We start from the raw sequence: 125,523 nt of genomic DNA on the forward strand, positions 1-125,523 counted from the left end.
CCTAACCTTGACCCAACTATACCAAAAAAAAAATTAATTTAAAATTGGCTTAAATTGAAGAAAGTAGGGAAAACCACTAGACCATTCAGGTATAACCTAAATCAAATCTCTTATGATTATACAGTGGAAGGGACAGATTCAAAGGATAAGATCTGATAGACACGGAGGTTCGTGATATTATACAGGAGGCAGTGATCAAGATCATCCCCAAGAAAAAGAAATGCAAAAAGGCAAAGTGGTTTTCTGACAAGGCCTTACAAATAGCTGAGAAAAGAAGAGAAGCTAAAGCCAAAGGAGAAAAGGAAAGATACACCTATTTGAATGCAGAGTTCCAAAGAATAGCAGGAAGAGATAAGAAAGCCTCCCTCAGCAATCAATGCAAAGAAATAGAGGGAAACAATAGAATGGGAAAGACCAGAGATCTCTTCAAGAAAATTAGAGATACCAAGGGAACAATTCATGCAAAGATGGGCTCGATAAAGGACAGAAATAATAGGGACCTAACAGAAGCAGAAGATATTAAGAAGAGGTGGCAAGAATACACAGAAGAGCTGTACAAAAAAGATCTTCATGACCCAGATAACCATGATGGTGTGATCACTCACCTAGAGCCAGCATCCTGGAATGTGAAGTCAAGTGGGCCTTGGGAAGCATCACTACGAACAAAGCTAGTGGAGGTGATGGCATTCCAGTTGAGCTATTTCAAATCCTGAAAGATGATGCTGTGAAAGTGCTGCACTCAGTATGCCAGCAAATTTGGAAAACTCAGCAGTGGCCACAGGACTGGAAAACGTCAGTTTTCATTCCAATCCCAAAGAAAGGCAATGCCAAAGAATGCTCAAACTACCACATAATTGCACTCATCTCACATGCTAGTAAAGTGATGCTCAAAATTTTCCAAGCCAGGCTTCAGCAATACGTGAACCGTGAACTTCCTGATGTTCAGGCTGGTTTTAGAAAAGGCATAGGAACCAGAGATCAAATTGCCAACATCCGCTGGATCATCGAAAAAGCAAGAGAGTTCCAGAAAAACATCTATTTCTGCTTTATTGACTATGCCAAAGCCTTTGACTGTGTGGATCACAATAAACTGTGGAAAATTCTGAAAGAGATGAGAATACCAGACCACCTGACCTTCCTCTTGAGAAACCTGTATGCAGGTCAGGAAGCATCAGTTAGAACTGGACATGGAACAACAGACTGGTTCCAAATAGGAAAAGGAATATGTCAAGGCTGTATATTGTCACCCTGCTTATTTAACTTCTATGCAGAGTACATCATGAGAAACGCTGGGCTGCAAGAAGCACAAGCTGCAATCAAGACTGCCGGGAGAAATATCCATAACCTCAGATATGCAGATGACACCACCCTTATGGCAGACAGTGAGGAAGAACTAAAAAGCCTCTTGATGAAAGTGAAAGAGGAGAGTGAAAAAGTTGGCTTAAAGCTCAACATTCAGAAAACTAAGATCATGGCATCTGGTCCCATCACTTCATGGGAAATAGATGGGGAAACAGTGGAAACAGTGTCAGACTTTATCTTGGGGGGCTCCAAAATCACTGCAGATGGTGATTGCAGCCATGAAATCAAAAGATGCTTACTCCTTGGAAGGAAAGTTATGACCAACCTAGATATCATATTAAAAAGCAGAGATATTACTTTGCAAACACAGGTCTGTCTAGTCAAGGCTATGGTTTTCCCAGTGGTCATGCATGGATGTGAGAGTTGGACTGTGAAGAAAGCTTAGCGCCGAAGAATTGGTGCTTTTCAACTGTGGTGCTGGAGAAGACTCTTGCAAGTCCATTGGACCTCAAGGAGATCCAGCCAGTCCATCCTAAAAAAGACCAGTCCTGGGTGTTCATTGGAAGGACTGATGCTGAGGCTGAAACTCCAATACTTTGGCCACCTCATGCGAAGAGCTGACTCACTGGAAAAGACCCTGATGCTGGGAGCGATTGGGGGCAGGAGGACAAGGGGACGACAGAGGATGAGATGGCTGGATGGCATCACTGAATCGATGCACATGAGTTTGAGTGAACTCCAGGAATTGGTGATGGACAGAGAGGCCTGATATGCTGCGATTCATAGGGTCGCAGAGTCGGACATGACTGAGAGACTAAACTGAACTGAACTGAACTGAAGTGCTACTAGAGCCATCTTACAGAAAAAAAAAACAAATGAAACTTTTGGCCAATCCAGTATATAATTCAATTTCATATGAAATTCTGGAATAGACAAAATTAATCTATGGTAAAAAGTTCAGAGCCTCTAGCGCTAGGAGAAATGACTGGAAAGGGGCATGAAGAAATTATCTTGAGTGATGAAATTTTGCTAAATCTTGATTAGAGGGTGTTATAGTTTTCCAGTGGTCATGTACGGATGTGAGAGTTGGACTGTGAAGAAAGCTGAGCGCTGAAGAATTGATGCTTTTGAACTGTGTTGTTGGAGAAGATTCTTGAGAGTCCCTTGGACTGCAAGAAAATCCAACCAATCCATCCTAAAGGAGATCAGCCCTGGGATTTCTTTGGAAGGATTGATGCTAAAGCTGAAACTCTAGTACTCTGGCCACATCATGAGAAGAGTTGACTCACTGGAAAAAAAACCCTGATGCTGGGAGAGATTGGGGGCAGGAGGAGAAGGGGACAACAGAGGATGAGATGGTTGGATGGCATCACTGACTCTGAGTGAACTCCGGGAGCAGGTGATGGACAGGGAGGCCTGGCGTGCTGCGATTCATGGGGTTGCAAAGAGTTGGACACGACTGACCGACTGAACTAAACTGATAGTTATGATGCACTTATCAAGATTCACTGAATTATATACTTAACAGTTGTGAATTTCATGATTTATACATTTTACTGCAACAACAAAAAATAAAACTTTAAACAAATATGAACTCTAATTAGCAGGCTTTCTTTGCCAGCTATAAAACTACTTCTTGTATTTTTCTCATGTATGAACAAACATATAAATATACTGAATATAATTGGGGATAATTTCTCACCTTTGGCAAAATATATAGATTTCCTGTCTGCTGAGAAAGGCAAAACCAATGATCACAAGTAACAATAAACATACACTGTAATCAGATCTCAGTTTCTCAATACCCTTCTCCACTAAAGGAACCAGGCCCCCTTTGAGATATGACTGATACTAGGGTAAGAAAAGTTCAAGACCCACATGGAACATCTATATACCCAAAAGTTAAAAAAAAAAAAAAAACAACTGCTCAAAAAATTACAGGGATCACTCGAAAGGACAAAGAAGCCATCATAAAGAGGCTCCCACTAACAGTTCACCTAGTGACCCAGGCCCTCTGGCAATTTTTCTGTCATATCATTAGTCACCTGCAAGTTCCTGTGGCAGGAACCACACTCTTTCTTCAAAGGTCTGAATCTCTCCCATGTGGTTGGCAAGGTAGCACTTCCTTTAGGTTTCTAAGTCGCCTTCTTGTTAACTCAATTTCAGCCCTCAAGGCTGTAGCTATATTTTGTAGTTCCGACTTCTGCACAACTTATTAGAGTGCTCTCTTACCCCTTTTAGTAATTATTTTTTACTAAGAAACAATTCTTTATACTAAATTCTTCCTTAAAAATCCCTTATGTGGTATCTGTCTTCTGATTGGATCCTGAGTGGGACACAATATTTCTCTCTGAGTCCTATCAAGTAATGCATACCTAAATCATGAGGCAATATCAGACCAAACCAAAATGAGAGACATTCTACAAAATAAGTGACCTGTACTTTTCCAAAGTCAAGGTCAAATACGATAAAGAAAAATGACAACTAATTGCAATGTGTGACTCTGACCTGGTTTCCATGGTTGGGAAAGGGAAAAAAGTGCTATAGATCCTAATTTTGATAATTATACTATAGTAATATAAGAATGTCTTTATTCTTAGGAAATACACACTGATGTACTTAGCAGTAATACTTAGTGGTAATGGGGAACTTACCCTCATATTGTTCAAAATAAACGTGTATGCCTGTGTGTGAGGGAGGATGGAAGAGCACGAGAGAGACTAACAAAGCAAATGGGGCAACATGTAAACACTTGGTGAATCTGGTAGTCTATGCAAGAGTTCTTTGTACTATTTTTGCATCTTTTCTAAAAATTTTAAGTTATAGTAAAGTTGAAAATTACCAAAGACAAAAATATATTTAGTTCTTGAAATATGTTAAATATGATCACTTTTAAAAGGATAGCATCAATAAAAGTTCAAGATTGAAATCTGGTTCAAGATGGCAAATTAAATACATGATGTATAATGGGACTGAGAAACTACCAAACAAATTTTGAAAGATTGCTGAGCAGATCAGAAAATATAACAGAGTATATTTGACAGTGAAACCACAGCAAAATCCATTACACAGAATTCATACAGAACAAAGCTGTTGAGAGCTTAAAAAAAGGGATTCCCAGTGAAGCTCCCATCTCAATTTACTTTGTTTAGAAAGCAGTTCTATTGACATATACACACGACCTCAAGGCAATGAATTGAAGGAAGGATTCAGAATACCTAGCTCTTTCAAGCATCCTTCCCTTTTCTGCATTTAGGAAAGAAGAGGCATCCTTAGCATTTGATTTTAAGACCCTACTGGAATCATTTTCTTAATATTTTTTACCAGAGTATTGTTGATTTACAATGTGTTAGTTTCTGCTATATAGCAAAGTGTCAGTTATACATACACATATATCCACTTTTTTTAGATTCTTTTCCCATATAGGTCCTTCAGTTCAGTTCACTTCAGTTCAGTCACTCAGTCGTATCCGACTCTTTGAGGCCCCATGAACCGCAGCACGCCAGGCCTCCCTGTCCATCACCAACTCCCGGAGTTTACCCAAACTCATGTCCATTGAGTCGGTGATGCCATCCAACCATGTCATTTTCTGTTGTCCCTTCTCCTCCTGCCCTCAATCTTTCCCAGCATCAGAGTCTTTTCCAATGAGTCAGCTCTTCGCATCAGGTGGCCAAAGTATTGGAGTTTCAGCTTCAACATCAGTCCTTCCAATGAACACCCAGGACTCATCTCCTTTAGGATGGACTGGTTGGATCTCCTTGCAGTCCAAGGGACTCTCAAGAGTCTTCTCCAACACCACAGTTGAAAAGCATCAATTCTTTGGTGCTCAGCTTTCCTTATAGTCCAACTCTCACATTCATACATGACTACTGGAAAAACCATAGCCTTGACTAGACAGACCTTTGTTGGCAAAGTAATGTCTCTGCTTTTTCCTATGCTGTCTAGGTTGGTCATAACTTTCCTTCCAAAGAACAAGTGTCTTTTAATTTCATGGCTGCAATCACCACCTGCAGTGATTTTGGAGCCCAAAAAATAAAGTCAGCCACTGTTTCCCCATCTATTTGCCATGAAGTGATGGGACTCGATGCCATGATCTTAGTTTTCTGAATTTTGAGCTTTAAGACAACTTTTTCACTCTCTTCTTTCAACTTTCATCAAGAGGCTCTTGAGTTCTTCTCCCCTTTCTGCCATAAGGGTGTTGTCATCTGCATATATAGGGAATTACAGAGTGCTGAGTAGAGCTTCCTGTGCTATTCAGTAGGTTATTATTAGTAAGCTATTCTATATATAGTCATGTGTACATGTGAATAGAACCACTTTGGTTTAGACCCCATTACTTTGCATGTGGGAGGAGGGGATGGATGGTGCAGTGTGGGGAGCATCCTTGCTAATGAAGAGGCTAGAGGCCCAGAACAGGAAGGCAAAAAATAACCTCTAACTTCAACTTTTACCTCTGACAAGAACCTTGAGATCAGTTCTGACAGATGGCTCCCAGAAAGGGCCCTGAGCCTGAGAAGCAAGGAGTGACCCAGATCATTTGCAACTAGATGGAAAAGGAAGTTCTCCCTTGCCCCCACTCCTGAAGAAGAAATTATTCCACTTTTGTTGTTGTTTAGTTCCTAAGTTCTGTCCAGCTCTTTTGCAATCCCATAGACTGTAGTCTGCCAGGCTCCTCTGTCCATGGGATTTTCCAGGCAAGAATATCAGAGTGGGTTGCCATTTCCTTCTTAGGGGATCTTGCCGACCAGGGATTGAACCCATGTCCTCCGCATTGGCAGGCGGATTCTTTACTCTACTGGGAAGCCCTACTCAATTGCATTTCAGTACCTTTCTCCACCTCCCACATGTACACTTCTCTCCCTCCACCCCAACACTACTCTGGGAAATGACCAAGAAGAAGACTTCTGAAATGATCAACAAATGAACATCAATTTTAGAATGAAAGTTCATTGTAAAAGGGATTTTTGCCTTTTTTTCCCTGCTGTATCCCCCAAACTTGTAACAGTATCATTGCTCAATAAATATCTTGTTGAATAAATTGATAAGGTCAAATCAATAGAAATGACTTAAATGACTGGCAATCCATGCAGCTAATTATACAACCATTTTAAAATGTATTTGTAAATTTCATGATATGGAGAAATAGTTGACTTCAGGGTTTGTGTTTTAAGAGGAAAGGAATAACCCTCATGAAAGAAATATACAACCTCGTGGTAACTTTATGGATTTTTTATTAATAGTTCTCTGTGTTTTCTGATTACAAGTCACTTTTATTGCCAGAAAATAACTCATCTTTCAACTGTTTTTTTTTAAAGACACATCCAAACCCAACCCAATTATGCCACCTAGCCTGAACTGAATGCCCAGTTAATTGAAAAAAAAAAAAAAAAAACTCAGGATGGATTCTATACACCTATACAACTAATTAACCCCTAAACGATGAAAACTGAATGCTAACTCCACAAGTTAAGAGGAGCTGGGGAGCCCAGGGTAAGTCAGTTAACCTCCATCGCCTTTAATTTACTCATCTGTAAGCTTGGGATAAGGTACTTCCTCATTAAGGTGAGCTTGGAGGTGAATTCATTCTCGTCTAAAGCACTTCCAACAGTGCCAGGCACCGCGGGGCTACGCAAGTGTTGGCTTCTTTTATTTCATTCCAAATGCTGCTCAAGCTCCGATGAGTATAACAACTCAAAATCCAGTCCCCATCCGCCAAGACGGAGGGAGGCAAATGCAACGGAGGAATCCGAGCAGAAGGAAGCCAGCCTGAAGCTGATCGGAGCAACCAGCGGGCACTCGAAAGTGAAGTCGCTCAGTCGTGTCCGACTCTTTGCGATCCCATGGACTGCAGTCTACTAGACTTCTCCGTCCATGGGATTTTCCAGGCAAGAATACTGGAGTGGGTTACCATTTCCTTCTCCAGGGGATCTTCCTGACCCAGGGACGACGGGATTCATTCTCAAGAAGGTGAGTCCCAGAGTCACTGGGGATCCGAACCGAGTTCTCACAACGGGTAGGACTTCAACACGCGGCTAAGACGTCAGACGTGAGGGACACCTCAAAGGCTCTCGGCCAAGGCGCAAAAACCGAAACGGAATTGCTCGGGTCAGCACTGGTTACAGTGTTCATCACACAAAATGCCACAGGGGTGACAAGGTTAAGTCGAATAATAACAACCGTCACACTTAAGAGTACTAAACCGTAGACACGACGTAAAGTGACGTTAAGAAAGTCAGGATGACGACCCAGTCATTGCTCTCCACTATCGTCTAGGTGCCGACGTGGGACACCAAGCGACTAGCGGCTGGCACACGACGAACCAGCGTCCCCTTCAGGCGGCAGACGTTCTGAGCCAGCACCAGAGAGAAGCGGTCGCGCGCGAAAACTACAGCTCCCGCCGCGGCCTGGGGGGCAGGCCCCGCCCCGCACTTCCGCTTCCGCCACCGCCCTCTAGTGCCCCCACCGCTCTCACGTGCCCCCTCCGTCCAACCTACCAGGGAGCGTGACCGCGCGTGACCCCGCGTGACTGGGGGCCCGAGCCGAAGAAGCCTGGAGGTGGGACTCTGGGACCCCCGTTAGTAGAAAGGCAACCCGAAAAGGTGGAACTAAACTTGCAACTCTCGATAGGGATTGGAGTTGTTACGGTGGAGGGGGAGCCTAACGCCCACGACCGTGGCCAATCAGCGTCCGGGATGATCTGCAAGGCCGGAAAGGGGAAAGGGGCCAAATGGTTCTGCAGTCACATGCCGCGGGGGTCTAGTGGGAGGAGCAGTTGCCCAGCGGCCGCCCAGAGCTTCCTGTTTCCGGTTCCCAGAGTGGCGCTCAGCTAGTCGCTAGGAGGGACGCTGGCTCCGCCACGAGCTCTGGGACCGGGGTCTGTGGCCGGCCCCTCGCTGGCCCTGTCTCCCAGCGACGGGCAGCTACTGGGCCGGGGATTCTGAGCTTTGCCTACTCTCTTTGCACGTGACATGTGAGTATGAGGGGCGTGGAGGAGGAGGGGCTGGAGAGTGCTCACCCCTCGTGGCTGTGACGGGGTCCGGGATCTCTTAAGTCTCGCTTGACCGGGTTTTAGCCCAAAACTCCATATAAGGAGCCCGAGGGCAGAAAAACGGAGGCGTGAGGCTGGGGAGTCACAGAGTGCCCAAGGGTGTGAGGGAGAAAGGATCTCCAAGACTGGTGAGGGGATTTAAGTGTTTGGGAGGCAGGGAAAGGAAGATCGCTGGAGTCTGGAGTCCGCTCTAGGTGTTACCGCATACCCGTAGACTGGGTTTTGGCCCGCATCGTGGAGGGAGGTCAAGGGGCATCATTTGTAAAGGGTATGGCCCTCCGCAGTTGGAAAGTCGGGAGACTAGACGCAACGCGATTGTCTGGAGCCCTCGAAGAAGTTTGAGGGAGATGAATTGTGTTCCTCTTTGTAGGGAGCTTCCGCCCTTGGTCCATAAAGCTGATTTTCTAAGGCTTTTCAACGTTGAGCGGTTCAGCTAGTTAGGGCTACTCTTCCAGAAGTGTGAGCTGCTAGAGACTGGAGATAAGGCCGCCGTATCAGAAATGAGCCAAAGAGAAGAAAGTAGAAATTCCATTTACAAACGGAAAATGTTCATGGCTAATCTTAAGGACTGGGGAAAGTGAGTGGTACAGGGGCCCAGGGATGTAAAGTTCTTTCCAGTTCCTGGCTCCATCATTGGTCATCCCATTGAAGGAGAATTTTTTAGCATTAACCCAAATGAATCTATCATTATAGAACAAGAAAATTGAAAGGGATGCTTCAAAATCTTTAAGCCTTGCTGCTTAAACTCGCACCTTGAGAATCTTAATTGTAGCACATTAAAAAGAGACTCGGAGAAAGCGATAGCACCCCACTCCAGTACTCTTGCCTTGAAAATCCCATGGACGGAGGAGCCTGGTAGGCTGCAGTCCATGGGGTCTGGAAGAGTTGGACACGACTGAGCGACTTCACTTTCACTTTTCACTTGCATGCATTGGAGAAGGAAATGACAACCCACTCCAGTGTTCTTGCCTGCAGAATCCCAGGGACCGGGGAGCCGGATGGGCTGCAGTCTCTGGGGTCGCACAGAGTCGGACACGACTGAAGCGACTTAGCAGTAGCAGCAAAAAGAGACTACCCAGCCCTTGGATTTCATTTCCTTGTGTGTGCTTGCTAAAATGCTCAGTCGTGTGCAACCCTTCTGGGCTGTAGCCTGCGGGGCTCCTCTGTCCATGGGGTTTTCCTAGCAGGAATACTGGAGTGGCTTGCGATTTCCTTCTCTAATTCATCCCCTTACTGATACATTGTTGCACTCCTTTTTTTATCAGGAAGTTTTCAGAAAATATCTTTATGCCATGATTCATTCCAGTTGCCTTACTAATAACTTTACACACCTTTTAATACTTGTATAACCTAAAGCAAGTAACTTCAGCTCTATAAGAATCAGTTTCCTCATCTGTAAAGTGGGGGAAATTATACCTGATTTTCTGGGTTGTGAAGATTAATAAACATAATCTAGATAAAGCTCTTAGTGCATACACCACGGAACCAAAGAGAAGCAGCTCAAATGTAGCCAAACCTTAAGCAAGAAAGAGAAGACTGTAAGTTTGTTCTTATCCTATCTTTTTGAACCAATGAGCAAATAAAAGATCAACTCACCTAATGCTGACTGCAGGGTGTTTAGCTGTTCATCTTTTCCTAGTTGTGTGAGAGTCTTTGTTCTAATTTGGGAAAAGAAATCCTCAACTGTTAACAGATTAGGAACTAACTTTGAAGCCAAAGAACACAGCCTTCTGTGTGAGCATCCCTCCAGAAAACTGGTCCTAGAAAAAAAGAATATCAGTCTAATAAAGGAGCCTCATTTCATTTTAGTCAGTTGGTCACATTGTGTTGTGAGTTGAGCAGTGAGTTAATTTAAGGAAGGTAGGAATTGGAGGTCTGGGTTCTTCATTCTGCCTTCTATTCTGTGAATTGTGAGAGGTCACTTCCCCTTCTTGCTTTGTCAAAAAGAAAGCAAGACTGGCTGCCTGCTCTGATCATCCCAAAAAATTAATGTGAAAGAAGATGTACATATAGTGGTTAAGTGTAGACAATGAGCTCAGAGCCTGACTACCTGGTTCACACTGCTCGCTTACTATGTCTAGTTTTCTCATCTGTAAAATAAGAATAATTGTATTTGCTGCGTAGGGTTTTGGTAAGGCTTAACTGGTTTAATGTATGTTAAATTCCTAGCAAAAAGCAAGCACTCTGTTAAGTATTTTCTATTGATGCTTTATATGTGTTTATGAGAGTCTTAAATTTGAGGGGCTTCTCAGGTGGTACTAGTGGTAGAGAACCTGCCTACCAATGCAGGAGACTTAATAAGAGACTTGGGTTCGATTGCTGGGTTGAGAAGATCCCCTGGAGAATGGCATGGCAACGACTACAGTACTCTTGCCCAGAGACTTCCATGGACAGAGGAGCCTGGCGGGCCACCATCCATAGGGTCACAGAGTTGGACAAGACTGAAACGACTTAGGACACATGCATGCTCAGACTTTGGGGTTAGCTATACTTACTCTCTGCAGACACTTTAATATTACTACAATGAATTGATGTTTGGATAACACCAAGTCAGGGAGATGACTTCCCAAGTATTGGTTGCCCTAGTGAATGTGGGAAACAGAACATCAAGTGTAATTTTGTATAACTCTTTCTTGTGGCGCCTTGGAGGTATGGTGACCCACTTCAGGATGAAGCTGAACATCTCTTTCCCAGCCACTGGTTGTCAGAAACTCATTGAAATGGACAATGAACAAAAACTTCGTATCTTTTCTGAGAAGCGTATGGACACAGAAGTTGCTATTGACGCTCTGGGTGAAGACTGGAAGAGTTGTGTGGTCCAAATCAGTGGTGGGACCAGCAAACAAGGTTTCCCCATGAAGGAGATGTCTGGACCCATGGCAGAGCCTGTACCTGCTACTGAGTAAGGGGCATTTCTGTTACAAACCAAGGAGGACTGGAGAAAGTACAAATCTATATATGGATGCCAGTCTGAGTGTTCTCAATTTGGTCATCGTAAAAGAGAGAGAAAAGGATATGCCTGGCCTCACTGATACAACTGTGGCTCATCACTTGGGGTTAGCAGAAGAGCTAGCAGAATCCACTGTGGTCTCTCTGTGTGGCCGCCAGTGTGCTGTGAGATAGCCCCTAAACAAAGAAGGTGAGAAACCTAGGACCAAAGCTCCAAGATTCAGCATCTTGTTATTCCAGTATTGTGCAACACAAATGTCAATGTATTGTCAGAAGAAACAGCATACTAAGAAAAATGAAGGACAGGCTCCAGAAGATGCTCAACTTTTGGCCAAGAGAATGAAGTGGGCCAAAGAAAGACTCCAGGAACAGATTGCTAAGAGATAAAAGCTGTTCTCTCTCAGAGCTTCTATCTCTGAGTCTTGAGTCCAGTCAAAAATCAGATGTTCTTAAAAAAAAAAAAAGAAATGGTCTCAGAGTAACAAATAAGTAAGATCAGCCATCAAAAAGAAAAGTATGTTTAGGATAGTGGGCAAAATTTATTCAGGTACCTATTAGTACCTATTAAATTCTGCTTATTTTAAGTTTTAAATAGAATCAGTGGAATCAGTGGACCAGCATGAAGAAGAATTAGAGGACTTGCCAAAGAATTGATGCTTTTGAACTGTGGTGTTGGAGAAGACTCTTGAGAGTCCCTTGGACTGCAAGGAGATCCAACCAATCCATTCTAAAGGAGATCAGTCCTGGGTGTTCTTTGGAAGGAATGATGCTAAAGCTGAAACTCCAATACTTTGGCTACCTCATGTGAAGAGTTAACTCATTGGAAAAGACTGATGCTGGGAGGGATTGGAGGCAGGAGGAGAAGGGGACGACAGAGGATGAGATGGCTGGATGGCATCACCGACTCAATGGACATGAGTTTGAGTGAACTCCGGGAGTTGGTGATGGACAGGGAGGCCTGGCATGCTGCAGTTCATGGAGTCGCAAAGAGTCAGACGTGACTGAGCAACTGAACTGAAAGAGTATTTAAGCCAAAGTCTAGACTTGTAGTATGAAAATATTTTATGGTAAGCGAGAAAAAGTTGGAAGAATTGAATCTTTGTATCAGGAAAATTGTTGATACTTTGTAAAATTAACATGTAGCAATGGCCTGAGGGATGATTAATGAATACCAAAGTGAATTCTTACCAAAGTAAATCAGTGTATCTTAGGTGTATAAAGGGGCTTCCCAGGTGGCGCTTGTGGTAAAGAGCCTGCCTGCTTGTGCAGGAGACATGAGAGACGTGGGTTCGATCCCTGGATCAGGAAGATTCCCCAAGAGGAGGTCGTGGCAACCCATTCCAGTATTCTCCAATCCTGTGGACAGAGTAGCCTGACTGGCTTCCCTGGTAGCTCAGCTGGTAAAGAATCCACCTGCAATGAAGAAGACCCCCGTTTAATTCCTGGGTTGAGAATATCCCCTGGAGAAGGGAAAGACTACCCACTCCAGTATTCTGGCCTGGAGAATTCCATAGAAAGAGGAGTGGCAGGCTATAGTCCGTGGGGTCACAAAGAGTCGGACATGACTGAGCGACTTTCACTACAGTCCATGCATAGGTGTGCAAATGAGATTAGAGAAAAGAAAATGAGTTTGGAAAACAGAGCCACATGTTTCCATGCCTAAAACAGTTCAAGCATCGTATGAATTGGGTGCGTTAATTGTAAAGTGACTTGGTGATTCTCAAGAGTTATCAGCAACTGGAATGTAGGAAGACAGTTATACTTAGTAGAAATCAAGAAACTCTTGAATTTCATGGCTTGAAGTGGGTCTTAGAATACTCACTCAGACCACTGATCTGGACCTCATGAAGTTTGTTCATCCTATCATTTAAATGGTTGAATGATTTTTTCAGAGATGAGACAGAACAGATAGATGTCAAATCTTAGGTGCTGTGGTTATGTTAATCTCTGTTCATCATTTTTGTGGTAAGTATGAACAAAGACTGTTAGATGCTTCTGAATATTAAAACAAGGACGTAGGGCCCAAAGTATTCAGGTCTCTTTCTCTGTTTTACATCTTTCTTAATAACTTTCAACTAGAAGCGTCTGACTCCAATGCAGGAGACCCGGGTTCGATCCCTGGGTCGGGAAGATCCCCTGGAGAAGGAAATGGCAAACCACTCCAGTATTCTTGCCTGGAGAATCTCATGGACAGAGGAGCGTGGTAGGCTACAGTCCATGGGGTCGCAAAGAGTCAGACACAACTGAGCGACTTCACTTTGACTTTCAGCCCTTATCAAGTGTTCATTGTAATTCAAGTATTATCTTAGGGGGAGGATTTAAGTAGTATTAATGAACTAGCATTAAACTGTAAATAATGAGACATCTCAACCTAACTTCTAACCAAATGGTGGAGGCAAGGATATCTCCATCAGGCTGTCGTAAGTAATTCTTTTATGTTCTCTGCTTTCCCTTTTCTCAGCCCTATAGTTATGTTCTGAAGGACTTACCTATGAATTAGACTGAAAGTGATTGATTTATATAGTTTCCTGACACAGGTGATAGATAACTATTAGTATATGTTTGTGTGTATATATACAGATGTATGGGTTTTCTGATACAGATATTAATATGTGTGTGTGTGTTTATGTATAGATGTATGGGTTTCCTGACACAGTTGATAGGTAGATACTAATATCTGTGTGAGTGTGTGCGTGAGTGTGTGCGTGTGTGTGTGTGTAGTTGTATGGGTTTCCTGACACAGGTGATAGGTAGATATTAGTGTGTGTGTGTGTTTTTGGGTTTCCTGATACAAGTAATAGATATTAATGTGTATATGTATGTATGTTTGTGTGTGTGTATATATATGTATAGGCGTATGGGTTTCCTGACACAGGTGATAGGTAATTATATATATGTATGTGTGTGTATGTGTATAGATGTATGGGTTTCCTGACACAGGTGCTTTGGCACAGAGATACTGAAAGGTGCTATATTTATCGTAGGTGCCAAAGAATCTTACTGTTCAGCAAGATCAAAATATTCTTCATTGGTGACACTAAACCATTGATTGATTCTTCTGACAATTTCTAGGACCAAAAATATATTCTTGTTTTATGCACACATTGCAGAAATCTCAACAACTGCCTGTATACACTAACTCTGCCCCACTAACTCTGCTGTCCACTTTGTTGATTGCACAGGAAAGGAGCAAAGTAAGGACAGGAAATTAGAGTGGTGTCAGGTGAGGGAGTTGAATAGGGAGTAACCCCCGCTTGCTGCAACTAGAGAGAAGTCCATGCAGCAATGAAAACCCAGCACAGCCAAAAATAAATAAATGAAATTGTTTTTAAAACTAAAAGTTTTGAAAAGAAAAAGAAACCTGGAGACTTAAACATCCAATTCTGTATATTAGATAATGGGGAAAAAAGAACTTGAAACAGAGACAAGAAAATAAAGCCCAGCATCATCATAATGAAGAAAACTGGCCAGTGTAAAGTAATAGGTGGTGAGTGGAAGACTTAACGGGTTAAAAAAAAATGCTATTCATTTATTACACATTGATGTGCTCTGTTTCTTTCCCTGATCCTCTCCCTCTTCCCCGAAACACACACTCCCTGTCCCAAAAGGATGTCCCCCCTCCACAGCTCCTGGAGGACTGGCCTGCTCCTGCTGCTGCTCTTCTCCATGGCAGTCAGAGAATCTTGGCAGACTGAAGAGAAAACATGTGACCTGGTGGGAGAAAAGGGTAAAGAATCAGAGAAAGAGTTGGCTCTCCTGAAGAGGCTGACACCGCTATTTAACAAAAGGTAAATGAGAAGAACCTTAAAGGCCTTGAGAAAACAACTTTATCAAAGAATCTTCTCTTACTAACTGTATTAATTTTTTTATATATTACTACTGAATATAGAGGGGATACATGTATCGTAACCTCCTCTGAGAGGTGGTTCTAATCTGTACTTTAACAATATTGGCCTTATTTGGCCATGCTGTCTCTCTTTCCTCTATGATGGAGAGCGCGTGCTTAGCCCAGTGTTCAGCAGTGATGTGCAGGTACTTTATGCAGAAGAGTAGCTGTTTGTAAGATTGGACCCAAGAGACCAGCTTTATATTCAGAAATATCAGATGAACATATTTAGGCCTACTACAACATCATCATAAGGGCTTCCCAAGACGGTTCAGTGGTAAAGAATCTGCCTGCCAAGCAGAAGATGCAGGTTCAGCCCCTGGGTTGGAAAGAACCCCTGGAGAAGGAAATGGCAACCTACTCCAGTATTCTTGCCTGGAGAATCTCAGGACAGAGGAGCCTGAAGAATACAGTCCATGGGGTCACAAAGAGCTGGACACTGAAAATGAAAGTGAAGGGAGCTTTCTTGGTGGCTCAGACGGTCAAGAATCTGCCTGCAATGCAGGAAACCTGAGTTTGATCCCTGGGTTAAACATGACTAAACAACAACAACACGTCATCATAAGTGTCAAGAATCTTCAGATATATAAATCTGAAGATAATCTTTAAGGAACTAGGATATATATCATGAACGTTACACCCTTATTCACAGGGAGGTACTAGCTAATACTTTAGCGTAGTCTAGAACAATTATTCTAGAAATATCTAGAATACTATCTGTCTTGGAGGCTGTATTTTCATCAGTCATCATCAACAGTTAGTCTGTCTGGGTCATAGTTAACCTCATGATGCAAAAGATACTATTCACTAGGACATTTAGCCATGAAGTTTGATAAATAAGTTGAACACACCGTTGTTTGAACAGAGGCTGCTGTTTCTAAGGCTGACCGCGCTAACTGTCCTTTTCCTCCTCTCTGCATTTCTGCTTTCAGCTTTGAGAGCACCGTGGGCCAGAGCCCAGATATGTACAGCTATGTGTTCCGGGTGTGCCGAGAGGCTGGCAACCACTCCTCTGGGGCAGGCCTGGTGCAGATCAACAAAAGTAACGGGAAGGAGACAGTAGTTGGGAGATTCAACGAGACTCAGATCTTCAATGGAAGTAAGAGTCTCCCTGTTGATCAGCTCACTGAATCCCTCTGATAACCCTGTATGTCTCAGCCCTAACCAGGCTGTGTCATATGGGTGTGTGTGGTTCAGCTCATCTAAGATACCTGCACCCAGCTCCACCACTCCTCCACAGCCAGGGCGCAGGACATTTGTATGTTTGTGTTAAAGTGAGATTAAGCTTTCTTGAAAGCCAATCAGTCTATAATCCACACCAACTTGAGTTATGTTGATAATATTTCTCAAAAATCATAAAATCATTGCTGGAAAGTTGCTGTGAGCAACTATGGTTTATTTTATACCCTTAAGCAGATAAATAAGTGCAGATTGTTGTTCCTGTAAATAACATAATAAAAAACAATGTCAAGAGTTTGGGGCTGGGGTCAGAAGATGAGATTTTTGATCCAGATCATATTTACTTATCCTGTGACTTTGAACAATCATTTGACACTTTGTTTTCTCATACACAAAATTGGAAGCATAATGCTTACCTTGGTCACCTCACATGATTATTAATCAAATGATATTTTGCAAAGAAATTTGAACAAGTAAATACTGAAGAAGGAAGTGTCCCCAGTCTTCAGAGTCATCCACTTTGAATTTATCTGTGGTTAATTTAAGATCTTAGGCTTTCCCTTGCCACCCAGTAATAGAATGGAGCCTCTTCATATTAGCAGGTGTTCAGAGAACGTGACTCATGACTAAGTGTGGATCATAATTGTATTTGCACTATCGGTTGCCTACCTTTAGTGTGGGAAATCAAGATTATTCTTGTATGCATATCTGGTTCTTAGTTGTCTTAACACGAGAACTCAAGCTGTTGTAAAGCGGCGGGTTTTAGTTGGTATTTCTGGTACACCAGAGCTCATCCTGAGGGGTTAACTAAAACCAACTTCACTGAACTTGGTTCCATGCTTCCACAGTGCCCAGGTCTGTCTCTGCTTTTCCCCCACCCCAAAGCTCCTTTTTCCTTGTCCGTCCTCAGGTAATTGGATCATGCTGATCTATAAAGGGGGTGATGAATATGACAACCACTGTGGCAGGGAGCAGCGGCGGGCAGTGGTGATGATCTCCTGCAATCGACACACTCTAGCGGTGAGGCACCCCAGGGCCTGGGAGCCTAGAGAGGAGATGAAAAGACTGGCCTGAGGTGGGACAGAATGTCCAGAGGGAACAAGATAATTGGGGTGGATGGGAGAAAACTAGACATTCAGGGACGTCCCTGGCAGTCCGGTGGTTGACTCCCCACTTCCAGTGCAGGGGACGTGAGTTCGACCCCTGGTTGGGGAACTAGGATCCCACATGCCATTTGGTAGCAGCCAAAAAATTTAAAAAACCAGAAGTTCAGTTTTTTCCTGAGTCATAGGCATCCGTCTTCCATCATACATGGAAAATAAGTTCTTAAACCAGGAGGAAGCAAATGTTTAGGGGGAGGTTTGTGGGTTTGTGCTGCTTTTCAGACGGGCGTCAGAAGCAAACACCTTATCACATAAATGTTGTGTCTGTCCTCTTGCCATCAGGACAATTTTAACCCTGTGTCTGAGGAGCGAGGCAAAGTCCAAGATTGTTTCTACCTCTTTGAGATGGACAGCAGCCTGGCGTGTTCCCCAGAGATCTCCCATCTTAGCGTGGGTTCTATCTTACTTGTCACGTGAGTCCTCCTTCCTTTATCAGTCCAAACCTTTTTTTTTTTTTCAAACCTTTTCTTTAACTCAGCAATCAGTAGGAAGTATATGGGTCCAGATAGTGTGTGTGCATTTGTATGCTATATTATAATTGGAGGGGAAAGAAGTCTGTGAATATCCTCTTTAAACTCTGCAAGTTTAAAAAAATGAGACTTAATGTTATATTCCCAATAAATATATGCATTTGGAGATGGAGTTTTTTCCCCACTGGAGTACTAGACAGTTTTTATTCAGTTCAGTTCAGTTCAGTCGCTCAGTCGTGTCCGACTCTTTGCAACCCCATGAATCGCAGCACACCAGGCCTCCCTGTCCATCACCAACTCCCGGAGTTCACTCAGACTCATGTCCATCGAGTCCGTGATGCCATCCAGCCATCTCATCCTCTGTCGTCCCCTTCTCCTGCCCCCAATCCCTCCCAGCATCAGAGTCCTTTCCAGTGAGTCAACTCTTCGCATGAGGTGGCCAAAGTACCGGAGTTTCAGCTTCAGCATCATTCCTTCCAAAGAAATCCCAGGGCTGGTCTCCATCAGAATGGACTGGTTGGGTCTCCTTGCAGTCCAAGAGACTCAAGAATCTTCTCCAACACACAGTTCAAAAGCATCAATTCTTCGGCGCTCTGCCTTCTTCACAGTCCAACTCTCACATCCATACATGACCACAGGAAAAACCATAGCCTTGACTAAATGGACCTTAGTCGGCAAAGTAATGTCTCTGCTTTTGAATATGCTATCTAGGTTGGTCATAACTTTTCTTCCAAGGAGTAAGCGTCTTTTAATTTCATGGCTGCAGTCACCATCTGCAGTGATTTTGGAGCCCAAAAAAATAAAGGCTAACACTGTTTCCACTGTTTCCCCATCTATTTCCCATGAAGTGATGGGACTGGATGCCATGATCTTCATTTTCTGAATGTTGAGCTTTAAGCCAACTTACTCTCCCATTATTAGAACTTTTGAAGAAATTGGACTGTTTATCTAATGGTGACTGTTCTCAACCCTAAATGAGTCACACACTGTCTTTTTTCTGATCTAAAGGTTTTCTCAGGCAGACAGCACTCTAATTGGTTTTCTCAGGCTCTACCAGCCCCCTTTTTTTCAACTGACTACCCCTTTTTTGTTTTTCCGTTTTTATGGAACAGAGCTTAGGAAACAGGCAACAATGAATGAGCTTTACTGATTCTGTTTTTGAGTATGGGTGTCTTTCTCCCTCACAGGTTTGCATCACTGGTCGCAGTCTATATCATCGGGGGGTTCCTGTACCAGCGACTGGTGGTCGGAGCCAAAGGAATGGAGCAGTTTCCTCACTTGGCCTTCTGGCAGGATCTTGGAAACCTGGTAGCAGTAAGTAACAGGGCAGCTGAGAGACAAAACAAATGACTGACCATCCGTCCTGGTTTGCCCAGACTAGAGGGTTTCCTGAGATAAAGGACTTTTGGGTGCTAAAACCACCCCAAGTTCCAGCAAACCAAGACAATTGGTTGCCCTAATACAGGGTAATAAGCAACATAGCACCTTAATGTCTGACCTTCCAGACTGACTGGAAGAACGGAACTGTTGCTTAGATTTATGAATCTGATCCAGCTATTTGGGGGCTTACATGAGGAGAAGGTGTTTCCCCAAATTCAGTTTAGGCCAATCACTGGAGCTTTGGGGTTTTCTCTTCATTATCCCTGGAGAAAGTTCTTGCCACCTTCTTAGACCATAAACACGCTGTGCCCACCTGAAAGTTGCTGATTTCACATGATCACTTCTTTTGCTCTTCCCTCTATAGGATGGCTGTGACTTTGTATGCCGCTCTAAACCCCGAAATGTGCCTGCTGCCTATCGTGGTGTGGGGGATGATCAGCTGGGGGAGGAGTCAGAAGAAAGGGATGATCATTTGTTACCAATGTGATTGCACTTTAGATGTCCAGCTTCTTCAGCCCCCAAACCAAAGCGTCCTCCGGCAGATTTCTGAAGCAGTCTCTCATCTCACCCTCAATCTCAGTCTTGCTTTCCGGTTTGCTTTTGGTTTGCATCCACCTGTCAGTAGACGAAATGCCTTTCCCTTTGTTCCCTGTTTGGTTTTCCCTCCTGAGAGGTACAGCTGCAGGACAGAGATAATATAATAGGGCCAATCACAACAGAGGCTGTTGCACTGTGTCTTCATAACCAGAAAGTACAAGTAGAGGAGTTACTGTGAGCAAAAGGGTGCGGCAGGCTCCCTGACTCTTTTTTAAACACGTTTTCATAAGTTTTTGAGACACTGGATTTCTTTAATTAAAAAAAAAGAAACATTATTTATAGGTTTGATTGCTTTCATGCTATTACTCTGCCCTACAGTAGTCTCCATGAGAGTCTGGATGTAACTTGCTGCTGGGAACTGTTTTGCAGTGATTACTTGGTCACAATCCAAGGACTGCCATTTGGTCTGAGCCGGAGAGGTTGTAGACTTAACTTCTCCCACTTCAGGTCAGGATGGAAACTGAAATTTCCCAGGATTACAAGGTACCAAACATCATTGGCCCTGGAGTGACCTTACAGCTGGAACTGGACCCTGGGTCGTCATCTTGGGTTATTGGTCCATCTGCAGCTAAAATACCTAATCCAGAAGTGCAGTCCATTGGAAGGGACACTGAAATGGACCTCCTGTGCCACAGGGTTGCAGAAGCGGGAAGTCTGTTTACCTTGTAGTGGGATATCCTTGACGGCTTGCTTCTCCTGCTTGCAGTCAAAGCTGGCAGAGCTTTTCTAACTCCTAAAATGTTCCCTCTACCAGTATTTCTAAACATGTTGAACTTTCCTTCACAGGCATTTGTGTGTGTGTGCGCGCCCCCTCCTTTCTCCTGAAAAGGGAATGGAAGCAGAAGTGGGACACGCAGGGCTCTGCCATCTTCGGCCCTGGGTGCAGGCTTCTGCCACACCTGTCCTTGCTTCTGGCTCAGGGATGTGTCTTCTTGCCCAGCCTATCTCCGTGGGGAGAGGGCCTTAAACCTCTGATGCTTCCGCCCTTCCATTTAGGCCACGTGCCCAGAAAACTGGCCTGATCTTTGAGAGACAGGGAGCCTGGGGCACTGAAGAGTAATGTGGCTCCCCTGGCCACATGAGGACGGAATCAATAAGCAGGGGGCTTTTTTAGCCTTTAGGCAAGAAAATGAAATTATTTCATCTTTGGACTTTTAGATACTATTGGAATGGTATTTTTTCTTTTCTAAGCAGGGAAAATGATGTTATAAAAGCATTTTTCTGTTACATGTTTGCATTCCTCCGCATACTCTGGTGTTTTAAAAATGCGAAAAATATATATACATTTTTTTGTACAAAAACTTAAAAGATTAAAAAAAAATGGCCTAGTCATTTGTGTGGAAGAAGCCTGTAACATACACTGGAATGATGGATTAAGAGACAACTGAGACCAATTTTCATCCTTTTACTGAGGAGGAAAAAAAATATTTAATATTTTTGTTGTATAAGGAATAGCGCCCAAGGCAGGTCCTTCTACTCCTGACCTCAGCCCCATGCGCTCCTGCTTTATAAAGCTATAGGACAGAGCAGAGTTGGAATGGAAAAAAAAGTAGAGTAGAAGACAACAAATTGGAAGGGAGCAGGGGGTGCAGAAAGAATGACAGCCACATGTGTACCCAATACTTTCAGTTCCTGCAGCAAATCAGGATGGCAACCCAGTCCCTACACTGGCCAGTGAGGATGCAGGAGAAAATGTTCAACACTAAAGGAGTGACAACAGAAGTCTGGGCCACAGCTACAGCCGGGAGGAGCCAGAGGGAAGAGGACCAGGTTTTGCTTGTGTCACACAGCTAGAAAATTCCCCCGCCACCACTGCCGAGGCACACCTACAGTCCACCCATTTTCTTGTCTCACCACACTGTACATCCCTCCTCCTCCTGGAGAATTCAGACACTGCTAGACACTCCACTCCGGGATAAGGCCGAGCAGTCCTAGTTCTCTAGACTGCCTCTTTTCACAAAGATTGGATTAGGGTAGGTGAGAATTGTGAAGATTTTAAAAATAAAACCCAGAGAAACGTCAAAGCTGCCACCATGTAGCACCAGCAACCAGTTCTTGCACGGTTCTTCCCTGTCTCGATCCCCTCCTGCAGAAGACAGCACAGCTCTGTCTTCCTCGTGGAGTCTCTGCTGGCACCAGGTTATAACCTGGACGGTGGGGAGTGTCTGCCTTAGGCTAGTTTGTGCAAGAGGGCCACCTTAGGTCTCCTTGAGGACATTTATCTTAGCACAGATCTTGAGGGCAGGACCCAGCTTGATGTTCATGGCACTCATGAGATGTTCCTCTTTAAGTAATAAGAGGGCCTGTCCATCAATCTCCTGGGAACGAAACTCCTCTGCAATCTCTTGGCAACCTAGGAGGAAACGGTGGGGTATGTATGAGAAGCTACATGGTAGCACCAAAAGTACTTGTCCTAAATCCAGTGATACAGTGGCCCGAGATGGCAAGACATGGAAGCAAAATGAAACCAGAGCAACTTTTTTTTTTTTAAGCCAAGATAAAAGAACTAAGGTGTTCCACCAACTAAACTGTTCAATTCAGATAACTTGAGGAAGAGAAGAGAGAGAGCAAAATATAGTGTTTTGACACTGGCAAGAAAATCAGCTTTCATGCCATCTTTAAGGGCCCAAAATTCAGACAAAATAGCAAGGAGGGTAGGATGGTTTTCCTTTCTGGAGAAAACTACCCCTTGTCAAGTGCATGCATATATATATGTTCAGTCCCATCTGTCCCCATGGACCATAGCCCACCAGGGTCCTCTGTCCATGGGATTCTCCAGGCAAGAATAGTGGAGTGCATTGCCTCTGGTTCTCTGGGGGACCTTCATCATACCATACTTAAGCCTCTACGTTTCCATTTACAAAGCCCTGTGGGATGGCCTCACAAAAACCATAGGAAAGCAATACAGATGACCCAGGTTCTGGTGGACAGGCCCTTGATACCTTGTAGAGAAGCAATGAACTCATAGACCTCCTCTACGCTCCAGCGGCTAGGATTACTGGATAGGAACACAGGGTTGATGCCATGTAATTCTGGGGTGGGTGGAGCTGTGTTGGGATTCCCCAGGTCACGTTCTCCATGCCCTGCTCTCACGGATAAAGGCCCGGGAGATGTTGGAGAGAGTGCTTCATCGTAACTGGAATTATCTGAACCCCGGCTAGAGTCCTCTTGACCCTACAGGAAAAACAGTGAGGTCATAAGTAAGCGTCATGAGGTCTCCCTCTCTCCCCCGACCCTGGGTTTGAGGCACAGAGAAAAAACTAATCCCAGCACAAGTAAAGCACTCTGTACTTAATGTGCAAATGCCCGAAGTCACGAGTCTGCTCTCAAGTGCCCTTCAAGTGTGAACTGTGTCCCTCTCTTGGTTCCCTCTTCTGCCAACAACTCCCCTAGATTTTTCCTCCTCTAACAAGGCATAAGGATTAACAGAAACAACAGGTAAATCAGATGAGAAGAGACAAAAAGATCAGGATTTCGGAATCTGGAGTGATGTGATCCACGTGAAACCAGAGTTCTGGTCTCACACTTTTTTCCCAGGGGAAAGGAGCTGCCCTGCGGGAGAGCAGAAGGAAACGCCCAGTTTGCAGCATCACGCCCCACACTGGTGGCTCACTCGGTGGCGCTTGCCCTGGATCTTGGCACGGGCGATGTCCGAGGAGCCACGGCGGGGTCCGCGCCGGCGAACACGGGCGTAGTTGGCTTCCTGAAATTCTTTCATTTTTTTCCTCTTCAGCCGGAATTGGTGGCTACAGCTCACATTATACCTGTGGGTCAGGGAACGTACAGGAGGTCAGGGGTTCTGCTATGCAAAATCGCCTTTCTCCCCTGCTCTACATGTGAACTAGGATTTTAGGGACCAATTTGGGGAAGAGAATGAAGGCGGAGACGTTATCTCGAGCAGATCCTGGGCAAGGGGTGTCCGAGGAAGAAGGGTGAGACGGGGGTCTACTGTACCTCTTAGCGCAAGTCATGGAGCAGAATCTCTTGGAGCCGCGGAACTGCTCGGCGGGGGCGTACTTCCCACAGTACTCGCACTTCAGGAGGTTTGCCTTCTTATCTAGCTCTGAAAACAAGGCAGGGCTGCATGGCTTCCTGCTGCCACTCAGGCCACCCTCAGGCCCAGTGCTGGACTCTAATTACTCTCAGCGTTCCCCCCAAAGACCTACTCAGCCTAACTGAGAATCCCGAAAACAAAGTTCAAAATCCAAAACCATAAAGACCTGTCCCTCGAGACGTCACAGTCTTCCTAACCTTAAGCCAGATGATCTCCACTTTAAGTGACTAATTTCTTCATAATTCGTAGTCTCAGATTTGACTGCACTTTTCCACAGGAGAGAGGAACTAATTACTAAGGCCTGGAAAGATACGCGATTTCTTCCTCCCCCACCCCCACCCCCCCACACAGACACAGAAGTTTTCAAAAGCAGGGGAGGGGAAATGTAAACAAGACTCCTTAACATATATTACAGGATCTAAAATAAGGAGAACTGGAAATTAAGAAACAGCCTATTTCAGATTATCCTTTGAAAAATATATCCTTATAGTAAATAATCCAACAGATCAGCTTGATAAAATTCCCCTTAACCCTATGGAACAACTTCAGTGTAATTCGACGTATTCTGATGTAGATGGACTTCATATAATTCCAACTTGAAAGAGTTAATTCCTATTTTACGCTAAGTCCTCAAACACATCTCCAGCAGCCTCATCCCTAGATGGGTCTCTAAATGAATACTCACCAGCAGATGGGCTGTCCCCACCCAAGGGACCACCTGACTGATTCTCATTCAGTCCTGTGGTGAGGCCAGTCTGCAGGGGCTTCTCAGACTCTTTCAATAACTGAGAACAACCCACCTGTTCCAGAAAAAGGTGAATTACATTAGTCTCACTCCTTTCTACAGCTTTCCCCACCACTTCTCTCCACCAAGTCTTTGCCTCGATCTCAGAGTTAATGGCCAAGTCCGACGCAGACAGAACCATTTTCAATATGGCAATCTAGAGTCTCTTAACTGGATCTTTTCAGATTAGCCGCTGGAGAAGGGGCTCCTACCCCAGCTCCCTATTTTGTCCTTTTCCTTCCTAAACTGCAGGGACCACACTTGGAAACAAGAGACCTGTGTTCTAAGTCCTGGCTCTGCAACTCATGGTATCCAGAAAAGTCTCTCAACTTCTCCACAATTTTGTTCACTATGAAAACAACCTAATTAGAGACTTCCCTGGTGGTCTAGTAGTTGAGCCTCCAAGCTCCCAATGCAGGAGGCCCAGGTTTAGTCCCTGGTCAGGGAACTAGGATCCCAAGTGCTGTACAATGCCCGAATGCTGTACAAAGGGGCCCAAAAACAAACAAAGACCCACCATGACAGCCTTAAAGGTCACTTTTTTCCTTTGCTTCTCCTCTCCCCACTATTTTCAGTTCCTGGTCTACATAGTCTTTCTTCTTCTTTTCCCTTCCTTCTTCAAAGCTAATCCTACAAACAACAGAACTGAACCGTTCTGTAATAATTAAATAGTTCTGAGCCTTCTGAGTCTCTGGAGTTTGAAAAGACAGCCCACCAGACCAAGTCCCCACGTGAAAACCCCACCTTCTGGCCCTGCCCTCACCGGGAAAGGCTCTGCTCCTTCCTGGATAACGAAGCCTTCAATGATGTGGGTGAGGATCTGGGGCTTCACAATGGCCTGGGGGGGCTTGGAGTCACCCATCTGTCTGGACACCATGGCCAGCGAAGGAGGGGGCACTGATGGGGCGGGAGCCAAAGCTACAATGTCACTGCTCAGGGTGTTAGCATTCGTGCTGGTCACTGGCTCAGCTTTCTCTAGAAAATAAACACGAGATTAAGGAATGGGGAGAGGATGACCTAAGAGATCCAACGATGAGCCAAGCCAGCCTGATCCTCCCCAGTAACACATGTTCCTCTCTGATCAGTCATCCTGGCTTCCCTGTGTCCAGCTCTCCTCCACCAAATTCAGGCCCACATTCTAATGAATCAGACTAAACTCTTAGCTCACTCAGAGCTTTCATCTCATTTCTGTGCACTCAGCAGTCCTGCAGAAGTCCATTCCTCACCTCCAAGACCGCCCTTCTCCTCCATGGCCTTCGGGCTCTCTACCACTGGAGATGTCTTCGCAGGAATCATTGAACTCAGTGTGGAGACGTCATCTCGCTCCTCCTCAGACTCAGCCTTGCGCTTTACAGCCAGTGTCTGGGGTTTGCCCTATAAAGTGAAGAATAGGAAGGAAAACAAGATTTATGAGCAAAGGATAATGAGGAAACGCAATTACTCCCACACTGTCCAAGAAAATTTTCTTAGTTCTAGATTCCCCAGTGTGTGTATGTCCCATGGTACAGTAAAATTTCTGGTTATTACCAACAAGTGTAATTTCTACATCAAGACAAAAGAACATACAACATTATTTAGTCCTGACCTAGACCTGGAGACCTGGGTTCATCACAGCCCAACCAAGAATTGTTTTTTCAAAAATTGATTTTGGTGGTTAAAGCTGTATCTTAATATAACTTAGTATAGATCCAAAAATACAGAATTTCATGTAGGAGTACAAGATTCAGGTATTATATACGTTGATGTCTCTTCTCTTATGAAAGACTGAATGAATACACACCAGGATCTTAACCTTCCATTAAACTCTCTTACAAAAGAAGCACTAATATCCTAACGTTCTCAACCCTTTATTCCCTTCAGAAATTAAGCTCAGGTCCTCTTGAGAATGACATGCGCTCACAATCACGGGGCAACACTCACCGGCAGGTGCACAGACTGCATGTAGAAGGCGGCAGGGACCTGCGCGACCACCGGTGAGGAGGTGGTTGCCCCTCCCTTCACCACATGCGCCGTCCCCTGCACGGGGGCCAGGGTCATCCCTGAGGCCAACGTGGGCGGGCACTCCTGCAGCGCACCCGGGGCCTGGGATGAAGGCGGCGAGGAGGCCAAGTGGGCCTGGCCCGGCGGCACTGTGCCTGGCATCCCCCGGGAAGTGGGGACGGCAGCTGCCAGCTGGGCCAGCCCCAAAGCCTGGGCCTGGGCTGTACCCGGCTGCCGGGTGCCCACCACCTGCACAGGGATGTGGGGTGGGGGCTGCTGGGCGGCAGACATCTTGGCAGCCCCTAGCTGAGGGGGCTTGAGAGGGGCTGCCGGCGGTTTGGACTGGATGGGGATGGGGGGCTTGGGGGCGGGGTCTGGCGGCAGGGACAGGGGTGAAGACTGCAGCATGGGCTGGACAACCAGGGTCTGGGCTGGCTGCTGGGACGGGGACGGCGGAACCGGCTGGGTCGGGGGACCCGGCGGAGGCTGCGGGGCAGTGAGGGTGGTGGCCTGCTGTTGCTGCTGCTGCTGCTGCTGCTGCTGGGCCAGCTGGAGGTGCGTGGCCGTGTGTAGAAGCTGGGACTGGCGGTGCGGGAACTGCTGCTGGTGGTGGATAGCGATCTGCTGCTGGATCACCACCTGCTTCTGCTGGAGGTGGATCTGCTGCTGCTGCTGAATCAGGGAGTGGGGCTGGATCTGCGTGTAGGTAGCTGCAGGAACGAGCCCCCAGAGGCACAAAGGGAAGGGAGAGCAGACGTGAGCATCATCATCAAAGGTGCCAGTCAAAGCAGCCTTCCATGGTGTACATAGTTGTAGACTCAAACTACGAATGGAAAGCGAGCTGGAGGGGCCTGACAGGCTGCCTGGTTTACACTCTTTCCTCTGAGTCGGACGTTAACAACCATCTCAAGCCGTAAAGCTGTCAGAGAAAGACCACCTTTGCTCAAGCATGTAACAGTCCTCAGTAATTTCTTGCATTTATCTAACTCTTTTTTTTTTTTCTCTTTACTTAAATCCTGTTACTTGGCACTTAGCAAGGACAATGGCGGGCCCAATCTCATATTCATGATTAGATTCTGCTCCTCAAGCACAAAGTCCACATTTCATTCGTTTTTGCATCCCAAGAACTCAGCCCAGGGCCTGATACACGAGAAACACTTAACAGGTTGTCACTGAAAGACTAAATATCCATAGAGGTAAAGATACCAACATCTTCCCATGATTGCCTCGGGTCTCCATGATTCATCAGTTTAGGTCACCACCCATGAGAAATTTTAAGAGTCAGCCACTGTGGGCTCAGACATGACCCAGTTCCCTCCACTGTAAACTGGAGATGTGATCTCCCCTGCTTCACACCCTACCAGAGTGCCCAGAGACTATATGTGACATGAAAGCACTTTGGTATTACAAGTGCCATAGTTTGTAAAGTGCCATACTAGGTGTTAGTAAAACAACTGATAGTAGTGAAGTCGCTCAGTCGTGTCCGACTCTTTGCGACCCCATGGACTGTAGCCTACCAGGCTCCTCTGTCCATGGGATTTTCCAGGCAATAGTCCTGGAGTGGATTGCCATTTCCTTCTCCAGGGGATCTTCCCAATCCAGGGCTCAAACCGAGGTCTCCCACATTGTAGACAGACGCTTTACCGTCTGAGCCACAGGGAAGTCCAAACTTTTTTTTTAAGTCATTCAGTCATATATGACTCTTTGCGACCCCATGGACTACATAAAGTCCATGGAATTCTCCAAGTCAGAATACTGGAGTGGGTAGCCTTTCCCTTCTCCAGGGGACCTTCCCAACCCAGGGATTGAGCCCAGGTCTCCCACACTGCAGGCAGATTCTTTACAAATTTGGGGAGTACATTATTCAAACACACAACACTTAAAGTACTAGAAACAAGGAAGCAAAAATAAACACTACCAGATAGGGTACACACATCTAACTCTATCCACAGCCTAAAAGCAAGCACTACCCTGGGTTATTACTATTATTTTTTTTAATCCTTACCATCCTTGAGTGAGTGAGTGAAGTCGCTCAGTCGTCTCCGACTCTTTGCGACCCCAGGGACTGCAGCCTACCAGGCTCCTCTGTCCATGGGATTTTCCAGGCAATAGTACTGGAGTGGATTGCCATTTCCTTCTCCAGGGGATCTTCCCAACCCAGGGACTGAACCCGGGTCTCCGGCATTGTAGACAGACGCTTTACCGTCTGAGCCACCAGGGAAGTCCTTACCATCATAAAGATGATCACAAGTTGGACCATATTTAAGCAGGGCTCTATCTGCTTACCCTAAGCACTCGAAGGCACAGTCTTTGCTCTACACTGCCAACTGACCAACAGTAAATGTGTGAGGAGAGAAGTCATCCCTTATGATACATTGCAAGCTCCATAAGCAGAAGAGTCTGTTTTTCAATGATGTATTCCAGTACGATCCCTAGAATACAGCAAGCTATTCAAAAAGAACTGAGTGGGAACTTCCCCGGTGGTCTAGGTGTTAAGATTCCACCTTCCAATGCAGGGGACAGGGGTCTGATCCTTGATGGGGAACTAATATCCCACATGCCTGGGACAATTAAGACTGCACCACAACTAGAGAAGCCGGTGCACAGCAGTGAAGAACCAAATGCTACAACGAAGACTGTAGCGCTTAGTTGTATGCTACAACTAAGACGCAGAACAACCAAATTTAAAAAAAAGAAAGAAAAGACCCTAGTGAATGAACGCGTAGAGGGAGTAAATTGAAGAAGTCAGGACCTAAGAAGGAGACAAGGCAACTTGTAAACTGACTGCTGCCTGGCAGAGACAGACAGGATCCCTCTCTGCTACCTGTCATCCTGTCTCCTGGACTAATACAAACAAGGTTTATGTGATTCTTCCCTTCCACTGTTTCAGGACCAAAACGAGCAAGGGCAAAGACACGTACCCTGCAGACTTCAAGCCAGCCCTGAGGGAATAAAAACATTATGGGAGACAGAGTACCTGAGCTAATGAGGGTCTGGCTGGGAGCAGGAGTGGCGGTCCGGGTGAGGTTCATGCCCACGCTCTGCTGACCGGTCCCGTCTGCTTCTGCTTTCTTGGCTGCTGCGCTTTCGGCTTCTGTCTGGCTGCCCTGACTCACAGTCACGGCCTGGGCTGCAGGCAAGGGCTGCACCACTCCGGTGCCCTTCCTGGGGCAGCTCCCACCACCACCCATTCCTGAGGAAGGCAACTGCCCCAATCCCCCAGGAGCCTGGCCACCTCCTCCAGGACCCATGGACCCTGGGATGTTAGTCCCACTGCCTCCACCAGCTTGACTAAGGTTGAGGGACTGGCCTGAGGCCCCAGAGGAAGCCTGAGCCACCGCAAGGGCCTGGCTAGAGGCCTGGGAGAGGCTGGAGACAGAGGAGGCCCCAGGAGGGATGGCCTTCTGAGCAGAGCCTTGCATTTGGGGTCCTTGGGCGGAGGCCTGCTGGTTCCTGACGGCCAAGTTCTGCACCTGAAAGATATGAAGCAAAAGGCAGATTGAGAAACCGGGGGAGCAAGGGCCACTAAAGCAAAAGACTACTGAGTCAGAAGCAGTGACGACAGCTACAGATACTCCACGGCCCCCCTCAGCTGTACCCTCACCTGTACAAACACAGAGAAGGCCTTCCCAGAGAGGAGCTCTCAAGTCATATCTGATTCTCAGTCTCCTTCATTGTGTATAAAATCTGTCATCAAGTTTGGTAATTTTATTCCTTCCAAATGTCTCAGACTTTCCCTTTCTTCCCCATTAATTCATTCAACATCTACCAACTACCAACTATGCTGCAGGTACCGCACTGGATATTGGGAATGCAGAGATGAAAGACACAAGCCCCTGCTTTTAATGAGTACTTTCTACTCGAGAAGACAAGAAAACCAAGTTACGCCATGCACAGATATGCACCCAGTGCTAGGGGAGTGCAGAGGAGGAACAGTAGTAACTCAGACAAAGCGCATGAGGGAAGACATTCTAACACAGGCGATGTCTGAGCTGAAAACCAACAGGGTGTGAAGACACAGGTAACAACAGTGCAGGACCACCAAGCCAAGAAAGAGCACCGTGTTTTTGGAAATAATAAGTATTTCATTAAGCTTGGGGCAGGCTGGAGGGAGTGGCAAGAAATGAAGCTGGGCAGGTAGGTGAAGGCTAGAAAGAGGCCAGATCTTGAAGGGCTTGGAATGTTAAAATGATAAATTCCCAGCACAGAGCACAGTGCCTGACAGACTGCAACTAGTCCAGTGTATCAATGGAGAGAAGGGATGACAAGCTCTTAATAAATCACAGGAAGTCACTGAAGAATATTCATCAGAAAGACCACGATCAACTCTATCGTCGAAACCATTCTTTGAGTGCAGCCACTCTGGAAAACAGCTGGCATTTTGTCCTAAAGTTGAAATAGTCACACATGCTCTAACCCAGGAGCCCCACAAGAGAAGTGCATGTGTAAGAACGGTCACAGCAGCACTAGTCATCCTAACAAAAGCCTAAAAACCAACCAAATGGCCACTGCCAGAATAAGAGAATGGATGAACTGTAGTATATTCACACAATGGAATATTACACGGAAATCAAAACCAAGTACAATGGCACATGCAACAATACAGATGGAGTCTGACAATAAGTCGTTTAATGAAGGCATTCCCCAAAGGATTATACACAATGTAAGTACCTTACAGATTTAAATACAGATTTATATTTGTTATATATATATATATATATATATATATATATATATATATATATATCTCCACATGGTATCTGGAACTTGCTTCTAAATAATCCACAGATGAAGGGAAAGGGCCTGGAGAAATTGACCACATGTCAATAAATGCTAAAGTTGGATGGTTAAGCACTTACAGATCCGTATTTCTTTCTGTTTTTGTATCTGTTTGAAATGTTCCATATTAAAAAGAACATTTCAGAAATATAGTAAAGGCAGTAAAGCTATACAAAAAGGGTTACAGGGAAGAATGAATCAGAATGAAAGTCACCATGGATGAGCAGGGGCAGGCAGGGGAGCTCCATCTGGAGCTGGGGGTGGCTTATAACATGATTAAAACTTACAGAGTAAATGTTTTAAAAAGTGGACCATGAATGAACCATTGATGAGAGGATGCCATGAGCCAAGGATTATTATGATTCATCAAATTCTATAGGCCAGAGGTATAATTAAAAATGTTAGGGAAGTTTGTGAGAGAATGAATATATGTATGTGAATGCCTGAGTCCCTCTGCTGCTCACCTGGAATTATCACAACAAATGTTAATAGGCTGTACTCCGATACAAAATATAAAAATTTTTTTAAAGTAACAATGCATATTTTCTTATTAAAAAAACTTATCCTGATAGCAATATGGGAGAGGATTAGAGGCAGAAGCAAATAAGGCTGAAATTAAGAGGCCAGTTAGGAAACTAATAGAGTAATTCAGGTGAAAAATAAAAAGAACCCAAATTCAGATAACAGTAATAAAGTAGAGGAATAATAGCTTTTGGGAGAGATTTACAAAAATCATCAGGACTGGGTACTGGGCCACTTACATATTACCTGGCAATCATGAAGATTCTTCCTAACAGCTTCCTTCCCGTTATAGCTATTTAAAACTTTCCTCCTCTCCGTTACCTCTGAACCACTTCCTTTCCCCTCTCACTGTTCACTCCCAGAAATGATAACACCACCTCTGGTCCCACCGCAAACCTGGCCTTATACCTCCGTCAGCCCCCATCATTCTCCCCTCACCCCAGCCGCCTTCTCTCCTTCCTCCTATCAAAGGCTCACTAGGCTCAGGATCTCATTCCCTCCTCCTCAATTGTTTCCTATCCCTTCATTCACCTCTCCTCTGCTGGCTCCCTCCCACCGCCAAGCCTGAACCCCTTCCCCAGGCCCAGCTTCACCCTCCTCTCCTGTTCCTACATTCAAGGCTGAGGAATGTCGCCTGTCTGATCACAAAGAGAGCCAAACTCAAACACTCACTGTGTCCAGGCACTGTTCAAACACTTACACACATCAACTCACTGAGTCCTCACAACATGCCCTGGGACAAGTATTTTATAACAGCTATTTAATAGACAAAGAAATTGTGGCAAGAAGATGCTGGGCCATTTGCAGAGGTCACAGTAAGTCACAGAATTGGAATTGACCCTAACGAAGATTCACACTTTCAACCACTACTCTGTCCGTCCACAGACCAACACACAAACATCTGATGAATAGATTATAAGTGAAAGAACTGCTATGGAAGCAGGTTCTGCCTCATCCTGACCCCACCACTCCTACTGTAGTCTAAACCAAAGGCCGTATCTGTAACTGACCCCAACAGTTTCTCAGCAGGTTCCTTCATTTCTCTTCCTTCTCCAGGCACAGGCCCCAAAATCAGTCTTTCTCAAGTAGTTTCCTGACCCTCTTAATCTGCTGTTCAAGTCAGCAGTGCCACTGCTACCTACGAAGTCACGTGGCTTTCAGATTTGTCCTTAACAATGCCCTTTCCTGCCACAGGCTTGTCTCCACTTTATTCACTCATCTCCAACTCACAGTCACATAGCTGAGTAGTCAGGCTTTGACACATGCTATTCTCTCTCTCTAGTGTTCATGCTACTCCAAATCAAATGCCACCCATCCTTTCAGAATCTGCTCAAGTTCACTGAAATGCAGAGCTCAATGTTTACTTGCTGACTGATAAAAACTAGAAGAATGAAAGAAGTACCATGAGACTCCAGTTTGTATGCCACGCAAAAGAAGCTAAAACATTGCTCTCTATATATATATATTTTTTCTGTTTGCGATAAGGCACAGAAAACACACTGGTGAGGAAGATTATACTGGGAACACCTTTGAGCGAAACAGGCTGCTGAAGGTTGAAAGCTATAGTAACTCATAGAGAAGAAATCAAGTGTTCTGCCAGCAACTCAGCTTGATGTCTGTCTAACCAGGATTCCCTCTACCATCCCTTATCTTCCAGAGAGTACTGCAAGGACAGGGAACTAGGACTTCCTGAATAAAACTGAGCTACGGAGGGCTAAAAGGAGGGCAGCGACACCAGGTCTGTATTAAGAATAAGGCTTCCCTGGATAAGGGGAGTTTGGAGGGTAAATGGATACACATATATGTATGGCTGAGTCCCTCTGCTGTCCACCTGAAATTACCACACCATTATCAGCTATACTCCAATATAAAATAAAAAGTTTTTTTAAAAAAAAGGAGGTGGCTTCCCATATCCCCAGGGCTGTTTTCAGTTAAGCCTACTTCCCTTCCTAATTCAAACAGCTAAAAGGTATAAGGGATTCGAGTTCCACAGAAATTGAGGGGGGCGGGGGGCGGGGGGAAGGATTCTGAAAAATGGTAATGGGGTGGAAGGGTGATCCCCGGTCCGAGGCCACTCCATTCGCCCTCCCCAGGGCCCGTCCGCAGGTCAAGTGGTCACCACTGACCTGATCAGCATCTGTGTGGACTCCAGGAGACTGAGCAGATGGCGCCTCCTGCTGGACTGCAGCCACTGCCCCGTTAGGCATCAGGATGAGTTGGGAGGCTAGAGGCACATTCCGGCCCAGGGTCCGGTTTACCTGCAATAGGTTTCCCAGCTGTGGCTGGCAAGGAGAGGAGGAAGAGCAGAGGAAACAGAACAAGAGAAAGGGGAGAGAGACAGAAGAAACGGAAGGAAAGGACCACAAGACAAAATAAACAGAAGATACGAAACCACTAGGCCCTGCCCCTTTCCACACCAACCCAGGAGACCCTCATCCTCCACGTGCGATGAACCGTCCGAAGAAAACCTGGAACGTGTATAAACTATACGCTGACAACAAAGAGTCAAACATCAATGAGGCTGAGACAATGAGTTGGGAACAAGGGTTTATATATATTAAGCAGACAGGCCAAGAGGTAACACTTAGGATTTGTGCACGTGAGCCATGGCTTTAAAGATTAGACTATATCTGGTGCAAATTTCTTTAAAACTGAGGTGAAATCTTCTAACTTAGGATCTCAATTGTTTGTAAGCTACCTGTGAACACTGAGCATCACATCTAGAGGTAAGTCAGGCACAGGAAGCAGATCAGCTTGTCCTAAGACATCTGGGTAAGCATGATGACACAGGCTTCCCTTGCGGCTCAGCTAGTAAAGAATCCGCCTGCAGTGCCAGAGACGTGGGTTTGATCCCTGGGCTGGGGAGATGTCCTGGAGAAGGGAAAGGCTACCCACTCCAGTATTCTGGCCTGGAGAATTCCATGGACTGTAGAGCCCATGGGATCACAAAGAGTCGGACACAACTGAGCAACTTTCACTTTCAACCATGATGACATAAAACAGCTTTCACTTTGGGAAATTCCCTGGTGGTCCAGTGGTTAAGACTTGAGCCTGGTTTCAATCCCTAGTTGGGGAACTAACACCCCAAAAGGTGCACGGTGCAGCCAGAAAAAAAAAAAGGCTTTCACTCAATAAGTCACAGAACAATTATGTCCCTGGGACAATGGTGGCTGTGGCTTACCCGTAGATACATCTGGGCCTGGGACTGGTTGAGGGGTGGGGAGGTGGTGTTCCCCAGTAGCACAGACTGGGTCAAAGTGGTAGCACTGGGAGAGCTCACACTCTGGGACCGGCTGATGAGCTGGGCGGCCGATGTGGTGGCCAGATTGATCTGTGTGGTACAGAAGGGAACCAGGACTAAGGATGGGGGAAGAGACACAAGGAAATACACATGACTGACAAACTCAGAGTGACACCAGCAAAAGCAGAGTATCTCACTTTCACAGAGTCAGGAGGAAATGAACACCTTACCATCCACACCTGTCATCCTGGCCTCTGAAGACTATCAGCAAAGTACAGAAACCAGGCCCTAATCACCAGTGTAAGAGCTGAGGAGCAAAGGACGAAACGGAATAGATTCTACTTCTTAGTCAAGGATCCAGCGATTAGCCCTTGGGACCCTTTGATTCCTCCTGCCCAGGATTTTCTTCCTCCTTAAGACACCTCTACAGATCCACACTGGTTATTCTCCCTTTTACTGATATTCTCTACACACAATCAGTAAATATCATCAATGGTGAAATAAACACTCTCAGATCAATGGCACAAAATATTGGGTTGGCTAAAAAGTGCACTCAGGTTTCCTGAAATATCTTACAGAAAAATCTAAATGTTGGCAAAGCCAAGAATTTAACTGAAAGACCCAGACCCAGGGAGGAAAGCCCCTCACTGGGGACAGGCAGTACTCACAGAGGCCTGGGTGGTGGTGGTCTGCTGCTGTGCAGTGCTGGTGTTTGGGGAGCTGGCCTGCCGACTGGCAGCAATTGTGGCCTGTTAGGGGGCAAAGAAGACAAGGGAGAGCAGAGACAACGAAGGCAAAGGCTCTGAATCTTCCAGGGACAAATCACAGGCACAAAATATAACTGAGATTTCAGGTAAGAGCAGTGAGCCTCTACTATGGAGCAAAGACAAGCCTGTTCACCATGTCAATCACCCTCATATTGCTACATATGCTAACCCCACGACTCCCACATAACCCGCCCAGGGCAGCTGGCAGCCCGTGCTCCTTCTCCCACTTTCTTTTAGCTGGAAGAACCTTTGGTCAGGTCACATCAGAAGTCACTGCTAAGTCCAGCCCAGAGCTGCCCTATCGATACAAATGTAAGGTGAGCCACCTATATCATTTTCTAATATGAACATTTTTCAAAGAGTAAAAAGAAACAGGAGAAGTAAACTTTTAAAATTTACTTTATTCAAGCTGATCTGTCTCATTTTAATACATGCCAACAAAAACGAACTACTGAGCTTTTTCAAAGTAAAAAGTCTCTGAAATCCAAAATCTTCTCCCATACCTCCATCTGGACTAGCTGCATTTGTTGTTGTTGTTGTTGTTTTTTAAGGAGATGGATTTTCTAAAATATTTGGCTGGGTCCCATCTTAGGTGCGGTACTCATAGTCCTCATTGTGTCACATGGGATCTTTCGTTGCAGCCCAGACTCTCTAGTGGTGGCATGTGGTATCAGTAAACTACAGCATGGGCTTAGCTGCTGCAAGGGGTATGATATCTTACTTCCCCAACGAGGGACTGAACCCTCGTCTCTTGCACTACAAGGCAGATTCTCAACCACTACACCACCAGGGAAGTCCTAGCTGTACTTTAAGTGCTCAACAGCTGCCTGTGGCTAACAGCTACTACACTGGACAGTGCAGGGCTAGCACACAGCCTTGCTACCTCTAAAAGGCAGTTCTCCCACGGTTCTTACTGTGAGCCCACACGCCAAGGTCCACTCATCCTCTTGCGGGAGGACAGGAGGCATGGGACACTGTTCCCAGCATGGCTCAGTGGAGGGTGTGGTGTGTCCCAACCCACCTGTACTGCCTGGCCCCTCCCTCCTGGGCCAGCTGGCTGCTGACCTCTCACCTGCTGGACGGCAGCCAGGCTATGCAGCTGGGCATTGCTGAGCTGCTGCTGGAGCATGAACTGGTGGAAATACTGAGCCGCGTTGGGCTGACGCTGCAGTGCCTGCAGAGCCTAGGGAGAAACAGAAGGGAATCAATCCACTTGGGATGAACCACTCCTAACTCCTATGCTATGGAAATCACTGGGATCCTGGGAAAGGGACACATGGGGAGGAGAGAAACAAAGGAAAAGATGGGTATCTGGTTAGCCCGTCAACATCTGATATGTCCATTTTTATATTAGAACCAGTGAGTTCATGTAGTCCTTAAAAAGTAGGGACACAATTAATTGAAAAATACATCAGTATAATCTCACATAAACTTGTATCTCCCAAAATGGAATCTGGAAATATCTGATATAATGAAGAAGTAGGACTAAACTGGCTGAAAATAAATGGAATGTTGATCAATGTAAAGAGAAGAAAATAAAAGACCATATTCTAGGGATACAGTAAAGGTGATAGAGCCCTGCCTGTATGCGTGCTCAGTCGTATTCAACTCTTTTCGACCCCATGGACAACAACCTTCCAGGCTCCCCTGTCCATGGAATTCTCCAGGCAAGAATACTGGAGTGGGCTGCTATTTCATTCTCCAGGGGATCAACCCAGGGATCAAACCCATGTCTCTTACATCTCTTACACTGGAAGGCTGATTCTTTATCACTGAGCCACCTAGGAAGCCCGACAGGGCCTTAAAGGGTTGAAAATAATGAAAAATAAAATAAACAGTGACTATGAAAGGCTATATCAGGTAAAATTTTCAAGTAACTGGAATTTTTAAGCATCTACAGTATAATGCTAACAGGTGTTTATAAAGACAGTATCAGTAATTCAGTTTTGGCATTAACTTCAAAGCCAAAACTACATTTCTTTTTTTTCTTTCCAGGAGCCAAAATAGTTGAGGTTCTTAACTTCCACTACCCAGGGTGATTTTCAAGAAAGACCCAAAAATAAAAACCTGACAATCCTTGAAGAGAAATGGTTAGTGAGAATCTAGCAACATGAACTGAATGATATAAAAACCTTAAAGATTGATATCTTGTTCTGCCTGCTTGCTCAAACTGTTGTAAACTCCAAAGGTTCTCAGACCTGCAAGGGACCTTTGTCATCACCTGATCGTACTTGCCCAGTTTGCTGGAAAGAAACCAAGAGTGATTATCTTCCTGCATCTTTGCACACCCCAAGCCAATGCTCACAGCCCCTCAGTGCTGAGCCTCACCTGCACGGCCTGCCGTTCATACAGTGACATTTGAGCGATCTGGGGCCGAGAGCTGCCCCCAGAGCCAGAACTCCCATTAGTGGAGTTGGAGTTCTGTTCACTCTCAGTCTCCATGATAGAGGTCCAGGGTCCCCACAGCTGGCGCTCTGACTCCAGACCTAGATGGAAGTAGCAACGGGTTAAAATGTGCACCTGATCTCCAATGACTATTTCATGTTACTATTTATTCAAGTTACCTAAGAACCTTCCTTTTCTTCCAGAAGCCATGATTGCTCTGTTTTAATAATCACCAAATCTTCAATACACTTATAACCATATCTTCCTCACACCATCTTCTGAAACTAAGCGATGTCTCTAAAAAACAACTTTTACATATTCCCTCCTGGCTGTCATTAAACAGAAAATGGCCCGAATGTAAGATGGTTCCTTATAAGAGTAAGGCTACTTTATATCCCCATCACACTTTTAAACAGTTTAAAATCATCCCATTTAAAACTTACTGTTTCTTCATTTTTATCTGCACATGCAACATCATTATCAGCCTCACTTTAACAATGGCCACCATGTACTGAGAAGTCATTAGGGGCCTCCTCTCACTGGGCTAGGCCCTTCACCTCCATTATTTATCAGTGATTTATGGTAAATATAATTATCTTCACTTTACAATTGCGGAAATGAGGTTTTCAGAGGTTAAGGAAGTAGTCCTAGTTAAGTATCAAATCTTTACACTAGGACACAGGTCTTCAAACCAAAAACAATCTGTGGTTAAGGCCATGTCACTCACTTTGAGTACCCATTGTCTTCACTCTATGAAGGAGGGGCTTATGCTACAGAAAGGACCAAAGCAACATAGAAAGTCACAAAACTGGGAGGTAGAAGAACTAGCCTATAGCCCATCTCACCCAAAGAGCTGCCTGGCTGGAGCTGGGGCTACTAATAACATCTTGGCCATGTTACTTTATCTTCTTATACCTCAGTTCCTCTGGATGCAGAGGATTCCCAAGTAAATGTAACACATCATTGTAACAAATGACTTACAGGTATTAAACATAGTAAAGACAGCAATCAAAGCTTCAAGAAAGTAAGATTCAACGTTTTCATCCACTTAGTAACCAGAATTTATCCTCTGGGGTCTACTCTAAAATTTGCAAAGAACACATGAAAACATTGCTAATAACACAGCAAAGAGACAGATGAGAAGTAAGAAGAAACATGCCATCCAAGCAGCATTAAATGACAATAAGTTTCTTTGGTTACTTTTTTTTTTTTTTTGGTCCCCTTCTTTTGCTATTTTCTCTCTACTTTTGAGGCATGGAGGAGCCATTGTAAATACCAGGTCAGCACAGCACAATTTGGTTTAGGAATGTAAACATCAAATCAGAATATCTGCTAAGGTGTGTCAATAGTTTCACTCAGGTGAATCCATTTTAATGATACCATCCAAAACAAAGAAACTAAATAAAATCAAACTGCTTGGCCTTGGAAATTAGAGTTGGGGAGATTTCTTATGGGTCCATTCCCAGTTATAATCTGATTGCATCCTTATCCTCCAAGAATTCAGTTGTCCAGGAAGAGCAAATGTCATTGCAAACATGGATACAACTCATGAAGTATACAGGAGAAATCACACTGGCTTCAAGTGTAGTCTATCTTCACCCCACACCTTTTGCCAAAATATCAAAGCACTAAACAGATACAGACCCATGAATCCTCATTATCAGCATGCGGAGGAAAAAAAGTGAGTAAGCATTAGAGGCAGCAGGGCATAGCTGTAAAGACAACCGGACCTAGTTCACTGGACTGAGAGAGAGGCGACCCCCCCCCCTTTACTAGTTAGAGGGGACATGAATTCCCTTCGTAGATGAAAAGGCTAATAAACTATATGATCCCCATCTCCCCCTAAAATGGAAGTCTTAATAATTGTTCAGGTTGTGAAATAGAAAAGAGGAGGAAAGAGACCAGTTTAAAGTCTTAAAACCAGGAGAAACTGTCATCAAAACCAGGATTCCTGGATCCCAAGCACATAAATCTGTTCATTTGTGCTCAGAGTGGGGACTGTAAAATCAAATACAGAAAATGAAGACAACAGAAAGTCTGGGAGGCACAGTCAATTTAAATTTTCAGAATTTAACTGGAAGAGAAAGCATGAAAAGCTGAACCATAGAGGTCCCCTGAATCACTAAACTGGGGTCATCCTGAAAGATAGTATTTGGGGGTGTGTGGCTGGATTGGAGCAGATCTTTGGAAAGGAGCTAGAGGAAGATAACGAAGTGGACCAGGTACCGGGCCTCCTGAGCCAAGAGTTGGAGGAAATCAATTTCCCCAAGCATGAAACTCTTGCCTCCCAGGAAAGACGGGGCATAGATAGGAAGGGGGCAGGAGAAGGGGGTGGGTTCGGGGGAGACTGTGCCACAGAAATCGAAGCCATCTGAAGAATAGGAGAGTAGACGCCCCCAGGGGTCCCTGTATCTAGGACCTTGATGAGAACGAGTTCCCAAAAGGAAATCAACCCCACCGGGAGAAGGGGGGCTCACGGAGCGGTGGTGCCAGGAGTGAACTGACCCCAAGTGAGCAGAGAAGTGTGCTTACTGATAGCGGGGAGACAGGCAGGAGGGAGACAGAAATCGAGGAATTGGGAGGCTAAGGAACCCAGGGGACCAGAAAAAAGCAGGGAGAGAACTAGACCGCACGCTTGGATGGGAGAGTCAAAGTCAGAGGAGGGAAAATGAATGAGAGAAGGAGCGGTCAGGAGCAACTAGGGTGACGGACGGACAGCAGTGAGCACAGCGAAAATGAATAGAAGAGTGAGAGGCTCGGGCGGCGGAGCGAAGGACCGCAGGGCGAGCGCCAGAGGTAGGCAGGGAAAGACGCCGGGGGAGGTACCTGGGGCGTTCCACAGCCCGCGGCGGCTGCAGAAACATCCCCGCGCGGCCAAGCCCCCGGAGGTCCTGCCCCTGCCCCGCCGCGGCCGCCCGCTTACCTCCGCGCCTGGCTCCGCACCCGGGCGCTCCCGGGATAGGGGGTGGGGGGCGTCCACCTCACGTGCCGGGGTCCCCGGGCGCCGGGCCGGGTGGGGGGCGCGCTCGGCCTCCGCGGCGGGCTCCCCTCGCCTCCTCCCCTTCCTGGAGGGGCGGGGGCGCCGAGGGCGGGGTGGGAGGCGCCCGGCGCGGCCGCGGCTCCCCGCCCCTCCCGCCGCTCCGGGTGCGGGCTGGCCGCGGCTCCGCCAGGCCTCCGGGGCTCGCTCCGGGGCCTGTCACTTCCTGCCGGGCGGAGAGGGTGGGGGCGGCAGGCCGGGGGCTGCGGGCCCGGCTGGAGGAGGGGGCTGGCGGGGAGGTGCTTCCGGGGCAGCCGGACCCCTCCCCCGTCCCTCCCCCTCCCCTCCGTGGCCTCCCCCCTCCCTCCCGCGCGTCCCTCGTTTCCTGCCGGCGCCCGTTGCCATGACGACGCCGCTGCCGGGCCTCCGCGCTCTAGGCCTCGGGGTTTTTTTTTCCCTCTCTCGCTCTTTCTCCTCTTTTTTCCCCTTCTTTCTCTCTGAGCGCTGCTCGTCGGTGGGAGGGAAGAAACCGAGAAAGTGGTGGCCTCTAGCGGGGAAAACTCACCTCTCTCAGAAAAGGAGAGGGAGATGGGAGAAGGGAGGGAAGTGACGTGAAGAAGGGGGGAAAAGGTATTTTCTGGAGCTTCTGGGAATAAGGGATAGAAAGAAAGGATCAAAGGGACCAACAGGCTGAGCGGGAGAAAGCCAAGCAAGGACCCTAGAGAAACGGTAGACGAGGGAAGGAAATAAAGCAGAGGAAAGGAGAGAAAAGGACAGGGAAAAAAAAAACGATTGAGGCAAAGGAGAGAAAATGTTGATGGTTTAATTCCGCACCCCTCACCTCCACTCGGAGAAGGCGGGAAAAGCTGTACGGCAAACAGTGAACCCGTTAGGAGTTGACATTCCCTCAAAAGCTTCCGCCTAATATAACTTGCTTTGAATTACATGTTTAAGTCTGTTATTTCAGGGTTTGGTGTTCGTCTCTATTCTTAGATTTAAATGTGTGTGTGAAAGAACGACAAAAACAAGGAAGAAGGCAAGGAGTATAAAGAGAGTAGAACAATGGGGCTGTGTTTGCGAAGGCTAAACATTTGATGAAGCTGTGGCTTTTGTCACTTTTTTAAAAATCAGCTTTTAATTCTCAGCCTTTGAACATTCAACACATTTCTAGAGCACCTACTAAGTGCAGTCCGGTTTTGGAGGCTTAAATTACATCAGAGCACAGAACAAAGATAACTCATTAACCTGTACGGATCGGGCCAAGGCTGCCCTGTGGATAAATAACGAAGTTGATGCTTTTTCTGATGTTATCATAGTTGAGTAGCTATTTTTTTAACCTCCTATCTTTTCCTAATCACCGTTCTGTCAGCTAGCTCTTCATTCTCCTTTAAAAGCCAAGACGTGATTTATTTTTGTAAAGAAAATAGAAGTGTTCTCTTTGTTTATAAATTAGATCTATTTAGATTTGCATTGAGAAGTGTTGGGGGGGGTGCTTAATTTGTGGTAGGCAGACTAATGTCAGAGAAAAATCTCAGCCAAGCTTCTAGGAACCAGTCAGACAAGTATGTGAGGGAAGCAAAAGGAGGGCAGCCAAAGGACTGGAAAAGCAAAGACAGGAGGTGTGAGGAGGTGAAAGGCTATGTTGTCAGGATGGGTAACAGCTTTGGCTGAGGATGAATTGAAAAGATTCTGGCAAAGAACTGGTGGTAGAAACTAGGTAAAGCGTTAGTCATTTAATTCAAACCTAGATTTTTGGCATGCCTAAGAAGTTTAAAGGTCTCTTGCGGAGGCTTAGAATGAATAGATTGAGCCTAAGCTGAATTTCCTGGCACCAATGAAAAAGTTCTATCTATAGACAGTTTTTAGATTCTAAGACATTCAGGTCAAGAAACGTTATTCATGTTTCCATGGCAGAATTATCACTGTGCAGTGTTTAAAGAAGGCCTGTAATATATCCCAAGGAGAGGAATGCAGATGCCAGAGTGCATGCACTCATTTTTCCAATAACCTGTGGGATTTCGTACTTAGAGGGTACCTGGCTATTCCAAAGCCATCAGATCCCCTGGAGGAGGGCATGACAATCCACTCCAGTATTCTTGCCAGGAGACTCCCATGGACAGAGGAGCCTGGCAGGCTACAGTCCATGGGGTCGCACAGAGTTGGACATGACTGAAGTGACTTAGCATGCACACACAGAAGTAGAACAGAATCACTACCTTTTTATATAATTTTATTCCATCCCTAAAGATTTTTTTTCTTTTTCCTGGCTCATGGACCCCTCTATATCAGTTATATATTTAAAAGTTATACATTTAGATAATGTTAGGGAATAAGGTAGTGATGTTATATAATTTTGTTGAATTTCTGGTATAAATCTAGGCTACAGATACTCATCACAGGGCATGCCATATTGATTATGGGCCTTTAGTTTAATTTTCATATGTTAAAGGCTTGTATCCTGCACGTCACAGTAATTATTTTCAAGTTCATTTCTCTCTCCAAGACAGACCAGACTTCCAGGGTCATAAGCCTAGCCAATTTTCCAAAGACAAATTCCGCTTAAAAGAAGAGATGTATTAACAGCAAAGTGATGTATTAGAGAAACCTCCACCCATAAAATCCTCATCAAAGGCTCAATCAGCTTGGGAACTGCTACTGAAATGCTTACCTCAACCTCAACAGAGCAAAACACTCTGTGATCCCTCGAAAATCCTCAACTGACTCCTTTCTTTCCTTTTGTCTTTTTGAATTTGTGCTAAACTGTCTCATTTTCATTTAATGATTATGCTGAAATTAGCCTTTTCTTTTTCAAACCAAATAGTCTTCTGAATAGAGGCCAAATAATTTCTTTATTCTGCATAACACTGAAGGCCATTAACCTAAATGGGTGAAAAGGAAATGCATTCTACCTGGTGTGTAGAAATTGAAGCCCTCCCCCTGCAAAACTTGTCTGAATAAAGAAAGATCAGGATTTGAAGGAAATCAACCATTTGGCAGCAACTAAAACAAATAGAAAGGAATATGATTTTGCATAGCTACTGAATTCATCAGGCTTCTCTTCTAAACCCAGCAATGTGCAATAAATTGTGGAGCAAGAGAGGTGTTAGTGTCAAGTATCTACAAACAACCAAGTAAGTAAGCGTGTGTGATCACATTTTTATGCAAATGTGGATGGGAGAGAAGTAGGGGGAAAAAACATAACCTTTACTTTTTGAGTGTTTTGATTTATTTTTTTAATATAAATTTATTTAATTGGATGCTAATTACTTTACAGTATTGTAATGGTTTTGCCATACATTGACATGAATCCACCACAGGTGTACATGTGTTCCCCATCCTGAACCCACCTCCCTCCCATAACCTTTGCTTTAACCAGTTTTATTCCACCATGATTCTATATGCCACTTTAAGGTCTGTTGCTGCTTCAGTCGTGTCTGACTCTGTGCGACCCCAAAGACGGCAGCCCACCAGGCTTCCCCGTCCCTGGGATTCTCCTAGTTGGGAGAAAATGAAGATTAAGAAGATTTATAGACTCCTACATTTGCTTAAAACTCAACATTCAAATAACTAAAATAACATCTGGTCCCATCACTTCATGGCATATAGATGGAGGTAAAAGTGGAAGCAGTGACAGATTTGATTTCTTGGGCTCCAAAATCACTGCAGATGGTGACTGCAGCTATGAAATTAAAAGACACTTGCTCCTTAGAAGGAAAGCTACGACAAACCTAGATAGCATATTAAAAAGCAAGGACATCACTTTACTGAGAAAGTATAGTCAGAAGTATGTTTTTTCCAGTAGACATGTACGGTTGTGACGGTTAGACCATAAGGAAGGCTGAGTGCCGAAGAATTGCTGCTTTCGAATTGTGACGCTGGAGAAGACTCTTTAGAGCCCCCTGGATTGCAAGGAGATCAAACTGTTAGGGGAAACATACTGACTGAAACCGCCCACCTGGCCAGGCTCTCTAGTAACCATTCGAATGAGTTGTTTTACAACAGGAGGTCCTGATAAGGACCATCAACCTGAAGAGTTCGGGAAAGGAAACCTTTTGATTCACTTCCGAGAATCCCTCTCGCTAGCATCCATCTTGGCTGAGCGATGCATGTGCCACCAGGAAGGACTCTGAGTTAGAATGATTGGCCAAAGACAACCAGAAACTAATCCCATCATCATAAAACCCAAGACTTCGAGCCGTGTGGTAGAGCAGTTCTCCTAGGTTCACTTACCCTGCTGCTCTCCGCCCAGGTGCCTTCTTCCAATAAAGTCTCTTGCTTTGTCAGCACGTGTCTCCTTGAACAATTCTTTTCCCAGTGTTAGACAAAAGCCTGCTCTTGGGGCCCAGGAAGGGGGGGCCCCTTTCCTACAACAAAACCAGTCAATCTTAAAGGAAATCAACCCTGAATATTCATTGGAAGGACTGATGCTGAAGCTGAAGCTCCAGTACTTTGGCCACCTGATGTGAAGAGCCGACTCATTGGAAAAGACCCTGATGCTGGGAAAGATTAAAGGCAAAAGGAGAAGAGGGCAGCAGAAAATAAGATGGCTGGATGGCATCACTGACTCAATGGACATGAATCTGAGCAAACTCTGGGAGAGAGTGAAGGACAGGGAAGCCTGGTGTGCTGCAATCCATGGGTCACAAAGAGTCTGACACAACTTAGCAACTGAACAACAAAGTATTTCTAAAGCAAGTGTGCGCACACACACACAGAGAGACTTACTCAAGCCCCTCGATTTTTAAGTGGTAAATTGGGGGCACTCTCTAGTCGTGGTGCACAAGCCTTTCCTTGTGGTGGCTTCTCGTTGCAGAGCACAGGCTGGAGGTACACAGTCTCAGTAGTTGTGGCACACAGACTTAGTTGCCCCAGAACAAATGGGATCATCCCAAGCCAGAGATTGAACCGGTGTCCCTTGCATTGCAAGGCGGATTCTTAACCACTAGACCACCAGGGAAGCCCCCAGATGAACTTTTATTTGTAGCCTCCTACATTATTTTATTGATTGACAGTGTCTAATCACCTGACCTTAACATAGGAAGATTCTCCTACGTTATCTGGAAGAGCCCATTGTAATTATGAGTTCTTTAAAATGATAAGTAGGAGGGAGAAGAGACAGGTTGAGACATATGATGGGAGAAAGATGCATCCTGCCATTGGCGGCTTTGAAGATGGAAGGGGACCATGTGCTGAGCAATGCAGGAAGCCTCTAGAAGCTGAAAAAAAAAAAACCCAAACAAACAAGGGGATGGGTTCTTCCCTATAGCCTACTGAAAAGCCTCCTGATAACACCTTGGTTTTCACCTAGTGAGATGCATGCCCCACTTCTGATCTACAGAACTATAATACAATAAATTTGTATTATTTGCAACCACTAAGCTTGTGACAAATAGTTGTTACAGCAGCAATGGAACGTGAACACATAAGCTAACTGTTATTTCAAAAAGCAGAAGCTAATCTACCTTTCCTGCTGCCTAAAAGTCCAGCCAGTTGCCAGCTTCTTTACTCTTTGTTTGCTGACAACTGAAAATTTTATCATATCACATGCTTGAGCTAATCAATGAGAAAGTGCTCAGGAATTATTTAGAGTGGCAGCTTTTCAGTTCTGTGAAAATGCCATTCAAGTATATTTTCAAAAAAGTAGAATCATAACTCTCATACAAAAACAAAATGAACATGTGTCAAAGATTGTATATAACTTGTTAATTGATGAAAGAATCGATGAAATGCTAAAATCAGTTCAAAATACATTTGAGGGACTTCCCTGGCAGTCTATTGGTTAAGACTGCCTTCCAACACAGCAGATGTGGGTTCATTCCCTGGTCAGGGGGCTAAGATCCCACGTGCCTCACAATCAAAAAAACAAAACATAAAACAGATGAAATATTGTAACAAATTCAATAAAGACTTTAAAAATGGTCCACATCAAAAAATTTTTTCTCTTGAAAAGTAAATTTGAGAAATTGGATGTTTAAAGGTAATTTGATAAAGGAATGTTAGAGAGGATTGCTGAGTTGGATGTAAAATTGGTTAATGTCATATCCGACCATAAACCATACCTTAAAGATCATCTTTTTCACTACTGGACAGGAACTATTTGAGGTTTGAGTTCATCTCTGCCTCTTCAGGGTTGTAAAGTAACTCAATCAACAGGTAATCATTGCAAGGCACAAGTTCAGTATCAAACTGAAAGAACACCTAGGAACCTCTTCCTGCTATTTCTAGTTTTTGGATTTTTTTTTTTTTTTTTTTTTGACAACTGTGAAAGTGAAAGTGATGTTGCTCAGTCTTATCTAACTCTTTGCGACCCCACGGACTGTAGCCTACCAGGCTTCTCCATCCATGGGATTTTCCAGGCAAAAGTACTGGAATGGGTTGCCATTTCCTTTTCCAGGGGATCTTCCCGACCCAGGGATTGAACCTGGGTCTCCCTCATTGTAGACAGGCGCTTTACCATCTGAGCTACCAAGGAAGTCTGTAAATCTAAATAAAGAAAAAAAAAGGTGCAATCTGTTTGTAAGACATATAATCTTAAAAATGCATTTCAGTATTCATTAGATGCAGACAAATACTGTTTAATTCCATTTATACAAGACACCTAGAATAGTCAAATTCATAGAATCAGAAAGAGCATTGGTATGGGAATTTGCTGTATGATTCGGGGAGCTCAAACTAGGGCTCTGTAACAACCTAGAGGGATGGGATGGGATGGGAGGGAGGTTCAAAAAGTCGGGGACATATGTATCAGTTCAGTTCAGTTCAGTCACTCAGTCGGGTCCAACTCTTTGCGACCCCATGAATCGCAGCACGCCAGGCCTCCCTGTCCATCACCAACTCCCAGAGTTCACTCAGACTCACGTCCACTGAGTCAGTGATGCCATCCAGCCATCTCATCCTCTGTCATCCCCTTCTCTTCCTGCCCCCAATCACTCCCAGCATCACAGTCTTTTCCAATGAGTCAACTCTTTGAATGAGGTGGCCAAAGTTCTGGAGTTGCAGCTTTAGCATCATTCCTTCCAAAGAAATCCCAGGGCTGATCTCCTTTAGAATGGACTGGTTGGATCTCCTTGCAGTCCAAGCGACTCTCAAGAGTCTTCTCCAACACCACAGTTCAAAAGCATCAATTCTTCGGCGCTCAGCCTTCTTCACAGTCCAACTCTGACATCCATACATGACCACTGGAAAAACCGTAGCCTTGACTAGACGGACCTTAGTCGGCAAAGTAATGTCTCTGCTTTTGAATATGCTATCTAGGTTGGTCATAACTTTTCTTCCAAAGAGTAAGCGTCTTTTAATTTCATGGCTGCAGTCACCATCTGCAGTGATTCTGGAGCCCAAAAAAATAAAGTCTGACACTGTTTCCACTGTTTCCCCATCTATTCTCCATGAAGTAATGGGACCGGATGCCATGATCTTCATTTTCTGAATGTTGAGCTTTAAGCCAACTTTTTCACTCTCCTCTTTCACTTTCATCAAGAGCCTTTTTAGTTCCTCTTCACTTTCTGCCATAAGGGTGATATCATCTGCATATCTGAGGTTATTAGTATTTCTCCCGGCAATCTTGATTCCAGCTTGTGTTTCTTCCACTCCAGCATTTCTCATGATGTACCCTGCATAGAAGTTAAATAAGCAGGGTGACAATATACAGCCTTGACACACTCCTTTTCCTATTTGAAACCAGTCTGTTGTTCCATGTCCAGTTCTAACTGTTGCTTCCTGACCTGCATACAGATTTCTCAAGAGGCAGGTCAGGTGGTCTGGTATTTCCATCTCTTTCAGAATTTTCCACAGTTTATTGTGATCCACACAGTCAAAGGCTTTGGCATAGTCAATAAAGCAGAAATAGATGTTTTTCTGGAACTCTCTTGCTTTTTCCATGATCCAGCGGATGTTGGCAATTTGATCTCTGGTTCCTCTGCCTTTTCTAAAACCAGCTTGAACATCAGGAAGTTCATGGTTCACATATGTATACCTATGGCTAATTCATTTTGATGTATATATGGCAGAAACCAACACAATATTGTAAAGTAATTATCCTTCAATTAAAAATAATTTTTTAAAAAAGTGGTAGATGCCAGGGGAGATGGGTGATGGTAAGAGTTGCACAACTGTGTGAATGTACTTAGTGCCACTCAAGGTACAGTTGTGCACAGTATGCTTCATATCATGTGACTTTTCCACAATTTAAGAAAAAAATTTTCTTAATAATGAAAGAAAAAGAAACTGTTAGAGTTGGCAAAGTCAGGGAGAATAGCTCTCCTCACCTAAGCTCCCTGCCTGAGTTTTCCTCCCTGCATTTTAGAGATGGGGATGGAAGACCACCCAACAAGTGCAGCAAGCCTGTTCCTCTCTCAGACTTCCTCAGCTCAGGAAACAGCAATCCCTGATGTCTAGCAAAGACACCTTGGAATCGACCTCAGGTCTTCTCTTTAGTTCATAGCCTACATCTAATACCTCTAATATATTTGGTATTCTTCAAAAATAGTTTGAGGACCTACCGTTAGACAGTCACTTTTTTCTCTCATGCTTGTCTATTAGTAGACAAAACAGACAAGAATCCTTACTTTCATGGAGTTTGCTTTCTGGTGGGGGAGGAAAACAAGAAACCAAATCTAAAATATATGGAATGTTAAGGATGACAAACACAATAGAGAAAAAATCTTAAATGGAAAGAAGTTGGGAGAACTTGGAGATGGGGATAGAATCTAAATACAGTTGACTGGGAAGACCTCGCAGGGAAGGCGGTACTTAAGAGTAGAGATGGGACTTCCTTGGTGTTCCAGTGGCAGCAGGCTCAGTACAGGGGGTCTGAGTTTGATTCCTAGTCAGGGAACTAGATCCCACATGCAGCAACTGAGAGTTCACATGCCCACAACTAAAATGCATGCCCGAATCCCACAACTAAGACCTGGTGCAGCTAAATAAATAAACTCTGGGATTTGGGAGTGGACAGGGAGGCCTGGCGTGCTGCAGTCCGTGGGGTTGCAAAGAGTCAGACATGACTAAGCAACTGAACTGAACTGAACTGAAAAAAAAAAAAAAGAGAGCGAGATGAAGGAAGGAAGAGAGGCAGCCATGTGCCAGTGTGTTAAAGAATGAGGCAGACACGATACTCCAAAATATGACACCTTGTGTGCATGCGTGCTCAGTCGTGTCCAACTCTTTACCACCCCATGGACTGTAACTGCCAGGCTCCTCTGTCCATGGAATTTTCCAGGTAAGAATACTGGAGTGGGTTGCCATTTCCTACTCCAGGGGATCTCCCCAACTTAGGGATCAAACCCTTGTCTCTTAAATCTCCTGCATTGGCAGGCAGATTCTTTACCATTGGCTCCAGACACCTTGGCATATTGAATCTTTTAAGCTGAAGGCTTCTGAGAAAACAGCAGAAGCAAGAAGGTCAGAGTGACCTTCTCCCCACACTTCTCCCTTGAAACAAGTTATAAACTCTTACCTGAGAGGTCCTCTCCCTATACCTGGAGGAAAAGGGCATCCTTACCTCTGAAATCAGGGAGGCCAGAAACAGCCTAACATACAGGTCTTGTTGAGTCTCCCCCTGTTGACAACATTCTTCTCATACTCTTTGACCTGTCAGATTTCTTTCAGATCTCCTTGACTAGTCATTCTTCATCACACCTAGCACAAAAGTACTTGAGTTTAACCATTTCTACAGGTCTCCATTTCCTTATGAAGGCTCCCTGGTCACATCAAAATTATATTCAATAAATGTGTATGCTTTGGATTAGGAAATGGCAACCCACTCCAGTATTCTCGCCTGGAGAACCCTCATGGAAAGAGGAGCCTGGTAGGCTACAGTCTATGGGGTCCCAAAGAGTTGTATAGGACTGAGTGACTGACACTTTCTTCTGTTAACCTATCTTTGTCAGTTTAATTTTCAGATCCAGCCAGGAAGCTTTTTCCTCTGATACAGGAATAGCAAGCACAGTGTGTCTGGACCAGAGTGAGGCAGGAGGAAAGGAATGGGAGATGGGGTTAGAGGTGTAAAGAAGCATGAGCATGCCAGGGAAGGAGGAAGGGAGGGAGAGAGGAAACAAGTAATGATTGTAAAACCTGATCTGCTTTTACTCTGGCTGAGAAATGTTGGAAGGATTTAGTAGAGGAGTAATATGATCTGACTTACTTTTTTTTTTTTTTTTTGGCCGTGCTTCGAGGCTTGCGGGTTCTTAGTTCCCCAACCAGAGATTGAACCTGGGCCTCTGGCAGTGACAGAGGGGGTTCCTAACCACTGGACCATCAGGGAATTCCCTGGTTTATGTTTTTAACAGGATGGCTCTGGCTGCCAGGATAAGAGCAGGCTTGAGATACAAGGATGAGGATCAGTGAGGAGGAATTTGCAGTAGACTAGAGTAACAAGAGTAAAAATGATGAAAAGTGCTCCTGTATCAGATATATTTTGAAGCTAGAGCCAGTAGGATTTACTGATGTAATGGATGTTGGATGTGAGAAAAAAAAAAGAAACAAAGGCACCTCCAAGGTTTGGGGCCTAAGAATAGACCTTGGAGGTTATTCTATAACAGCCTGCATGGAGCTGCCATATTCTTCCTTAATGATTGCATTGTATTCCCTTGTGTCGCTACATTGAATAGACATCTTTGTCATTCTATAATATAGACACATTGATAGACATTTTTTCTACTTGTAATATTTTCATAGACATTTTTGCTGTTTGTAATAATTTCCTTAAACATGTATCAGTACACATAGATACAAGCATAACTGTAAAATGAATTTTTTTCTTCTTTTAATATATATTTGTTTATTTGGCTGATCTTGCAGCATGTAGAATCTTCCATCTTGGTTGCTGCATGTGAGTGGTTTGTTTTTTTGTTTTTTGTTTTTTTTTCAGTTGCAGCATGTGGAATCTTTAGCTGTGGCAAACTCTTAGTTGTGGCATGTGGGATCTAGTTCCCTGACCAGGGATTGAACCCGAGCCCCTGGCATTGGGAGTGTGGAGTCAGCCACTGGACCACCAGGAAAGTCCCTAAGATGAATTTCTTTCTTTCTTTTTTAAGATTAATTTCTTAAAGTGCAGTTGTTAGGTCAAACTGTATGCATATTTTATATTTTAGTAACTATTGCAAAATTGCTATCCATGGAGGTTGGACTCGTATTTTGCTAAGTGGATTGATTAATTCTGAAAGCCAGAAGTAGAGATAACCTTAGGTCTCCTAACGGAGATGAGTAAGTTGAAGGATGGCATGTAAAATGTCATCTCTTATTCATGGTAAAGTAGAAAAATGATTTTTTTTTAAAAAAGCCCTCAGTTTTAGATGACTTCTTATCTAAGCCTTGCAGTTTTATAGTTCTTTTCCTATCTTTTAAATTTTTTTCTCTTTCTCTCTGCCTTTCTAACCTTCCATACACACACCCACCAATCCCACTCATTTCCACACACACAGAAAACATATCTCCTGTGGACACTAGTTAACTAAAATTAAGCTATACTCCCATAGAAAGATAATTACTATCAACGGAATACACACTTTTGATAGTGTTGCTTTTTTCTCTTTATTGGCTGCACCACACACCTCATGGGATCTTAGTTCCCTGACCAGGGATGGAACCTGGGCCACAGTTACCAAGTCATAACCAGCTGGACTGCCAGGGAATTTCCTGTAGTGGCATATTCTAATAATCTTCAGATGTCTCACTTATAAACCCTGAATTCACATACATGAATCTAAAATTCTTTACATAAACATAACACCCTTTAAAGAATTAGTAAATATTTCCTGTGATTTAATTATTGACTTCATTTAAGGCATTGTGCTAGATGTTATTGATGTATTAAAATGGATAAGAATATTCATTCATTTTCAAATAACAATATAATTAGGAAATAAAGTCAGGTATACATATTAAGTCTGTGGTTGAGGGCATGAACTCTGAGATCTGGGTTTGGATCCTGGTTCTGCTGGTTCTGTCACTTACATGGTCCTGAGCATGTAATACAACCACTGTAAGTCTCATTCTCCTTATCTGTAGAATGAGGGGGGTCTACCAACCTTGCAGGATTGTTATGAAAATTGGGTAATGCATAGTATTCATTTAGCCCATTGATTGTCCTTGGTAAGTATCCAAAAATATTGATTGTTATTTTATTATTAATTATCAATTAGAGTTGATTACGTTGCTGACAAAGGTCCATACAGTCCAAGCTAAGGTTTTTCTTGTAGTCATGTAGCTATATGCGAGTTGGACCATAAAGAAGGCTGATCACCAAAGAACTGCTGCTTTTGAATTGTGCTGCTGAAGAAGACTCTTGAGAGTCCCTTGGACTGCAAGGAGGCCAAGTCAGTCAATCCTTAAGGAAATCAATCCTGAACATTCATTGGAAAAACTGAAGCTGAAGCTCCAATACTTTGGCTACCTGATGCAAAGAGCTCACTCATTAGAAAAGACCCTGATGCTGGGAAAGATTGAGGGGAGGAGGAGAATGGGTTGACAGAAGATGAGATGGTTGGATGGGTCACTGATTCAATGGACATGAGTTTGAGCAAACTCCAAGAGATGGTAAAGGACAGGGAAGCCTGGCGTGCTGCAGTCCATGGCGTCACCAAGAGTCAGACATGACTGAACAACTGAACAGTCAACCAGAGTGTAAGGCAGGACTCCCAAGTGGTACTAGTTGTAAAGAATCTGCCTACCAGTTCAGGAGACACAAGAGATATGGGTTCAATCCCTGGATCGGGAAGATCCTCTGAAGTAGGAAATGGCAACCCATGCCAGTACTCTTGCCTGGAAAATTCCACGCATAGAGGAGACTAACAGGCTGTAATCCATGGAGTCACTAAGAGTCGAACACAACTGAGCACACACACACAGAGTGTAAGACAGTCTCTATAAAAAGACTATGCATACTCAAAGATATGAAATTCCCATCTGGCCTCCAGAAGAGCTGCCCTTCCTACAAAAAAAAGAGAAAAATAATATTTGAGATAAAGTTTGGTCAGAATATGAAGGAATCAGAGGGAATATCTCATAGAATTTTATCTCAATCAAACTGGCACAAACTTGACAGGTGTTTATATTAACTAACTATGCCAGATGATTTTTACTTATTACCCATTTAATTTTCACATTGATCCTGAGAGATCATGATTACAGGATGATAAAAAATTAATAATCAGAAACCACAAATAAATACAGCTGGGAGACAAGAAGGGGGAGACCTCATGCCCTGCGGTCACAGCAGAGCCCAACAGGAAGAAGAAAGATTTCTCTTCTTTCCTGGCAAGGACTTGGCCAATGAAAACCCATGGGCTCTGTTTATCGTAGCCCTCCCAACTTTCTTCTCTCTGTAAAAGTGTTCTCCTTTCCTTGATGTGCAAGGACCTGCCCTTGGCTCATCGTGATAGCAGACCCCGAACTGCAATTCTGGGCTAATCCAGAATAAATCCATCTTTGCTGGAAAAATATCTGACAGTCTATTGGTTTCTGGTCAGAAGTGTCTCATCTAGATTTGGAGGTTGTTACTGAGCCTGCACTCCAGATCTGTCTCTGGTCTGGCTTCTTGGAAGTCCTTAGAGAGAGCCAGGTAGAACCACTGCAAAAAAAGCAGTGCATAATTGATTTACTGGCTGTCCTCTGCCTCAGCAACCACAGCCCAAATCATGTCATTGGTTTCTTGGGTTGTAAACCTCTAAGGTTCCTTGTGCCAAACTGTGAACTGTAGGGTGAACTCAGGAAATACCCCCAATGTTTATTCTTTAACTGTAAATGAGTATAATATCTCCTTTGTGTTCCCATGATATTTTAAGTATAAAACTAATCAATTGGAAAGGGCTGTAAAACAAAAGCAACACGTTCTAGGAGAGTAAACTGAAATTTATTGAAAGCTTCATTTGTGAGTTAACCCAGTTCCCTAGAAGTCAGACACTTTGCAGGAGAAAATAATCAATATATGTGTGGCCCAAATAATGTTTTCAACACTGTATTAGGCAATGTAACAGATACAGAAGAACATTGCCCTGGGACTTCCCTGATGGTCCAGGGATTAAGCATCCACCTGCCAATGCAGGGGACACATGTTCGATCCCTGGTCTGGGAAGATCCCACATGCCAAAGAGCAACTAAGGCCATGTGCCACAACTACGGAGCACACACTTTAGAGCTAGTGCTCTGTAACAAGAGAAGCCACTGCAATGAGAAGCCCAGGCACCATAATGAAAAGTAGCCCCAGTTCAAAGCGACAAAGACCTATTAGAGATAAAAATTAGTTCATTAATCAAAATTTGTATGCAGGTCAGGAAGCAACAGTTAGAACTGGACATGGAACAACAGACTGGTTCCAAATAGGAAAAGGAGTACGTCAAGGCTGTATATTGTCACCCTGCTTATTTAACTTCTATGCAGAGTACATCATGAGAAACGCTGGATTGGAAGAAACACAAGCTGGAATCAAGATTGCCGGGAGAAATATCAATAACCTCAGATATGCAGATGACACCACCCTTATGGCAGAAAGTGAAGAGGAGCTAAAAAGCCTCTTGATGAAAGTGAAAGAGGAGAGTGAAAAAGTTGGCTTAAAGCTCAACATTCAGAAAACGAAGATCATGGCATCTGGTCCCATCACTTCATGGGAAATAGATGGGGAAACAGTAGAAACAGTGTCAGACTTTATTTTTTGGGGCTCCAGAATCACTGCAGATGGTGACTGCTGCCATGAAATTAAAAGACGCTCACTCCTTGGAAGAAAAGTTATGACCAACCCAGATAGCACATTCAAAAGCAGAGACATTACTTTGACGACTAAGGTCCACCTAGTCAAGGCTATGGGTTTTCCAGTGGTCATGTATGGATGTGAGAGTTGGACTGTGAAGAAGGCTGAGTGCTGAAGAATTGATGTGTTTAAACTGTGGTGTTGGAGAAGACTCTTGAGAGTCCCTTGGACTGCAAGGAGATCCAACCAGTCCATTCTGAAGGAGATCAGCCCTGGGATTTCTTTGGAAGGAATGATGCTAAAGCTGAAGCTCCAGTACTTTGGACACCTCATGCGAAGAGTTGACTCATTGGAAAAGACTCTGATGCTGGGAGGGATTCAGGGCAGAAGGAGAAGGGGACGACCGAGGATGAGATGGCTGGATGGCATCACAGACTCAATGGACGTGAGTCTGAGTGAACTCCGGGAGATGGTGATGGACAGGGAGGCCTGGAGTGCTGCAATTCATGGGGTCGCAAAGAGTCGGACATGACTGAGCAACTGAAATGAACTGAACTGAACTGAACTGAATCAAAATTTTACCAAAAAAAGTTGCCCCTGTTCTCAAAAAGCTTGTAATATGGTATGGTCGAAGGAAATTACTCGTGTGAATTGCAGCAGCCAACCAACAGGTACAAATTCTTCTTTATGGAATGTATTAAAACCAAATGATACATTATATCTAGGCAGTGAATGGAAGAAAACAGGGGAACTAATACTGGGCTAAGTGATTTTACATGTGATGTCTTAGTTGTTCCTTCCAGGCATTCACTGAATTAAGGACTGTTTTCTCCATTTTTATAGATGAGGTTACCAGTGCTGATATGCTGAATGATTTGTTCATGGTAACATAAATATTAGTTTGAACACAGATGAAGACTCTCATATCAAATTCTAAATCTCGTATGTTTTTAACATACGAGGCAGCCTTGAAGACGTGTCTCAAAGGTTCCAGATCAATTCTCCTTTGGGGCAATTGATAGGCTTGTACTTCCCCATCCATTGGAAGCTGGATACTTGTGACTTGCTCTGGCCATTACAATGTGAGTGGATGCAATGTGCATCCTTTCTGGGCAGGAGCCTCAAGAGCCAGTGCTAATCTCATGCTCTCCTCTCCTCTGCTACAATGTATACCAATAAATCAGTAAATAGAACAGCTGTTCAGTCACCTTGGGTCCTGGAATAAAGATCGCCTGGAGCCGAGGCCCTATCCACCCTTCCATGGACGTCTAAAATCAGGAGTCAGTGCTTTTACCTTTTTTAAAAACAGTTTTGTATCTTTTAAAAATGTGTTTATTTATGCTGGGTCTTTGTTGCTGCTCGAGCTTTTATCTAATTGCAGAGAATGGGGGCTACTGTCCAGTTGCGCACAGGCTTCTCATTGTGGTGGCTTCTCCTGTTGTGGAGCATAGGCTCTAGAGCCTTCAGGCTTCAGTAGTTGCAGTACATGGACTCAGTAGTTGTAGCTCCCGGGCTCAATAGTTGTGGCACTCAGGCTTATTTGCTCTGTGTGGCATGTGGGATCCTCCCAGACCAGGGATCAAACCTGTGTCTCCTGCTACGGCAGACTCATTCTTTACCACTGGGTAGCCAGGGAAGCCCTGCTTTTACTTGAATCATTCACCTTTGAAGTTATTTTGACAACTTTACCTAATCAATCCTGACTCAATAGCACTAGGAATAAGGTGCTGTTCTCATTAAATTCCTAAAATATGTCACTTTAGCTTCAGGACCAGTCAGCAGGTGATGATGAAATTTATTGGAGACTGAAAGTCTGGGAAAATATATTATTTTATCTGTAATAACTTAAAGCCAGATAATGGGTTTGATGATATTATAGTTCTAGAAGAAGTTGGAAAATAGAATGTCAGTAGTGTGTATCGGCTATTGCATTTGATGGAATTTGAATAGGATCTACGACAGATGACCATAGCAAAGAACTGGCCATTTTTGTCAATCAGGAGTGAAAAGGGAAAAATGCAGAAATGTGGGTTATGGGATTGGAAAGGCAATTGTGTGGAAAAGCTTTTGAATAATAAAAGCTGATTCAATCTTAGCCTTATGGCAAAGGTCAAATCAAGTTATGGTAGTCCCATTAGTTGTCAAAACTTCAGGGCGGATTAATGTATTGCACAGCAAATTCTTACATTAGAAACACTAAAGGATTAAGCCATGAGACAAAATTTATGAAAGCATTAGGGGGGAAAATGGCTTAGGGTGTAACTTCCTACCAAAGTTTAGAGTCCTGAAGCACCCACAATTAAGAGGTAAGTCTTTTTCATTTTTTTTGGCCACACTGTGCAGCATGTGGGATCATAGTTTCCTGACCAGGGATTGAACCTGTGCCCCCTGCATAGGGAGCATGGAGTCTCAATCACTGGACCACCAGGGAAGTCCCAAGTGGTAAGTCTTGGAAAAAAGAAATACAGATATGACTATTGACATATAGAGCTTACAAGAATAAAAAGATAAGAAGGGGGGTGGGAGGGGCATTCCAGAGGGAAGGAATATATGTGTGTATATATGTATGTGTATACATATATATTATATATATATATATATATATATATATACTTATAGCTGATTCATGTGGTTGTACAGCAAAAACTAACATAACTTATAAAGCAACTATACCACAAAAAAAGAAAAAAATTTTTTTTAATTTTTAAGAAGATTAGGAAGCCACCTAAATTTTGAAACCATGACCATGGATTAAGAAACCTGGGAGTAAGTCAACTATATCCCAACAGAAAATAAAAATTCAATTAAAAAAAAAAGAAATCTGTGAGTATTTGGGATTGGATAATGACTCCTGGACTTCAGCTTCTGCAGGTGATATAAACTTGCTCAGTGGTCCAATGCTCTCTTCAGATGAGGCCAAGGAGGAAATTAGCATAGAAGGATCTCCCAGAGGGTGGAGCCACAGTCACAGAGAACATAAACTGGTGCGTCCTTCCTGGGGAACAAAACTGAGACCTAATTAAAGAAATTCCTCATCCCTAGGGTAAGAGACCCTCTCTGAACGTTTGTCTAGAATTTCTCCAGAGAAAGTTTTGTTTTTTTTTTTTTTAAAGGAGCCAAGGTATCTTGTCCTTTGTTTCAAATCATCTACACCTTCCACACAGTGCAGAAGGCCCATTGTTAGGGAGACACATTAGCACATCAGATTTTCTGTGATACTACAGCCCGTTCAGTTTCCACAGCCCTCAGGTCTCCTATGCAGCTCGTCTTGGATATAATAAAGAATTCTGTTCTTTGTATCTGTTTCCTCATTTTTTTAGTTACTAGGTGATTCTAAAGATATTTTTAATTCTAAATAAACTATAATTCTATCTTCTGCCAATGGTGAGCAGTTCATGAACTTTATCCAGGATTCAGAAAACAGTCTAAATCACATGTCCTAAAAACCAAAAAATAGTACAGAGCTGTCCCTCCCTAAGACCACTAATATGATGAAGGGCTTTGTCACAGGATACATTCTTGCATTTTCAAGATGATGACCATGAACTGAGAAATTCTATGAGTAATTCCTATTCAAAAATTTGGAAAGGTTGGGTCTTCCCTGGTTGTCCAGTGGCTAAAACTCCGGGCTCCCAATGCAGGAGGCCTGGGTTCGATCCCTGGTCAGGGAACTAGATCTTACATGCTGAAATTAACAGTTTGTATACCGCAACTAAAGATCTCGGACGCCAGAGTGAAAATTCTGCATGCCACAAGTAAGACCTGGCACAACCAAATAAATATTTTTTTGAAGTGGCACTTTCATCTTCATAAAAAAGCCTTACTAAAATAACCCTCATCTCCTATTCCTTTTTGCCTGTATATTTACCATCCCACCATTGACAACCCCTAGAAGCCTAAATCCCTTCTCCTCTGTTTTGTCATTTCTCTTAAATTAGGCTTGACAGCTTCTTTGGGTTTTCCTTTTTTATTTTCCATTCAAACAATGACGTGAACACGAAAGAAGCCTTATCTTCTGTTAATCTATCTTTTGCCAATTGATTCACAGCCTCCAGGCACTGAATCTAAGAGGGTAGAGGAAAAGATTTTCCTCTCTTACAGTTTAGCATCCTGTTAGCTTCCCAGACACTTCCATGACTCTCTTGTCTTACATCCAAGCAGTCACTGACAGGATCGAGTTTTATCTGAGCCTGTGTTCCTGGAAAATAGGCCAGTTAAGAATCCCACCATCCTTTTGTTTTCCAAACCCCCAAAACCTTTGGTGCCAAGGAAAACAGCTCAAAGCAAAGAATCCTGCTACTCTTGTATATTCTCTGAAAGTCTCATGTCAGCCCTTCTCATGACTGCAGTAAGTTCCATACACGATGCCTGAAGTTTTCCTTCTGTAAAATCTCAGATCCCTTTTCTTTTCCATGAGACTGTCTTCATTAATGAACATGTTCTCCATTGCAACAGCCTGAATAAAGCCATTTGCTTAATTGTCTGGGGTATTTTGTCTTCGATATCCTCAGTGAGTCTCCTCAGTGAGTAACTTTTGAATAGGTCCCCTCCTCTTCACCCCCACTGCCAGTTCACCAGTTCTTACCTGGACTGCTGTATTGCCTCCTAAATGATTTTGAGGACTTCAGTTTTACTCTTTTTGTTTTATTTTTTTGGCTGAGCCTTGAGGCATGTGAGATCTTAGTTCCCCCACCAGGAACTGAACTTTTGCCCCCTACATTGGAAGTGCAGGGTCTTAACCCCTGGACCACCAGGGAAGTCCCAGCTTTACCATTCTCTACTCCATTCTTTACTCTGTTGCTAGAAAGATCATTCTAAAAAGCAATTTTTGACCTAACCTCTTACTACTTACACACACACACAAATATACCACCCAGGAAGACACTGAACTACTCTGGTGAAATACCATGCTTTCTTCTCCTCGTTTGTCTTTCATATGTAGCCCAAGCTTCCCTGGTGGCTCAGATGGTCAAGAAACTGCCTACAGTGCAGAAGACTCGAGTTCGATCCCTGGGTCAGGAAGATCCCCAGAAGAAGAAAATGGCAACCCATGCCAGTATCCTTGCCTGGAGAATCCAATGGACGGAGGAGCTTGACGGGCTGCAGTCCATGGGGTCGCAAAGCGTCGCACATGACTGACAAACACTTCACTTCACTTTACTCACTTTGCCCAAACTTGCTCCCTCGTTTTCTGCTTTGTTGCTCATCCAGCTCAGGCACCAATCTGAAGTCTTTCCAGACACCCCATCACCTTGGCCTGGGAAGATACCTCTCTACTCTCATAGCTTTGTGTACTTGTTCTATCGTTATTTTTTGTCACACTGTATCACAACTGTTAATGTGTTTGTTTTCTCGCTCCACTAGTTTGTGAGCTCCTCATTTATCTTTGTATTCCCAGGACAGGCAAAGTACCTGGGATATTAATAAATGCATGTATTGAATATTTAACCATATAGGCTGGAACACTGTCACTTTTTAAAAAAATGTTATTTATTTGGCTGCTCTGGGTCTGCATTGTGGCATGCAGGATCTTTAGCTGCAGTATATAAACTGTTAGTTGTGGGATTTAGTTCCCTGACCAGGGATCGAACCCAGGCTCCCCGCGTTGGAGTCTTACCCAGTGGACCACCAGGAAAGTTCTCTATCACTTTAATGCTAAAAGCTATTTAATCCTTAAAATCACCTTGCTTCTCAAATATGCACAAATGTTTATATTTCAATAAGTTGAATGATGTGAATATTCTCATGAACCTCTCTTCATTCAATATAGTTGGTGGTCTTAAATCATGAGATAATTCTTTCCATCCAAAAGATACAAGAATTGTTCTTATAATCATTTGATTTGGGTTTTTTTGCCCAGACATAACTTTCTAAATCTTGAAGACCACTGCATCTGTCCATTGCAAAAAAGGGGAAGTTTTGGCAGGAACTACAGATGTAAAAGCAGGGGGCTAGAACTTTCACTGGGTAGGAGAATTCACTATTTCCTTTTAATTTTTTTTAATATTTATTTATTTATATTTATATGGCTGTGCCGGTCTTTGTTGCAGCACTTAGGATCTTTAATCTTTAGTTGTTACATGTGGGATCTAGTTCCCTGACCAGCAATTGAACCTGGGCCTCCTACACTGGGAGTGCAGAGTGTTACCCACTGGACCACCAGGGAAGTCCCATGACTGCCCTCTTTAGGGTTCTCTGTTCTCTTCCCACGATACCAAAGGGTAAGGCAGGATTAGAGATGGCCTTCTGGGATACGTTCTCCATCTTCTCTCACTTTGGGAACTCCTAGGAGGAGCAGGGCAACATCTAGGGTGGTGGAGAAAAGGGACAAACAGCTTATGCAAGCATGGCTTTGGGTTTAGGGAAATATCTCTACATCATGGACTTTTCCCTGATTCTTTGGTCAGAGTTTCTGACCTAGAGGAGCAAGATCAGAGTGTGGACATCCAGGGTAAAAGGGTGTAATTACCTTGAGAATCTTCTCTGTTTAAATGTCTTCTATCTTCCTCTGCTATTCCCATTGCCTCCAAACTTGTTTCCAAAACAAAAACATTTCCCCAAGGAAGATTACCCTGTGACAGGTAACCCAAATGGGAAAAGGCTGAACAAAAGCAAAGCCACTAAGTAGGGGAACTCTGGCAGCCACTTTTCTTGTTATTGATCACTGTTTGCCCTGCAGTGACAACTGGCTGAATGCAATCCCTTAATTACGATTCTCTTTGGATTGCTCTCTGAATACTTAACTCGATTCTTGGCGAAGTCTGGGTCAAAAGTTTTAAAGAAGAAACTATAATGTAAGTTTTTGTTAAAGAATAATCATCAGATTTAAACAGAACCTTTGGTATCCATGGAAATATGCAGTCAAGTGCACAAATTTTCTTTTCAAAGAGAAGAAAATAGAATCTTTTTAGTCTATTCCCAAATACCTAAATCACATCTTCCCTTAGATTTAAACTCCAGGAAGACATTTTTGTGTTCCCTGGAACACTTCTACCATCATCTCCTTTCTGGAGAGTCCCAGATGGCTCAACATAATGGTTAAACCAATGATCCTACCCCAAGGAGCTTTCCTGTACAATTCCTCCTGTGTGTGGGGATTCGTAGGCCATCTTCTCCAGCACTTTATTCTGGCACCTCTGTACCTGTGAAGCCATAGAAAGTAGCTGAGGTTCAGATCTGCACATCCATTACCCACTCACTAGTCAACCAGACTGTTAAAGAGAATAACCAAAGGCCCAAAATGGTGTCATTTGTGCTAAAGCCCCTGACACCAAATCTAAATCTAATACCTGACCTACTTGCAGTCTTGACCTTCCCCCGGAATGTAATCTTAATCAACTAATCCAGAGTTTTCTGCTCACCACCAAAGAGATCATCTGCCACGTGGGCCCTCTCTATCCCCCAGAGGAAGAAGAGGCAATCTATGTGGTAAAACCCTTGTCATTCTCTCCCCTCCAACCCCACCTAAAAGAAGATGTCCTGGCCTAAAAATAATCCTTTATTTTCTTTTGCTAATTTCCTTTTGTACAGCTCTGAATATTCATTGGAAGGCCTAAGGCTGAACCTGAGGCTCCAATACTTTGGCCACCTGAAGCAAAGAGCTGACTCACAGGGAAAAAACTCTGATGCTGGGAAAGACTGAGGGCAAGAGAAGAAGAGGGCAGCAGAGGATGAGATGATTAGACAGCATCACCGACTCAATGGACATGAATCTGAGCACACTCTGGGAGATATCGGAGGACAGAGGAGCCTGGGGTGCTGCAGTCCATGGGGTGGCAAAGAATCAGACAGGACTTAGCGACTGAACAACAATAATGCCTTGGAGCATCTTTCTGGTTGCTAGATGGAGTGCTGCCCAATTCATTAATCACCTCACAGAGTCAATTCAATCATCAGTTTAACTTGGTTACATTTTATTTTTTTAACAAGAGAAATCAAATTGTTTGACTGAATGAGTTCTGCTTTCAGAGACAGCAGAATGCTGTTCCACGACATCATGGAGGATTTCTTTAGTCTCTTTCCAACTTCTCTCCTGGGGGAAAAACAAAGACAGAAGATATCATGATACTCGGAAAGTCTTCACAGTTATAGAAGAGCTTTTTTCTGTCTAGGAAAAAAAAAGAATCTCACAAAACACGGGATGGGATTATTAGCAAGAGTGTTATCTCAGGGAAGTAGAATCAGGTCATCTTTACTTTAGCTTTAGTATTTTTATCTAAAAAGATATATAATTAATAATTAGAAGATTTTTCAGCTAAGAAAAATAAAAAACCAGTGGTTTTAAAAATCACATAGAACCCCTTCACACAACTACCACTATTAACTTTTTCTGGTGTGAATGATAGAGATGATTACTCTTTTTTCCAGGAGTTCAGGACATGGTGTACAACTATACCTCAACTTTTTTAAATAAAAGAATTCAGGACAAAAAAGGAAAGTTCTTTTTCATCAAATATAAGCTTCCAAAAGATAATACTAGTAACTCAGAGGGACTCCTTATCTTTTAAATCTTACCACCCAACCCCCAAAGCCCACCCTTCTCTCTTTTGGGCTTACCTCATTCACAGGAATCAGAATACTGAATTGTTGCCTGTTCATCTGTAAAATTAAATAACATATATCATTATATTGCAGACCTCATACATTCAGAGAGAAACTACATGAAAGTTATCGGTTTAGGACTCCCTGGTGGTACAGTGCATAAGAAGAATCTGCCTGCCAATGCAGGAGACACGGGTTCACTCCCTGGTCCAGGAAGATCCCACATGCCAAAGAGCAGCTAAGCCAGTAGGCCACAACTACTGAGCCCACGCTCTACAACCCAAGCTCCACAAGAAGAGAAGTCATCGCAATGCGAAGCCCACACACCACAACAAAGAGTAGCCCCTGCTCGCCGTACCTAGAAAAAGCCCACACACAGTAATGAAGACCCAGTAGAACCAAAAATAAAATAATTAAAATAAACAAATTTTAAAAGCTACTGTTTAAAAAAATCCATTTAGAACAAAAGTTACCGCTTTAACACTGTCCAAAAGATTTCTATAGGTTATGAGCATATTGGGGCTTCCCTGGTGGCTCAGACAGTAAAGCGTCTGCCTGCAATGAGGGAGACCCTTGTTCAATTCCTGGGTTGGGAAGATCCCCTGGAGAAGGAAATGGCAATCCACTCCAGCACTCTTGCCTGGAAAATCCCATGGACGGAGAAGCCTGATAGGCTACAGTCCATGGGGTCGCAAAGAGTCGGACACGACTGAGTGACTTCACTTCGACTTCATTTCATGAGCATATTCAGAATACAGCAAGTTTTCAATGACTAATATTTGCATGCTTGCAGTAAATTATTCATCTAAGCAAACATATTAAGAATGGTTCATCCTTAGAGAATATTGTTCTTTTGGTCTATGGACCACATTGTGTAAAATACGTCTAGTTCAGAAGACTTTTTAAAAATGGCATATAACTGAGTCAAAGTGTGTTAGGAAATCAGATAATGATATGCACTTGGCTTGGGAAAGAGAATTTGGAAAATTAAGAGAGAGATCATGAAGAAGGAGGCAGAAATATGTCAGGAGATGCAGGTAAATCTCGGGCCTCACCTGGCAGGTAGTAATCATAGACTTTGATGGTTGCTGGTTTGAGGTTAGTGACCAACACACTTTGGCTGATGGTGAAGGTATAGGTCTGAGTTTCCTTCCCGAGCTGTAAGACAGACAAACATCCCATTAAAACAAAAGTGAAAATAACATCTCTGCGATTGAAAAACTGTTGCTGAAAAAGACACAGATGTAAAGAACAGACTTTTAAACTCTGTGGGAGAAGGCGAGGGTGGGATGATTTGAGAGAATAGCATTGAAACATGTATATTATCATATGTGAAATAGATCGCCAGTCCAGGTTCAATGCATGAGACAGAGTGCTCATGGCTGGTGCACTGGGATGACCCTGAGGGATGGGATGGGGAGGGAGGTGGGAGGGGGGTTCAGGATGGGGAACACATGTACACCCATGGCTGATTCATGTGAATATATGGCAAAAACCACCACAGTATTGTAAAGTAGTTAGCCTCCAATTAAAATAAATTTAAAAATGGAAAAAAAAAAAAAGACTCTTGCTGTCTTCACATAGATTTCCTGAAACCCTTCTACCTCTGCTTCTTGCCACTCCCAAAATTGCCTCTTGCTGTCTTTCTGGCTCTTTCTTCTCAGCATCTTACAGTTTCCTGGTCCTTCTGTAAAATGGGTCCACTCTTGGTCTGGTCTAAGCTACAGCTCCTCTACTAAATTAAGTGCAGTGGCCAAAGGAACAGAAGCTTCCATTATCCTTCAACAGCTTTATACACACGATTGGTTTTCTCTCTTCATTCAGCTCTCTGATCCAATGATATCTCCTCACAGAGGCCTTTCCTGACCACCTGACTTTAAAACAAACAGTCACACTGGACTTCTCTGATGGTCCAGTGGCTAAGACTCTGAGCTCCCAATGCAGGGGGCCTGGGTTCGATCCCTGGTCAGGGAAGTTGAAGTAGATCCCACATGCCTCAACTAAGAGTTCACATGCCAAAACTAAAGATCCTGCATGCCACGATGAAGTTCAAAGATCCTGAGTGCCACAACTAAGACCCAGTGCAGGCAAATACATAAAATAAAATAAAAGTCACATCCTGGCTTAGCCCCACCACACTCCTACATAGCACTGATGACTACTAAAACTATTCCTAAATATGTATGTTTGTGCATACATATGTATTTTTTAATTTTCATATTGTTTGTCTCTCCATTAGAATATCAGCTCCATGAGGACAGGAGTCATTTCTATGACTTTATTTGCAACATCTCTATCATGTTGAAGAGTATCTGGTATATGTTGATCGCTCAAAAACTGTTTGTTAAATAAATGAATGAATGGAGAGTTCGAGACAATTGTATAAATTAATCTAATAGAAAAAATAAGATTTATGTTATAAATTTAGACGTGAAGTTATAAATGCTGAAGTGGAAGAAATTTTGAAAGAGATTTTTTACGTATGTTCTCTGTATTTAGTCATTCAGTTCTGTCTGACTCTTCAAGACCTCATGGACTGTAGCCTGCCAGACTCCTCTGTCCATGGGATTCTCCAGGCAAGAATATTGGAGTGGGTATTGCTGCTGCTGCTAACTCGCTTCAGTCGTGTCCGACTCTGTGCAACCCCATAGACGGCAGCCCACCAGGCTCCTCTGTCCCTGGGATTCTCCAAGCAAGAATACTGGAGTGGGTTGCCATTTCCTCCTCCAATGCATGAAAGTGAAAAGTGAAAGTGAAGTCACTCAGTTGTGTCTGACTCTGTGCGACCCCATGGACTGTAGCCTAAAAGGCTCCTCCATCCATGGGATCTTCCAGGCAAGAGTATTGGAGTGGGTTGCCATTGCCTTCTCTTGGAGTGGGTACAGGGCTTCTAAAAACATTGTCTGGTTTGTCATAATAAACGCTATAATGACAAACCCACAGCAAACATTATCCTCAATGGTGAAAAATTGAAAGCATTTCCCCTAAAGTCAGGAACAAGACAAGGGTGTCCACTTTCACTGCTACTATTCAACATAGTTCTGGAAGTTTTGGCCACAGCAATCAGAGCAGAAAAAGAAATAAAAGGAATCCAAATTGGAAAAGAAGAAGTAAAACTCTCACTGTTTGCAGATGACATGATCCTCTACATAGAAAACCCTAAAGACTCTACCAGAAAATTACTAGAGCTCATCAATGAATATAGTAAAGTTGCAGGATATAAAATCAACACACAGAAATCCCTTGCATTCCTATACACTAAGAATGAGAAAGTAGAAAAAGAAATTAAGGAAACAATTCCATTCACCATTGCAACGAAAAGAATAAAATACTTCGGAATATATCTACCTAAAGAAACTAAAGACCTATATATAGAAAACTATAAAACACTGATGAAAGAAATCAAAGAGGACACTAATAGATGGAGAAATATACCATGTTCATGGATTGGAAGAATCAATACAGTGAAAATGAGTATACTACCCAAAGCAATTTACAAATTCAATGCAATCCCTATCAAGCTACCAGCCATATTTTTCACAGAACTAGAACAAATAATTTCAAGATTTGTATGGAAATACAAAAAGCCTCGAATTGCCAAAGCAATCTTGAGAAAGAAGAATGGAACTGGAGGAATCAACTTGCCTGACTTCAGGCTCTACTACAAAGCCACAGTCATCAAGACAGTATGGTACTGGCACAAAGACAGACATATAGATCAATGGAACAAAATAGAAAGCCCAGAGATAAATCCACACACATATGGACACCTTATCTTTGACAAAGTAGGCAAGAATATACAATGGAGTAAAGACAATCTCTTTAACAAGTGGTGCTGGGAAAACTGGTCAACCACTTGTAAAAGAATGAAACTAGATCACTTTCTAACACCGCACACAAAAATAAACTCTAAATGGATTAGAGATCTAAATGTAAGACCAGAAACTATAAAACTCCTAGAGGAGAACATAGGCAAAACACTCTCAGACATAAATCACAGCAGGATCCTCTATGATCCACCTCCCAGAATTCTGGAAATAAAAGCAAAAATAAACAAATGGGATCTAATTAAAATTAAAAGCTTCTGCACAACAAAGGAAAATATAAGCAAGGTGAAAAGACAGCTTTCTGAATAGGAGAAAATAATAGCAAATGAAACAACTGACAAACAACTAATCCCAAAAATATACAAGCAACTTATGCAGCTCAATTCCAGAAAAATAAAAGACCCAATCAAAAAATGGGCCAAAGAACTAAATAGACATTTCTCCAAAGAAGACATATGGATGGCTAACAAACACATGAAAAGATGCTCAACATCACTCATTATTAGAGAAATGCAAATCAAAACCACAATGAGGTACCACTTCACACCAGTCAGAATGTCTGCGATCCAAAAATCTGCAAGCAATAAATGCTGGAGAGGGTGTGGAGAAAAGGGAACCCTCCTACACTGTTGGTGGGAATGCAAACTAGTACAGCCACTATGGAGAACTGTGTGGAGATTCCTTAAAAAATTGCAAATAGAACTGCCATATGACCCAGCAATCCCACTGCTGAGCATACACACCAAGGAAACCAGAATTGAAAGAGACACATGTACCCCAATGTTCATCGCAGCACTGTTTATAATAGCCAGGACATGGAAACAACCTAGATGTCCATCAGCAGATGAATGGATAAGAAAGCTGTGGTACATATACACAATGGAGTATTACTCAGCTGTTAAAAAGAATTCATTTGAATCAGTTCTGATGAGATGGATGAAACTGGAGCCGATTATACAGAGTGAAGTAAGCCAGAAAGAAAAACACCAATACAGTATACTAACACATATATATGGAATTTAGAAAGATGGCAATGACGACCCTGTATGCAAGACAGGAAAAAAGACACAGATGTGTACAACGGACTTTTGGACTCAGAGGGAGAGGGAGAGGGTGGGATGATTTGGGAGAATGGCATTCTAACATGTATACTATCATGTAAGAATTGAATCGCCAGTCTATGTCCGACGCAGGATACAGCATGCTTGGGGCTGGTGCATGGGGATCACCCACCGAGATGTTATGGGGAGGGAGGTGGGAGGGGGGGGTTCATGTTTGGGAACTCATGTAAGAATTAAAGATTTTAAAATTAAAAAAATAAAAAACTAAAAAAAAATAAAAATAAAAACATCGTCTGGGAATTCTCAGGAATGCCCAAGACTATCTGGCAATTTGTGAGAGCAGAATTATTTTGGGAATAATACTAAGACATTATTTACTTTTTTCATTCTCATCCTCTTTCACTGTACTAGTGGAAGGGGACTACTTGATGTGTGATATTTCGACAGATTGAATGCCGAAGCAGACTGGAGAATTTCACTCTCTCTGATTAAGCTAGATATTAAAGCAAAAATGTAAAACAATCTGCTAGTCTCACTAATTTTTTTGTTGTTTTGGGAAATACATTTTTCATGAAATGCTATATTAAAATGTTGTGAGCTTATTACTATTGTTTTTAAATAGCTTAATAAATATTTTAATGTTTTTCTCATTTTTAGTTTCTAATAAGATAAGACATTATCTCTTCTAATAAGATAAATAGATGTAACCCACGCTATCATCAGCTCTTTGAGATCATTTAAGCGTATAGAGGACTCATTATCAGAGAAATGCAAATCAAGACCACAATGAGATACCATTTCACACCAGTCAGAATGGCTGCGATCCAAAAGTCTACAAGCAATGAATGCTGGAGAGGGTGTGGAGAAAAGAGAACCCTCTTATACTGTTGGTGGGAATGCAAACTAGTACAGCCACTGTGGAGAACTGTGTGGCGATTCCTTAAAAAACTGGAAATAGAACTGCCTTATGACCCAGCAATCCCGCTGCTGGGCATACACACTGAGGAAACCAGAATTGAAAGAGACACATGAACCCCAATGTTCATTGCAGCACTGTTTATAATAGCCAGAACATGGAAACAACCTAGATGTCCATCAGCAGATGAATGGATAAGAAAGCTGTGGTACATATACACAATGGAGTATTACTCAGCCATTAAAAAGAATAATTTGAATCCGTTCTAATGAGGTGGACAAAACTGGAGCCAATTATACAGAGTGAAGTAAGCCAAAAAGAAAAACACCAATACAGTATACTAACACATATATATGGAATTTAGAAAGATGGTAATGATAACCCTGTATGCAAGACAGCAAAAGAGACACAGATGTATAGAACAGACTTTTGGACTCTGTGGGAGAGGGAGAGGGTGGGATGATTTGGGAGAATGGCATTGAAACATGTATACTATCATGTAAGAAACAAATCGCCAGTCTAGGTTCGATACAGGATACAGGATGCTTGGGACTGGTGCACTGGGATGACCCAGAGAGATGATATGGAGACAGAGGTGGCAGGGGGGATCAGGATTGGGAACACGTGTACACCCGTGGCGGATTCATGTCAATGTATGGCAAAACAAATACAGTATTGTAAAGTAAAATTAAAAAAAAATTTTTTTAATGAAAAAAAAAAAGAGTATAGAGGGGTCCTGAAAAAATGTCTTTGAGAACCACTGTTCTCATCAATCATTTAGTTATCATAAAGATTTAAAGCAAATGACTAATATACACCAAAAGAAAGCTGGGATAGCAGACTTAATATCTGATCAGATAGAATCTAAGGCAAAGAAAAAAGAGTGCACGTGTGTAGAAATCTAAGGCAAAGATATATATAATGTAAATGAAGGACAGTATATACTAATGAAAAGGAAACTGAAAAAGATATGTTCATAAAACATACAACCCTAATTATATAATCAAAAAAAATATCAAGAAATGACTGACAGAATAGCATAGCTAAATGGATAAAGGACCAATCAACCACTGTAATTGCAAATTTTGACAAATTTCCAAAAACTGATAGATGGAGCAGAAAAAATAAGCAGGGATAACAAAGGCATGAACAACAGAAATAATCATTTTGGACTTTTAGATCTAGATCAAATCCGTACGCAAGAGAAGAGAAAGAAAAAGAGAAAGTGATGTCACTCTGTTGTGTCCGACTCTTTGCGACCCCATGGACTGCAGCCTACCAGGCTCCTCCATCCATGGAATTTTCCAAGCAAGAGTACTGGAGTGGGTTGCCATTTCCTTCTCCAGAGGATCTTCCCGACCCAAGAGAAAGGACCTGGATATTCTTTTGTAGCACACAATGAACATTTCCAAAAACAGACCACATATTAGGTCACAAAAGAAAACTCAGTGCATTTTAGAAGCTCACTATCATGATCTCAGACCATAGTGGAATAAAATTAGAAATTAGTAACAAAAAAGTAGCTTTAAATATCCCATGAATTTTCAAAAAATTAAAATATAAAGTAAGTAGTTAAGGAAAACAATGAATGTCAAAAATCGTTGGACAATGAATATACTTAGAGGGAAACTTATAGTTTAAATTAATAAGAAAGTGAGAGATTAAAAATAAACAAATTTAGCATTCAATTTAAGAAGTTAGAAAAAGAATGACAGAAAATATCCTTTTCTCCTGTCTTCAGCCCAAAACAAAAAAGGAGTTCCCTGGTAGTCTGGTGGTTACAACTCAGCGCTTTCACTACATGGACCCGGGTTCAATCTCTAGTCCAGGAGCTAAGATCCCTCAAGCCTTGGGCCCCAAATAATAATAATTTTTTAAAAGGAAGAAATTAATTAAACAGAGCACCAAAACCAAATAATCAAATAACAAAGAACAACAGAGAAGAGATATAAAGCCAAAAGTAACTTTTGTCAAACATGAATAAGAGTGCCCTCTGATGATACTGGTAAAGAGAAAAGGGGAGAAGATACAGAAAAAAGGAAATGGTCACAGATGTAATCATGATTGGCTTTTAGACCATCGGACTTGATGTCTCGAGTTAGAAGCTGACTGACAAATCTGGCTCGGTACCCAAACCATCTGGCCACTGCAGTCTTAGGAATGGTGTTGTGGAAATTAGTATCCCCAGGTTCAACTCCCATCTTGACTCCTGACAAAAAGGTTGAGTTGAGAAGCACACCTACTCGGTCACTTCAGCCTCAGTCTCCTTACGTAGAAGGAGGGGTGGTATGTGAGACTCAGGGAAGGTGTGTATGAAAGCATCATTTAAACTACAGAATGATGATTTCAGGGTTGTTCCTGATTCGCTAAGCAGTGTGTGTGTATGTTAGTCTCTCAGTCATGTTCAGCTCTTTGTGATCCCATGAACTATAGCCTGCCAGGCTCCTCTGTCCATGGAATTCTCCAGGCAGGAATACTGGAGTAGGTTGCCATTCCCTTCTTCAAGGGATCTTCCCAATCCAGGGATCAAACTCAGTTCTCCTGCATTGCAGGCAGATTCTTTACCATCTGACCCACAAGGGAAGCCCCAGAGTTGTTCACTCACCAGAGTTGTTCCAAAAGAAACTATACAGGGCTTACTCCAAAGTGGTTGTGAACACTTACCCTCTCAGGTTGCTCAGCCTCATGTGTGTGACACTAGTATATGTGCATTGGAAGGGAAGCTGAAAAGACACATAGCAATTAAGCACTTTGGTTCCGTTCCTGACCCCATACCTCTTCCAAGTAGATGTTGAGTGTGTCAATTTCAGATTCAACCTTCTTCACCAGTGGTTGCTGGAGAAGCTGAATAAGAAAGGACGGGAAAAAAGAGAGAGACTGAGAACAAGAGCCTTTCTTATCCTCTAGGGTCATCTTGCAAAGCTCTGCCATGGTTACAAAAGCAATATATGTTTTCTTAACGTGGAAAAACATAAGAAAAAGGAACCAAGACAGTAACTGGCTCCATATCACACTGTTTATGTTCAGTCACTCAGTCATGTATGACTCTTTGCAATCCCATGGACTGCAGCATGCCAGGCTTCCCTCTCCTTCACCATCTCCAGGAGCTTTCTCAAACTCTTGTCCATCGAGTTGACGATGCCATCCAACCATCTCATCCTCTGTTGCCCTCTTCTCCACCTGCCCTCAATCTCATATACTCAATGCATCTTTGTAGCCCATTTAGAAACTATAATCATGAGTTAGTTGCATGTATAAACCATCATGCCCAACTCAACAGCTTTTTAATGATGATTAAAAGCTATGATCATTAGTCCCCCTTCAAAACTAGAAAACAGAAGCAACTTACTAACTGATTGGTGCCCTCCACAGGACTGAATCCAGAAAGCATTTTGACTTCCACAATAGCCATATTGGAAGAGCTGCGACTCCCCACATAACTGAGGACAGAAAGGAGCAAACCGGTGTCAGCCCATTGTCTTCCCTCTCAGCACCCTGTGTATTCACAATACACACACACACACACACACACACACACACACACACACACATACACACACACTCCAGCTCAGCCACCCCATCCTAGATGCCCCCCAAACCCTCTCTGCTCTCCTCACCTGGTTTGGATCGTCAGCACCAAGGATCCAAGTGAAGTATGTTGCTTACACTGAGTGTTCCTTGTTTTCACACTAAGACTAAAGGCCTTCACACTTATCGGACGGAGGATATTATATCTCAGCACTATCTAGGTGGAGGAAACAAAAAACAGTTGGAGAAATCAGGGTTGGGGAGAATTTTTAAAGATTGTATGGTTTGAATGACTTTCCTTACAAGTAAGATAGAGAAGGTTCTGCTGGAGGTCGAGATACTCTCAGACTCTCCTCTCCAACTCACACTAGTCCTGCTGGAGCTTGGCTTTGTTGTTGTTTAGTCTCTCAGTTGTGCCTGACTCTGTGGCCCCAGGGACTGTCGCCCGCCAGGCTTCCCTGTCCATGGGATGTTCCAGGCAAGAATACTGAAGTGGGTTGCCACTCCCTTCTTCTAGGGATCTTCCCAACCCAGGGATTGAACCCATGTCTCTTGCATTTCAGGTGGATCGTTTACCACTGAGCCACCTGGGAAGCCCAGAGCTCTGCTTACCTGCGCATAAACACAGCCCTGGCCTGAGGCCTCCAAGGTGTACACCCCAGGGATATGGGGCAACATCTTCTGCTGAAACACCAGACGGTTGGCAGCTTGAACATTGAAGGTGTGCTGGAAATTCTGAACGGATTTCACTGCCACATTGACTTCCTTTGACTGCACATAGGCAGTGGCGGCGTACTTGGCAAGAGCTTGGAGTGCCACCACGGTGTCCTGACAACAATAGGCACGTACTTACTGTTTTGTGAGCCACTGGAAGTAACTTCCAACAACCCTCAAGCCTAGACACCTGATTAGTGCTTGCTAGTTTGAATGATACCTCCTCTAAGACTCTAAGATCCACATTCAGCCATGCTAGGAAAGCTCATAGAGCTTTAGAAATCTCATAGAGCTCATAGAAATCACATCTTACCTGCATAGAAAATCACCATCAAGTTATTATCAGACATCATAGGTTGTTAGGCTTAATTTCATATATTCATACTCAGCAATGAAGCCTAGCTTCAGAACAGGTTATTATTAGGAGTGAGTGGATCATTGTTTAATATCGGTTTTGCAGTCTCCTTATTTGGGGGGGGAAACAGCAGTAGCTTGATAGCCCTAAAAATCGCATGTTCTTCCAAGTTATTAAATTGCATAAAGATCTTCTGTGACACAGGGTATCACAGGATCCTTGGAAAATCCATCCTTGAAGGACAAGCTTTCTTAGCCATTGTGTGTGTGTGTGTGTGTGTGTGTGTGTGTGTGTGTTAGTCATTCAGTCATGTCTGACTCTTTGCCACCCCATGGACTCAAGCCCGCTAGGCTCCTCTGTCCATGAGATTCTTCAGGCAAGAATACTGGAGTGGGTTGCCATTCCCTTCTTCAGGGGATCTTCACAACCCAGAGATTGAGCCCAGGTCTCCTGCACTGCAGGCAGATTCTTTACCGTCTGAGCCACCTGCGTCCCTTAACCATTATGGCATGTGACAATCTTTTCATCATCTGGGAATAAGGCAGATCCTACTTTGTAGTATATACAACTTTTCCTAGCTTTCCTTCTAGATTGTAAACTTTTTAAAGACTATGTCTTACCAGATTTCCAGTACCTGAAATAGAAGAAGGAGGTATGCCCATAAAGTCATGCCTTTATGCTTACAGACCCCATAACTGGCTTTCCAATTGTGACTATGTAAATTTAGCCATAATTAAACATGTCCTCTTTACATGTACAACATGGATCTTGTGATGTTCCATACTCTACAAAGTAAGACTTAAATACGTATAGTACTATTTGTGTGCCCATGTGACTTAATTTTATGAATTCTTCTATGTCTTTTTCAAACATGATTTTCCCCCTTGCTGTACAATGATTAGTCCCCAGACCTAGAGGGCAAGGGTTATTGTTTTTCCTCTCTCTCCATGTGGGATCCAATCCTACCTGATAAAGGGCAGAGGACCAAGCTATTTACCTGAGTGGAAGAGAAGCCCCCATATGCATTTTGCTGCTTGCTCAACCAAGCCACTATGCTGGTGGCCTTGCCTAGCTCCTTTTGAGTCAGGTCGTCTTTGCTAAGCAAGGTCAATAATACATAGGCCGTGAGTTCCACATCGACAGCCTCAGGCTGAGACCAAGGGCTGGCATCTGAAGTCGGAGCAGGTTTCTGGCTCCAGTGAATGGATTCTCCTGTGGAGAAAAACGCATGATTAGCAAAGTCTTGGAAGGAAATGACTCCCATTTTCACTTTGTAAATGTGTGTTCACCAAGTGTGCCAAGTTGCTTCAGCCGTGTCTGACTCTGTGTGACCCCATGGGCTGTAGCCCACCAGGCTCCTCTGTCCATGGGATTCTCCAGGCAAGAATACTGTAATGGGTTGCCATTTCCTTTTCGAGGGGATCTTCCCCAACCAGGGATCGAACCCGTGTCTCCTTCATTGGCAGGTGGATTCTTCACCCCTGAACTACCTGGGAAGCCTCAAATCAGAGAAAGTAATAACCAAAAATGAATCACCAGTCAGAAAAAAATATTTCTCAAATCTTCTGACTTACTGGCCATAATGTATATGCAAAAATTTGTGTCTGTGTGTGAATGTGTGTACACCCACACATAATTCCCTTGGGTAAAGCTGGGAGCATCAGTAAATGCCTCCAGCAATGATAACATATGGGAGAATACGCATAAAAACACTGAGAAACCACAGAAGAAATGCTAATGAGAGCAACCAAGTAGATGATGAGGTCAAATCCCATCTCTATGACAGCCACAATGGTAAACTGAAGATAAAGAACAGCAAGTAGAAATGAGGAGTGGAAGCTAGAAGTCTTATTAAATATAAGTTTAGGGACTTTCCTGGTGGTCCAGTTGTTATGAATATGCCTTGCATTGCAGGGGACAAAGGTTTGATCCCTGCTCAGGGAACTAAGGTCCCATATGCCACAAAGGAACTAAGCCCACATTGCAACTAGAGAGTCCGTGAACCTCAATGAAAAATCCTGCACACAGCAACTAAGACCTGACACAGCCAAAAAATAACATTTTAATAGAAATATATAAGTTCAGAGATAATAAATACATAGCCCAAAGGAGGCAATCTAAGCGGAAGAACAAAAGAAAACATGTGAGCCTACAAAGCAAGCTAATGAGGAAGAGACAATCACATTAAGTTGATATATGCCTGAGCGGATATAACTCCGCCCACTGTCTGAGATCCCCATTCCAGGACTGGAGTTGCTTATACACAGGCCAAAAACCTACCCAGGGCCCTGATGAGAGGGCAATTCAGCAATGACATTTGTATAAATGAAAGCTGAGATTAAATTTCTGCCTGACAGTATAATTTTAAATAAAGAGCTAGGTAAATAAAATGCATTAATATTTTATTTACAAGATCTGTTAGAATATCTATTTTTGGCCATGCCACAGGACTTGCGGGATCTTAGGGATCTTAGAGTAGTAAAAGTGCGGAGTCTTAGCCACTGGACCAATAGGGAATTCTCAGAATATTGCAAATTATTCTTAAATATATCCAAAGTTTGAGAAGGACCTCAAGAAATCTCTAAGTTCATCTTACCCCATCAACCTCAGTGGCTTTACACCAAAGAACTGTTAAACTGGGGATTCTCCAATGCCAGTACATTTTCTGACCAGCTTCTACCATCTATTTTCTCTTCATGTTAAAAATATAACATGCTTATTGAGGACTTTCAGGGGTTTTCCCACAAAACTCTTAGTAGTGATTTCATGACTTAACTTTTACTAAAATGAATCCTAGAACTGAACATATGTGGGACTATGGAGACTAGGGAAATTTTTCACATCTTTTCACAATTTCAAAAAAACTGGGACTTCCCTGGGAGTCCAGTGGTTGGGACCCAGAGCTTTCACTGTTGTAGACCTGGGTTCAATCCCCGGTCAAGGAACTAAGATCCTGCAAGCCATATGTCATGACAAAAAATAAAAAGGACTTCCCTGGCATCCAAGGGGGTTTGATCCCTGGTCTGGGAAGTTCTGCATACCATGCAGTGTGGCAAAAAAAAAAAAAAAGCAAAAGCTAACAGGACCAACATACCTGAGACAATAGCCTGTTGATCTAGCTTTCCAAGAAGAATGTTTCTGACGTCTGTGTCCCCAGCCAGAGAGAATGTATAAGCAAGGAGGGCCTGTGTGTACAGGTTGGTGGTAGAGGAAACGGAACTCTTGAGACACTGCAGCCCCTGACTCACCATTGGATCCTGAAAAGTAAAGATGAAGAACTGAATTTAGAAGGCATTCCTTTAAAAAGTGGAGGTGATAAGGAATATCCTCTTTTGAGTTTAAAAGACTCTCAGTTCTCAGTTCAGTCACTCAGTCATGTCTGACTCTTTGCGACCCCATAAACCACAGCACGCCAGGCCCCTCTGTACATCACCAACTCCTGGAGTCCATCCAAATCCATGTCCATTGAGTTGGTGATGCCATCCAACCATCTCATCCTCTGTTGTCCCCTTCTCCTGCTCTCAATCGTTCCTAGCATCAGGATCTTTTCAAATGAGTCAGCTGTCCACATCAGGTGGACACAGTATTGGAGTTTCAGCTTCAACATCAGTCCTTCCAATGAACACCCAGGACTGATCTCCTTTAGGATGGACTGGTTGGATCTCCTTGCAGTCCAAGAGACTCTCAAGAGTCTTCTCCAACACCACAGTTCAAAAGCATCAATTCTTCGGCACTCAGCATTCTTTATAGTCCAACTCTCACATCCATACATGACCACTGGAAAAACCATAGCCTTGACTAGACGGACCTTTGCTGACAAAGTAATGTCTCTGCTTTTCAATAAGCTGTCTAGGTTGGTCATAACTTTCCTTCCAAAGAGTAAGCATCTTTTGATTTCATGGCTGCAATCACCATCTGTAGTGATTTTGGAGCCCAGGAAAATAAAGTCTGACACTGTTTCCACTGTTTCCCCATCTATTTCCCATGAAGTGATGGGACCGGATGCCATGATCTTTGTTTTCTGAATGTTGAGTTTTAAGCCAACATTTTCACGCTCCTCTTTCACTTTCATCAAGAGGCTCTTTAGTTCTTCTTCACTTTCTGCCATAAGGGTGGTGTCATCTGCATATCTGAGGTTACTGATACTTCTCCCGGCAAACTTGATTCCAGCTTGTGCTTCCTCTAGCCCAGTGTTTCTCATGATGTACTCTGCATATAAGTTAAATAAGCAGGATGACAACATACAGCCTTGACGTACTCCTTTTCCTATTTGGAACCAGTCTGTTGTTCCATGTCCAGTTCTAACTGTTGCTTCCTGACCTGTATACAGGTTTCTCAAGAGGCAGGTCAGGTGGTCTGGTATTCCCATCTCTTTCAGAATTGCCCATAGTTTATTGCGATCCACACAGTCAAAGGCTTTGGCATAGTCAATAAAGCAGAAATAGATGTTTTTCTGGAACTCTCTTGCTTTTTCCATGATCCAGTGGATGTTGGCAATTTGACCTCTGGTTCCTCTGCCTTTTCTAAAGCCAACTTGAACATCTAGAAGTTCACAGTTCACGTATTGCTGAAGGCTGGCTTGGAGAATTTTAAGCATCACTTTACTATTGTGTGAGATGAGTGCAATGGTGTGGTAGTCTGAGAGTTCTTTGGCATTACCTTTCTTTGGGATTGGAATGAAAACTGACGTTTTCCAGTCCTGTGGCCACTGCTGAGTTTTCCAAATTTGTTGGCATATTGAGTGCAGCACTTTCACAGCATCATCTTTCAGGATTTGAAATAGCTCAACTGGAATGCCATCACCTCCACTAGCTTTGTTCGTAGTGATGCTCCCTAAGGCCCACTTGACTTCCATTCCAGGATGTCTGGCTCTAGGTGAGTCATCACAGCATCGTGATTATCTGGGTCATGAAGATCTTTTTTGTACAGTTCTGTGTATTCTTACCACCTCTTCTTAATATCTTCTGCTTCTGTTAGGTCCCTACCATTTCTGTCCTTTACTGGCTGGAGAGGGACAAAACTAGGTAACTTTCTCTAGAAATAGGCATGATCCAGAGAGTGTCAAGCGGAGGAGCTAGAGAAACTCACATCTGTGGTCTTGCCCATCTCCAACAATGCAGCCGTGATGTAGGCAGTCAAGGAGACCTCATCATCAACTCCACCCTGGAGGGAGACAGGGAGACAGGAAGTCAAGGCCGCAGCCAGCAAGTGCAAGAACTGTGTGCAAACTACAAACTACAAAAAGGTGTCCCCTCTGAACAGATGAATTAGCAGATGCAGGGAACAGACATGTGGACACAGGGGTGGGGGAGGGTGGGATGAATTGACAGAGTAGCATTGACATATAATACACTGGTTTGTGTGAAATAGATAGCTAGTGGGAAGCTGCTGGATAGCACAGGGAGTTAGCTCAGTGCTCTGTGATAACCTAAAGGGGTGAGATGGGGGTAGGAGCATGGGAGGGAGGTAGAAGAAAGGCTCAAGAGGGAGGGGGACATATATACTCATGTACCTAATCCCACTGTTGTACAGCAAAAGCTACCACAACACTGTAAAGCAATTATCTTCCAATTAAAACAAAATTATTTATTTAGTATTATTTTTTACCTGAAGGATAATTGCTTAACAATATTGTGTTAGTTTCTGCCATACATCAACATGAATCAGTCATAGGTATACATATGTTCCCTCCCTCTTGAACCTCGTTCCACCTCCCACCCCATTCCACTCCTCAATTTTTGAATTAAGAAAATAAAAAAGTGCTCCTTTCCAGAGGCTGACTGGACTTCAAGACTCCAGGACAGACAGTGGGTGGGGGCGGGGAGGAGGACTGGAGGGACTTCAGTGACCCCCAGCCTCCAACAGTGACCTTCAAGTAACCTTCAAGAAGTAACATGAGGTCTTCAGCTCTGAGTGGTATTTAGGAAACCCAAGAGAAGGGGTTAGGAAGCATAAGAGATTAAAAAAAAAAAAGAAGAAGGAAGCAGGGGATAAGAAGAATCTGAGAATTTCTTATTCTCAGGTTTTTACTGAATCTGAGCCTCCCCAGATGAATGTTCCCCTCAAGTGGCACAAAGCTCAGCCTCTTTTCCAGGAGACATTAGGTGACACCTGTCCTTGATTAATGACTTTCACAGAATATTGGTTTTTTCTTTAAAAAATATGTAATCTAAATTATGATCTTTGCTCAATAGATAAAAGAACAAACACTTAAAAAGGTGAAATAGTTTGTTCAAGAATATACAACTAATAAGCTGAAGGGCTGGGATTTGAGCCCAAGGAGTTAAAGTCCAGAGCTCCCACTAAGGACCAAACCACCAAACTTGACAAGACAAATGATGTGTTTCTTGACAGACTGGCCAGCTCTGGTAAGACAGGAGGAGGAAAAACGTCTAGAATCTTGTTCTAGTCACATCCAGGCTTGTACTATACACATGGGGGACACTGCAAGGACCTTGTGTAAGGAATACTAATGAATCATACACAGCTTTTGTTTTCAACACTCAAGATTTTTAATCCAGGGCCTGGAATAGCAATAATGATTCCTTCAGGAAAGTTGGTTCAGTCTTTCTTTCACTGGGTCTGTTCTGAATTGAACAAGAGCTGCTTACACCACAGCACCTCACCCTGTGTTGGGAGGGGTCAGGCAGTGCAGTGAATGGAGGTGAGAAATGCCCCTGGAGTCCAACTGCTGGGGTTCAAATGACAGTCCTGTGCCCACAATCACCTTGGGCACTTCACTTAACCCCCGCACCTAGTTTCTTCATCTGTAAAATGGAATTAAAAATGGTATGCCAGGACTTGTATGTGCATCCTCAGTTGCTTCAGTCGTGTCCAACACTTTGTGACTCTATGGACTATGCCCCGCCAGGTTCCTCTGTCCATGAGATTCTCTAGACACTAATACTAGAGTGGGTTGCCACGCTCTCCGGGGGATCCCCCAACCAGGGAATCAAACTCACATCTCCTGCATCACAGGTGGATTCATTACCCACTGAGCCACCTGGGAAGCCCCATGCTAGGACTCAGCGTATTGATTTGTTGTAAACATTAAATGGGCTTCCCAGATAGCTTAGTGGTAAAGAATCTGCCTGCCAAAATAGGAGATGCAAGAGACACAGGTTCAATTCCTGGGTCAAAAAGATCCCCCAGAAAAGGAAATGACAACCCATGGGAAATCCCGTGGATTGAGGAGCCTGGCAGGGTTGCAGTCCATGGGGTCGTAAAGAGTCAGACACGACTAAGCAACTAAACAAGAACATTAAACATCAAATAAACGGAGTACATAGCGCCTGGCAGAGAGTAGACCCCCTTGCAATAAAAACTGGTCTGGGGACTTCCCTGGTGGTCCAGTGGTTAAGTATCTATCTTCCAATGCAGTGGACTTGAGTTTGATCCCTGGTTGGGTAACTAAGATCCCAAATACCCTGAGGCAACTAAGCCTGTGCATAGCCACTACTGAGCCTGTGCTGCAGCAAAAATCCAGCCCAGCCAAAATAAACAAATAATTACTTTTTTTAAATAGAAAAATTATTTTTAAAAGAAAAAAAAAAAAAGAGGTATTGGGCTGCCTAGGAATCCCCACCAGAGCAAATGGCTTTGCTTCAGACTTAGGGAGTTAGTAAAATGCTCAGAGACCTTCTAGTCCAATGGTCCTCAAACTTTAGCAAGTATTTGAATCACCCAAAGGGCTACGTTAAAATACAAATGCTGGCCCACATTCCCCAGAGTTCCTCTGACTAGGTCTAGGGTGAGAGCTGGAATTAGCATTTCAAACAAGTTCTCAGGTGGTGCCGGTACTGCTGAACCTGGGGACTGCACTTTGAGAACCATGTCCTAGTACATATTCTCATTTCACAGACATGGAAGCTCAGGCTCAAACTGGCTAAGAATATTGACAAAGGTCACCCCTTAGCCAGGCCAGAGACCTAAAAAACCAAACCCCGGGCCAGCACTCTCTTGATTCTGTGCAATCAAGTTCTGTCGAGTTCTTCTCAGGGACTCCAGGCCCCTGGGCAGGCCGCACCTTCATAGCTGTGTGAAGGAGATTTCCCACGTTGTTGTAGCAGCCACTGGAGAGCTGGTTTCCTGCCATCCACTCAAGAGCATCCTGGATGTTCTTGTCGTCAATGAAGATGAATTGCTGAGCCTGGGCAAAGCATTTGGTGACAAAGGCTGTCAGCCTATATGGGTAAAGAGGGAAATGTACATTAAGGCAGATTTCTAGGTGAGGGTTCAATGTGTTAAGTCAATTCAGTTGTGTCCAACTCTCTGCCACCCCATGGACTATAGCCCACCAGGCTCCACAGTCCATGGGATTTTCCAGGCAAGAATACTGGAGTGGGTTGCCATTTCTTCTTCCAGGGTGTGCAACAGTTCTACAGTTTGTTCTGGTGTGTAGTTCCAGAAGAGGAGTTGAGAAAACATAATGCCATAGGAAGCCTGGAAAAGGGAGGTCTCACTTGGCCTTCATGGGGACAAAAACTGGTAGGTACAAGGTGAGGGAGAAGGGTAAAGGATCTGACCATACATGAAGCTGAAATAAATAGTATTAAAGTGGTAGAGGAGGACTTCCCTGGTGGCACAGCAGATAAGAATCCACCTGTTAATGCAGGGGACACGGGTTCCATCCCTGGTCCGGGAAGATTCCACATGTCACAGTGCAACTAAGGCCCATGTACCACAACTGCTGAGCCCACACCTGGAGCCTGTGCTTCACAAGAGAAACCCACACGCCACAAGAGAAACCCCACACCGAAACTAAAAAAAGCCCACAGAGCAACAAAAACCCAACACGGCCATAAATAAAAAAATAAAATTAATTTAAAAACTATGTTTAAGTGGTAAAGGATAGAAAGCAAGAATGGGGTGCAGGGGAGGGTAGAGGAATAATTCCAAAGGGTTCTGGAATTATTCTCTGGGGAGCAGAACTCACTGAGAATTGGGCAACATTACCATGTGTTTCCATTTCCATCTTGCTCCCCAAAGGCGCTGTAGGAGCCATTTCTGTGTTTGTACATCAGTTCCCTCTGGTACCCTGGGAAGCCAGACGTGGTTTTAGAGGAGAGTGACAACTTCAAAAAACACTCCCATGGCTTGCAAGGATGAGGGACACTTCAGACACCAAAATTCCCTGTGTCTTAATAACCCACCCATAGGCCCCAAAGCAAGTGTCTAAGAAGAAAGGGTGAGCCAGCTCACCCAGCTTCAGGAAGCCCACTGCTCGAGACCAGATTTCCTCCGTCAGCAGCTCTGTCTTCTCCAGGTACTGCAGGACGTAAATGATAGGCGCGAACAAGACCATGTTCTGCTCCCCACAGCCACTTGGCATCTGCACCAGGTTGTCCAGGTTCTGCAGGGCTGTGCCCATGACGTCTCCTGGGGTCCAAAAGGAGAGGGAGAGAAGATGGTGGGAGAAGCAGGGACCCTGAAGAGTTATCATTCAATGAATACGTGTGTGCCAAGTCACTTCAGTCATGTCTGACTCTTTGAGAACCCATGGACTGTAGCCCACCAGGCTCCTCTGTTCATGGGATTTTCCAGGCAAGAATACTGGAGTGGGTTGCCATGCCCTCTTCTAGGGGATCTTATCTACCCAAGGATGGAACCCACGTCTCTTATGTCTCCAGCACTGGCAGACGGGTTCTTAACCACTAGCACCACTTGAGAAGCCCTCCAAAGAACACATATTACTTACCATTTTGTGAGTCATTACTCTTGACCCCAGGTACAACAGTCTCCACCTCGAAGTGCCCGTAGTCAGTGGGGCAAGCAATTACAATACACTGCAATTCTTTTGTTTTGGCTTTTTCTTTCTTTCTTTTTTTTTTTTTTGGCTATGCTTTGGTTGTGGCATGTGGGCTTAGTTGCCCAGAGACATGTGGGATTTTAGTTCCCTGACCAGGGATTGAACCCAAATTCCCTGATAGCTCAGTTGGTAAAGAATCCGTCTGCATTGCAGGAGACCCCAGTTCGATTCCTGGGTCAGGAAGATCCCCTGGAGACGGGAGAGGCTACCCACTCCAGTATTCTTGGGCTTTCCTTGTGGCTCAGCTGGTAAAGAATCTGCCTACAATGCAGGAGACCTAGGTTCCATCCCTGGGTTGGGAAGATACCGTGGAGAAGGGAAAGGCTACTCACGCTAGGATTCTGGCCTGATTGTATAGTCCATGAGGTCACAAAGAGTCAGACATGACTGAGCAACTTTCACTTTCACGTTTCACTTTCCCTGCACTGAAGGTGGATTCTTACCCACTGGACCACCAGGGAAGTCCCACAATTTTTTTTTAATATTAATATTTACTTATTTATTTGTCTGCTCTGGGTCTCAGTTGCAGCATTCAGGATCTTTAGTTGCAGCATGTGAACTTTTAGTTACAGCATGTGGGCTCTAGTTCCCTGACCAGGGATCAAACTTGGGCCCCCTACATTGGGAGCTCTGAGTCTTGGCTGCTGGACCACCAGGGAAGTCCCTACATCACTATTCTAACTTATTATAAGCAATTATAACATAGTACTATAACATTAGGTATGTACAAGGTACTGGAGTAAACAGACAGGTCCATAGGCCACCTGAAGGAGTACAAGGCTTTAAAACGCTGATGAGGGATGTAACAAAACCTGCAATCCTTAGTCTCAGTCTCTAAGTGCCTCCACTGCATATAACTACATCACCTTTCGAATCACCACGTCTCACTCAGACACACACATCCTCCTGGCACGCTTTTCCACGTTAAATTTCCCAACCCCTCCATATACTTCACAAGCCAGGAAGCCTGATGTAAGTGATTCATGAACATCTTCATTTCAGTCACTGAGCTCAATTTGAATGTATAAATATGTCCTGAATGTCAACTGCAAGAACTGCTCCAAGAACAAAAATGAAAAAGACATGGCCTTTGGGACTTCCCCGGTGGTCCAGTGGTTAAGAATCCGCCTGCCACTGAAGCATATACATTACCATATGTAAAACAGAGAGCTAGTGGGAAGGTGATTTATAACACAGGCTGCTCAAGCAGGTGCTCTGACAATCTAGAGCAGTAGGATGGGGTAGGGGACGGGAGGGAGGTTTAAGAAGGAGGAGACATATGCCTAGTTATGACTGATTCACATTTTGTATGGCAGAAACCAACACAATGCTGTAAAGCAATTAATCTCCACTTGAAAAAAAAAAAGAATCCACCTTCCAATGTGTGGAATCGATCCCCCTGATATGGGAAGATTCCACATGCCACGGGGCAGCTAAGACCATGCACCACAACTACTGAAGCCCGGGCACCCTAGAGCCCGTGCTCTGCAACAAGAGAACCCACCACACTGAGAAGCCTGTGCACACTTAGACAGAGAAAGCTCGTGCAGGAACGAGGATCCAGGGCAGCCAAAAAATAAATAATAAAAAAATTTAAGTAAATAGACAGGACCCTTATCCTCGAGGAGTCCTCGATGCAGTGTGGAAGACACAGAAAGATAGTGAGTTGTAATTCAGGATGCTGAGTGCTATACTAGAATCAAACGCAGAAAAAAATGGACATTTTAACCTGGAAGGGATCAGGGAAGGGGGTAAGAGTAAAGAAAGAATAACACATATAGCCTTTGACTATATGCTAGATACTGTGCCGGGAACTTGATATTATATTATATTTAATCTTTATACCAATCCTGAGAGGTAGGTTATTGTCCCTGTCTTACAGAAGGGAAAAGAGGGACCAAAATCCTTCACCAACTTATCCAAAGTCACATGGCTATTAAGTGGCATAACTGAGATCCTAAACCAGTTTGATACAATTTTACAATTTTCAAGCTCATGTTTTCCTATTTGCTCCCTCTCCTTGCCCAACGAAGTGGCATGCCCTTTTAAACATGGTTGAATCTTTCCAAAATTATATTCAAATGGATAAAGTTCTTATTCTTAAATGGTTACCACAAACATTTTGTCTCCCCTCTACTCAACTTATAGACCTAAACCTAAATACATATAAAAGTTAATGAGCTTTAACTCCCTCTTCGCAGTCTCTTTTCTGTTTTTTGTCTTTGTTTCTCTGTTTCTTGGGTCCTGGCTTATGGCATGTGGGATCTTAGTTCCCTGGGCAGGGATCAAACCCAGGCCCCCTGCAGTGGATGCAGGTTGTCTTAACCACTGGACCGCTGGGACAGTCCCTCATTTCTGGTTTTAACTGGGCATATGTCTGTATAATCCCATCCACACTGCACAGGCTGTATGCACTCAGTTTGTAAAATAAGCTCTTCTTCCTTTGTCTCTTCTAGCCCTCCACACCTTCCTTCAGGTAGGTCCATAGGCTTCAACTCACACCACACCTTCAGAGCTGCTGGCCCCACTTTTTCCTTTTTGAGCTAAGAATCTCTGGTTGCTTACCCAGAACAGTGACATAAGCCTTGGCTGAATCAGGAACAACATCCTCAGGGACCTCCAGGGAGATGGATTCTGAAGCCACTTTTCCTGTGAGGGGCAGAGAAAGGGTAAAACACTAGAAAGGAGGAAGCAGCGGCGCTTCCCGAGCCCAAACCATAGGAAACCTTGCCATCACCCAGGATTTTCCGTAACCACTGCTTTCTGTGGGTTGGAGGTAGATTTTTTTTTTTTATTACTATTCATAGCAGTCTTTGCTAAAAATAAATTCCAGCCAGCACCATAATGTACTGTATGATTTCTCTTCTTTGCCTGCCTCTCTGCTAGTTGGCTCCCCTGGGAATGGCACCCCTAGACTCTCCTATTTTTTCCTTGTCCTGTAGATTCCTCCTTTTGCCTAAGAAAATCTGTTGCTAAGGGAATTCTCACATCAACCCCTCTCTGTGTTCACCCACCTCTTGGGCACAGCAGTGAGCTGTGTGTCTTCTCCACAAGGACTCCTTCCGGCTGACAGGAAAAGAGACAAGGATGGGTGAGAATAACTAGATGAGCATCAGGGCAGGTGGCCCTGGAGGGATAGGAAAGGGAAGGGAAACGGGAAAAAGAGGCCCTGCTTGCGCCCCGAGGGCTTCGCTCACAACTGGAGGGAAGACAGCTTCTCTGTGACATTCAGAAGGACTCCTTTTCAACCCAGGGAGGGGCCTCTCAGTAAGATTCTTTCTGGGCTAGAGCTAAAGACAAGTTTGGGACACTTCTAGGAGACAGGACGGGCAATGGAATTCATGGTGATGTGACGCAGCTAATGCTGACATAGGGATTTTCATAGGAGAAACTAACATTCATTGAGTGTCTCCAAAGTACCAAGTATCAGAGGGGTGGGGGGGATGGTATACATACAGCCGATTCGTGTTGCTGTACAGCAGAAACTAACAACATTGTAAAGCAATTATACTCCAATTTTTTTTAAAAAAGATAACATTCCTTCTTAATCTTATAAGGGGTCACATGACCTGCTATGATGACCCTTATATCCAGATTATGTAAACTGTCAATAATGTATCATTTGATATACAGTCTTCTGTCTCAAAGAAAAGTCATGCAACTGTGCCTTGACTTCCAAAGTGCGGCACAGTTCTCAGGGCTTTCTGAGAAGCTCTTCCCAGGGTATAATCCTCAAATCTGGCTTGAATAAAATTTTCCATTTCTTTCTTAAAAAAAAAAAAAAGTGCAGGTACTGTATTAGACACTTTCATAGGCCATCGGTGTGGGTTTAGCAAGTATTTAAGAGCAGAAACGGCTCAGGGAAGGATAAAGGTGAGCTACCTGATGGCAGCTGGACTTAGAATGCTGCAACAGACTCACTGATGTGGTCAGACACATGCTGAACATCCCTGGCTTCGTAGCTGCCTTTGCCTCTGAAGCTAGACCTGCAGAAAACTCACCTTGACCAGAACTGGTTTGATGAGTGTGTCACTCCCACCCTTTAGGGGAACAAACGCCTTCTGGCCCCCACAGAGTTCACTGCTGTTCAGAATCTTTGTGCTGATAGTGAAGTTTACATGACCTGAGAAGAAAGAGGGAGAAAGGAAGATATTGGCCCCACTGGCACAGGTACCAGTGAGGTCTCCTCCCCACTAGACTGTTGCTTCTTAAACTTGATGCATGCAAGTCACCTGTGGCTCTGGCTTGTTACAATAAGAGCTCTGCATCAGTGGATCTGGGGTGTGGCCCACAGTCTGCAGTTCCAAGAAGCTTCCAGGAGTCACTGATGCTGGTCTAGTGTGGTAGGCGGCCTCTAAGGGGCCCTGACAACCCCTGCCCTGATATTTACACTGCTCTGTCATCTTCTCCCCTTGCTTGTGGGCTGAATTTAGTGATTCACTTCTAAAGAAGAGGATAGAGCAGAAGCAGTGAGATGTCACTTCTGAGATTGGTTAAAAAAAAGACTGCAGGGACTTCCTTGGTGATCCAGTGATTGCGAATCCACCTTCCAGCGCAGGAGACGTGAGTTCGATCCCTGGTTGGAGAATTCAGTTCCCACATGCTACAGAGCAACTTAGTCCGCAAGCTGCAATGAAGATCCAGCACAGCCAAAAAAGGACTGCAGCTCTGTCTTGGGTTCCCTTTTCCCCTTGAGCCACTCACTGTGGACGAAGCCAGTTGTCATGTCAGGAGGCGGTCCAGTGGGAAGAGCCATGGGTTAGGAAACAGAGGGAGCCCACCAACCAACACCTGAGGCCAAGAACTGCAGCCTTCAGTCTAACAGCCCATGAGGATCAGAAGCTCTGGAATGACCCTAGATGTAAGTTCTCTCCTGGGCAAATCTTTGGAGGAGAACACAACCCTGGCTGAACTTCATGAGAGACCTTGGGCAAGAGGCACTCAGCTAAACCATACCAATCACTGACCTATGGAAACTGTGATAATAAACATTCTTTAAGGCTGCTAAATTTTAGGGTAATTTGTTAAGCAGCAGTAGATCACTAATTCACCCAAAGATCACAATTTGAGTTGCAAGGATTTAATCTGAGAGCAAATGACATCTGAAAGGATTATTGTGATGATTGTGTGTGTGTGTGTGTGTGTGTGTGTGCCCACATGTGCACATGACCAGTCAACTCTTTGGGATCCCATGGACTATAGCCCATCAGGCTCCTCTGTCCATGGAATTTTTCAGGCAAGAATACTAGAGTGGGTTGCCATTTCCTTCTCCAGGGGAGCTTCCTAACCCAACGATAGAACTTGGGTCTCTTGTGTCTCCTGAACTGGCAGGTTGATTCTTTACCACTGCACCATGAGGGAAGCCCAAATTGTGATGATTAAATGAGTTAATTAATGTTACACAGTTAGGACAATGCCTGGCCCATAGTTAATGTCTGACTGGTAACATGAAACTATATCCCTTGTCCTGGCATAAATATATTTTTTAAAATATTTATTTATTTGGTAGTACTGGGTCTTAGTTGCTGCACCTGGGATCTTTGATCTTTGTTGTGACAGGCAGGACACATGGGGTATTTTCTTAGCTGTGGCATGTGAACTCTTAGCTGCAGCATGTGGGATCTAGTTCCCTGACCAGGGATTGAACTTGGTCACTGGGAGTGTGGAGCCTTACCCACTGGACCACCAGGGAAGTCCTTGGTGTAAATTTTAAAAGCTCGCCCTTTCACACTTGAAATAGTCCGATGTGAATAATTTGGAGTCATCTATCAAAGAATATTTGCTCATTTATTTATAACCTAGACTTAAGAGGGAGAAAAATAGAGGCAAATATACAGAGAGGAAGGAGAAAACAAAGCAAATGTAGTAGAGGAAAGGGTAGCATTCCTAACCTCTGTTCTCTCCTTGCCTACCTGCCACGTCCTGCTCTTACCCAGTTTGACAGCCGTGATGTTCCAGTGATAGGATTTTGCTTCGTCAGCACACAGACAGGTGGAGGCCTGAGGGTCTGTCTGCTTTTCCACTCGGTACTCCTCTGACTTAGCTAGGCTAGTCTGAACCTAAAGAGGATATTTGAAAGATAAAGGATATAAATAGGACTTCTCTGGTGGTCCAGCAGTTAAGAATCCGCCTGCCAATGCAGCAGATACAAGTTCGATCGCTAGTCTGGGAAGATCCCACATGCCGAGGGGCCACTAAGCTCATGCACCACAAACCTGTGCTCTAGAGCCCAGGAGCCACAACCACTGAGCCCACGCGCTACAACTACTAAAGCCCGCAGGGAGCCTGTGCTCCGAAACAAGAGTGGCCACCACAATGAGAGGCTCACGCACCACAGTGAAGAGTAGCCCCCACTCACAGCAGCTAGAGAAAGCCTCCCAGAGAGAGCCCAAGAGGCAACAAAGACCCAGCACAGCCAAAATAAATCAATTAACTAAAATAAGTTTTTAAAAATAATAAAAGATATGAGTAAAGCAGACAATGCCCAGAAGGTTAGGAAGACGGGAGAGCCAAGACACTGATGTCTCATCTTTTTCTCTGGGGAGATAGGTATGCCTCCAGTGTAGGGGCTGATACCTGCTTCCTACATCCCCAGCTCTTACCCTGATGCAATTCTTCAGGTAATTGAAGATGGTGGCAGTCAGACGGAAGGATTCACCACGAACCACTGAGTAAGGGAGCGTCAGATCAACAAAGAACGGCTTGAAGGCAGTCACTCCAACAGTGGGTGAGAGGCCAAAACCCTTGGACTGGGAGGTGCAGAAAGTCATGGCCTTCCACGTGGTGATGGTGTCAGGAATGGTGATGTGGACAGACTCCTGTCCTGAGTAGCTGCGAGGACGCAAGAACTCAGCTACAAATTCGCCTACAGAGGTGACTATTTTGCTGCTCTTGTGCATGGTGGGGGAAAGCAACTGGACTGGAGGCCTAAGTGAATCTCAAGACTGTGAGTCTTCAAGTGAGGCTGTACAAGTATGGGAAAAGCGTGTGTCTGAGGATTGGGGGAGGCGGTATGTGTGTAAACATATCTGTAAGATAGCCCAGTGCCCTCCGAATCTGTGAGAATACGCATCCTTATGGTTTGTCAGGACAAGCAGGAAAGGAGTGAACACAAACTAAACTAACATCAAGATGTGCCTTTCTGTTGGTGTGGCCCTGCCCTGTCTGCACTGTGCAAATGTGAAGATGTGTGGATTTGTTTTGAATGATTGTATACACTTGTTTAAGAATCCAGGGAAAGAAAAACATTCTCATATTTCCATTAAACCTTCTTGGCTTGAGACTTCTGTTTATTCTTGCCACCTCTGCTTAATCTTTTCTGCTTCTGTTAGGTCCTTGCTCTTTCTGTCCTTTATTGTGCCCATCTTTGCGTGAAATGTTTCCTTGGTATCTCCAGTATTCTTGAAAAGATCTCTAGTCTTTCCCATTCTATTACTTTTCTCCATTTCGTTGCATTGTTCACTTAAGAAGGCTTTCTTATCTTTCCTTGCTATTCTCTGCCTTGAGACTTAGGTTCATTAGAAATTGTCTGAGTCTGAGATTTCCCTGGTGGTCCAGTGGCTAAGAGTCTAGCTCGCAATGCAGGTAGTTTGGGTTTGATCCCTGGTCAGGGAACTAGATCCCACATGTTGCAACTAAAGGGCCCACATACCACAACTAAGACCCAGTACAGTCAAATTAATTAATTTTAAAAAATTATCTGAGTCTGGGTTCTCTCCTGACTCCACACTGTATATATATAATCTTGTTATACCTTTGAGGTATCACTTACCCAACAGGAAACAGATCCCACAGCCAAGTCTCTGGAAAGTACTGGCGAACCTGAGATTCCAGCTGGCGAACCTCTTCCAGCCGAACTGATGGAGTTAGCTTGAGAGCCATTGGACTAACATCATTCACTGCTAAGGAGACAAGGAATAAGGGAAAAAGCAGAAGACTTAAGTCACACAATAAGTCAAAGTAGAGGGACTACTAGCAAGACATTCAGAGGGAAGCGGAGAAAATGCAAGTCATAGATGAGGAGGAAGGACCACTGAGGAACTAACTGGTCACAAAGCTATTGGGGAAAGTGACAGGTGGGGATGTTTGGCCAGAGAATGAATAGATAAGAACTTCAGGCTTCAAAAGCCCACCCCGTAGAAAGAGAGTGAAATCCTTGGGGAAACTGCCTGCATCTATAACCCACAATCCATTATCATCCTGGCTAGAGGCTCAGGGCAAGAAGAGGAGGCAAAGAGGGAGCTTTCAGAGTTCCGTGATTCTAAGTGATTCTAAATATTTCAGTGAATCAGAGGCAGCTTACCTCCAGCCATCGTAACTCTGTGTCTTAAATTCTGGTGACTGCAGTCTATTGGCCTCTTGATTTTGGCATTGGACAGTATTTTCAGGCCCACATTCTGACAGGCACCAAAGGGACCAGAGAATGAAGTGTTAGAGGGGGTCCTTTCCCTTACTACAAGGGCTACTGCCTAGAAATTTCACCCTCAAAGGATTGAACCAACACATTCTTTGCCTATTAATTGTGGGACCTATACTCAGCCACCAAGACTGGTTCACTTCTATTCGAGTCAGTATGAAAGTCTCTCAGTGAAACTTATTTCATTGTATTTATATATGTATATATGCATGTATTATGCATGTGTATATACACACATATGCATACATTTTTGCAGAATGATCATCACAATAAGTCTAGTTAACATCCATTACCATATATAATTTAAAAAAATTATTTTCTTGTGATGAGGACTTTTAAGATCTATTCTCTTAGCAACTTTCAAGCCCAATATCATTGGGCTTCTCCAGGGGCTCAGAAGTAAAGAATCCACCTGCAATGCAGGAGCCTCAAGTTTGATCCCTGGGTCAGGAAGACACCCCACTTTAGCATTCTTGCCTGGGAAATCCCATGACAGAAGAGCCTGGCAGGCTACAGTCCATGGGGTCGCAAAAGAGTTGGACTAAACAACAACAACTAAACAACAAGATACAGTATCACTAGCTATAGTCACTATGCTGTACATTACATTCCCAAGACTTGTTTATTTCACAACTGGAAGCTTGCACCTTCTGACCACATTTACCCATTTTGCCCGCCCCCTATCGCCCATCTCTGGCAACTACAGTCTCTTTTCTGTATCTATGGGTCGGTTGTTAACTGTTGCTTTTAAATTCCACATATAAGTGAGATCATACAAGGTTTGTCTTTCTCCATCTGACTTATTTCACTTAGCATAATGCCCTCAAGGTCCATCCAGCTTGTTGCAAGTGACAAGATTTCATTCTTTTTTTGGCTAAATAGTAGTATTCCACGTACTTCATTGTTCGATATGTTTAATACTTCTTCCGAATATTAGTCACTGTATCCTTATTATTTGATTTGAAATGAATTTTCTGAGGGCAGAGACTATATCAACTTGATCAATTCAATAAAAATATATTGAGTGGATCAGGCTCAAAAATATATAAGTATTAGAGAGAACGAAAAGATTGAACAAGACCTGCTTCCTGACCTCAGAGAACCAATGGCCAGACATGGGCCAAAGCATCTCAAAACTTTGCTGATAAAATAAATGTAAAATCTTTTGTAATAGTAGGAGACTTCTGGTCTACCTTACCTTGTGGTTTTGTTTTTGGTTTTGTTTTTTTTCCTTCTATACTGATCCCATGAAAGTCAATGTTTGCAGACCCCAGAGAGAGGATAGGTGTATAGCCTCACATGTGGGAAACTTCTTCAAGCATAAGAACCAAGAGAGGCTCCTTGCCCACCAGAAGTTTCTTTCAAGATTTTGCCCCTGTCAGTGCCCACCTAAGCCCACATGCTTTTGTCGATATGGACTTTCCTTTCCCCCTCCCACCAACATTGTTTCTATGAGAACAAAATGGGTAAGAACATTGACCTGGAAAAAACTGAAAACGTCTATTTCTTCAGAGAGCCGAGGCCTCCACACGCCAAGATGGTTGTTCCAACGCTCCTCAAGCGCGGGCTTAATAAGGGGCTGCGGAAAGTTCCAGTGATCAAACCCTGGACACTCGTCGTATTCAGCCACCTGATAAGGGTAGTGATTGTACCAGAATGGGAACATCCCATAGACCTGAGAAAAGACAGTAAAGAAAATTAATCTTTTTCTCTTAAGCAAATGAAATATTGACACAGTGAAATCACTTCTCTCAGCTTCTGTGGGCACAGTTTGCTATCCTTATATTCTTTGTCCTCAGTTCAGTTCAGTTCAGTTGCTCAGTCGTGTCTGACTCTTTGCGACCCCATGAATCGCAGCACGCCAGGCCTCCCTGTCCATCACCAGCTCCCGGAGTTCACTCAGACTCACGTCCATCGCGTCAGTAATGCCATCCAGCCATCTCATCCTGGGTCGTCCCCTTCTCCTCCTGCCCCCAATCCCTCCCAGCATCAGAGTCTTTTCCAATGAATCAACTCTTCGCATGAGGTAGCCAAAGTTACTGGAGTTTCAGCTTTAGCATCATTCCTTCCAAAGAAATCCCAGGGTTAGTCTCCTTCAGAATGGACTGGCTGGATCTCCTTGCAGTCCAAGAGACTCTCAAGAGTCTTCTCCAACACCACAGTTCAAAAGCATCAATTCTTCGGTGCTCAGCCTTCTTCACAGTCCAACTCTCACATCCATACATGACCACAGGAAAAACCATAGCCTTGACTAGATGGACCTTAGTCGGCAAAGTAATGTCTCTGCTTTTGAATATACTATCTAGTTTGGTCATAACTTTTCTTCCAAGGAGTAAGCGTCTTTTAGTTTCTTCCATCCTAAGCCCCTTCCTCTAGTTCATCTTTTCTCATAATCTGATCTTTATCTTCTATTTCATCTTTCCTGATCCCTATGATCATATTAACCATGCCCTTCTCATATCATGTTTTTCGGGGCTCGGGCATGCCAAGCAGCTTGCAGGATCTTAGTTCCCTGACCAGGGATTGAACCTGGGACCTAGCAGTGAAAGCCCTGAGTGCTAAACACTGGATTTCTAGGAATTTCCCATATCATCATTTCTACCTTCATGTCCACACCAACTTTGCCTCCACTGTTTCCCTGAGACTCTCTTTCCTGCTCCCTGGAATCCATGTTTTATCCTGATGCAGCTAGACTATCTTCTCTGTCGACCCCCTCTTGCCATGTCAGCAGGCCACTCACCGAACGATTGCTCAGTTCGCTCTCTGGTCTAAGCAGCAAGACACTCTCATCCACGGCCCGGACTGCACACAGGGACCCAGGGGCTGCCCGCAGCTGGAGGTCCACATCTGCTCCTGGAAGCTGCTGGGAAGGTGAGAAGTCAAGGGAAACCTGGGGAAGAGAAAAGGGCAACACGGGGATCAGGTCAGGCTGGAGAGGAGGAGAAACAGTCATCAGACATATGCCCTAAGTACGGTCCCTAGCCCACTCCTTCACTTTTTTTTTAGAGTCGCTTTGTCTTTTTTTTTTTTTGATCCAGATCATTTTTAAAGTCTTTATTGAATTTGTTACAATATTGCTTCTGTTTAATATTTTGGTTTTTTGGCCACAAAGAATATGGGATTTTAACTCCTTGACCCAAACTCCCAGCTTTGGAAGATGAAGTCTCAGCCACTGGACTGCCAGAGAATTCCCCCAAGTCCTTCACTTTTATACTGATTTTTCTTTGTAAAGCCTTGCCCTTTAGAAGCAGTGTCTTGTGATACGGTTGGAAAAAGTAAGCAGCACAGTAAAATAATACAGAAAGTTCAAAAGATGCAAAGTAGAAAGGGAATTTATGGAATAGGTCCACAGAACATGTGACTTCCCAGTATGACCTTTTAAAAGAAGCAGGAGAGACAGTTCAACAAACCATGCTAAAGATACAGAACATGACATCCAGCTTCAACGTTCTCCCCTGCCTTTCCCAGTGGCCCTGCCTTATCTCCCTCCACCCCCAGGACACACAAGCTCCCTCTCTCTGCCCAGACCTTTCCTTCACCCGCCTTAACTGCCATTTTACCTGATTGTCAAAGCACATCTCCACAGAGAACTGGGTTTTGTCCGCTATGACACCTCCACTGGGAAAAATGGCATAGACCACCAGGGAAGGATCAGGGGCTAATCTGGAGTTGAAGACCAGTGGGAGAGAGAAGGAGCCTTTCAGTCCTGAAAGAGAAGAGGGGATATTCAGGCATGAGAGTACCTGCTCACCTACCAGTGACATCCAACCCTGTGTCTGCACTTCTCCCTGAGCCAACCACGGGCAAATTGTTTCTCATTTTTCCGATCTGTGGTTATTGTTCTGTTCTTGCTATTTCTGCTCTTGCTTCTAGTATAAGAACTGTTTCCTAGAAGTTTAAAGTTTTTTCTTGTCTCTCTTCTTTTTTCTTTCTTTTTTGTTTGTTGAATCAATGTAAAAACAATTTTACATTACAACGTAATGTAAATTTACAGGAGACTTGGAAAACACAGAACAAAGTTACATGTAGTTCCACTATATATTACAATTATTTTTAAGTAGATAAATGAAGATTTTCAGTTGGTGTTTCAATATCAAACTCTCAAAATTTAACAGAATGAATATATAAAAAGTAGAAGAAAACTACCACAAAGGAGATCTGAAAAGCATTATAAACCAATTCAACTGGAAATTTAAAGTTTAAGTCTTCCAAGAGATTCATGAACAGTCACCTTGCATCCTGGACTTCAGGTGTTTCTGCCCCTCCATCTCCAAATTTCCTTTCCCTATTAACTAAAGAAGAGAAAAAATAAAAACCATCAACAACATAGAAGTTAGAGGAGTTCAGCCTTAGTCCAATGCTTACACCTCTCTGTAAGGAGAGGCTTCTTTCATAGTTCAGGAGTCCAGGTAAGTACTTTGTGGAGCATCCTTCAGCTTGTCATATGTCTGATGGTACCCAGAGTTCTGATGACTCTTCCTCCAGTTGGGGGTCTGCAAAGAACCAGGGGGTGGGTGGAAGGAGACACAGGCCACCATGGCTTTGGAACCAGACAGAACAGAAACCATTCTTCACAACAGATAGCTGACACCATTTCTTGAAGATCTCTAGGTTTTATTCTTTTATGATCCTTGCAACATAATGTCCACTAAAATCCATCCTTACAACCTTTTTAAAAAACATTTTTTTCTACTGAAGTATAGTTGATTTATAATGTTGTGCCAATCTCTGCTGGACAGCCAAGTGACTCAGTTATACACATATATACATTCTTTTTTTAATATTCTTTTCCATTATGGTTTATCCCAGGAGATTGGATATAGTTCCCTGTACGATACAATAGGACCTTGTTTTCTATCCATTCTACATATGATAGTTTGGATCTGCTAATCCCAAACACCCAATCTATCCCTCCAACAAGTCTCTTCCCCCTTGGCAACTACAAGTCTGTTCCCGCTTTCTGTGAGTCTGTTTCTGTTTTTACAACTTAAAAAAAAATTATCACTCAATTCAAAATTCAGTGGAAGTTAAAGGTGGGGGGGTGGGGATAAATTGGGAATTTGGGATTAATATATGCACACTACTATATATAAAATAAATAACCAACAAGGACCTACTGTATAGCATAGGGAACTCTACTCAATACTCTGTAATAACCTCCAAAGGAAAAGAATCTGAAAAAGAATATATATACATATGTGTGTGTGTGTAATTAAATACCTGAAACTAACACAACATTGTAGATCAACTATACATAAATAAAAAATTTTTTAAAGAAGTCAGTGGAAATGAATGCATCTTGAACTGTCTTGAGTCCTCTGACATTTGACTCTCTGGCAAGAAATCTCTTTTTCTCTCTCCCTTCCTGTTCACTCTCCCTTGAAAATGAACTCAGTGCAATGGTTTCTAAGTAGGCCAGCTCCTCAGGCTTCAGTCAAGTCTGCACTGATCTGCTCCAATTCTACTTTTCTTGTAAGCCTCCCACACTTCTGTCCTGAACTCAGTACATATATTATAACTCTACCTTATTATTTCCCCCCCCCACCCCTCTTCATTCTGTTATTTGGATGATTGTTTTAGATTGATGGAGACACTGAAATGATTTAGGGGGAGAAAATCTCTCAGAGGCTTTAAGAAGGTGATAAAGGAATAAAAAAACTCTGGACCATCAAACCCGAGGTTCACATGAGTCCAGTTCTTGAGGACTTCCTGAGGAATTAGACTCATGGTGACCAGTAAAACTGTTAGTCTTGGTTTTTCTTTTTGTTTTTTGGGGGGGTTTTTTTTGGCCACACAGCAGGGCATGTAGGATCTTACTTCCCTGACCAGGGATCAAACCCATGCCGCTTGCAGTGGAAGCTCAGATTCTTAACCACTGGACCACCAGGCAAGGCACCAAACTGCTTGTCTTTATACATTTTTTTTCAGACTACAAGTTGTAATCACATTTCTCCAGAAAGTTGCTATCAAAGTTAACCCTATATTATCTATTTTAAAACACTGACCAATGAAACATACAGAAATTTATTCTGAGTCCCCATCCTCTCCTCAGTCTCCCTCCCACCGACCCACCCTGCTCCCTTTCAGCCCGTGTCCGCAACATTTTCTCATTAATTCCTAGTATTATTTCCTCACACATTATTTCCCTGGACTCCTGTTCAAAATCTCCTTATTACCCATGTCCTCCCATCTTCTATACCTATATCAACACGGTAGCCACTGGGCATATATAACTCCTGGAGCCCTTGAAATGTGACTTGTCCAAACTCCTTTAAATATAAAATACATACTTTGAATTTCTAATGCATACTTTGCTACACGGTTGAAACAAAAAAATGTAAAATATTTATTGATAATTTTTAATGTTGATTTCATGTGGAAATGATCATATGTTGGGTTAGATAAAATATCCTTTAAAAGTTAGTTATCCCCATTATTTTAATTTTTTAATGTGGCAAATAAAGATTTAGAAATTACCTATATGGCTTGCATTACAGTTTTCTACAAAACTCTTTTGGTTGTACTTCACAGCCTGTGGGATCTTAGTTCCCCACCCAGGGACTGAACCTGCACTCCCTGCACTGGCAGAGCAGTCTTAACCACTGGACCACCAAGGAAGTCCTGTCTTATATCTCTATCCAGTCTGTTCACTTGCTCTGACTCACTGTCCTTATTCCCTTTCCTTCCAGCCCCCGTCTCCCAGTCTCACATAGTAGGAGAAGGTGATTTCCTGGTCAGGGTTTGCATCAGCCGGATGGATGTAGTAATCCACCAGCACTTCCTGGGGCCGGCCACATTCCAAGATGCCACTTGATCGACGGATGCCAAGGAAGCTGCGAGTCGTGTTGTAGAAAGGCTGCAGGTGCAAGTAGGCATTTTGGTAGTAACGAGGCTCTTGTTTTGGATCATATGTTTCTTCCAATTGGAACCTGCCCTGAGAAAGAGAGAGAGAGGGAAAAAAAGACCTTTAAAGGCATGTACCCCAACTATATCAACCCGGTAGGGCTGTTGTGATTCTCAAATAGGTACTGCCTAAGAGTGGCATGTAGATATTTCGCTAGAGGTCCAACCAAGAATGTCTGAGGACTCCATAACAGTGGTTACTTGAAGCAACATTGTGGTATGTCAGGGTGTAAAATAAGAGCTGAATGATAGCTGTCAGGTAATAGAAAACTGTCGGTGATATACCTTCACACACTGATGCAAAGGAGAGACAAGTTTGACTAAGAGATTGAAGAATGTATCTCAAATCTAAGAAAACTAGATACAGAGGATAATAAGACTGAAAAGCAATCAATCAATCAATATCAGGCTACCCTGGTGGTCCAGTGGTTAAGACTTCATGCCTCCAATGCAGGGGGCATGGGTTTGATCCCCGGTCAGGGAACTAGATCCCACGTGCCAAACAATCACACATACAAAAAAAGACTGACAATAATCGTTTCTAAGAGGAGTGATTAAGTGATGCCTAGAGTACAGAAATAGGCAAATTAGTCACAACAGAAATAGTACGTATTTGCTTATGGGCTATAGTTCTTCCTCCTTCCCCATAGCAACATCCTCTACCAAGGAATCATAGACTCTTTTGGTCTAACTGTGGACCCACTAGGTGACTTGTTTTGGGGAATGGATATTCAAATATGTGAGCTAACTAGAGGCTCAGAAAAGTCTTTGTATGTCTTTTGCATCTCTTCACTGCCATGAGAATGGGTATGTGCTTAATTACTCAGTTGTGTCCTACTCTTTAAGACCTTGTAGACTGTAGCCCGCCAGGCTTCTCTGTCCATGGGATTTTTCAGGCAAGAATACTGAAGTGGGCTGCTATATCCTCCTCCAGGAGAATCTTCCTGACCCAGAGATCGAACCTACATCCCCTGTGTCTTCTGCATTGCAGGTGGACTCTTTACCCACTGAACCATTGGTATACCTGGACTGTCTCAGCAGATCATGAGACATGTGGAGTGCAAGCCTACAGTCAACTGGTCCACAGACATAAGGAACTCCACGAAGATGGGCAGAGCTGCCATCAGATTACCCAGATACAAGACCAGTAAATACTTCCTGTTGTGTAACACTGAAGTTCTGTAGTTTGTTTTTTTGTTTTGGTTTCTTAGTTCCCCGATCAGGGATTGAACCCGTCACCCTCAGCAGTGAAAGCACATCCTAACCATGGGAAAGCCAGGGAATTACCCTGCAGTTGTTTGTGAAGCAGCAATTGATAACTGGTACAAATAACCTTCCAAGTTGTGCAAAATCTAGAATTCTCTTTGCTGTTTTATGAGTAATAAGAAGGAAAGGGGGAGTGAGAGGAAGAAGATGATTCTGAACCATTTTTTCTTCCCTAATTTGACATGCGAAGAGTTGACTCATTGGAAAAGACTCTGATGCTGGGAGGGATTGGGGGCAGGAGGAGAAGGGGACAGCAGAGGATGAGATGGCTGGATGGCATGACTGGCTCGATGGACGTGAATCTGAGTGAACTCTAGGAGTTGGTGATGGACAGGGAGGCCTGGCATGCTGTGATTCATGGGGTCGCAAAGAGTCGGACACGACTGAGCAACTGAACTGAACTGAATCTGATTTCAAATAGAGAACCAGATAGAGAGGCAGTTAAGTTATAAAATGAATTAATAGAAATAGCAATTTTTTTAATTTGAAGGGTCATTTATTTGATGAGAATTAAAAATGGTGGTGTCTAAGAAAAACTTTCTGTCCCAGGGAGGGCAGAACTGGTGGGTAAGTGAGGTGATGGACTTACTGGGAGAGCAGAAAGAGAAACAAGGACTTTCTGAAGTTTTCCTTCAGATGTCTTCTGTGCTGGAAAGGGGAACTCCCAGTGCTTACCTCCAGAGAAATGCTTTTCCCGTTCCAATTAGCCGTGTCTAGATTGAAGGCAGCGAGGCCATTGTTGTCAGTAGTTAGGATCTGGTTGACGTTTCCATTTTCTCCAGGAATCACCAGATACACTGGATGATGCTTGAGGAGGGAGCCATCGTGGCCCTTCACTCTTATCTGAGGGGTGAAGGTCATTAGAGTCAGGTTTGGAATATATTCAAAATTCTACGGAGACATTTCAGGAAAGAGTCCAGAAAAAGGTAAATGTGATGTGGAGAGTTGGAAATGAGGCTCTACGAGGAACTGAGAAACACACAGAAGTAGCTTGACCTGGAGCAGAGATAGACTTGCCACACATAGGATGGACCTGGATATTGTCACACTGAGTAAGGTCAGTCAGACAGAGAAGGAGAAATATCATATAACACCCCTTATATGTGGAATCTAAAATGAAATGACACAAGTGCACTGCTTACAAAACAGAGGCTCACAGACTTAGAGGCTCACAACTTAAGGCTGTGGTGGGGAAGGAATAGTTAGGGAGTTTGGAATGGACATGTACACTCTGCTATATTTAAAATGGATAACCAACAAGAACCTACTGTATAGCACAGAGAACTCTGTTCAGTGTTATGTGGCAGCATAATGTAACAGTGGATGGGAAGGGGCTTTGGGGGAGAATGGATACATGTATATGTATGCCTGAGTCCCTTTGCTGTTCACCTGAAATTATCACAACACTTTTAATCAGCTATACCCCAATACAAAATAAAATGTTAAAAAAAAAAAAAAACAAATGAATGAACACAAAAGAAGTAGATTTGCCACGTGGCTTAGGAAGCATCAGGGCTCTTCTTTTTCATACCCTGCTGCCAAAGCTCTGTGTATTTTTTTGCTTTCATTTTCCTACAGAGCATCCTCTTCCACTCCTAAATTGTATAATCCTTAGGCTCTAAGACAGTGTGGACCTACTCTTGGTCTAAAGAAGAGATGACCAAGGAATAACGGATCTGAATATGTACAATAGTATGGTGTTCACCAATTATTTGGGAAGTGAAGAAGATAAGCTAGAGAGAGGGGTGGAATGCTAGGAATCAGAGAGAAGACACTACAATTTTTTAAATCTCTAAAGACGATGCTTAAGGAGCCATAAGTGGCTCTCTGTGGCAGGAAGTTTGATATTAACCTTGCCTAGATGCAGAAACTCAGACTAGATGATCTCACCAGGTAACTTGCAGCTCTAAAATTCAAAGACTGACACAGGAGGAGGGGAACCCCTGGCATTGGGAGGGTCATTGAAGTCACATTAGTATTTAAGGCACATTTCACATGAGATTAAGGACACACAGTGCCAGGAGTTAAGCACATACTCTAGAGCAGGGGTCTCCAACCTCCAGGATCTAATGCCTGCTGGTCTGAAGTAGAGCTGACGCACTAATGATAGAAACAAAGTGCACAATAAATGTAGTCCACTTGAATCATCCTAAGACCGTCCCCCGCACATCTTCCACAAAAGCGGTCCCTGGTGCAAAAAAGGTTGGGGACTGTTGCTCTAGAGGCAGGCTGCCTAGCTCTGACCATAATTACCACTTATGAGCTGTATAACCTTGGGAAAATCATCGAACTTCACTAACCTCTCTGTGTCTCAGCCTTTTTGTCTGTCAAATGGGGCCAATAATAATGTCTAACTCAGGATTGTTTTCCAGATTAAAGTGAATACACATAGAATACTTAGAAAAATGCTAAGTTAATATATGTTCAGGCAGGAGTTGACAGGGTGGTTAAGCATTTTTTGTCTGAGCAGAGATGAGCTTCAACATACCTTTCCACTGAAGGGGAAATTGGGGTAATAATAGTCATTGGTGTCTTCGAAGGTCATGGATCCCATTTGTGAAGAAATGTATATATCCTGGGTGGTGTTGGCCTCCACTCCTGCAGAGGGAAACCAGATGTATGATGATCTAAATACCTAACATCCTCATCTTCATGTTTAACATAAGACTGCCTGAAAGGATGATGCCACAGGAAGTGAGAAGATGACTATCATTCTGACCAAAGATCTAAACTAACTTCTCCTTCCCAAACTTTTGGGGAAATAGGGAATGGATGGCAGATGAAATCTGACATTTCCCATTGACTGTGAACTTAGAACGGAGTCCCTTCTAAGCACTGATGAAGGCGAGTCTTGCGCCGTCTGAGTTGTTCAGTCACTAAATTATGTCCAGCTCTTTGCGACCCCACAGACTGCAGCACGCCAAGCTTCCCTGTCCTTCACTAACTCCGGGAGTTTGCTCAAACTCATGTCCACTGAGTAAGTGATGCCATCTAACCATCTCATCCTATCAACCCCCTTCTCCTCCTGCCCTCAATCTTTCCCAGCATCAGGGGCTTTTCCAATGAGTTGGTTCTTTGAATCAGGTGGCAAAAGTATTGTAGCTTCAGCATCAGTCCTTTCAATGAATATTCAAGGTTGATTTCCATTAGGATCGACTGGTTTCATCTCCTTGCAGTCCAAGGGACTCTCAAGAGTCTTCTCCAGCATCACCATTTGAAATCATCAATTCTTTGGCATTCGGCCTTCTTTATGGTCCAACTCTCACATCCATACATGACTACTGGAAAAACCATAGCTTTGACTATACAGGTTCTCTCTCTTGGATAACTCTTTTCCCTTCCCTTTTCTTAATGAAGCAAGGAACATCCCACTTACCTGTCCCTTCCTCCACCACAGTAGCCATGATATTGATGTCTTGTCTGTAATAATACCCAGTGAAGTTGAACATGGACATGGCCACAGAAGTTGAGATGCATCCCGCTTTGTCAATCTAGTGAGGCAATCAGAGAGAGAGAGAGGAAGAAAGAGGGTGAATAACCTAATCTCTACTTCTTTTTAAGTTTATCTATTTACTTGGCTGCTCTGGCCTTAGGTGTGACACAGGAGATCTTTCATTGCAGCGCACAGGCTATCTGTTGTGATTATACAGGCTCTAGGGCACACGGGCTCTCTAGTTGTGGTGCAGGGTTTCAATAGTTACAGCTCCCAGGCTTAGCTGCTGAGCAGCATGTGGAATCTTTAGTTCCCTGATCAGGGATTGAACCCACATACTCTGCATTGGAAGGCAAATTCTTAACCACTGGACCACCAGGGAAGACCCTAATCTCTACTTCTAACTCATGATGTCCTGTAGAAGAAAATTATTTCTTATCTCTATACTTCAGTTTCTCAAATTTTTTGTGTGTGTGTGCCACATGGCTTATGGGATCTTAGTTCCCCAAACAGAGATTGAACCTGGGCCTTTGGCAATGAAAGCATGGAGTTCTAACCACTGGACCACCAGGGAATTCCCAGTTTCTCCATCTTTAAGATAGAAAAAGTATTCCATAACATGAAGCATACACCCATACATGACTTGGAACTTCCAAGATATGAGGAGAAAAGAACCACCTTCAGAACAGGAAAATTGTATCTTCCAAGGGTTTAGGTTAATCTCTTGATCCCAAGGCAGATTCTAAAAGAGCTTTATCTTTGGAGGGATAAAAAGATTTCTGTGTTTTTAGAAATGAGGTACTAATCACATGAAATTATTTCTACTCTGGATGTTTTTAACCACTTTTCTATATTGGTGCTTGCTTACTTACTCTTTAGGACATAAGAATAAGCTTCCTTTTCTACATCTTGTTTTACTCACGTGTCCAGAGACTTTCTTGCATCTGTCAGGTAAATGTTCCCGTTCTGGATCTGGATACCGATAAATATATGGCTTTTGACACACTGATACGTGCACTACTCCTTGCACGGGCTTTCCATAGGTGTACCTAACCCAGAAAAACATGAGGAATCAGAGAGGGGCAAATCCACCTGTGATCCAGGCCCTCCTCCCCTAAACACTTTTCCTTTCTTCCGCATGCCCATCTCTGTAAGCGCTCTGACAGTCCCACCTTTCTCCAGCTCTCATTCACATCTCTGCTCTACTCAAAGCTTTAGAGTATTGCCGTTGCACAATAAATACCACCCAAAGGACAACAGTGTCTTTCTTTTTCCTTACTCCTTCTTCCCATGGGATTCAATACTGTGCTCTGCACAAAGTAGATTCTAAACCAATAATGCCAGCTGAGAAAGCAGAGGAAAGTAAGCACAAAAATGCAGATAATGTGTCCCTGGGATTTCCCTTGTGGTTCAGTGGTTAAGACTTCACCTTCCGATGCAGAGGATGCGGGTTAAACCCCTGGTCCAGGAATTAAGATCCCACATGCCTCATGGCCGGAAAACCAAAACATAAAATAGAAGCAATATTGTACCAAATGTCAATAAAGACTTTTAAAAAAATGGTCCACATAAAAAACAATTTTTTTAAAAAGTGTGTTTTTGCAGAACTTGTGACTCTGAGCCACATAAAACATCACAAAATTTAACCACTACCTCCACAATCCTCTCCTCATAACACTCGATCACAACATCTCTCAATATAGCTTTCATCCTCAATGGATCCAGAGCTTTATTCTTACCTACTACAAACTTTCACTAAGAAAGAGTCTTCCGCCATTGATAACTGTTTGGGTTCCACCACTTCCACTTTAAACTTAGGCAGCACTGGAAAGAGTAGAAAGAGAGATGGAAAATGAAGAGGAAGAAAGTTTGACTGCACAGGTAGTGAACAGAGGGGTATAAAACAGTGATAATAATTATCTAATTAAGTTGCTCAATCACGTTCAACTCTTTGCAGCCCCGTGGACTGTAGACTTCTCTGTCCTTGGAATTTTCCAGGCAAGAATAAACTGGAGTGGGGTGCCATTTCCTACTTCAGGAGATCTTCCTGATCCAGGGATGGAACCCAGGCCTCCTGTATTGGTAGGAGGATTCTTTACCACTAGGGCCACCTGGGAAGCCTGGCTAATTAAATTAATGGGGCATTATTAAGGGAAAATCCTCCCAAAGTTACTGATTTAGCACTAAAATGAATAAATAATCCCTTTAAAAAAAAAAGTAAGAATTAGATTTATTTAAAGAGAAACACATACCACAGACAGAGTGTGAGACATCTCAGAAGGGGAGAGGTGTGAAAATATGGGATGGTTAGTTTGTATGGGCTGGGTAATTTCATAGGCTGGGCTTCCCTGGTGGCTCAGCAGTAAAGAATCCACCTACTAATGCAGGAGATGCTGGTTTGATCCCTTGGTCAGGAAGATCCCCTGGAGAAAGAAATGGCAACCCACTCCAGTATTCTTATCTGGGAAATCCCACCGACAGAGGAGCCTGGAGGGCTATAGTCCATGGGGTCACCAAACAGTTGGACATGACTTAGCAACTAAACAACAGCAAAAATTTCATAGGCTAATGAGCAGGAAGAGTAATCCAACTATTTTGGGTAAGAGATGGAGATTTCCAGGCTGGTTCACAGCCCACTTTCTTATCTCTGATGGCCAGCCTGGGACCTGTCATGGCGCTAGTGGGTGTGTCATTTAGCTTATGCTAATAAGTTACAATGAGTGTATATTGTTGTTGTTGTTCAGTCACCAAGTCGTGTTTGGCTTTTTGCAGCCCCGTGGACTGCAGTACGCCAGGCTTTCCTGTCCCTCATCATCTCCCAGAGTTTGCCCAAGTTCATGTCCATTGGATTGGTGATGAGGCTCCACTGGAAGTAAAATCTTCTGCCATCTTTGACCTAGTTCCACTGTAAGTTTCACTTGACCTTTGCTGGTTCTTACACAAGATCATGTCCAACACTCTGATCTACTAACTCTCCCACCTACCATATTCTTCCACAATGAAGGTGCCAAAGGTCTTGCCATCAGCCACAGCCACACTGTAGGTACCCAGCGTTGCCTCTGGTGCCAGCTGGAAGGACAGGTCTACGATGCCTTGCTTGGGCACCACGTTCAGCCACTGTGCAATCCTATTGTTATTTGGATCCTGTGCTCAAGAAAAAGAAATCTCATGACATGCCTGCCTCTTTGATTCCCACCCTGCACTGCAGAAAGCAGGTAAAGAAGCAAAAAGCAGGTAAAGAATCCCACCTGCTGTTCATAACCCCTGTGGTCTGCATCCAGGAAGAAAAGAACCCTCTGTGGATTCAAATAGTTAGACTAGGTTCTTGAAAATGTTATCCAGTTTCAGAATGTTATCCAGGATAACATTGTTTATGTAAGATATTCTTTACAAAGAATGCTAATTCTTGGTCCCTTAAGACCGGTAACTCTGAAGGACTGACTACCTGAAAGAGAGCTAATTTGATGGGAAAATGGAGGGGGTATTGTGAGGAATTCTTGCCTCTTTCTTAACACTTCTCACAGGTATCCTTGTCATGTTCAGTGGCTGAGTGTCTGTGATATTAGCCATCCCAAAGACTAAGAGAGTGGGTTCATCCCACAGAACCAAGCTCTGCTGGACTGACACAGCACAGAGAAAGAAGTTGCAGGAATCAGAATAGGGACGTTCATCACTGTAGAGGTTGCTGTCCTTATTTACAGAGGTTGAGGGGCAGGGTGGGCAGAGGCAAGAGAACAGGCACAGCTTAGGTGGAATCGCAGGCGCTTGGGGCCAGTGCAAAGTCTCAGGCTCTGGACCAAGATCCCACGATTGTTGCTGGTTTTGGGGCTTAGCATCAACCACCTTCTGCACAGAGGACAGCAAAAAAGAAAGAAACCTTTACTTACCTGCAGTTCCACAATGGAGTACTGAAAAAGAAAACCAGATAATAAGGGTTAAAGCAGAGCTAGCAATAAGGGTAGGCTTGCTGAAAGCAAAAAGTTCACAAAGGCCTCTCTCTTTCTCTGTTACCTACCCCTTCCTTTCTAAATGGCTCTTTCGTGCCTTGGTAAGAGTAACAACGAGGCAAAGCCTTATGGGTTGGGAGAGCAGAAAGAAGAGCTTTCCTAAAGGGATTGCTAGTCTCCAAAAACTTTGAAGAAATGGAACTTCTGACCCTCAGCATCCTTCAGTGCTCTGTGACTGAGTTTTTCCATACATGTCCTAAAGGAAAGTATTAGTATCTGGTGGTGATGGTGGTTGTTCAGTCACTAACTTGTGTCCGACTCTTTGTGACCGCATGGACTGCAGCACATCAGGCTCCCTAGTCCTTCACTGTCTCCCAGAGTTTGCTCAAATTCATGTCCATCAAATCATGGTGATGCTATCCACCATCTCATTCTCTGGAGACTCCCTCATATTTGAACCTCTTCTTGGGAGCCAACTATCTCCTAGCCTCCTCCTCTACTTTCTGAACACCAGTGGGCAAGAATCTTACTTTCAAGCAGTGCAAAATAATTTATTTTTTTAAAATGTTTGAAATAGCTCCATCAAAGGATCGTGTGTCATTTCCTCAAGGAAATGGACATGAAAACCCCTAAGTTTAATTGGAGAAGGAGTCCTTGTGCGAGGTGTCGAAGTGTCAGCCCAAATTACTTGTTAATTTAAAAAAAAGAACACACCTTACCACTGGAGAAATTAGTCTGTCGTCACCCTAACTAAGCAATCAAGCTCACCATCCACCCTAACTAAGCAATCAAACTCACCATCCACCCTAACTAAGCAATCAAATTCACCATCATTAATAACAGGGCAACCTGACATTATGTACCTCCTGACGAGACATATTTGAGGTTCCCAACATTATCTATCTTTTTAACCAAATATCTTTACAAAAAGTTTAGTTTAAACCTAAGACTTCAGAACTGCCTTCAGAAGATAAAAGAACAAGTTATATTACACAGTGAGAAATAATCAGGCAAATCAAGAATATTGAATATTCCATAAGACAACTAAGCTGCTATGCTAAGTTGCTTCAGTTATATTCGACTCTGTGAGACCCTATGGACCATAGCCTGCCAGGCTCCTCTGTCCATGGGATTCTCCAGGCAAGAATACTGGAGTGGGTAGCCATTCCCTTCTCCAGGGGATCTTCCCAACCCAGGGAACAACCTGTATCTCTTTTGCCTCCTACATTAACAGGCAGGTTTTTTGTTTTTTTTCCTACCACTAGCGCCACCTGGGAAGCCCTGCCACCTAGGCTTCCTCAAAAGTAAATATCATATTCCATAATGGGGACATTCTATAAGTCATCTAGCCTGACATCATCGCTTGCTCTCTCTCTCAAAAAAGTCAAACTAATAAAAAAAATAAAGGGGATTAGTTTAGAATATGAGAACGTTTTTAAATGTAACAACCAAATATAATGCATGAATCTGATCGGAGAAGGCAATGGCACCCCACTCCAGTACTCTTGCCTGGAAAATCCCATGGACGAAGGAGCCTGGTAGGCTGCAGTCTATGGGGTCGCTAAGAGTCAGGCACGACTGAGCGACTTTACTTTCATTTTTCACTTTAATGCATTGGAGAAGGGAATGGCAACCCACTCCAGTGTTCTTGCCTGGAGAATCCCAGGGACGGGGGAGCCTGGTGGGCTGCCGTCTATGGGGTCGCAAAGAGTCGGATACGACTGAAGCAACTTAGCAGCAGCAGCAGATCAGAGATTAGTTTGGGGGAAAAAATGTGTTAGTTGGAAAACTTAGAAATTAGTATTATATAGATGATATTAAATAATTTTTGTTAATTTCTTCAGGTGTTATAATAATATTTTTTTAAGATATTCTTTTTAAAAGATTCAGGCACCTAAAGAAAGCAAGCATTAACAGACACAAAGGGAGAAATTAACAGTAACAACAGTGGGGGACTTTAACACACCATGTACATCAATGGACGAGGCATTCAGAGAGAAATGGCCTTTGGCAATTTATTAGACCAAATGAACATTCTATACAATATAGAATATTTCATCCCAAAGCAGAATATTCATTCTTTTCAAGTGCAAATGGAATATTGTGACATGATAGACACATGATGGAATACAAAGAGAGTCAATAAATTTAAGAAAACTGAAATCATATCAAGAATCTTTTTCAACCACAACACTATGAGACTAAAAATCAACTACAAAAAAAAAACCCACAAACACATTGAGTCTAACCAATATGTTACTAAACAATCGAACTGAAACCATAAAACTTCTAGAAGAAAATATAAGCAGTAAACTCTTTGACATTGGTCTTGGTAATATTTTATTGGAGATAGCTCCTCAGGCAAGGGGAACACACGCAAAAATTTTTAAATGGGATTACTCATCTCAAGAAAAAAACATTGTCTTCTACTTCTTTAATGTTGTATCTATATAAGATGAGTGTTGTTTAGTCACTAAGTCATGTCCAGCTCTTTCGCAACCCCGTGGACTGTAGCCTGCCTGGCTCTTCTGTCCATGGGATTTTCCAGGCAAGAATACTGGAGTGGGTTGCCACTCCCTCTTCCAAGGGATCTTCCTGACCCAGGCATCAAACCTGTGACTCCTGCATAGCAGGCAGGTTCTCATATGAGATGACAGATGTTCACTAGACTTATTATGGTCATTATTTCATGATGTATATAAGTCAAATCATTATGCTGTACACCTTAATTTTATACATTGCTGTACGTCAATTGCATCTCAATAAGACTGGAAGGAAAAAAGTTATCTCAGTAATAGGTCTTTTCTCAATGAACACAGCCTTCAGCTCAAAAGAATCCACATGCCCAAGTGGTACATTTGGGGCTGGGGGATATGGTGGGGGGACATTCTGCCCTTCTTCCTAAAGGGAAAAATAGGACATGCACAAACCTGACTATATACATGATAAGAAGGCAAGTGTCACCGAGATTACTGCCATTGCTGTAAATCCTAGGGGGGAAAACAACAGTTCCTTCGAGAACAAAATCATTTTTTTAGAGTCAAGAAGCAGCTTTGGACACCAGTAAGTGTTCAACCAGAAAGGTAACATTTTCGCTGGAAGCTACCTGAAGTTTCTGAATAACTAGGTAAGCAACAAAGCTATATACAATCAATTACTAGCATGTATACTTTTGTTGTTTGAGGATGAAATATTGAACTCTGTAAACTCACAGTTTTTGTCACTCCCCTTCTTTCTTTTTTTTTCAAAGTTATTTGGCTGTGCCGTGTCTTAGTTACAGCATGTGGGAATCTTTAGCTACAGCATGTGGGATCTTTAACTACAGCATTCAAACTCTTAGTTGCCACATGTGGGATCTAGTTCCCTGACCAGTGATTGAACCTGGGCCCCCCTGCACTGGAATCGTGAAGTCTTAGCTGCTAGACCACCAAGGAAGTCCTACCACTCTATTTCTCAGTAAAACATTTTTAGTTAATTGCAATGTTTCATTTGGAGTTCCAAATTCAGTGTTTCAGGTTTTCAGGGCTCCAAGTTGCAACTTGGAGTGGGGGCTGACTATAGAAATGGTATGTGGAGGAAAGAGTAATTTGACAACAGATAGAGAACACAGAAGTATGGAAATCAGAGTACTTGTAATTCAGCACAATTTGAACAGAGGCAAGACAATGTAAGAGGGGTAGCTAATGAGATCAACATCCAGGGGGCAGTAGAGTCTAAAATAACTCTAACTAAAAAAAAATAAATAAAATAAAATAACTCTAACTGTGGCCACACTTTGACTCCTTTGTCTAGTTGGTAATGGACAGAGAAGCCTGGCATGCTGCAATCCATGGGGTTGCAAAGAGTCAGACACAACTAATCAACTGAACTGAACTGACCCTCATCCCAGCTCTAGAATCAAGGCTACCAAGGTGCTCAGTGGTAAAGAATCCACGCCAAACAGAATATTGGGATTCATCCTTGTGTCGGGAAGATCCCCTGGAGAAGGAAATAGCAACCCACTCCAGTATTCTTGCCTAGAGAATCCCATGGACAGAGGAGCCTGGTGGGCTTCAGTCCATGGGATCACAGAGTCGGACATGACTGAACAACTAAACAACAACTTAATATTATACCGAAGTGATAAGGAAAGCATACAGGCAATAGGAAGGAGAAACTAAAAAACCAATTCTAAATCAGGAAAGTAGTGGTTGGAGAAGGCTACTGATCAACAATAAACTTATAGCTTCCCTGTACATCAGGAAAGGAAACAGCAGCCTGGGAACATGGAGATGGAAATATAAGCAATGCTTTCTCCATGACTATCTTTAAATTTTTCATTTAACTACATGGGCTCTGACCGAAGGAGGAAGAAGGCAGCTGGGGGTGTCTGAGAGGTATTGGGTTGGGCCAAAAGTTCGTAAGATGGTATGTAAAATCCGAACGAACTTTTGGGCCAACCCAGTATTTCAAACGTGTGTAGAAATGACACAAGCCCTAAATTCAGAGCAAACCAAATCATATGACTTGTGATTCTAGTGATCCAATTGTTCGAGGAAAATTTAAGTATTCGCCAAATGTTACCGCATTTTTACCTTTGGCACAAAACGTTGCCTTAAGGAAATTGTCTATGCTATAAATCACCTTGCCTTGTAGTAAAAAAAAAAGAAGAAAAAGATCCTTATTTCTTCCTTTTGTTAAAAGTATTCCTGAATTCCTTCTTAGTATTTGAACTGCAGAGCCACTAGGTGTCACTCCTGGAGGGAACGTCTTGACGTTTGAAAAAAGCTCTTAACAGAGGCAAATGGAACCGTCTCTTAAGAATGTTAACCTAATTAATGCTTTCAGATGTCAGACCTGAGAGCGAGATGCCACTGCCTGCTTTCAGGCAGATGGGGGCTGGGAGATTTGACTAGTTCCCTGACTGTAGAACCCACAAGTGTTCTGCTTCTAAAGGGCCTCTCTCATTCTCCAGTCTGCCCTCACGCATTCCCTTGCCAGTTCCTTCTTCCCAGTGAAACTCTTACCTGGTCGTTCACTGGAACAAAGGTGCTGGTGAGGGTGACGATACGGAAATGCACTAGAAGGAAATGGGCGTCATTAGCAAAAGGGATTTTCCCCTCACCTCAGAATCTTTCTTTTTTCCACCTTTTTGCTTCCTCATACATACTTCTGAGTCAGCAAAATCCTACCAGGTTTTACTTTTGAAATAAAACCTAGTCTGAGAGACAGCTAATGCCCCAACGGTCACGGCTCCTGACTTTGAAAGTCCAGGATGGAATCCACTTCAAAGGAAGAGGAAGCAAATATAAATCCTAGGGCTTGGGCCAAATGCCCTTGATGTTTTCTGATTCTTACACAGGCAGCTTGCTATGAGACCCAGCGATCCAGTTAAACCTGCCAAATTCCTTTCCAGAAGAAATCTGTATTTTGTTTTACTTATTTACTTATTGGAATTTTTTGGCCATGCATTGGGTCTTGTAGGATCTTAGTTCTCCAGCCAGGGATTGAACCCGGACCCACGGTAGTGAGAATGCGGAGTCTTAACCACTAGACTGCCCTGTATTTTGTTTTATACACACACACAAACACACACACACAGTAGCAGCTCCACCCACTACTCCTTTGCTTGTGCAGCACTGCCTGCATTCAGCACCTGTAACCCTTTATCCCTCCAGGCTTCCTCCATGCCTCCACCTCTTCCTTGGGCCATGGGGCTACCACCAATCCGCAAAGTCGCTCTGCGAACGTGAGAAGATACTCCCTGGCTTTTGTCTCATCCCACCTCTGTGCCTCTTACCTTCCTGCCCTGGGCTGTAGACAGGTTTGTCAGTTTGTATAAAGATGCCATTCTGCTGCCTCTGAATCAGAACATTTTTCTTCTCCTCAATGTAGACATTATTCCCAATTCCTCTCACCCGGACGGTGGCTACTTCTTCTGTGCCACCAGAAGGAAGTGGTACCTGGCCAAGACAGGGGAGAGCTCTGGAGAGGAACAGGAGACTGGGGGTGGGGTGGGGGAGGACAGAACCAACTAGTCTTAACCCGAGAGAGAAATTAAAAGGAAAGGAATGAGTTGATGGGGCTGGCAAGGTTGGAGCCAAGAAAAAGTTGCCGGAAGTCTGATATTAAAATTCCAAGTAAAAATCTTAATTTATCTACTTAAAAAAATAATTGTAATATCTAGTGGAACTCTATGTAACTTTGTTCTGTATTTTCCAAGTCACCTGTAAATGTGTTATCATACATTTCTATAATTTAAAAAAAATTTTTTTATAAAGAAAGAAAAAAAAGTTGCCAGAGAATAATATCTGAAGTTATGGCCAGGAATTGAAGTTGATGAGAGATGAGTTTAGAAGCCATGGCAAAAAGTAAGATAAGAAAAAACATACTTAAAGACAAATTATAGTGCATCCAGGGAGAATAGGAAAACTGAGGATGAGAGTTGGGCTAAGCCTGTACTTACCAAAAAGGACGAGCAGTGTAAGTGTCTCGTCTTTAGTGCAAACTGTTGCAGCAATGTGTGAGTTTTGCCCTTGGTCTCCAGAGTAACAGTGAATTTTACATTGCTGTACCCAGGACTCAGATCCAAGCAAACCCTCTGAGTAGAGGGGAACTTAAGATGGGCTGGCAATGCCACCAGATAGTTTCTACTAAAGAAAGGGAAAAAGTGTTGGTCACTAATTGTCTCCCTGGCTCTTTGCAACCCCATGACTGTAGCCCACCAGGCTCCTCTGTCCATGGGATTCTCCAGGCAAGAATACTGGAGTGGGTAGCCATGCCCTCCTCCAGGGGATCTTCCCAACCCAGGGATCGTATGCAGGCTTCCTGCATTGCAGGTGGATTCTTTACCATCTAAGCTCTCAGAACTATACTTCTACTAAAGAAGCAAAAGGATTTCAGGGCAGTAATGACTCATCTATTCAATGAAAAATTAATTAACCCCTCTCCTGAGTACTCAGCATGTAGCAAAGAATTAAAGAGACAAAGCACCTGCCATTATGACCCTTATTTTCTATAAGGGAGAAGGAGAAAAATGACAAATCAGCCTTATACTCACACCCTTCCCCCTGCCCCCCCACCATAGGCCACCATGGAGAACCTAGGCCCAGGGTACCAAGGAGGAAGTGAGTTCCATTTGGGATCTGCAAGCAGATCAAACCAGTCAATCCTAAAGGAAGTAAATCCTAAAAGATATCAATCCAGAATATTCATTGGAAGGACTGATGCTGAAGCTGAAGCTCCAATATTTTGGCCACCTGATGCGAAGAGCCAGCTCATTGGAAAAGACCCTGATGTTGGGAAAGATTGAGGGCAAGAGGAGAAGGAGAGGTTGAGATGGTTGGATGGCATCACCAACTCAACGGACATGAGTTTGAGCAAGCTCCAGGAGATGGTGAAGGACAGGGAGGCCTGGAGTGCTGCAGTCCATGGGGTCACAAAGAGTCGGACACGACTGAGTGACTCACACTTTCACTTTTCAGACATAAAGAAAGAGCAACAAGAACTGAACAACCAGAACAACAGAGATCAGGGCAGTGGGAGGCTACTATATTTCGATATTATCATATTTTTCAAAGTTTCTTCTTGGCGACTTAGCTTTTCTCTCTGGGTAAAGGAGAAATAAAACCAAAGAAAGAAAAAGATGAAAGGGCATTAAAATAAACCAAAAGTTATCTCCTGCCCCTCCATAGTTATGTCTTAGAAAGATGGACGAAGATGCCACCTGCCCTAAATCAACACTGACACACCAAGCACTTACGGGAGAAATTTTCCTGCCGAGGCTGGCAACAGGACTAATATTCCTAGAAGGAGCTCAGCCCACATCTTTGTGGGTGACAGAGTCCTCAGGAGCAGGAGCCAATGGTTGGCTCACCCCCTGTAGCATATATATATACTACCCCCCAGGTAGGATGGGGAGCAATGAGGATGCCACAGCCAATCACCTTCTGGGGCCTCAGGCAGAGGTGGTATAGCAGGGTAGGGCTTCTATTCACTTCTTAAAATTTATTTCTCCCTGAAACATTCATACTGGCTCAGCCAGTCTCAAAAACCTGTTTAGGGGAAAAACCAGGGCTGATGTATTCACAGCGGTAAACCTCTCAGAACACATTTGAGGTCCTTCCCTTTCCTTCTGATTTCCTTCCAAATTCCCATTTACATTTGATCTCTTTTTTTCCTCTTATTATTCTATTAAGATGTATTTGGAAACACAGGTGTGGGAGCAGTATCAATTCAAAGCAGTAGGCGTTTACCTAATGGTGGATTTTTTTAAATACTATTCATGATTATCATGACTGTATGAAAATAGGAAACTATACCCATCATCAGTTCAGTTCAGTTCAGTCGCTCAGTCGTGTCCGACTCTTTGTGACCCCATGAATCGCAGCACACCAGGCCTCCCTATCCATTACCAACTCCCGGAGTTCACTCAGACTCACGTCCATCGAGTCCGTGATGCCATCCAGCCATCTCATCCTCTGTCATCCCCTTCTCCTCCTGCCCTCAATCCCTCCCAGCATCAGAGTCTTTTCCAATGAGTCAACTCTTCGCATGAGGTGGCCAAAGTACTGGAGTTTCAGCTTCAGCATCATTCCCTCCAAAGAAATCCCAGGGTTGATCTCCTTTAGAGTGGAGTGGTTGGATCTCCTTGCAGTCCAAGGGACTCTCAAGAGGCTTCTTCAACACCACAGTTCAAAAGCATCAATTCTTCGGCGCTCAGCCTTCTTCACAGTCCAACTCTCACATCCATACATGACCACAGGAAAAACCATAGCCTTGACAAGACGGACCTTAGTGGGCAAAGTAATGTATCTGCTTTTTAATATGCTATCTAGGTTGGTCATAACTTTTCTTCCAAGGAGTAAGTGTCTTTTAATTTCATGGCTGCAATCACCATCTGCAGTGATTTTGGAGCCCAAAAACATAGGACTGAAACTGTTTCCACTGCTTCCCCATCTATTTGCCAGGAAGTGATGGGGCCGGATGCCATGATCTTCATTTTCTGAATGTTGAGCTTTAAGCCAACTTTTTCACTCTCCACTTTCACTTTCATCAAGAGGCTTTTTAGTTCCTCTTCACTTTCTGCCATAAGGGTGGTGTCATCTGCATATCTGAGGTTATTGATATTTCTCCCGGCCATCTTGATTCCAGCTTGTGTTTCTTCCAGTCCAGCGTTTCTCATGATGTACTCTGCACCCATCATAGAGGAAACATAAATTGGACAATCTTTCAGAGAGCAATTTCACAATACTGGTTAAGAGCCTCACTGATTTGCATATTCTTTGACCCAGTGACTCTTATTCTGAGAACATATTTTTATGGGAAACTAGAGCAGGCACATATGCAGAAAATATATCCACTGAGTTTCTTCCCAGTGCTCTTTACAATGGCAAGACTTGAAAGCCACCTAAAGTATAAATTAGTTAGGATATTTTCTAACAACAGTGACCAACCTGAATCAAGCCTACTTAAACAAAAAAGAGTTTTTAATAATTGGGGAGAATAAGACATTTTAAAAAAGGGTTTTCCTGGTGGTTCAGATGGTAAAGAATCTGCCTGCAATGCAAGGGACACAAGTTCAATCCTGGGATTGGGAATATCCCTGGGAGAAGGGAATGTCTACCCTTTCCAGTATTCTTGCCTGGAAAAATCCATGGACAGAGTAGTCTGGCAAGCTATGGTCCATTGGGTCACCAAGAGTGAGACATGACTGAGTGAATTACACTTACACTTACGCTTTTCAGACATAAAGAAAGAATGAGAACTTCCCTGGTGGTCCAATGGCTAAGACTCCATGCTCCCAGTGCACAGGGCCAGGTTCAGTCTCTGCTCAGGGCACTAGATCCCAGATGCAGCAAATAAAGATCCTGCAAGCAGTTCAGTTCAGACCCTCAGTCGTGTCAGACTCTGTGACCCCATAGACTGCAGCACATATAGGCCTCTATCCATCACCAACTCCCAGAGTTTACTCAAACTCGTGTCCACTGTGTCGGAGATGCCATCCAACCATCTCATCCTCTGTTGTCCCCTTCTCCTCCTGCCTTCAATCTTTCCCACCATCAGGGTCTTTTCAAATGAATCAGTTCTTCTCATCAGGTGGCCAAAGTATGGGAGTTTCAGCTTCAGCATCAGTCCTTCCAATGAATATTCAGGACTGATTTCCTTTAGGATGGACTTGTTGGATCTCCTTGCAGTCCAAGGGACTCTCAAGAGCCTTCTCCAACACCACAGTTCAAAAGAATCGTTCTTCAGCACTCAACTTTCTTTATAGTCAGACCTGCAAGCAGTAACAAAGATCAAAGATCCTGAGCAACTAAAACCCAGAAAAATAAACAAATTAAAATATTTTTAAAAAGAAAGAAAGAACTGAACTAGAGAAACTCTGAAAACTTTATGGCCTGGAATTGGGGCCTTGATGCTGCCAGGACTCATTTCCCGCACCCCCAATTTTTCCATCTTATTTGCTCATCTCCTGCCACACAGAGGATTTCCTTTAAGTGATGAGGAAGACAACAACTGTACGTCCTCAATCCATATTCCTTCAGCTCTAGGATTTCAGTGGACAAAAATTTTCATCTAAGTTATATAAATTTCTAAGGAAAGATTTTGTTCCTTCTTTCATACACTCATTTCTGAATCAGCTATTGTAGCCAGGATACTATGAAAGGGCTTCCCAAGTGGCACTAATAGTAGAGAATACGCCTGCAATGCAGGAGACTTAGGTTCAATATCTGGGTCAGGAAGATCCCCTGGAGAAGGGAATGGCTACCCACCCGAGTATTCTTGCCTGGAGAATTCCATGGACAGAGAAGCCAGGTGGGCTACAGTCCATAGGGTTGCAAAAGAGTCAGACACAACTGAACTTACTTACTTGCTTACTTATAGCATGATAGGGAGTTATTGGGTCATTCTGAGACCACATGGACTTGGAGATGAGAAACCCTCTAAAGAAAGAAGAGGGTTGGGGTAAAGATGCTGGGGGACAAAAAATATGATGTCTATTATAACGCCCAATAATATGAGTTTGGTTGAAAACACTGCAATAGTAATATAAATTAATACAGTTCAGCTATTTAAAATAATGTTTTTGTGACAAAGAGAATCATTTGCAATACTAATTGAAGGGGTGGGGGGAGGAAATAACAAGACAAATTAATTTTTAGAAATTTCCACTTCCTCTATGGTTGCAAAAATGCCAATGAGGAAAAGCAAGACAAACTGCAAGATCAAAGCTTTTCTTGAACCAAAAAGCTGAATCAGAGAGCTGAGTCAAAGTTAAGTCAGCTAAACAGCCTGAAATCTAAGGAGGCACGGTTCCTCCAGAGCAAAGATGGGATGTTTCATCTGTGTCAGTACATGGGACGTACTGGAGCCAGAAGCAGTAAGAATAATACAGCTAAAAGTTTTTATTTTTGTTTTATGTATTTATTTATTTTTGGCTGCACTGGGCCTTCATTGCTATGCATGTGATCTGGTCTAATCTAGTGATCGGGAGCCATTCTTTGGTGCAGTGCCTGGCCTCTCCTTGCTTTGCCCTCCCTTGCTGCAGAGCATGGACTCCAGGACGCGAGGGCTTCAGAAGCTGGGGCACCCGGACTTAGTAGATCTGCAGCTTGTGGAATCTTCCTGGACCAGAAACTGAACCCATGTCCCCTGCGTTGGCAGCCAGATTCTGGACCAGCTGAAGTTTTATAATGAACTATCCCTTGTAGCTCAGTTGGTAAAGAATCTTCCTGCAATTCAGGAGACCCTGGTTCAATTCCTAGGTTGGGAAGATCTGCTGGAGAAGGGATAGGCTACCCACTCCAGTATTCTTGGGCTTCCCTTGTGGCTCAGCTGGTAAAGAATCTGTGTGCAATGCAGGAGACCTGGATTCAATCCCTGGGTTGGGAAGATCCCCGGGAGAAATAAAAGGTTACCCACTCCAGTATTCTGGCCTGGAGAATTCCGTGGATTGTATAACCCATGGGGTGGCAGAGTCGGACACAACTGAGTGACTTTTCACTCACTCACTCACATTAACTATTAAATGCCTATGTGGGCTTGAGTGCCATCTCCCCGATCACAGAACACGGCAAGAGTGAACATAGACATTTTAGGAATCAGTGAACTAAAATGGACTGGAATGGGTGAATTTAACTCAGATGACCATTATATCTACTACTGTGGGCAAGATTCCCTTAGAAGAAATGGAGTAGCCATCATAGTCAATAAAAGAGTCCAAAATGCAGTATGTGGATGCGATCTCAAAAATGACAGAATGATCTCTGTTCGTTTCCAAGGCAAACCATTCAATATCATGGTGATCCAAGCCGATGCCCCAACCAGTAACACTCAAGAAGTTGAACAGTTCTATGAAGACCTACAAGACCTTGTAGAACCCAAAAAAGATGTCCATTTCATTATAGGGGACTGGAATGCAAAAGTAGGAAGTCAAGAAACACCTGGAGTAACAGGCAAATTTGGCCTTGGAGTACAGAGTGAAGCAGAGTAAAGGCTAATAGAGTTTTGCCAAGAGACCATACTGGTCATAGCAAACACCCTCTTCCAACAACACAAGAAAAGACTACACATGGAGATCACCAGATGGTCAACACCGAAATCAGATTGATTATATTCTTTGCAGCCAAGGATGAGGAAGGTCTATACAGTCAGCAAAAACAAGACCAGGAGCTGACTGTGGCTCAGATCATGAACTCCTTATTGCCAAATTCAGACTTAAATTGAAGAAAGTAGGGAAAACCACTAGTCCATTCAAGTATGACCTAAATCAAATCCCTTATGATTATACAGTGGAAGTGAGAAATAGATTTAAGGGTCTAGATCTGATAGACAGAGTGCCTGATGAACATGGTCGGAGGTTCATGACATTGTACAGCAGACAGGGATCAAGACCATCCCCATGGGAAAAAAATGCAAAAAAGCAAAATGGCTGTCTGGGGGGGCCTTGCAAATAGCTGTGAAAAGAAGAGAAATGAAAAACAAAGGAGAAAAGGAAAGATATACCCATTTGAATGCAGAGTGCCAAAGAATAGCAAGGAGAGATAAGAAAGCCTTCCTCAGTGATCAGTGCAAAGAAATAGAGGAAAACAACAGAATGGGAAAGACTAGAGATCTCTTCAAGAAAATTAGAGATACCAAAGGAGCATTTAAAGCAAAAATGGGTACAATAAAGGACAAAAATGATATGAACCTAATGGAAGCAGAAGATGTTAAGAAGATGTGACAAGAATACATAGAAGAACGATGCAAAAAAAAATCTTCATGACCCAGATAACCACGATGGTGTGATCACTCACCTAAAGCCAAACATCCTGGAATGTGAAGTCAAGTGGGCCTTAGGAAGCATCGCTATGAACAAAGCTAGTTGAGGTGATGGAATTCCAGTTGAGCTGTTTCAAATCCCAAAAGATGATGCTGTGAAAGTGCTGCACTCAATATGCCAGCAAATTTGGAAAACTCAGCAGTGGCCACAGGACTGGAAAACATCAGTTTTCATTCTAATCCCAAAGAAAGGCAATGCCAAAGAATGCTCAAATTACCATACAATTGCACTCATCTCACACACTAGCAAAGTAATGCTCAAAATTCTCCAAGCCAGGCTTCAGCAATACATGAATTATGAACTTCCAGATGTTCAAGCTGGATTTAGAAAAGGCAGAGGAACCAGAGATCAACTTGCCAACATTCATTGGATCATCGAAAAAGCAAGAGATTTCCAGAAAAACATCTACTTCTGCTTTGTTGACTATGCCAAAGCCTTTGACTGTGTGGATCATAACAAACTGTGGAAAATTCTGGAAAAGATGGGAATACCAGACCACCTGCCTCTTGAGAAATCTGTATTCAGGTCGGGAAGCAACAGTTAGACTGGACATGAAACAACAGACTCGTTCCAAATCAGGAAAGGAGTACGTTAAGGCTGTATATTGTCACCCTGGTTATTTAACTTCTATGCAGAGTAATGCTGGATTGGATGAAGCACAAGCTGGAATCAAGATTGCCAGGAGAAATATCAATAACCTCAGATATCCAGATGACAACACCACTTTTATGGCAAAAAGTGAAGAACTAAAGAGCTTCCTGATGAAAGTGAAAGAAGAGAGTGGAAAAGTTGGCTTAAAATTCAGCATTCAGAAGACTAAAATCATGGCATCTGGTCCTATCACTTCACAGCAAATAGATGGAGAAACAGTGGAAACAGTGACAGACTTTATTTTGGAGGGCTCCAAAATCACTGCAGATGGTAACTGTAGCCATGAAGTTAAAAGATGCTTGCTTCTTAGAAGAAAAGCTATAACCAACCTAGACAGTATATTAAAAAGCAGAGACATTACTTCACCAACAAAGGTCCATTTAGTTAAGGCTACGGTTTTTCCAGTAGTCATATACAGATGTGAGAGTTGGACTATAAAGAAAGCTGAGCACTCAAGAATTGATGCTTTTGAACTGTGGTGTTGGAGAAGACTCTTGAGAATCACTTGGACTGCAAGGAGATCCAATAAGTCCATCCTAAAGGAAATCAGTCCTGAAAATTCATTGGAAGGACCGATGTTGAAGTTAAACTCACATACTTTGGCCACCTGATGCAAAGAACTGACTCATTTGAAAAGATCCTGATGCTGGGAAAGATTGAGAGCAGGAGGAGAAGGGGACAACAGAGGATGAGATGGTTGGATGGCATCACCAACTCAATGGACATGAGTCTGAGTAAACTCTGGGAGTTGGTGATGGACAGGGAGGCCTGGTGTGCTGCAGTCCATGAGTCCCAAAGAGTCAGACACGACTAAGCGACTGAACTGAACTGAACTGTGGGCTTGAGTAACTCCAGTGAAAAATCTCTGTGTGCCAAAGAAGCAAAAGAACTTATATTTACTCAAAGATTATTTCCTGAGACTTTGACCAGGTGCTCGCAAGAAAGACTAAGTGAGGATGACAGAATAAATTAAGGCTCACTTAGTAGTATAGGCATAGAGGACAACATTATCTATCCCTGCCTGAAAGGGCCAGCTCCCCTTACTCTTCTCTCAAAAGTCTTAGGCCTCTGAAGGATAACAGCAAAAACCCACTGTTGCCAACAGATGGAATAAGAGGGAAAAAAATCTACCCTGGGGGAGGGAAAAGAAATAGTCCTCAGTGAAGAGTTCTGTGCCAGTGTTTTTATTCATTATGCATGTATGTACATGTATGTTATTTATTTTTGGCTGCACTGGGTCTTCAGTGCCACATGCGGGCTTTCTCTAGCTGTGCCAAGCAAGGGCTGCTGTCTAGTTGAGGTCGGTATTCTCATTGTGGTGACTTCTCTCGTTGCAGAGCTCATGTTCTAGGGCACCCAGGCTTCAGTAGTCATGGCACACAGGCCCAGCTGCTCTGAGGCACATAGCATGTTAGTTTCCAGATCAGGGGTCAAATGCTATTTGCCCCTGCATTGGCAGGCAGGTTCTTAACCACTGGACAGCCAGGGACTCTAAGCACTGTTGGTGCTTTTAGAGATCTCCTAAAACCGACAGAGGGGCAAGAAAATCCTTCCCACACAAGACCTGCCACAGATAGAAAGCAGAGGTAGGCAGGAATGCCGAGAAACCTCATTCTCCAAGGCCCAGGTACATAAAAGCTATCTAAGATTGAAGATGAAGAGGACCACAGAGAACCACCCTACCCGCTTACCACTGCTCTAGCACTAGCAAGCGCCAAGTAACGAGTAGTAGCATCCACCACTGGCAGAGCAGCAAGAACAAGGAGAGAAACTACTTCTGTATAAGCCTACAAGGTACACAAAGAATGTTGAGAATTGAGGGTGGAGAACTAACATTGAGAAATCTTTCCATCATTTCAGACCCCACCCTAAGCCTAAGACACCATAAGAGGAATTTAAAACGTATGGTGCCCTAGAAGTAATCTTGGCAATAGCAAAACCTAATTCCACCTCACCTTTTAACTAGATGGTTCCATTCACCAAGCTAACCTGCCTGGGAAGAGGCACAAATAGTATTTACCTAAATCTCTCCTATTCTACACAAGATGTCTGGCATTCAGTCAAGAGTTATATGATCTGGACTTCCTTGATGGTCCAGGAGTTAATACTCTGTGCTCCTAATGCAGAGGACCTGGGTTTGATCCCTGCTCAGGGAACTAAATTCCACATACCACAACTAAGACCTGGCCAACTAAGACCTGGTCAAACAAATAAATAAAAATAATAAATATTTTAAAAATATTATATGATCTATCAAAAGAAGAACAAAGAAGACAAACCCCTTGCCTTCTAGATACAAAACAATTGACAGAACCAGGTTCAGAGGTGATCTACGTGTTAGTAATGCCAAAGAGGGAATTTAAAATGGCTAGGAGAAATTTTATAAAAGATCTAATGATAAGGACTTCCCTGGTGGTCCAGTGGCTAGGACTCTGAGCTCCCAACACAAGAGAATTGGGTTCAATCACTGGTCAGGAGACTGGATCCCACGTGCCAGACTAAGATCCAGTGCAGCTAAAAAAATAAGTAAATTTTTAAAAGATCTAATGATAAAGGTGGATAGCATCTATGAACAGATAGGGAATTCTGAAAGAAAGACATAAGTGATAAAAGATAAAAATACTGAAAATAAAAACTATGGTATCAGAGATGAGCAACTCCTCTTAAAGGCTCATTAATAAACCTGACCGAGCTGAGGAAATAAT

At 43.5% G+C, this 125,523-nt stretch overlaps 3 protein-coding genes and 1 pseudogene across 10 annotated transcripts; 2 read left to right on the plus strand and 2 right to left on the minus strand.

The window, feature by feature from the left end:
• The first annotated feature begins 7,016 nt into the window (after nt 1–7,016).
• M6PR (mannose-6-phosphate receptor, cation dependent) lies at nt 7,017–21,306 on the plus strand. Of its 3 annotated transcripts, none has more exons than XM_069585785.1 (8): nt 7,017–7,269; nt 7,576–7,857; nt 14,908–15,087; nt 16,118–16,284; nt 17,275–17,384; nt 17,810–17,940; nt 19,185–19,311; nt 19,742–21,306. In XM_069585785.1, exons 3-8 carry the CDS (start codon nt 14,909–14,911, stop codon nt 19,862–19,864), a joined length of 837 nt encoding a protein of 278 aa, XP_069441886.1. In that variant the 5' UTR covers nt 7,017–7,269; nt 7,576–7,857; nt 14,908; the 3' UTR covers nt 19,865–21,306. The 3 variants fall into 3 exon arrangements, with proteins under 3 accessions (XP_069441886.1, XP_069441885.1, XP_069441887.1); XM_069585784.1 differs by having other exon boundaries at nt 7,055–7,269; nt 7,576–8,272; XM_069585786.1 differs by lacking the exon at nt 7,017–7,269 and having other exon boundaries at nt 7,567–7,857.
• On the plus strand, nt 10,831–11,767 carry LOC138437833 (small ribosomal subunit protein eS6-like; annotated as a pseudogene).
• Nucleotides 21,307–21,363: 57 nt separating the features above from the next.
• PHC1 (polyhomeotic homolog 1) lies at nt 21,364–41,792 on the minus strand. 5 transcript variants are annotated; one of them, XM_069585779.1, is made up of 15 exons: nt 41,410–41,792; nt 38,430–38,587; nt 37,174–37,284; nt 36,003–36,083; nt 35,275–35,424; nt 34,220–34,351; nt 29,770–30,265; nt 26,733–27,502; nt 26,039–26,186; nt 25,576–25,787; nt 24,714–24,828; nt 23,929–24,037; nt 23,588–23,738; nt 22,917–23,148; nt 21,364–22,327 (listed from the first exon to the last, which is right to left on the minus strand). In XM_069585779.1, exons 2-15 carry the CDS (start codon nt 38,541–38,543, stop codon nt 22,173–22,175), a joined length of 2,976 nt encoding a protein of 991 aa, XP_069441880.1. In that variant the 5' UTR covers nt 38,544–38,587; nt 41,410–41,792; the 3' UTR covers nt 21,364–22,172. The 5 variants fall into 5 exon arrangements, with proteins under 5 accessions (XP_069441880.1, XP_069441879.1, XP_069441883.1 ...); XM_069585778.1 differs by having other exon boundaries at nt 34,220–34,375; XM_069585782.1 differs by lacking the exon at nt 35,275–35,424.
• A 21,839-nt stretch (nt 41,793–63,631) lies between these two features.
• A2ML1 (alpha-2-macroglobulin like 1) lies at nt 63,632–116,706 on the minus strand. 2 transcript variants are annotated; one of them, XM_070292369.1, is made up of 36 exons: nt 116,603–116,706; nt 115,307–115,490; nt 114,641–114,803; nt 113,868–113,920; nt 108,802–108,822; nt 107,899–108,058; nt 106,654–106,738; nt 105,837–105,963; nt 104,858–104,972; nt 103,970–104,079; nt 102,157–102,324; nt 100,022–100,246; nt 97,544–97,604; nt 96,873–97,018; nt 96,053–96,202; nt 94,793–94,987; nt 93,199–93,292; nt 92,668–92,794; nt 91,499–91,727; nt 90,829–90,955; nt 88,898–89,019; nt 87,911–87,962; nt 87,462–87,545; nt 84,290–84,466; nt 84,044–84,125; nt 83,115–83,271; nt 80,177–80,251; nt 78,183–78,345; nt 76,086–76,300; nt 74,632–74,847; nt 74,109–74,236; nt 73,841–73,931; nt 73,267–73,335; nt 65,743–65,845; nt 64,703–64,744; nt 63,632–64,178 (listed from the first exon to the last, which is right to left on the minus strand). In XM_070292369.1, exons 1-35 carry the CDS (start codon nt 116,665–116,667, stop codon nt 64,704–64,706), a joined length of 4,380 nt encoding a protein of 1,459 aa, XP_070148470.1. In that variant the 5' UTR covers nt 116,668–116,706; the 3' UTR covers nt 63,632–64,178; nt 64,703. The 2 variants fall into 2 exon arrangements, with proteins under 2 accessions (XP_070148470.1, XP_069441877.1); XM_069585776.1 differs by lacking the exon at nt 116,603–116,706 and having other exon boundaries at nt 92,668–92,797; nt 115,307–115,943.
• Between the last annotated feature and the right edge of the window lie 8,817 nt (nt 116,707–125,523).

The sequence above is a fragment of the Ovis canadensis genome, chromosome 3, assembly GCF_042477335.2.
Source record: "Ovis canadensis isolate MfBH-ARS-UI-01 breed Bighorn chromosome 3, ARS-UI_OviCan_v2, whole genome shotgun sequence".
Classification (NCBI taxonomy): domain Eukaryota; kingdom Metazoa; phylum Chordata; class Mammalia; order Artiodactyla; family Bovidae; genus Ovis; species Ovis canadensis.

Coding starts and splice junctions, on each gene's coding strand:
- M6PR (XM_069585784.1), top strand. Junction 15,088..16,117: donor ACACCGCTATTTAACAAAAG/GTAAATGAGAAG, acceptor TTCTGCTTTCAG/CTTTGAGAGCACCGTGGGCC. Junction 16,285..17,274: donor GACTCAGATCTTCAATGGAA/GTAAGAGTCTCC, acceptor GTCCGTCCTCAG/GTAATTGGATCATGCTGATC.
- PHC1 (XM_069585778.1), bottom strand. CDS start 38,543: ATGGAGACTGAGAGTGAACAGAACTCCAACTCCACTAATGGGAGTTCT. Junction 34,376..35,274: donor AGGCCCAGATGTATCTACGG/GTAAGCCACAGC, acceptor TCTCCTTGCCAG/CCACAGCTGGGAAACCTATT. Junction 24,038..24,713: donor TGGGGACAGCCCATCTGCTG/GTGAGTATTCAT, acceptor CCTTGTTTTCAG/AGCTAGATAAGAAGGCAAAC.
- A2ML1 (XM_069585776.1), bottom strand. CDS start 115,582: ATGGACAGAGGAGCCTGGTGGGCTACAGTCATGGGGTTGCAAAGAGCC. Junction 113,921..114,640: donor CTACAGCCCAGGGCAGGAAG/GTAAGAGGCACA, acceptor ATTTCCTTCTAG/TGCATTTCCGTATCGTCACC. Junction 97,019..97,543: donor CCTGAAGTCCAGGATGCAAG/GTGACTGTTCAT, acceptor CTTCTCTTTCAG/GACTGAAAGGCTCCTTCTCT.